The sequence below is a fragment of the Balaenoptera borealis genome (genome assembly GCF_965194805.1).
Source record: "Balaenoptera borealis genome assembly, contig: HAP1_SCAFFOLD_1183, whole genome shotgun sequence".
Classification (NCBI taxonomy): domain Eukaryota; kingdom Metazoa; phylum Chordata; class Mammalia; order Artiodactyla; family Balaenopteridae; genus Balaenoptera; species Balaenoptera borealis.
The window spans coordinates 26,550-170,728 of NW_028123030.1; the positions used below are offsets into that span (position 1 = coordinate 26,550).

Below are 144,179 nucleotides of genomic sequence, written 5' to 3' on the forward strand. Positions count from 1 at the left end.
TATTTCAATATTGCTGGAGTGCACATTTGCCAGCCTCTGTCTTTCCGATTCTTGTGGTCTTAGGTTATAGGCCCAAAAGGTGCCCTGCCGCATCATATGGTAGCTCAATTTTTACGTTTTAAAGCAGCTCCGTTCAGTTTTCGTTAGTGCTGTTACCACTTTACATTCCACCAGCAGCTAGAAGGTACAGAGTTCTCTAAAAGCCCTTAGCATTTATAGTTTGTAGACTTTTTGCTGATGGTCATTTGACTGGTGTGAGCTGAAACGTTTTCACGTTGGATTTGCATGTGGCTAATAATTCCTTATACTGAGCTTTAGGCATGTCCTCTTTTTTCTTTTCCTTCTTTTTTAAAGAGTGACTACAACTTCCCTCTTCATATTGACTTCTTGAAAAAGTTGTAATGTGTTGAATTTTCTTGCCTATTCCCTACCCCAGGGCATTTGTTGAGGGCAGGTGTCATTTACAGCCCTGCAGTCCTTGTGACTATTAAGCAACCATTAGCACTTGGTTTAAAGCTGCTGTTATGGGAAACAACCACAAGGCGGCAGCATTATTACGTTCTCAACGCTTGTTACTAGTGCAAAAGAGTCTTCCTGAAAGTAGTGTTCCAAGGTTGTAAATTAGAATGGAATGTGTTGGGACAAGCCCCCAGAAGTTTATGTCACCTTACTTATGTTTGTTTTTTAAATTTAATTTCTATTTCTTATCGGAGTAAATTTGATTAGAGTGTTGTGGTTTTCTGGCTGTACAGAATCTGCTCAATGATTCATACATATGTCTGTTCATCTTCGGATTCTGTTACCTTGTATGTTATTACAGAATGTTGAGTAGACCTCCCTTGGTATTTGGTAGGTGTTTTGTCATTATATATTTTAAATGTATTGGTGAGTATATAATTCATATGGTTTATATGTTATATGTTTATATACGTTTAACATACATTAGTATATCTATGTTAGCCCCATAGTCCTAATTTATCCATCCTCCCACCTTTCATTTTGGCTAAGCATTTGTTTGTTTTATAAGTCTGTGAGTGTCTTTTTCTGTGGAAATATGTTTATTGGTAGCAATCTTAGGATAACATGTATACATGGTATCATAGGATATTTGTCATTCCCTCTTGACTTACTTAACCTAATATGATTATTTCTAGGCTCATCTGTAGTCCTGAAAACGGCATTGTTCATTTTTTTCCCGAGGCTACTATTCCATTTGGTATGTGTACCACTTCTTCTTTGTCCATTTATCTGTTGATGGACATTTTGTTTGCTTCCATGTCTTGGCTGTTGTAAATACTGCTGCATTACACGGTTTTCCATCCTGTTCCTTTTTGATTCTGGCTTTCACAGGTGACAGGCCCAATAGTGGGCCTTCCAGATCATATGGTGACTCAATTTTTACCTTTAAATGCACTGCCGTCCTGTTCCTATTATTTGGCCGTTACCAGTTTACATCCCACTTAGACCGAGAGGTTACGCTTTTCTCCACAACTTCTTCAGCACCTATTGCTTGTTGACATTTTTTTTCACACACACACAGTGTATTTTATTTTTACAAGAGATAAATAGACTGACACTAAGCATTGTACATGGATGACCACAACAAAAGCAACAATGATTGCAATTACCAAACCTGAAACACACTCATACTATGTCATAATATTGACATTCAGTCCAGTAATCCTCCACTGTAACAGCTCCTTTACTTTGCAGTGAAAATTGATTTGTATATTCTTTGCCTCTGAGTCCTTGTGGGATTTTTTTTTAAATTCAGACAGAAAGTCACAAAAATTATACTCATCCTCATCAGTTCACTCAGTCCCATGTAATTAAATTTTTTTTCATCTTGATCTTTTGTTAGCACTTTTTTGAGTTCATCAGTTTTTCATTAGAGTTCTGAAAATGCTTATTCATTCAGTTCAGCAGTACAGTCAGTTACCAGAAACCTGTACTTGTCAGAGTCTTTTCCATGAATTTCTTGAAGATGAAACCCTTTAATAGGAACATATTTGCAAAAGCATCAGACTACACCCAGAACTGTCTGTAAATGAGAAAAGATTTAAAAATGACCACACTTAAAGATGTGATGAAAGTTCATAATAATGCAGTTGACCAGAAAATTAGTTATTTCTGAGATATACATTTTAAAGTAATAACTAGGATTATTACTTATAACATTATACCAGAACATATAAGATTTTTAGAAATTTCATGTAATGTCTGAAACATTTATATTAACATATTTCCATACATATTTCCATACAAATACAAATATAAGATTTTTAGAAATTTCATGTAATGTCTGAAACATTTATATTAACATATTTCCATACAAATAACCCAATGAAAGTTTAGTATTAGTTGTTTTGTTTGTTTGTTTTTTTATACTGCAGGTTTTTATTAGGCATCAATTTTATACACATCAGTGTATACATGTCAATCCCAATCGCCCAATTCAGCACACCACCATCCCCACCCCACTGCAGTTTTCCCCCCTTGGTGTCCATATGTCCATTCTCTACATCTGTGTCTCAACTTCTGCCCTGCAAACCAGCTCATCTGTACCATTTTTCTAGGTTCCACATACATGCATTAATATACGATATTTGTTTTTCTCTTTCTGACTTACTTCACTCTGTATGACAGTCTCTAGATCCATCCACTTCTCAACAAATGACTCAATTTCGTTCCTTTATATGGCTGAGTAATATTCCATTGTATATATGTACCACAACTTCTTTATCCATTCGTCTGTTGATGGGCATTTAGGTTGCTTCCATGACCTGGCTATTGTAAATAGTGCTGCAATGAACATTCGGGTGCATGTGTCTTTTTGAATTACGGTTTTCTCTGGGTATATGCTCAGTAGTGGGATTGCTGGGTCATATGGTAATTCTATTTTTAGTTTTTTAAGGAACCTCCATATTGTTCTCCATAGTGGCTGTATCAATTTACATTCCCACCAACAGTGCAAGAGGTTTCCCTTTTCTCCACACCCTCTCCAGCATTTGTTGTTTGTAGATTTTCTGATGATGCCCATTCTAACAGGAGTGAGGTGATACCTCCTTGTAGTTTTGATTTGCATTTCTCTAATAATTAGCGATGTTGAGCATCTTTTCATGTGCTTCGTGGCCGTCTGTATGTCTTCTTTGGAGAAATGTCTATTTAGGTCTTCTGCCCATTTTTGGATTGGGGTGTTTGTTTCTTTAATATTGAGCTGAATGAGCTGTTTATATATTTTGGAGATTAATCCTTTGTCCGTTGATTCGTTTGCAAATATTTTCTCCCATTCCGAGGGTTGTCTTTTCGTCTTGTTTATGGTTTCCTTTGCTGTGCAAAAGCTTTGAAGTTTCATTAGGTCCCATTTGTTTATTTTTGTTTTTATTTCCATTACTCTAGGAGGTGGATCAAAAAAGATCTTGCTGTGATTGATGTCAAAGAGTGTTCTTCCTATGTTTTCCTCTAAGAGTTTTATAGTGTCCAGTCTTATATTTAGGTCTCTAATCCATTTTGAGTTTATTTTTGTGTATGGTGTTAGGGAGTATTCTAATTTCATTCTTTTACATGTAGCTGTCCAGTTTTCCCAGCACCACTTATTGAAGAGACTGTCTTTTCTCCATTGTATATCTTTGCCTCCTTTGTCATAGATTAGTTGACCATAGGTGCGTGGGTTAATCTCTGGGCTTTCTATCTTGTTCCATTGATCTATGTTTCTGTTTTTGTGCCAGTACCATATTGTCTTGATTACTGTAGCTTTGTAGTATAGTCTGAAGTCAGGGAGTCTGATTCCTCCAGCTCCATTTTTATCCCTCAAGACTGCTTTGGCTATTCGGGGTCTTTTGTGTCTCCATACAAATTTTAAGATGATTTGTTCTAGCTCCGTAAAAAATGCCATTGGTAATTTGATAGGGATTGCATTGAATCTGTAGATTGCTTTGGGTAGTATACTCATTTTCACAATGTTGATTCTTCCAATCCAAGAACATGGTATATCTCTCCATCTGTTGGTATCATCTTTAATTTCTTTCATCAGTGTCTTATAGTTTTCTGCATACAGGTCTTTTGTCTCCCTAGGTAGGTTTATTCCTAGGTGTTTTATTCTTTTTGTTCCAATGGTAAATGGGAGTGTTTCCATAATTTCTCTTTCAGATTTTTCATCATTGGTGTATAGGAATGCAAGAGATTTCTGTGCATTCATTTTGTATCCTGCAACTTTACCATATTCATTCATTAGCTCTAGCAGTTTTCTGGTGGCAGTTTTAGGATTCTCTATGTATAGTATCATGTCATCCGCAAACAGTGACAGTTTTACTTCTTCTTTTCCAATTTGTATTCCTTTTATTTCTTTTTCTTCTCTGATTGCCGTGGCTAGGACTTCCAGAACTATGTTGAATAATAGTGGTGAGAGTGGACATCGTGTCTCGTTCCTGATCTTAGAGGAAATGCTTTCAGTTTTTCACCATTGAGAATGATGTTTGCTGTGGGTTTGTCATATATGGCCTTTATTATGTTGAGGTAGGTTCCCTCTATGCCCACTTTCTGGAGAGTTTTTATCATAAATGGGTGTTGAATTTTGTCAAAAGCTTTTTCTGCATCTATTGAGATGATCATATGGTTTTTCTTCTTCAATTTGTTAATATGGTGTATCACATTGATTGATTTGCGTATATTGAAGAATCCTTGCATCCCTGGGATAAATCCCACTTGATCGTGGTGTATGATCCTTTTAATGTGTTGTTGGATTCTGTTTGCTAGTATTTTGTTGAGGATTTTTGCATCTATATTCATCAGTGATATTGGTCTGTAATTTTCTTTTTTTGTAGTGTCTTTGTCTGGTTTTGGTATCAGGGTGATGGTGGCCTCATAGAATGAGTTTGGGAGTGTTCCTTCCTCTGCAATTTTTTGGAAGAGTTTGAGAAGGATAGGTGTTAGCTCTTCTCTAAATGTTTGATAGAATTCACCTGTGAAGCCATCTGGTCCTGGACTTTTGTTTGTTGGAAGATTTTTAATCACAGTTTCAATTTCATTACTTGTGATTGGTCTGTTCATATTTTCTGTTTCTTCCTGGTTCAGTCTTGGAAGGTTATACCTTTCTAAAAATGTGTCCATTTCTTCCAGGTTGTCCATTTTATTGGCATAAAGTTGCTTGTAGTAGTCTCTTAGGATGCTTTGTATTTCTGCGGTGTCTGTTGTAACTTCTCCTTTTTCATTTCTGATTTTATTGATTTGAGTCCTCTCCCTCTTTTTCTTGATGAGTCTGGCTAATGGCTTATCAATTTTGTTTATCTTCTCAAAGAACCAACTTTTAGTTTTATTAATCTTTGCTATTGTTTTCCTTGTTTCTATTTCATTTATTTCTGCTCTGATCTTTATGATTTCTTTCCTTCTGCTAACTTTGGGTTTTGTTTGTTCTTCTTTCTCTAGTTTCTTTAGGTGTAAGGTTAGATTGTTTACTTGAGATTTTTCTTGTTTCTTGAGATAGGCTTGTATAGCTATAAACTTCCCTCTTAGAACTGCTTTTGCTGCATCCCATAGGTTTTGGGTCGTCGTGTTTTCATTGTCATTTGTCTCTAGGTATTTTTTGATTTCCTCTCTGATTTCTTCAGTGATCTCTTGGTTATTTAGTAACGTATTGTTTAGCCTCCATGTGTTTGTCTGTTTTACGTTTTTTTCCCGGTAATTCATTTCTAATCTCATAGCGTTGTGGTCCGAAAAGATGCTTGATATGATTTCAATTTTCTTAAATTTACTGAGGCTTGATTTGTGACCCAAGATGTGATCTATCCTGGAGAATGTTCCGTGCGCACTTGAGAAGAACGTGTAATCTGCTGTTTTTGGATGGAATGTCCTATATATATCAATTAAATCTAACTGGTCTATTGTGTCATTTAAAGCTTCTGTTTCCTTATTCATTTTCATTTTGGATGATCTGTCCATTGGTGTAAGTGAGGTGTTAAAGTCCCCCACTATGATTGTGTTACTGTCGATCTCCTCTTTTATAGCTGTTAGCAGTTGCCTTATGTATTGAGGTGCTCCTATGTTGGGTGCATATATATTTATAATTGTTATATCTTCTTCTTGGATTGATCCCTTGATCATTATGTAGTGTCCTTCCTTGTCTCTTGTAACATTCTTTATTTTAAAGTCTATTTTATCTGATATGAGTATAGCTACTCCAGCTTTCTTTTGATTTCCATTTGCATGGAATATCTTTTTCCATCCCCTCACTTTCAGTCTGTATGTGTCCCTAGGTCTAAAGTGGGTCTCTTGTAGACAGCATATATATGGGTCTTGTTTTTGTATCCATTCAGCCAGTCTGTGTCTTTTGGTTGGGGCATTTAATCCATTCACGTTTAAGGTAATTATCGATATGTATGTTCCTATGACCATTTTCTTAATTGTTTGGGGTTTGTTTTTGTAGGTCCTTTTCTTCTCTTGTGTTTCCCACTTAGAGAAGTTCCTTTAGCATTTGTTGTAGAGCTGGTTTGGTGGTGCTGAATTCTCGTAGCTTTTGCTTGTCTGTAAAGCTTTTGATTTCTCCATCAAATCTAAATGAGATCCTTGCCGGGTAGAGTAATCTTGGTTGTAGGTTCTTCCCTTTCATCACTTTAAGTATATCATGCCACTCCCTTCTGGCTTGTAGAGTTTCTGCTGAGAAATCAGCTGTTAAGCTTATGGGAGTTCCCTTGTATGTTATTTGTCGTTGTTCCCTTGCTGCTTTCAATAATTTTTCTTTGTCTTTAATTTTTGCCACTTTGATTACTATGTGTCTCGGCGTGTTTCTCCTTGGGTTTATCCTGTATGGGACTCTCTGCGCTTCCTGGACTTGGGTGGCTATTTCCTTTCCCATGTTAGGGAAGTTTTCGACTATAATCTCTTCAAATATTTTCTCTGGTCCTTTCTCTCTCTCTTCTCCTTCTGGGACCCCTATAATGCGAATGTTGTTGCGTTTAATGTTGTCCCAGAGGTCTCTCAGGCTGTCTTCATTTCTTTTCATTCTTTTTTCTTTATTCTGTTCCGCAGCAGTGAATTCCACCATTCTGTCTTCCAGGTCACTTATCCGTTCTTCTGCCTCAGTTATTCTGCTATTGATTCCTTCTAGTGTAGTTTTCATTTCAGTTATTGTATTGGTCATCTCTGTTTGTTTGTTCTTTAATTCTTCTAGGTCTTTGTTAATCATTTCTTGCATCTTCTCGATCTTTGCCTCCATTCTTATTCCGAGGTCCTGGATCATCTTCACTATCATTATTCTGAATTCTTTTTCTGGAAGGTTGCCTATCTCCACTTCATTTAGTTGTTTTTCTGGGGTTTTTTCTTGTTCCTTCATCTGGTACATAGCCCTCTGCCTTTTCATCTTGTCTATCTTTCTGTAACTGTGGTTTTTGGTCCACAGGCTGCAGGATTGTAGTTTTTCTTGCTTCTGCTGTCTGCCCTCTGGTGGTTGAGGCTATCTAAGAGGCTTGATGGGAGGCTCTGGTGGTGGGTAGAGCTGATTGTTGCTGTGGCGGTCAGAGCTCAGTAAAACTTTAATCCACTTGACTGTTGATGGGTGGGGCTGGGTTCCCTCCCTGTTGGTTGTTTTGCCTGAGGCAACCCAACACTGGAGCCTACCTGGGCTCTTTGGTGGGGTTAATGGCAGACTCTGGGAGGGCTCACGCCAAGGAGCACTTCCCAGAACCTCCGCTGCCAGTGTCCTTGTCCCCACGGTGAAACAGAGCCACCCCCCGCCTCTGCAGGAGACCCCCCAACACCAGCAGGTAGGTCTGGTTCAGTCTCCCCCAGGGTCACTGCTCCTTCCCCTGGGTCCCGATGCGCACACTACTTTGTGCGTGCCCTCCAATAGTGGGGTCTCTGTTTCCCCCAGTCCTGTAGAAGTCCTGCAATCAATTCCCACTAGGCTTCAACGTCTGATTCTCTAGGAATTCCTCCTCCCGTTGCAGGACCCCCAAGTTGGGAAGCCTGACGTGGGGCTCAGAACCTTCATTCCAGTGGGTGGACTTCTGTGGTATAAGTGTTCGCCAGTCTGTGAGTCACCCACCCAGCAGTTATGGGATTTGATTTTACTCTGATTGCGCCCCTCCTACCATCTCACTGTGGCTTCTCCTCTGTCCTTGGACGTGGGGTATCCTCCTTGGTGAAGTCCAGGGTCTTCCTGTCAGTGATTGTCCAGCAGCCAGTTGTGATTCTGGTGCTCTCGCAAGAGGGAGTGAGAACACGTCCTTCTACTCCGCCATCTTGGTTAATGCTCTGTTTGTTGACATTTTGCTGATGGTCATTCTGACTGGTGTGAGGTGATACCTTTGTGTAGATTGGATTTGCATGCGTCTCATAATTCCTTATGTTTTGCGTTTATCAATGTTCTTTTCATTTTTTTTTAAGATGGAGCTAAAGTTACAACTTCAAATTGCCTTCTTGAAAAATTTGCCACGTTTGGATTTTTTTGGCCATTCCCTACCCCAGGACATTTTTTGAGGGCATGAATCATTTACAGCCCTGCAGTCCTTGTGAATATTAGTGACCATTAGCAGTAGATTTAAAGCTGCTGTTTGAGGAAAAAGCCTTATGGTGGCAGCATTTCTACGTTGCCAGCTCTGCTTGCTAGGGAAACAGAACCTTGCTGCAAGTTGTGCTTTTAGGTTGCAGATTAGAGTGGAATGTGCCAGGACAAACCCCCATAAGTTTTAGCCTCCGTAATTCTTGTCTGTGTCTTTAAGTTGTAGTTTTTATCAGAGCAAAATTGATTAAAAAATGTCTTTTTTTCTAGGTGTACAGAATCTTGTTCATTTACACATATACATATATCTATTGATCTTCGGGTCCTTTCCCATGTAGGTTGTTACAGAGTGTTGAGTAGACCACTCTTGGTATTCCATAGGTCTTTGGGGATTATATATTTTATATGTATTAATATATGTGTGTTAACCCCAATATCCTAATTTATCCATTCCTCACACGTTTTCTTTGGCTTAACCATAAGTTTGTCTTCTCAATCCGAGATTGCCTTTCTCTAGGAAATATGTTCATTTTTATGAATTTTCAGATACCATAAGGGACATCATAGGGCATCTGTCTTTCACATTCTGACTTACTTCACGTTGTGTGATTATCTCTAGGCTCATCTGTGGTGCTGCATATGCCATTCTTTTATTTTTTTTGTGACTGATACTCCAATCTGTCCACATACCACTTCTTCTTTGTCCATTCATCTGATTATGGACCTTTTTTTTGCTTCCATGTCTTGGCAATTTCAATATTGCTGCAGTGCCATTTGCCTGCCTCTGTCTTTCCGATTCTTGTGGTCTTAGGTTATAGGCCAAAAAGGTGCCCTGCAGCATCATATGGTAGCTTAATTTTTACCTTTTCAAGCAGCTCCATTCAGTTTTCGTTAGTGCTGTTACCACTTTACATTCCACCAGCAGCTAGAAGGTACAGAGTTCTCTAAAAGCCCTTCAGCATTTATAGTTTGTAGACTTTTTGCTGATGGTCATTGGACTGGTGTGAGCTGAAACCTTTTTGGAAGTTGGATTTGCATGTGGCTAATAATTCCTTATAATGAGCTTTAGGCATGTCCTTTCTTTCCTTTTCCTTTTTTATTTAAAGAGTGACTACAATTTCCCTCTTCATATTGACTTCTTGAAACATTTGTCATGTGTAGAATTTTCTTGCCTATTCCCTACCCCAGGGCATTTTTTGAGGACAGGTGTCATTTACAGCCCTGCAGTCCTTGTGACTATTAAGCAACCATTAGTACCTGGTTTAAAGCTGCTGTTGTGGGAAACAGCTACAAGGCGGCAGCATTATTACGTTCTCAACTCTTGTTACTGGGGCAACAGAGTCTTCCTGGAGGTAGTGTTCCAAGGTTGTAAATTACACTGGAATGTGCTGTGACAAGCCCCCAGAAATTTATGTCACCTTACTTATGTTTGTTTTTTAAATTTAAATTCTATTTCTTATCGGAGTAAATTTGATTAGAGTGTTGTGGTTTTCTGGCTGTACAGAATCTGCTTAATGATTCATACATATGTCTGTTCATCTTCGGATTCTGTTACCTTGTATGTTATTACAGAATGTTGAGTAGACCTCCCTTGGTATTTGGTAGGTGTTTTGTCATTATATATTTTATATGTATTGGTGACTATATAATTCATATAGTTTAGGTACATGTAGCATACATTAGTATATGTATGTTAGCCCCATAGTCCTAATTTATCCATCCTCCCACCTTTCATTTTGGCTAACCATTAGTTTGTTTTATAAGTCTGTGATTGTCTTTTTCTGTGGAAATATGTTCATTGGTAGCAATCGTAGGATAACATGTATAAATGATATCATAGTATATTTGTCATTCCCTCTTGACTTACTTAACCTAATATGATAATTTCTAGGCTCATTTGTAGTCCTGAAAACGGCATTGTTCATTTTTTTCCCAAGTCTACTATTCCATTCTGTCCATATACCACTTTTTCTTTGTCCATTCATCTGTTTATGGAACTTTTTTTTGCTTCCATGTCTTGGCTATTTCAGTATTGCTGCAGTGCACATTTGCCTGCCTCTGTCTTTCCGATTCTGGTGGTCTTAGGTTATAGGCCCAAAAGGTGCCCTGCTGCATTATATGGTAGCTCAATTTTTACCTTTTAAAGCAGCTCCATTCAGTTTCCGTGAGTGCTGTTACCACTTTACATCCCACCAGCAGCTAGAAGGATGACAGTTCTCTAAAACCCCTTCAGCATTTATAGTTGGTAGACTTTTTGCTGATGGTCATTTGACTGGTGTGAGCTGAAACCTTTTTCACGTTGCGTTTGCATGTGGCTAATAATTCCTTATACTGAGCTTTAGGCATATCCTTTTTCTTCTTTTCCCTTTTTTTTAAAGAGTGATTACAACTTCCCTCTTCCTATTGACTTCTTGAAAAATTTGTCATGTGTTGAATTTTCTTGCCTATTCCCTATCGCAGGGCATTTTTTTTTTAAATTTTATTTATTTATTTATGACTGTGTTGGGTCTTCATTTCTGTGCGAGGGCTTTCTCTAGTTGCGGCAAGTGGGGGCCACTCTTCATCGCGTTGCGCGGGCCTCTCACTATCGTGGCCTCTCCCGTTGCGGAGCACAGGCTCCAGACGCGCAGGCTCAGCAATTGTGGCTCACGGGCTCAGTCGCTCCGCGGCATGTGGGATCTTCCCAGACCAGGGCTCGAACCCGTGTCCCCTGCGTTGGCAGGCAGATTCTCAACCACTGCGCCACCAGGGAAGCCCCCCAGGGCATTTTTTGAGGACAGGTGTCATTTACAGCCCTGCAGTCCTTGTGACTATTAAGCAACCATTAGCACTTGGTTTAAAGCTGCTGTTGTGGGATACAGCCACAAGGCAGCAGCATTATTACGTTCTCAGCCCTTGTTACTAGTGCAAAAGAATCTTCCTGGAGGTAGAGTTCCAAGGTTGTATATTAGAGTGGATTGTGCTGGGAAAGGCCCCCAGAACTTTATGTCTCCTTACTTATGTTTGCTTTTTAAATTTAATTTCTATTTCTTATCGGAGTAAACTTGATTAGAGTGTTGCGGTTTTCTGGCTGTACAGAATCTGCTCAATGATTCATACATATGTCTGTTCATCTTCAGGTCCTGTTACCATGTATGTTAATACAGAATGTTGAGTAGACCTCCCTTGGTATTTGGTAGGTTTTTGTCATTATATATTTTATATGTATTGGTGACTATATAATTCATAGTGTTTATATGTTATATGTTTATATACATTTAACATACATTAGTATATGTATGTTAGCCCCATAGTCCTAATTTATCCATCCTCCCACCTTTCATTTTGGCTAAGCATTTGTTTGTTTTATAAGTCTGTGAGTGTCTGTTTCTGTGGAAATATGTTCATTGGTAGCAATCTTAGGATAACATGTATACATGATATCATAGGATATTTGTCATACCCTTTTTACTTACTTAATGTTATATGATTATTTCTAGGCTCATCTGTAGTCCTGAAAATGGCATTGTTAATTTTTTTCCCGAGGCTACTATTCCACTCGGTATGTATACCACTTCTTCTTTGTCCATTTATCTTTGATGGACATTTTGTTTGCTTCCATGTCTTGGCTATTGTAAATACTGCTGCAATACACGATTTTCCATCCCGTGTCTTTTTGATTCTGGCTTTCACAGGTGACAGGCCCAATTGTGGGCCTTCCGGATCATATGGTGAGTCAATTTTTACCTTTAAACGTGCTGCCATTTTGTTCCTATTATTGGCCGTTATCAGTTTACATCCCACTTAGACCGAGAGGTTACGCTATTCTCCACAACTTCTTCAGCATCTATTGTTTGTTGACTTTTTGCTGATGGTCATTCTGACTGGTGTGACGTGATACCTTTGTGTAGATTGGATTTGCCTGCGTGTAATAATTCCTGATGTTTTGCATTTATCAATGTGCTTTTCATTTTTTTTAAGATAGAGCTAATGTTACAACTTCAAATTGCCTTCTTGAAAAATTTGCCGCGTTTGGATTTTTTTGGCCTTTCCCTACCCCAGGACATTTTTTGAGGGCATGAGTCATTTACAGCCCTGCAGTCCTTGTGAATATTAGTGACCATTAGCAATAGATTTAAAGCTGCTGTTTCAGAAAACGGCCTTAGTGTGGCAGCATCTCTACGTTGCCAACTCTGCTTGCTAGGGAAACAGAACCTTGCTGCAAGTTGTGCTTTTAGGTTGCAGATTAGAGTGGAATGTGCCAGGACAAACCCCCATAAGTTTTAGCCTCCGTAATTCTTGTTTGTGTCTTTAAGTTGTAGTTTTTATCAGAGCAAATTTGATTGAAAAATGTCTTTTTTTTCTAGGTGTACAGAATCTTGTTCATTTACAGATATACATATATCTATTGATCTTTGGGTCCTTTTCCATGTACGTTGTTACAGAGTGTTGAGTAGACCACTTTTGGTATTCCATAGGTCTTTTGGGATTATATATTTTATATGTATTAGTATATGTGTGTTAACCCCAATATCCTAATTTATCCATTCCTCACACCTTTTCTTTGGCTTAACCATAAGTTTGTCTTCTCAGTCTGAGATTGCCTTTCTCTATGGAAATATGTTCATTTTTATGAATTTTCAGATAACATAACGGACCTCATAGGGCATTTGTCTTTCGCATTCTGACTTACTTCACGCTGTGTGATTATCTCTAGGCTCCTCTGTGGTGCTGCATATGCCATTCTTTTATTTTTACTCGTGACTGAGATTCCATTCTGTCCATATACCCCTTCTTCTTTGACCATTCATCTTATTATGGACCTGTTTTTTGCTTCCATGTCTTGGCTATTTCAGTATTGCTGCAGTGCACATTTGCCTGTCGCTGTCTTTCCGATTCTGGTCGTCTTATGATATAGGCCCAAAAGGTGCCCTGCCGTATCATATGTAGCTCAGTTTTAACCTTTTAAAGCAGCTCCATTCAGTTTTTGTTAGTGCTGTTACCACTTTACATCCCACCAGCAACTAGAAGGTACACAGTTCTGTAAAACCCCTTCAGAATTTATAGTTTTTAGACTTTTTGCTGATGGTGATTTGACTGGTGTGAGCTGAAACCTTTTTTTTTTAAACATCTTTATTGAAGTATAATTGCTTTACAATGGTGTGTTAGTTTCTGCTTTATAACAAAGTGAATCAGTTATTCATATACATATGTTCCCATATCTCTTCCCTCTTGCATCTCCCTCCCTCCCACCCTCCCCATCCCACCCCTCTAGGTGGTCACACAGCACCGAGCTGATCTGCCTGTGCTATGCGGCTGCTTCCCACTAGCTATCTATTTTACATTTGGTAGTGTATATATGTCCATGACACTCTCTCACCCTGTCACATCTCACCCGTCCCCTTCCCCATATCCTCAAGTCCATTCTCTAGTAGGTCTGTGCGTTTATTCCCGTCTTGCCACTAAGTTCTTCATGGCCTTTTTTTCCCCTTAGATTCCATATATATGTGTTAGCATACTGTATTTGTTTTTCTCTTTCTGACTTACTTCACTCTGTATGACAGACTCTAACTCCATCCACCTCATTACAAATACCTCCATTTCATTTCTTTTTATGTCTGAGTAATATTCCATTGTACATATGTGCCACATCTTCTTTATCCATTCATCCGATGATGGACACTTAGCTTGCTTCCATGTCCTGGCTATTGTAAATAGAGCTGCAATGAACATTTTGGTCCATGACTCTTTTGGAACTATGGTTTTCTCAGGGTATATCCCCAGTAGTGGGATTGCTGGCTCGTATGGTAGTTCTATTTGTAGTTTTTTAAGGAACCTCCCTACTGTTCTCCATAGTGGCTGTATCAATTTACATTCCCACCAACAGTGCAAGAGTGTTCCCTTTCCTCCACACCCTCTCCAGCATTTATTGTTTCTAGATTTTTTGATGATGGCCATTCTGACCGGTGTGAGATGATATCTCATTGTAGTTTTGATTTGCATTTCTCTAGTGATTAATGATGTTGAGCATTCCTTCATGTGTCTGTTGACAACCTGTGTATCTTCTTTGGAGAAATGTCTATTTAGGTCTTCTGCCCATTTTTGGATTGGGTTTTTCGTTTTTTTTGTTATTGAGCTGCATGAGCTGCTTGTAAATCTTGGAGATTAATCCTTTGTCAGTTGCTTCATTTGCAAATATTTTCTCCCATTCTGAGGGTTGTCTGTTGGTCTTGTTTATGGTTTTCTTTGCTGTGCAAAAGCTTTTAAGTTTCATTAGGTCCCATTTGTTTGTGTTTTTATTTCCATTTCTCTAGGAGCTGGGTCAAAAAGAATCTTGCTGTGATTTATGTCATAGAGTGTTCTGCCTATGTTTTCCTCTAAGAGTTTGATAGTGTCTGGCCTTACACTTAGGTATTTAATCCATTTTGAGTTTATTTTTGTGTATGGTGTCAGGAAGTGTTCTAATTTCATACTTTTACATGTATCTGTCCAATTTTCCCAGCACCACTTATTGAAGAGGCTGTCTTTTCTCCACTGTATATGCTTGCCTCCTTTATCAAAGATAAGGTGACCATATGTGCGTGGGTTTATCTCTGGGCTTTCTATCCTGTTCCATTGATCTATATTTCTGTTTTTGTGCCAGTACCAAACTGTCTCGATTACTGTAGCTTTGTAATATCGTCTGAAGTCAGGGAGCCTGATTCCTCCAGCTCCATTTTTCGTTCTCAAGATTGCTTTGGCTATTCGGGGTCTTGTGTTTCCATACAAATTGTGAAATTTTTTGTTCTAGTTCTGTGAAAAATGCCAGTGGTAGTTTGATAGGGATTGCATTGAATCTGTAGATTGCTTTAGGTAGTAGACTCATTTTCACAATGTTGATTCTTCCAATCCAAGAACATGGTATATCTCTCCATCTATTTGTATCATCCTTAATTTCTTTCACCAGTGTCTTATAATTTTCTGCATACAGGTCTTTTGTCTCCTTAGGTAGGTTTATTCCTAGATATTTTATTCTTTTTGTTGCAGTGGTAAACGGGAGTGTTTTTTTAATTTCACTTTCAGATTTTTCATCATTAATGTATAGAAATGCAAGAGATTTCTGTGCATTAATTTTGTATCCTGCTACTTCCCCAAATTCATTGATTAGCTCTAGGAGTTTTCTGGTAGCATCTTTAGGATTCTCTATGTATAGTATCATGTCATCTGCAAACAGTGACAGCTTTACTTCTTCTTTTCCGATTTGGATTCCTTTTATTTCTTTTTCTTCTCTGATTGCTGTGGCTAACACTTCCAAAACTATGTTGAATAATAGTGGTGAGAGTGGGCAACCTTGTTTTGTTACTGATCTTAGTGGAAATGGTTTCAGTTTTTCACCATTGAGGACAATGTTGGCTGTGGGTTTGTCATATATGGCCTTTATTATGTTGAGGAAAGTTCCCTCTATGCCTACTTTCTGCAGGGCTTTTATCATAAATGGGTGTTGAATTTTGTCGAAAGCTTTCTCTGCATCTATTGAGATGATCATATGGTTTTTCTCCTTCAGTTTGTTAATATGATGTATCACGTTGATTGATTTGCGTATATTGAAGAATCCTTGCATTCCTGGAATAAACCCCACTTGATCATGGTGTATAATCCTTTTAATGTGCTGTTGGATTCTGTTTGCTAGTATCTTGTTGAGGATTTTTGCATCTATGTTCATCAGTGATATTGGCCTGTAGTTTTCTTTCTTTGTGACATCTTTGTCTGGTTTTGGTATCAGGGTGATGGTGGCCTCATAGAATGAGTTTGGGAGTGTTCCTCCCTCTGCAATTTTTTGGTAGAGCTTGAGAAGGATGGGTGTTAGCTCTTCTCTAAAAGTTTGATAGAATTCACCTGTGAAGCCATCTGGTCCTGGGCTTTTGTTTGTTGGAAGGTTTTTAATCACAGTTTCAATTTCAGTGCTTGTGATTGGTCTGTTGATATTTTCTATTTCTTCCTGTTTCAGTCTGAGCAGGTTGTGCATTTCTAAGAATCTGTCCATTTCTTCCAGGTTGTCCATTTTATTGGCATAGAGTTGCTTGTAGTAATCTCTCATGATCGTATGTATTTCTGCAGTGTCAGTGGTTACTTCTCCTTTTTCATTTCTAATTCTATTGATTTGAGTCTTCTCCCTTTTTCTCTTGATGAGTCTGGCTAATGGTTTATCAACTTTGTTTATCTTCTCAAAGAACCAGCTTTTAGTTTCATTGATTTTTGCTATTGTTTCCTTCATTTCTTTTTCATTTATTTCTGATCTGATCTTTATGATTTCTTTCCTTCTGCTAGCTTTGGGGTTTTTTTGTTCTTCTTTCTCTAATTGCTTCAGGTGCAAGGTTAGGTTGTTTATTCGAGATGTTTCCTGTTTCTTGAGGTAGGCTTGTATTGCTATAAACTTCCCTCTTAGCACTGCTTTTGCTGTGTCCCATAGGTTTTGGGTCGTCGTGTCTCCATTGTCATTTGTTTCTAGGTATTTTTTGATTTCCCCTTTGATTTCTTCAGTGATCACTTCGTTATTAAGTAGTGTATTGTGTAGCTTCCATGTGTTTGTATTTTTTACAGATCTTTTCCTGTAATTGATATCTAGTCTCATAGCGTTGTGGTTGGAAAAGATACTTGATACGATTTCAATTTTCTTAAGTTTACCAAGGCTTGATTTGTGACCCAAGATATGATCTATCCTGGAGAATATTCCATGAGCACTTGAGAAAAATGTGTATTCTGTTGTTTTTGGGTGGAATGTCCTATAAATATCAATTAAGTCCATCTTGTTTAATGTATCATTTAAAGCTTGTGTCTCCTTATTTATTTTCATTTTGGATGATCTGTCCATTGGTGAAAGTGGGGTGTTAAAGTCCCCTACTATGATTGTGTTGCTGTCGATTTCCCCTTTTATGGCTGTTAGTATTTGCCTTATGTATTGAGGTGCTCCTATGTTGGGTGCATAAACATTTACAATTGTTATACCTTCCTCTTGGATCGATCCCTTGATCATTATATAGTGTCCTTCTTTGTCTCTTGTAATAGTCTTTATTTTAAAGTCTATTTTGTCTGATATGAGAATTGCTACTCCAGCTTTCTTTTGATTTCCATTTGCATGGAATATCTTTTTCCATCCCCTCACTTTCAGTCTGTATGTGTCTCTAGGTCTGAAGTGGGTCTCTTGTAGACAGCATATATATGGGTCTTGTTTTTGTATCCATTCAGCCAGTCTGTGTCTTTTGGTGGGAGCATTTAATCCATTTACATTTAAGGTAATTATCGATATGTATGTTCCTATTCCCATTTTCTTAAATGTTTTGGGTTTGTTATTGTAGGTGTTTTCCTTCTCTTGTGTTTCTTGCCTAGAGAAGTTCCTTTAGCATTTGTTGTAAAGCTGGTTTGGTGGTGCTGAACTCTCTCAGCTTTTGCTTGTCTGTAAAGGTTTTAATTTCTCCATCAAATCTGGATGAGATCCTTGCTGGGTAGATTAATCTTGGTTGTAGGTTTTTCTCCTTCATCACTTTAAGTATATCCTGCCACTCCCTTCTGGCTTGCAGAGTTTCTGCTGAAAGATCAGCTGTTAACCTTATGGGGATTCCCTTGTGTGTTATTTATTGTTTTTCCCTTGCTGCTTTTAATATGTTTTCTTTATATTTAATTTTTGACAGTTTGATTAATATATATCTTGGCGTGTTTCTCCATGGATTTATCCTGTATGGGACTCTCTGTGCTTCCAGGACTTGATTAACTATTTCCTTTCCCACATTAAGGAAGTTTTCAACTATAATCTCTTCAAATATTTTCTCAGTCCCTTTCTTTTTCTCTTCTTCTTCTGGGACCCCTATAATTCGAATGTTGGTGTGTTTAATGTTGTCCCAGAGGTCTCTGAGAGTGTCCTCAGTTCTTTTCATTCTTTTTTCTTTATCCTGCTCTGCAGTAGTTATTTCCACCATTTTATCTTCCAGGTCACTTATCCGTTCTTCTGCCTCAGTTATTCTGCTATTGATCCTACCTAGAGTATTTTTAATTTCATTTATTGTGTTTTTCATCATTGCTTGGTTCCCCTTTAGTTCTTCTACATCCTTGTTAAATGTTTCTTGCATTTTGTCTATTCTATTTCCAAGATTTTGGATCATCCTTACTATCATTATTCTGAATTCTTTTTCAGGTAGACTACCTATTTCCTCTTCATTTGTTAGGTCTGGTGTGTTTTGACCCTGCTCCTTCATCTGCTGTGTGTTTTTCTGTTGCCTCATTCTGCTTATCTTACTGTGTTTGGGGTCTCCTTTTCACAGGCTGCAGGTTCGTAGTTCCCGTTGTTTTTGGTATCTGTCCCCAGTGGCTAAGGTTGGTTCAGTGGGTTGTGTAGGCTTCCTGGTGGAGGTAACTAGTGCCTGTGTTCTGGTGGATGAGGCTGGATCTTGTCTTTCTGGTGGGCACGTCCACGTCTGGTGGTGTATTTTGGGGTGTCTGTGGCCTTATTATGATTTTAGGCAGCCTCTCTGCTAATGGATGGGGCTGTGTTCCTGTCTTGCTAGTTGTTTGGCATAGGGTGTCCAGCCCTGTAGCTTGCTGGTCGTTGAGTGAAGCTGGGTCTTGATGTTGAGATGGAGATCTCTGAGAGATTTTTGCCGTTTGGTATTACGTGGAGCTGGGAGGTCTCTTGTGGACCAGTGTCCTGAAGTTGGCTCTCCCACCTCAGAGGCACAGCCCTGATGCCTGGCTGGAGCACCAAGAGCCTTTCATCCACATGGCTCAGAGTAAAAGGGAGAAAAAATAGAAAGAAAGAGGATAAAATATAGTGAAGTAAAATAAAGCTATTATAAAGCAAAGCTATACAGACAAAATCTCACCCAGAAGTATATACATATACACTCACAAAAAAAGGAAAAGGGGAAAAATTAATATATCCTGCTCCCAAAGTCCACCTCCTGAATTTGGGATGATTCATTGTCTATTCAGGTATTCAACAGATGCAGGCACATCAAGTTGTTCGTGGAGTTTTAATCCGCTGCTTCTGAGGCTGCTGGGAGAGATTTCCCTTTCTCTTCTTTGTTCGCACAGCTCCCGGGGTTCAGCTCTGGATTTCGACCCGCCTCTGCGTGTAGGTCGCCTGAGGGCGTCTGTTCCCCGTCCAGACAGAACGGGGTTAAAGGAGCAGCTGCTTCGGGGGCTCTGGCTCACTCAGGCCGGGGTGAGGGAGCGGTACGGAGGAGGCGGGGTGAGACTGTGGTGGCAGAGGCCGGAGTGACGTTGCAGCAGCCTGAGACGCGCCGTGCGTTCTCCCGGGGAAGTTGTCCCCGGATCACGGGAGCCTGGCCGTGGCGGGCTGCACAGGCTCCTGGGAGGGGCGGTGTGGAGACTGACCTGTGCTCGCACACAGGCTTTTTGGTGGCGGCAGCAGCAGACTTAGCGTCTCATGCCCGTCTCTGGGGCCCGCGCTGATCGCCGCGGCTCACGCCCGTCTCTGGAGTTCATTTAGGTGGCGCTCTGAATCCCCTCTCCTTGCACGCCGCGAAACAAAGAGGCAAGAAAAAGTCTCTTGCCTCTTCGGCAGCTGCAGACTTTTTCCCGGACTCCCTCCTGGCCAGCTGTGGTGCACTAACCCCTTCAGGCTGTGTTCACGCCGCCAACCCCAGTCCTCTCCCTGCAATCCGACTGAAGCCCGAGCCTCAGCTCCCAGCCCCCGCCTGCCCTGGCGGGCGAGCAGACAAGCCTCTCGGGCTGGTGAGTGCTGCTTGGCGCTGATCTTCTGTGCTGGAATCTCTCTGCTTTTCCCTCTGCGCCCCTGTTGCTGTGGGGTCCACGCTGATAGCCGTGGCTCGCGCCCGTCTCTGGAGCTCGTTTAGGTGGCGCTCTGAATACCCTCTCCTCGCGCACCAGGAAACAAAGAGGGAAGAAAAAGTCTCTTGCCTCTTCGGCAGCTGCAGACTTTTTCCTGGACTCCCTCCCGGCTAGCTGTGGTGCGCTAACCCCTTCAGGCTGTGTTCACGCTGCCAACCCCAGTCCTCTCCCTGCGATCCGACCAAAGCCTGAGCCTCAGCTCCCATCCCCTGCCCACCATGGCGGGTGAGCAGACAAGACTCTCTGGCTGGTGAGTGCTGCTCGGAGCCGAGCCTCTGTGCGGGAGTCTCTCTGCTTTGCCCTCCGCACCCCTGTGGCTGCACTCTCCTCCGTGGCTCTGAAGCTTCCCTCCTCTGCCACCCACAGTCTCTGAACACGAAGGGGCTTCCTAGTGCGTGGAAACCTTTCCTCCTTCATGGCACCCTCCCACTGGTGCAGGTCCCGTCCCTATTCTTTTGGCTCTGTTATTTCTTTTTTCTTTTGCCCTACCCAAGTCCGTAGGGAGTTTCTTGCCTTTTAGGAGGTCTGACGTTTTCTGCCAGCGTTCAGTGAGTGTTCTGTAGGAGCAGTTCCACGTGTAGATGTATTTCTAATGTATCTGTGGGAAGGAAGGTGATCTCCGCATCTTAATCTTCTGCCATCTTCTTTACCTCTCTGAAACATTTTTGGAGGTTGGATTTGCATGTGGCTAATAATTCCTTATACTGAGCATTAGGCATGTCCTTTTTTTCTTTTCCTTCTTTTTTTAAAGAGTGAGTACAACTTCTCTCTTCATATTGACTTCTTGAAAAATTTGTCATGTGTTGAATTTTCTTGCCTATTCCCTAACCCAGGGCATTTTTTGAGGGCAGGTGACATTTACAGCCCTGCACTCCTTGTGACTATTAAGCAACCATTAGCATTGGGTTTAAAGCTGCTGTTGTGGGAAACAGCCACAAGGGGGCAGCATTATTATGTTCTCAATTCTTGTTACTAGGGCAACAGAGTCTTCCTGGAGGTAGTATTCTGAGGTTGTAAATTAGAGAGGAATGTGCTGGGACAATCCCCCAATAGTTTATGTCTCCTTACTTAGGTTTGTTTTTAAAATTTAATTTCTATTTCTTATCAGAGTAAATTTGATTAGAGTGTTGTGATTGGCTGTACAGAATCTGCTCAATGTTTCATACATATGTCTGTTCATCTTCGGATCCTGTTACCGTGTATGTTATTACAGAACGTTGAGTAAACCTCCCTTGGTATTTGGTAGGTGTTTTGTCATTATATATTTTATATGTATTGGTGACTATATAATTCATATAGTTTATATGTTATATGTTTATATACATTTAACATATATTAGTATATGTATGTTAGCCCCATAGTCTTAATTTATCCATCCTCCCACCTTTCATTTTGCCTAACCATTAGTTTGTTTTATAAGTCTGTGAGTGTCTTTTTCTGTGGAAATATGTTCATTGGTAGCAATCTTAGGATAACATGTATAAATGATATCATAGGATATTTGTCATTCCCTTTTGACTTACGTAACCTAATATGATTATTTCTAGGCTCATCTGTAGTTCTGAAAACGGCATTGTTCATTTTTCTCCCGAGGCTACTATTCCGTTCGGTACGTGTACCACTTCTTCTTTGTCCATTTATCTGTTGATGGACATTTTGTTTGCTTCCATGTGATGGCTATTGTAAATACTACTGCAATACACGATTTTCCATCCCGTGTCTCTTAGATTCTGGCTTTCTCAGGTGACAGGCCCTATAGTGGGCCTTCCGGATCATATGGTGACTCAATTTTTCCTTTAAACGCACTGCCATTCTGTTCCTATTATTGCCTGTTACCGGTTTACATCCCAGTTAGACCGAGAGGTTACGCTATTCTCCACAACTTCTTCAACATCTATTGTTTGTTGACTTTTTGCTGATGGTCATTCTGACTGGTTTGACCTGATACCTTCCTGTAGATTGGATTTGCATGTGTCTAATAATTCCTGATGTTCTGCGTTTATCAATGTCCTTTTCATGTTTTTTAAGATTGAGCTAAACTTACAACTTCAAATTGCCTTTTTGAAAAATTTGCCGCATTTGGATTTTTTTGGCCATTCCCTACGCCAGGACATTTTTTGAGGGCATGAGTCATTTACAGCCCTGTGAATATTAGTGATCATTAGCAGTAGATTGAAAGCTGCTGTTTGTGGAAACGGCCTTAGGGTGGCAACATTTCTACGTTGCCAACTCCGCTTGCTAGGGAAACAGGACTTTGCTGCAAGTTGTGCTTTTAGGTTGCAACTTAGAGTGGAATGTGGCCAGACAAACCCCCATAAGTTTTAGCCACCTTAATTCTTGTTTGTGTCTTTAAGTTGTAGTTTTTATCAGAGCAAATTTGATTGAAAAATGTCTTTTGTTCTAGGTGTACAGAATATTGTTCATTTAGACATATACATATATCTATTGATCTTTGGGTCCTTTTCGATGTAGGTTATTACAGAGTGTTGAGTAGACCACTCTTGGTATTCCATAGGTCTTTGGGGATTAAATAGTTTATATGTATTAGTATAAGTGTGTTAACCCCAATATCCTAATTTATCCATTCCTCACACCTTTTCTTTGGCTTAACCGTAAGTTTGTCTTCTCAATCTGAGATTGCCTTTCTCTATGGAAATATGTTCATTTTTATGAATTTTCAGATAACATAAGTGATATCATAGGGCATTTGTAAGTTTAGCTCAATCTTAAAAAAATGAAAAGGACATTGAAAAATGCAAAACATCAGGAAATATTAGACGCATGCAAATCCAATCTACACAAAGGTATCATCTCACAGCAGTCAGAATGACCATCAACAAAATGTCAACAAACAATACATGTTGAAGAAGTTGTGGAGATTAGCGTAAATTCTCGGTCTAACTGGGAGGTATACTGGTAACAGCCAATAATAGGAACAGAATGGCAGTGCGTTTAAAGGTAAAAACTGAGTCTCCATATGATCCGGAAGGCCCACTATTGGGACTGTCACATGTGGGAGCCAGAATCAAAGAGACAGGGGATGAAAAATCGTGTATTGCAGCAGTATTTACAATAGCCAAGACATGGAAGGAAACAAAATGTCCATCAACAAATAAATGGACAAAGAAGAAGTGGTATACACACCGAATGGAATAGTAGCCTCGGGGAAAAAATGAACAATGCCGTTTTCAGGACTACAGATGAGCCTAGAAATAATCATATAAGGTTAAGTAACTCAAAAGGGTATGACAAATATCCTATGATATCATTTATACATGTTATCCTAAGATTGCTACCAATGAACATATTTCCACAGAAAAAGACACTCACAGACTTATGAAATAAACTAATGGTTAGCCAAAATGAAAGGTGGGAGGATGGGTAAATTAGGACTATGGGGTTAACATACATATACTAATGTATGTTAAATGTATATAAACATATAACAGATAAACTATATAAATTATATAATCACCAATACCTTTAAAATATACATTCTGTAATCACATACATGGTAACAGGATCCGAAGATGAACAGATATAGGTATGAATCATTGAGCAGATTCTGTACAGCCAGACAATCAAAACACTCTAATCAAATTTACTCCGATAAGAAATAGAAATTAAATTTAAAAACAAACATAAGTAAGGAGACATAAACTTCTGGGGGCTTGTCCCAGCACATTCCACTCTAATTTACAACCTCGGAACACGACCTCCAGGAAGACTCTGTTGCCCAAGTAACAAGAGTTGAGGACGTAATAATGCTGCCGCCTTGTGGCTGTTTTCCACAAACGCAGCTTTAAACCCAGTGCCAATGGTTGCTTATATAGTCACAAGGACTGCAGGGCTGTAAATGAGACACGCCCTCAACAATGCCCTGGGGTAGGGACTAGGAAAGAAAATTCAACACATGAGAAATTTTTCAAGAAGTCAATAAGAGGAGGGAAGTTGTACTCACTCTTTAAAAAAAGGAAAAGAAAAGAAAGGACATGCCTAAAGCTCAGTATAAGGAATTATTAGCCACATGCAAATTCAAATTCAAAAAGGTTTCAGCTCACACCAGTCATTTCCATCAGCAAAAAGTCTACAAAGTATAAATGCTGAAGGGGTTTTAGAGAACTGTGTACCTTCTAGCTGCTGGTGGGATGTAAACTGGTAACAGCACTAACACAAACTGAATGGAGCTGCTTGAAAAGGTAAAAATTGAGCTACCATATGATGCGGCAGGGCACCTTTTGGGCCTATAACTTAAGACCACCAGAATCGGAAAGACAGATGCAGGCAAATGTGCACTGCAACAATATTGAAATACGAAGACATGGAAGGAAAAAAAAAGTCCATAAACAGATGAATGGACAAAGAAGAAGAGGTATATGGACAGAATGGAAGAGTAGCCTGAGGAAAAAAATGAACAATGCCGTTTTCAGGACTACAGTTGAGCCTAGAAATAATCATATAAGGTTAAGTAAGTCAAAAGGGTATGACAATAATCCTATGATATCATTCATACATGTTATCCTAAGATTGCTACCAATGAACATATTTCCACAGAAAAACACACTCACAGACTTATCAAATAAACTAATGGTTAGCCAAAATGAAAGGTGGGAGGATGGGTAAATTAGGACTATGGGGTTAACATACATATACTAATGTTATGTTAAATGTATATAAACATAAAACAGATAAACTATATGAATTATATCATGACCAATACCTTTAAAATATACATTCTGTAATCACATACATGGTAACAGGATCCGAAGATGAACAGACATATGTAGGAATCTTTGAGCAGATTCTGTACAGCCAGACAATCAAAACACTCTAAGCAAATTTACTCTGATAAGAAATAGAAATTAAATTTAATAAACAAACATAAGTAAGGAGACATAAACTTCTGGGGGCTTGTCCCAGCACATTCCACTCTAATTTACAACCTTGGAACACTACCTCCAGGAAGACTCTATTGCTGTAGTAACAAGAGTTGAGAACGTAATAATGCTGCGGCCTTGTGGCTGTTTCCCACAACAGCAGTTTTAAACCCAGTGCTAATGGTTGCTTAATAGTCACAACGACTGCAGGGGTCTAAATGACACCTGCCCTCAAAAATTGCCCTGGGGTAGGGAATAGGCAAGAAAATTCAACACATGAGAAATTTTTTAAGAAGTCAATATGAAGAGGGAAGTTGTATTCACTCTTTAACAAAAAAAGGAAAAGAAGAAAAAGGATATGCCTAAAGCTCAGTATAAGGAATTATTAGCCACATGCGTATCCAACCTCCAAAAAGGTTTCAGCTCACACCAGTCAAATGGCCATCAGCAAAAATCTACAAACTATAAATGCTGAAGGGGTTTTAGAGAACTGTGTAACTCCTAGATGCTGGTGGGATGTAAAGTGGTAACAGCACTAACAAAAACTGAATGGAGCTGCTTTACAAGGTAAAAATTGAGCTACCATATGATGCGAAAGGGTACCTTTTGAGCCTATAAACTAAGACCACCAGAATCAGAAAGACAGAGGCAGGCAAATGTGCACTGCAGCAATACTAAAATAGCCAAGACATGGAAGCAAAAAAAGGTCCATAAACAAATGAATGGACAAAGAAGAAGTGGTATATAGACAGAATGGAATAGTAGCCTCGGGAAAAAAATGAACAATGCCGTTTTCAGGACTACAGTTGAGCCTAGAAATAATCATATAACGTTAAGTAAGTAAAAAGGGTATGACAAATATCCTGTGATATCATTTATACATGTTATCCTAAGATTGCTACCAATGAACATATTTCCACAGAAAAAGAAACTCACAGACTTATCAAATAAACTAATGGTTAGCCAAAATGAAAGGTGGGAGGATGGGTAAGTTAGGACTATGGGGTTAACATACATATACTAATGTATGTTAAATGTATATAAACATATAACATATAAACTATATGAATTATATAATCACCAATACCTTCAAAATATACCTTGTGTAATCTCATACATGGTAACAGGATCCAAAGATGATCAGATATATGTGTGACTCTTTGAGCAGATTCTGTACAGCCAGACAATCGAAACACTCGAATCAAATTTACTCCGATAAGAAATAGAATTTAAACTTAAAAAACAAACATAAGTAAGGAGACATAAACTTCTCGGGGCTTGTCCCAGCACATTTCACTCTAATTTACAACCTCGGAACACGACCTCCAGGAAGACTCTGTTGCACTACTAACAAGAGTTGAGAACGTAATAATGCTGCCGCCTTGTGGCTGTTTCCCACAACAGCATCTTTAAACCCAGTGCTAATGGTTGCTTATATAGTCACAAGGACTGCAGGGCTGTAAATGACACACGCCCTCAAAAATGCCCTGGGGTAGGGAATAGGCAAGAAAATTCAACACATGAGAATTTTTTCAAGAAGTCAATAAGAGGAGGGAAGTTGTACTCACTCTTTAAAAAAAAAGGAAAAGAAAAAAAGGACATGCCTAAAGCTCAGTATAAGGAATTATTAGCCACATGCAAATTCAAAGTCAAAAAGGGTGCAGCTCACACCGGTCATGACCATCAGCAAAAAGTCTACAAACGATAAATGCTGAAGGGGTTTTAGAGAACTGTGTACTTTCTAGTTGCTGGTGGGATGTAAAGTGGTAACAGCACTAAAGCAAACTGAATCGAGCTGCTTGAAGAGGTAAAAATTGAGCTACCATATGATGCGGCAGGGCACCTTTGGGCCTATAACCTAAGACCAACAGAATCGGAAAGACAGATGCAGGCAAATGTGCACTGAAACAATATTGAAATAGCCAAGACATGGAAGGAAAAAAAATGTCCGTAAACAGATGAATGGACAAAGACGAAGTGGTATGTACCATATGGAATAGTAGCTTCGCGAAAAAAATGAACAATGCCGTTTTTACGACTACAGTGGAGCCTAGAAATAATCATATAAGGTTAAGTAAGTCAAAAGGGTATGACAAATATCCTATAATATCATTTATACATGTTATCCTAAGATTGCTACCAATGAACATATTTCCACAGAAAAAGACACTCACAGACTTATCAAATAAACTAATGGTTAGCCAAAATGAAAGGTGGGAGGATGGGTAAATTAGGACTATGGGGTTAACATACATATACTAATGTATGTTAAATGTATATAAACATATAACACATAAACTATATGAATTATATAATCACCAAGACCTTTAAAATATACATTTTGTAATCACATACATGGTAACAGGATCCGAAGATGAACAGACATATGTAGGAATCATTAAGCCGATTCTGTACAGCCAGACAATCAAAACACTCCAATCAAATTTACCCCGATAAGAAATAGAAATTATATTTAAAAAACAAACATAAGTAAGGAGACATAAACTTCTGCGCCTTGTCCCAGCACATTCCACTCTAATTTACAACCTCGGAACCCTACCTCCAGGAAGACTCTGTTGCCAAAGTCACAAGAGTTGAGAACGTAATAATGCTGCCGCCTTGTGGCTGTTTCCCACAAGAGCAGCGTTAAACCCAGTGCCAATGGTTGCTTATATAGTCACAAGGACTGCACGCTGTAAATGCCACAGGCCCTCAACAATGCCCTGGGGTAGGGAATAGGCAAGAAAATTCAACACATGAGAAGTTTTTCAAGAAATCAATCAGAGGAGGGAAGTTGTACTCACTCTTTAAAAAAAAAGGAAAAGAAAAAAAAGGACATGCGTAAAGCTCAGTATAAGGAATTATTAGCCACATGCAAATTCAAATTCAAAAAGGTTTCAGCTCACACCAGTCAGGACCATCAGCAAAAAGTCTACAAACTATAAATGCTGAAGGGGTTTTAGAGAACTGTGTACCTTCTAGCTGCTGCTGGGATTTAAAGTGGTAACAGCACTAACGCAAACTGAATGGAGCTGCTTGAAAAGGTAAAAATTGAGCTACCATATGATGCGGCAGGGCAACTTTTGGGCCTATAAACTAAGACCACCAGAATCAGAAAGACAGAGGCAGGCAAATGTGCACTGCAGCAATACTGAAATAGCCAAGACATGGAAGCAAAAAAAGGTCCATAAACAGATGAATGGGCAAAGAAGAAGTTGTATATGGACAGAATGGAATGCTAGCCTTGGGAAAAAATGAAGAATGCCGTTTTCAGGACTACAGTTGAGCCTATAAATATTCATATAACTTTAAGTAAGTAAAAAGGGTATGACAAATATCCTATGATATCATTTATACATGTTATCCTAAGATTGCTACCAATGAACATATTTCCACAAAAAAAGACACTCACAGACTTATCAAATAAACTAATGGTTAGCCAAAATGAAAGGTGGGAGGATGGGTAAATTAGGACTATGGGGTTAACATACATATACTAATGTTATGTTAAATGTATATAAACATATAACAGATAAACTATATTAATTATATAATCACCAATACCTTTAAAATATACATTCTGTAATCACATACATGGTAACAGGATCCGAAGATGAACAGACATATGTAGGAGTCTTTTAGCAGATTCTGTACAGCCAGACAATCAAAACACTCTAATCAAATTTACTCTGATAAGAAATAGAAATTAAATTTAATAAACAAACATAAGTAAGGAGACATAAACTTCTGGGGGCTTGTCCCAGCACATTCCACTCTAATTTACAACCTTGGAACACTACCTCCAGGAAGACTCTATTGCTGTAGTAACAAGAGTTGAGAACGTAATAATGCTGCCGCCTTGTGGCTGTTTCCCACAACAGCAGTTTTAAACCCAGTGCTAATGGTTGCTTAATAGTCACAACGACTGCAGGGGTCTAAATGACACATGCCCTCAAAAATTGCCCTGGGGTAGGGAATAGGCAAGAAAATTCAACACATGAGAAATTTTTCAAGAAGTCAATATGAAGAGGGAAGTTGTATTCACTCTTTAACAAAAAAAGGAAAAGAAGAAAAAGGATATGCCTAAAGCTCAGTATAAGGAATTATTAGCCACATGCGTATCCAACCTCCAAAAAGGTTTCAGCTCACACCAGTCAAATGGCCATCAGCAAAAATCTACAAACTCTAAATGCTGAAGGGGTTTTAGAGAACTGTGTAACTCCTAGATGCTGGTGGGATATAAAGTGGTAACATCACTAACAAAAACTGAATGGAGCTGCTTTACAAGGTAAAAATTGAGCTACCATATGATGCGAAAGGGTACATTTTGAGCCTATAAACTAAGACCACCAGAATGAGAAAGACAGAGGCAGGCAAATGTGCACTGCAGCAATACTAAAATAGCCAAGACATGGAAGCAAAAAAAGGTCCATCAACAGATGAATGGAAAAAGAAGAAGAGGTATATGGACAGAATGGAATAGTAGCCTCGGGAAAAATATGAACAATGCCGTTTTCAGGACTACAGTTGGGCCTAGAAATAATCATATAACGTTAAGTAAGTCAAAAGGGTATGAGAAATATCCTATGATATCATTTATACATGTTATCCTAAGATTGCTACCAATGAACACATTTCCACAGAAAAAGACACTCACAGACTTATCAAATAAACTAATGGTTAGCCAAAATGAAAGGTGGGAAAATGGGTAAATTAGGACTATGGGGTTAACATACATATACTAATGTATGTTAAATGTATATAAACATATAACAAATAAACTATATGTATTATATAATCACCAAGACCTTTAAAATATACATTTTGTAATCACATACATGGTAACAGGATCCGAAGATGAACAGACATATGCATGAATCATTGAGCAGATTCTGTACAGCCAGACAATGAAAACACTCTAATCAAATTTACTCCGATAAGAAATAGAATTTAAACTTAAAAAACAAACATAAGTAAGGAGACATAAACTTCTGGGGGCTTGTCCCAGCACATTCCACTCTAATTTACCACCTCGGAACACGACCTCCAGGAAGACTCTGTTGCACTACTAACAAGAGTTGAGAACGTAATAATGCTGCCGCCTTGTGGCTGTTTCCCACAACAGCAGCTTTAAACCCAGTGCTTATGGTTGCTTATATAGTCACAAGGACTGCAGGGCTGTAAATGACACACGCCCTCAAAAATGCCCTGGGGTAGGGAATAGGCAAGAAAATTCAACACATGAGAATTTTTTCAAGAAGTCAATCAGAGGAAGGAAGTTGTACTCACTCTTTAAAAAAAAGGAAAAGACAAAAAGGACATGCCTAAAGCTCAGTATAAGGAATTATTAGCCACATGCAAATTCAAAGTCAAAAAGGGTGCAGCTCACACCGGTCATGACCATAAGCAAAAAGACTACAAACGATAAATGCTGAAGGGGTTTTAGAGAACTGTGTACTTTCTAGCTGCTGGTGGGATGTAAAGTGGTAACAGCACTAACGCAAACTGAATCGAGCTGCTTGGAGAGGTAAAAATTGAGCTACCATATGATGCGGCAGGGCACCTTTGGGCCTATAACCTAAGACCACCAGAATCGGAAAGACAGATGCAGGCAAATGTGCACTGAAACAATATTGAAATAGCCAAGACATGGAAGGAAAAAAAATGTCCATAAACAGATGAATGGACAAAGAAGAAGTGGTAAATGTACCATATGGAATAGTAGCTTCGCGAAAAAAATGAACAATGCCGTTTTTACGACTACAGTGGAGCCTAGAAATAATCATATAAGGTTAAGTAAGTCAAAAGGGTATGACAAATATCCTATGATATCATTTATACATGTTATCCTAAGATTGCTACCAATGAACATATTTCCACAGAAAAAGACACTCACAGACTTATCAAATAAACTAATGGTTAGCCAAAATGAAAGGTGGGAGGATGGGTAAATTAGGACTATGGGGTTAACATACATATACTAATGTATGTTAAATGTATATAAACATATAACAGATAAACTATATGAATTATATAATTACCAAGACCTTTAAAATATACATTTTGTAATCACATACATGGTAACAGGATCCGAAGATGAACAGACATATGCATGAATCATTGAGCAGATTCTGTACAGCCAGACAATCAAAACACTCCAATCAAATTTACCCCGATAAGAAATAGAAATTAAATTTAAAAAACAAACATAAGTAAGGAGACATAAACTTCTGCGGCTTGTCCCACCACATTCCACTCTAATTTACAACCTTGGAACACTACCTCCAGGAAGAGTCTGTTGCCCTAGTAACAAGAGATGAGAACGTAATAATGCTGCCGCCTTGTGGCTCTTTCCCACAAGAGCAGCTTTAAACCCAGTGCCAATGGTTGCTTATATAGTCACAAGGACTGCAGGGCTGTAAATGAGACACGCCCTCAACAATGCCCTGGGGTAGGGAATAGGAAAGAAAATTCTACACATGAGAAATTTTTCAAGAAGTCAATAAGAGGAGGGAAGTTGTACTCACTCTTTAAAAAAAGGAAAAGAGAAAAAAGGACATGCCTAAAGCTCAGTATAAGGAATTATTAGCCACATGCAAATTCAAATTCAAAAAGGTTTCACCTCACACCAGTCATTTCCATCAGCAAAAAGTCTACAAACTATAAATGCTGAAGGGGTGTTAGAGAACTGTGTACCTTCTAGCTGCTGGTGGGATGTAAAGTAGTAACAGCACTAACACAAACTGAATGGAGCTGCTTGAAAAGGTAAAAATTGAGCTACCATATGATGCGGCAGGGCACCTTTTGCGCCTATAACTTAAGACCACCAGAATCGTAAAGACAGATGCAGGCAAATGTGCACGGCAACAATATTGAAATACGAAGACATGGAAGGAAAAAAAAAGTCCATAAACAGATGAATGGACAAAGAAGAAGAGGTATATGGACAGAATGGAAGAGTAGCCTCAGGAAAAAAATGAACAATGCCGTTTTCAGGACTACAGATGAGCCTAGAAATAATCATATAAGGTTAAGTAAGTCAAAAGGGTATGACAATTATCCTATGATATCATTCACACATGTTATCCTAAGATTGCTACCAATGAACATATTTGCACAGAAAAAGACACTCACAGACTTATCAAATAAACTAATGGTTAGCCAAAATGAAAGGTGGGAGGATGGGTAAATTAGGACTATGGGATTAACATACATATACTAATGTATGTTAAATGTATATAAACATATAACAGATAAATTATATTAATTATATAATCACCAATACCTTTAAAATATACATTCTGTAATCACATACATGGTAACAGGATCCGAAGATGAACAGACATATGTAGGAGTCTTTTAGCAGATTCTGTACAGCCAGACAATCAAAACACTCTAATCAAATTTACTCTGATAAGAAATAGAAATTAAATTTAATAAACAAACATAAGTAAGGAGACATAAACTTCTGGGGGCTTGTCCCAGCACATTCCACTCTAATTTACAACCTTGGAACACTACCTCCAGGAAGACTCTATTGCTGTAGTAACAAGAGTTGAGAACGTAATAATGCTGCCGCCTTGTGGCTGTTTCCCACAACAGCAGTTTTAAACCCAGTGCTAATGGTTGCTTAATAGTCACAACGACTGCAGGGGTCTAAATGACACATGCCCTCAAAAATTGCCCTGGGGTAGGGAATAGGCAAGAAAATTCAACACATGAGAAATTTTTCAAGAAGTCAATATGAAGAGGGAAGTTGTATTCACTCTTTAACAAAAAAAGGAAAAGAAGAAAAAGGATATGCCTAAAGCTCAGTATAAGGAATTATTAGCCACATGCGTATCCAACCTCCAAAAAGGTTTCAGCTCACACCAGTCAAATGGCCATCAGCAAAAATCTACAAACTCTAAATGCTGAAGGGGTTTTAGAGAACTGTGTAACTCCTAGATGCTGGTGGGATATAAAGTGGTAACATCACTAACAAAAACTGAATGGAGCTGCTTTACAAGGTAAAAATTGAGCTACCATATGATGCGAAAGGGTACATTTTGAGCCTATAAACTAAGACCACCAGAATGAGAAAGACAGAGGCAGGCAAATGTGCACTGCAGCAATACTAAAATAGCCAAGACATGGAAGCAAAAAAAGGTCCATCAACAGATGAATGGAAAAAGAAGAAGAGGTATATGGACAGAATGGAATAGTAGCCTCGGGAAAAATATGAACAATGCCGTTTTCAGGACTACAGTTGGGCCTAGAAATAATCATATAACGTTAAGTAAGTCAAAAGGGTATGAGAAATATCCTATGATATCATTTATACATGTTATCCTAAGATTGCTACCAATGAACACATTTCCACAGAAAAAGACACTCACAGACTTATCAAATAAACTAATGGTTAGCCAAAATGAAAGGTGGGAAAATGGGTAAATTAGGACTATGGGGTTAACATACATATACTAATGTATGTTAAATGTATATAAACATATAACAAATAAACTATATGTATTATATAATCACCAAGACCTTTAAAATATACATTTTGTAATCACATACATGGTAACAGGATCCGAAGATGAACAGACATATGCATGAATCATTGAGCAGATTCTGTACAGCCAGACAATGAAAACACTCTAATCAAATTTACTCCGATAAGAAATAGAATTTAAACTTAAAAAACAAACATAAGTAAGGAGACATAAACTTCTGGGGGCTTGTCCCAGCACATTCCACTCTAATTTACCACCTCGGAACACGACCTCCAGGAAGACTCTGTTGCACTACTAACAAGAGTTGAGAACGTAATAATGCTGCCGCCTTGTGGCTGTTTCCCACAACAGCAGCTTTAAACCCAGTGCTTATGGTTGCTTATATAGTCACAAGGACTGCAGGGCTGTAAATGACACACGCCCTCAAAAATGCCCTGGGGTAGGGAATAGGCAAGAAAATTCAACACATGAGAATTTTTTCAAGAAGTCAATCAGAGGAAGGAAGTTGTACTCACTCTTTAAAAAAAAGGAAAAGACAAAAAGGACATGCCTAAAGCTCAGTATAAGGAATTATTAGCCACATGCAAATTCAAAGTCAAAAAGGGTGCAGCTCACACCGGTCATGACCATAAGCAAAAAGACTACAAACGATAAATGCTGAAGGGGTTTTAGAGAACTGTGTACTTTCTAGCTGCTGGTGGGATGTAAAGTGGTAACAGCACTAACGCAAACTGAATCGAGCTGCTTGGAGAGGTAAAAATTGAGCTACCATATGATGCGGCAGGGCACCTTTGGGCCTATAACCTAAGACCACCAGAATCGGAAAGACAGATGCAGGCAAATGTGCACTGAAACAATATTGAAATAGCCAAGACATGGAAGGAAAAAAAATGTCCATAAACAGATGAATGGACAAAGAAGAAGTGGTAAATGTACCATATGGAATAGTAGCTTCGCGAAAAAAATGAACAATGCCGTTTTTACGACTACAGTGGAGCCTAGAAATAATCATATAAGGTTAAGTAAGTCAAAAGGGTATGACAAATATCCTATGATATCATTTATACATGTTATCCTAAGATTGCTACCAATGAACATATTTCCACAGAAAAAGACACTCACAGACTTATCAAATAAACTAATGGTTAGCCAAAATGAAAGGTGGGAGGATGGGTAAATTAGGACTATGGGGTTAACATACATATACTAATGTATGTTAAATGTATATAAACATATAACAGATAAACTATATGAATTATATAATTACCAAGACCTTTAAAATATACATTTTGTAATCACATACATGGTAACAGGATCCGAAGATGAACAGACATATGCATGAATCATTGAGCAGATTCTGTACAGCCAGACAATCAAAACACTCCAATCAAATTTACCCCGATAAGAAATAGAAATTAAATTTAAAAAACAAACATAAGTAAGGAGACATAAACTTCTGCGGCTTGTCCCACCACATTCCACTCTAATTTACAACCTTGGAACACTACCTCCAGGAAGAGTCTGTTGCCCTAGTAACAAGAGATGAGAACGTAATAATGCTGCCGCCTTGTGGCTCTTTCCCACAAGAGCAGCTTTAAACCCAGTGCCAATGGTTGCTTATATAGTCACAAGGACTGCAGGGCTGTAAATGAGACACGCCCTCAACAATGCCCTGGGGTAGGGAATAGGAAAGAAAATTCTACACATGAGAAATTTTTCAAGAAGTCAATAAGAGGAGGGAAGTTGTACTCACTCTTTAAAAAAAGGAAAAGAGAAAAAAGGACATGCCTAAAGCTCAGTATAAGGAATTATTAGCCACATGCAAATTCAAATTCAAAAAGGTTTCACCTCACACCAGTCATTTCCATCAGCAAAAAGTCTACAAACTATAAATGCTGAAGGGGTGTTAGAGAACTGTGTACCTTCTAGCTGCTGGTGGGATGTAAAGTAGTAACAGCACTAACACAAACTGAATGGAGCTGCTTGAAAAGGTAAAAATTGAGCTACCATATGATGCGGCAGGGCACCTTTTGCGCCTATAACTTAAGACCACCAGAATCGTAAAGACAGATGCAGGCAAATGTGCACGGCAACAATATTGAAATACGAAGACATGGAAGGAAAAAAAAAGTCCATAAACAGATGAATGGACAAAGAAGAAGAGGTATATGGACAGAATGGAAGAGTAGCCTCAGGAAAAAAATGAACAATGCCGTTTTCAGGACTACAGATGAGCCTAGAAATAATCATATAAGGTTAAGTAAGTCAAAAGGGTATGACAATTATCCTATGATATCATTCACACATGTTATCCTAAGATTGCTACCAATGAACATATTTGCACAGAAAAAGACACTCACAGACTTATCAAATAAACTAATGGTTAGCCAAAATGAAAGGTGGGAGGATGGGTAAATTAGGACTATGGGATTAACATACATATACTAATGTATGTTAAATGTATATAAACATATAACATATAAACTATATGAATTATATAATCACCTATACCTTCAAAATATACATTCTGTAAACAAACACATTGTAACAGCATCTGAAGATGAACTGACATATGTATGAATCATTGAGCAGATTCTGTACAGCCAGACAATGAAAACACTCTAATCAAATTTACTCTGATAAGAAATAGAAATTAAATTTAAAAAACAAACATAAGTAAGGAGACATAAACTTCTGGGGGCTTGTCCCAGCACATTCCACTCTAATTTACAACCTCGGAACACTACCTCCAGGAAGACTCTGTTGCCGTAGTAACAAGAGTTGAGAACGTAATAATGCTGCGGCCTTGTGGCTGTTTCCCACAACAGCAGCTTTAAACCCAGTACTAATAGTTGCTTAATAGTCACAAGGACTGCAGGGCTCTAAATGACACCTGCCCTGAAAAATGCCCTGGGGTAGGGAATAGGCAAGAAAATTCAACACATGAGAAATTTTTCAAGAAGTCAATAAGAGGAGGGAGGTTGTACTCACTCTTTAAAAAAAAAGGAAAAGAAAAAAAAGGACATGCCTAAAGCTCAGTATAAGGAATTATTAGACACATGCAAATTCAAATTGAAAAAGGTTTCAGCTCACACCAGTCATTTCCATCAGCAAAATGTCTATAAACTATAAATGCTGAAGGGGTTTTAGAGAACTGTGTACCTTCTAGCTGCTGGTGGGATGTAAAGTGGTAACAGCACTAACGCAAACTGAATGGAGCTTCTTGAAAAGGTAAAAATTGAGCTACCATATGATGCAGCAGGTCACCCTTTGGGCCTATAACCTAAGACCACCTGAATCGGAAAGACACAGGCAGGCAAATGAGCACTGCAGCAATATTGAAATAGCCAAGACATGGAAGCAGAAAAAAGGTTCATAAACAGATGAATGGACAAAGAAGAAGTAGTATACGTACCAAATAGAATAGTAGCCTGGGGAAAAAAATGAACAACGCCGTTTTCAGGACTACAGTTGAGCCTAGAAATAATCATATAAGGTTAAGTAACTCAAAAGGGTACGACAAATATCCTATGATATCATTTATACATGTTATCCTAAGATTGCTACCAATGAACATATTTCCACAGAAAAAGACACTCACAGACTTATCAAATAAACTAATGGTTAGCCAAAATGAAAGGTGGGAGGATGGGTAAATTAGGACTATGGGGTTAACATACATATACTAATGTTATGTTAAATGTATATAAACATATAACAGATAAACTACATTAATTATATAATCACCAATACCTTTAAAATATACATTCTGTAATCACATACATGGTAACAGGATCCGAAGATGAACAGACATATGTAGGAGTCTTTTAGAAGATTCTGTACAGCCAGACAATCAAAACACTCTAATCAAATTTACTCTGATAAGAAATAGAAATTAAATTTAATAAACAAACATAAGTAAGGAGACATAAACTTCTGGGGGCTTGTCCCAGCACATTCCACTCTAATTTACAACCTTGGAACACTACCTCCAAGAAGACTCTATTGCTGTAGTAACAAGAGTTGAGAACGTAATAATGCTGCCGCCTTGTGGCTGTTTCCCACAACAGCAGTTTTAAACCCAGTGCTAATGGTTGCTTAATAGTCACAACGACTGCAGGGGTCTAAATGACACCTGCCCTCAAAAAGTGCCCTGGGGTAGGGAATAGGCAAGAAAATTCAACACATGAGAAATTTTTCAAGAAGTCAATATGAAGAGGGAAGTTGTATTCACTCTTTAACAAAAAAAGGAAAAGAAGAAAAAGGATATGCCTAAAGCTCAGTATAAGGAATTATTAGCCACATGCGTATCCAACCTCCAAAAAGGTTTCAGCTCACACCAGTCAAATGGCCATCAGCAAAAATCTACAAACTCTAAATGCTGAAGGGGTTTTAGAGAACTGTGTAACTCCTAGATGCTGGTGGGATATAAAGTGGTAACAGCACTAACAAAAACTGAATGGAGCTGCTTTACAAGGTAAAAATTGAGCTACCATATGATGCGAAAGGGTACATTTTGAGCCTATAAACTAAGACCACCAGAATGAGAAAGACAGAGGCAGGCAAATGTGCACTGCAGCAATACTAAAATAGCCAAGACATGGAAGCAAAAAAAGGTCCATCAACAGATGAATGGAAAAAGAAGAAGTGGTATATGGACAGAATGGAATAGTAGCCTCGGGAAAAATATGAACAATGCCGTTTTCAGGACTACAGTTGGGCCTAGAAATAATCATATAACGTTAAGTAAGTCAAAAGGGTATGAGAAATATCCTATGATATCATTTATACATGTTATCCTAAGATTGCTACCAATGAACACATTTCCACAGAAAAAGACACTCACAGACTTATCAAATAAACTAATGGTTAGCCAAAATGAAAGGTGGGAAGATGGGTAAATTAGGACTATGGGGTTAACATACATATACTAATGTATGTTAAATGTATATAAACATATAACAAATAAAGTATATGTATTATATAATCACCAAGACCTTTAAAATATACATTTTGTAATCACATACATGGTAACAGGATCCGAAGATGAACAGACATATGCATGAATCATTGAGCAGATTCTGTACAGCCAGACAATGAAAACACTCTAATCAAATTTACTCCGATAAGAAATAGAGTTTAAACTTAAAAAACAAACATAAGTAAGGAGACATAAACTTCTGGGGGCTTGTCCCAGCACATTCCACTCTAATTTACCACCTCGGAACACGACCTCCAGGAAGACTCTGTTGCACTACTAACAAGAGTTGAGAACGTAATAATGCTGCCGCCTTGTGGCTGTTTCCCACAACAGCAGCATTAAACCCAGTGCTAATGGTTGCTTAATAGTCACAAGGACTGCAGGGCTCTAAATGACACCTGCCCTGAAAAATGCCCTGGGGTAGGGAATAGGCAAGAAAATTCAACACATGAGAAATTTTTCAAGAAGTCAATAAGAGGAGGGAAGTTGTACTCACTCTTTAAAAAAAAAGGAAAAGAAAAAAAAGGACATGCCTAAAGCTCAGTATAAGGAATTATTAGACACATGCAAATTCAAATTCAACAAGGTTTCAGCTCACACCAGTCATTTCCATCAGCAAAATGTCTATAAACTATAAATGCTGAAGGGGTTTTAGAGAACTGTGTACCTTCTAGCTGCTGGTGGGATGTAAAGTGGTAACAGCACTAACGCAAACTGAATGGAGCTGCTTGAAAAGGTAAAAATTAAGCTACCATATGATGCGGCAGGTCACCTTTTGGGCCTATAACCTAAGACCACCTGAATCGGAAAGACACAGGCAGGCAAATGAGCACTGCAGCAATATTGAAATAGCCAAGACATGGAAGCAGAAAAAAGGTTCATAAACAGATGAATGGACAGAGAAGAAGTGGTATATGGACAGAATGGAATAGTAGCCTCGGGGAAAAAATGAACAATGCCGTTTTCAGGACTACAGTAGAGCCTAGAAATAATCATATAAGGTTAAGTAAGTCAAAAGGGTATGACAATTATCCTATGATATCATTTATACATGTTATCCTAAGATTGCTACCAATGAACATATTTCCACAGAAAAAGACACTCACAGACTTATGAAATAAACTAATTGTTAGCCAAAATGAAAGGTGGGAGGACGGGTAAATTAGGCCTATGGGGTTAACATACATATACTAATGTATGTTAAGTGTATAAAAACATATAACAGATAAACTGTATGAATTATATAATCACCAATACCTTTAAAATATACATTCTGTAATCACATACATGGTAACAGAATCCGAAGATGAACAGACATATGTAGGAATCATTGAGCAGTTTCTGTACAGCCAGACAATCAAAACACTCTAATCAAATTTACTCCGATAAGAAATAGAAATTACATTTAAAAAACAAACCTAAGTAAGGAGACATAAACTTCTGGGGGCTTGTCCCAGCACATTCCACTCTAATTTACAACCTCGGAACACTACCTCCAGGAAGATTCTGTTGCCCTAGTAACAAGAGATGAGAACGTAATAATGCTGCCGCCTTGTGGCTCTTTCTCACAACAGCAGCTTTAAACCCAGTGCTAATGGTTGCTTAATAGTCACATGGACTGCAGGGCTCTAAATGACACCTGCCCTGAAAAATGCCCTGGGGTAAGGAATAGGCAAGAATATTCAACACATGAGAAATTTTTCAAGAAATCAATAAGAGGAGGGAAGTTGTACTCACTCTTTAAAAAAAAAGGAAAAGAAAAAAAAGGACATGCCTAAAGCTCAGTAGAATGAATTATTAGACACATGCAAATTCAAATGGAAAAAGGTTTCAGCTCACACCAATCGTTTCCATCAGCAAAATGTCTACAAACTATAAATGCTGAAGGGGTTTTAGAGAACTGTGTACCTTCTAGCTGCTGGTGGGATGTAAAGTGGTAACAGCACTAACGCAAACTGAATGGAGTTTCTTAAAAAGGTAAAAATTGAGCTACCATATGATGCGGCAGGTCACCTTTTGGGCCTATAACCTAAGACCACCTGAATCGGAAAGACACAGGCAGGCAAATGAGCACTGCAGCAATATTGAAATAGCCAAGACATGGAAGCAGAAAAAAGGTTCATAAACAGATGAATGGACAAAGTAGAAGTGGTATACGTACCAAATAGAATAGTAGCCTCGGGAAAAAAATGAACAATGCCGTTTTCAGGACTACAGTTGAGCCTAGAAATAATCATATAAGGTTAACTAACTCAAAAGGGTACGACAAATATCCTATGATAATATTTATACATGTTATCCTAAGATTGCTACCAATGAACATATTTCCACAGAAAAAGACACTCACAGACTTATGAAATAAACTAATGGTTAGCAAAATGAAAGGTGGGAGGATGGGTAAATTAGGACTATGGGGTTAACATACATATACTAATGTATGTTAAGTGTATAACAACATATAACAGATAAACTGTATGAATTATATAATCACCAATACCTTTAAAATATACATTTTGTAATCACATACATGGTAACAGGACCCGAAGATGAACAGACATATGTATGAATCATTGAGCAGATCCTGTACAGCCAGGCAATCAAAACACTCTAATCAAATTTACGTTGATAAGAAATAGAAATGAAATTTAAAAAACAAACATAAGTAAGGAGACATAAACTTCTGGGGGCTTGTCCCAGCACATTCCACTCTAATTTACAACCTCAGAACACTACCTCCAGGAAGATTCTGTTGCCCTAGTAACAAGAGTTGAGAACGTAATAATGCTGCCGCCTTGTGGCTGTTTCCCACAACAGCAGCTTTAAACCCAGTGCTAATGGTTGCTTAATAGTCACAACGACTGCAGGGGTCTAAATGACACCTGCCCTCAAAAAGTGCCCTTGGGTAGGGAATAGGCAAGAAAATTCAACACATGAGAAATTTTTCAAAAAGTGAATATGAAGAGGGAAGTTGTACTCACACTTTAACAAAAAAAGGAAAAGAAGAAAAAGGATATGCCTAAAGATCAGTATAAGGAATTATTCGCCACATGCGTATCCAACCTCCATAAAGGTTTCAGCTCACAACAGTCAAATGGCCATCAGCAAAAGTCTACAAACTATAAATGCTGAAGGTGTTTTAGAGAAATGTGTACCTTCTATCTGCTGCTGGGATGTAAAGTGGTAACAGCACTAACGCAAACTGAATGGAGCCGCTTGAAAAGGTAGAAATTGAGCTACCATATGATGCGGCAGGGCACCTCTCGGGCTTATAACCTAAGACACCAGAATCGGAAAGACACAGGCAGTCAAATGTGCACTGCAGCAATATTGAAATAGCCAAGACATGGAAGCAAAAAAAGGTCCATAAACAGATGAATGGACAGAGAAGAAGTGGTATATGGACAGAATGGAATAGTAGCCTCGGGAAAAAAATGAACAATGCCGTTTTCAGGACTACAGTAGAGCCTAGAAATAATAATATAAGGTTAAGTAAGTCAAAAGGGTATGACAAATATCCTATGATATCATTTATACATGTTATCCTAAGATTGCTACCAATGAACATATTTCCACAGAAAAAGACACTCACAGACTTATGAAATAAACTAATGGTTAGCCAAAATGAAAGGGGGGAGGATGGGTAAATTAGGACTATGGGATTAACATAAATATACTAATGTATGTTACATGCATATAAACATATAACAGATAAACTATATGAATTATATAATCACCAATACCTTTAAAATATACATTCTGTATTCACATACATGGTAACAGAATCCGAAGATGAACAGACATATGTAGGAATCATTGAGCAGATTCTGTACAGCCAGACAATCAAAAAACTCTAATCAAATTTACTCCAAAAAGAAATAGAATTAAATTTAATAAACAAACATAAGTAAGGAGACATAAACTTCTGGGGGCTCGTCCCAGCACATTCCACTCTAATTTACAACCACGGAACACTACTTCAAGGAAGATTCTGTTGCCCTAGTAACAAGAGATGAGAACGTAATAATGCTGCCGCCTTGTGGCTGTTTCCCACAACAGCAACATTAAACCCAGTGCTAATGGTTGCTTAATAGTCACAAGGACTGCAGGGCTCTAAATGACACCTGCCCTGAAAAATGCCCTGGGGTAGGGAATAGGCAAGAAAATTCAACACATGAGAAATTTTTCAAGAAGTCAATAAGAGGAGGGAAGTTGTACTCACTCTTTAAAAAAAAAGGAAAAGAAAAAAAAGGACATGCCTAAAGCTCAGTATAAGGAATTATTAGACACATGCAAATTCAAATTCAAAAAGGTTTCAGCTCACACCAGTCATTTCCATCAGCAAAATGTCTATAAACTATAAATGCTGAAGGGGTTTTAGAGAACTGTGTACCTTCTAGCTGCTGGTGGGATGTAAAGTGGTAACAGCACTAACGCAAACTGAATGGAGCTGCTTGAAAAGGTAAAAATTGAGCTACCATATGATGCGGCAGGGCACCTCTTGGGCTTATAACCTAAGACTACCAGAATCGGAAAGACACAGGCAGTCAAATGTGCACTGCAGCAATATTGAAATAGCAAAGACATGGAAGCAAAAAAAATGTCCATAAACAGATGAATGGACAGAGAAGAAGTGGTATATGGACAGAATGGAATAGTAGCCTCGGGGAAAAAATGAACAATGCCGTTTTCAGGACTACAGTAGAGCCTAGAAATAATCATATAAGGTTAAGTAAGTCAAAAGGGTATGACAATTATCCTATGATATCATTTATACATGTTATCCTAAGATTGCTACCAATGAACATATTTCCACAGAAAAAGACACTCACAGACTTATGAAATAAACTAATTGTTAGCCAAAATGAAAGGTGGGAGGACGGGTAAATTAGGCCTATGGGGTTAACATACATATACTAATGTATGTTAAGTGTATAAAAACATATAACAGATAAACTGTATGAATTATATAATCACCAATACCTTTAAAATATACATTCTGTAATCACATACATGGTAACAGAATCCGAAGATGAACAGACATATGTAGGAATCATTGAGCAGTTTCTGTACAGCCAGACAATCAAAACACTCTAATCAAATTTACTCCGATAAGAAATAGAAATTAAATTTAAAAAACAAACCTAAGTAAGGAGACATAAACTTCTGGGGGCTTGTCCCAGCACATTCCACTCTAATTTACAACCTCGGAACACTACCTCCAGGAAGATTCTGTTGCCCTAGTAACAAGAGATGAGAACGTAATAATGCTGCCGCCTTGTGGCTCTTTCCCACAACAGCAGCTTTAAACCCAGTGCTAATGGTTGCTTAATAATCACATGGACTGCAGGGCTCTAAATGACACCTGCCCTGAAAAATGCCCTGGGGTAAGGAATAGGCAAGAATATTCAACACATGAGAAATTTTTCAAGAAATCAATAAGAGGAGGGAAGTTGTACTCACTCTTTAAAAAAAAAGGAAAAGAAAAAAAAGGACATGCCTAAACCTCAGTAGAATGAATTATTAGACACATGCAAATTCAAATGGAAAAAGGTTTCAGCTCACACCAATCGTTTCCATCAGCAAAATGTCTACAAACTATAAATGCTGAAGGGGTTTTAGAGAACTGTGTACCTTCTAGCTGCTGGTGGGATGTAAAGTGGTAACAGCACTAACACAAACTGAATGGAGCTGCTTGAAAAGATAAAAATTGAGCTACCATATGATGCGGCAGGTCACCTTTTGGGCCTATAACCTAAGACCACCTGAATCGGAAAGACACAGGCAGGCAAATGAGCACTGCAGCAATATTGAAATAGCCAAGACATGGAAGCAGAAAAAAGGTTCATAAACAGATGAATGGACAAAGTAGAAGTGGTATATGTACCAAATAGAATAGTAGCCTCGGGAAAAAAATGAACAATGCCGTTTTCAGGACTACAGTTGAGCCTAGAAATAATCATATAACGTTAAGTAACTCAAAAGGGTACGACAAATATCCTATGATAACATTTATACATGTTATCCTAAGATAGCTACCAATGAACATATTTCCACAGAAAAAGACACTCACAGACTTATCAAATAAACTAATGGTTAGCCAAAATGAAAGGTGGGAGGATGGGTTAACTAGGACTATGGGGTTAACATACATATACTAATGTATGTTAAGTGTATAAAAACATATAACAGATAAACTGTATGAATTATATAATCACCAATACCTTTAAAATATACATTTTGTAATCACATACATGGTAACAGGACCCGAGGATGAACAGACATATGTATGAATCATTGAGCAGATTCTGTACAGCCAGGCAATCAAAACACTAAAATCAAATTTACTCCGATAAGAAATAGAAATTAAATTTAAAAAACAAACATAAGTAAGGAGACATAAACTTCTGGAGGCTTGTCCCAGCACATTCCACTCTAATTTACAACCTCGGAACACTACCTCCAGGAAGACTCTGTTGCCATAGTAACAAGAGTTGAGAACATAATAATGCTGCCGCCTTGTGGCTGTTTCCCACAACAGCAGCTTTAAACCCAGTGCTAATGGTTGCTTAATAGTCAAAACGACTGCAGGGGTCTAAATGACACCTGCCCTCAAAAAATGCCCTGCGGTAGGGAATAGGCAAGAAAATTCAACACATGAGAAATTTTTCAAGAAGTCAATAAGAGGAGGGAAGTTGTACTCACTCTTTAAAAAAAAGGAAAAGAAAAAAAAGGACATGCCTAAAGCTCAGTATAAGGAATTATTAGACACATGCAAATTCAAATTCAAAAAGGTTTCAGCTCACACCAGTCATTTCCATCAGCAAAATGTCTATAAACTATAAATGCTGAAGGGGTTTTAGAGAACTGTGTACCTTCTAGCTGCTGGTGGGATGTAAAGTGGTAACAGCACTAACGCAAACTGAATGGAGCTTCTTGACAAGGTAAAAATTGAGCTACCATATGATGCAGCAGGTCACCCTTTTGGCCTATAACCTAAGACCACCTGAATCGGAAAGACACAGGCAGGCAAATGAGCACTGCAGCAATATTGAAATAGCCAAGACATGGAAGCAGAAAAAAGGTTCATAAACAGATGAATGGACAAAGAAGAAGTAGTATACGTACCAAATAGAATAGTAGCCTGGGGAAAAAAATGAACAACGCCGTTTTCAGGACTACAGTTGAGCCTAGAAATAATCATATAAGGTTAAGTAACTCAAAAGGGTACGACAAATATCCTATGATAATATTTATACATGTTATCCTAAGATTGCTACCAATGAACATATTTCCACAGAAAAAGACACTCACAGACTTATGAAATAAACTAATGGTTAGCAAACTGAAAGGTGGGAGGATGGGTAAATTAGGACTATGGGGTTAACATACATATACTAATGTATGTTAAGTGTATAACAACATATAACAGATAAACTGTATGAATTATATAATCACCAATACCTTTAAAATATACATTTTGTAATCACATACATGGTAACAGGACCCGAAGATGAACAGACATATGTATGAATCATTGAGCAGATCCTGTACAGCCAGGCAATCAAAACACTCTAATCAAATTTACGCTGATAAGAAATAGAAATGAAATTTAAAAAACAAACATAAGTAAGGAGACATAAACTTCTGGGGGCTTGTCCCAGCACATTCCACTCTAATTTACAAGCTCAGAACACTACCTCCAGGAAGATTCTGTTGCCCTAGTAACAAGAGTTGAGAACGTAATAATGCTGCCGCCTTGTGGCTGTTTCCCACAACAGCAGCTTTAAACCCAGTGCTAATGGTTGCTTAATAGTCACAACGACTGCAGGGGTCTAAATGACACCTGCCCTCAAAAAGTGCCCTTGGGTAGGGAATAGGCAAGAAAATTCAACACATGAGAAATTTTTCAAAAAGTGAATATGAAGAGGGAAGTTGTACTCACACTTTAACAAAAAAAGGAAAAGAAGAAAAAGGATATGCCTAAAGATCAGTATAAGGAATTATTCGCCACATGCGTATCCAACCTCCATAAAGGTTTCAGCTCACAACAGTCAAATGGCCATCAGCAAAAGTCTACAAACTATAAATGCTGAAGGTGTTTTAGAGAAATGTGTACCTTCTATCTGCTGCTGGGATGTAAAGTGGTAACAGCACTAACGCAAACTGAATGGAGCCGCTTGAAAAGGTAGAAATTGAGCTACCATATGATGCGGCAGGGCACCTCTCGGGCTTATAACCTAAGACCACCAGAATCGGAAAGACACAGGCAGTCAAATGTGCACTGCAGCAATACTGAAATAGCCAAGACATGGAAGCAAAAAAAGGTCCATAAACAGATGAATGGACAGAGAAGAAGTGGTATATGGACAGAATGGAATAGTAGCCTCGGGAAAAAAATGAACAATGCCGTTTTCAGGACTACAGTGGAGCCTAGAAATAATAATATAAGGTTAAGTAAGTCAAAAGGGTATGACAAATATCCTATGATATCATTTGTACATGTTATCCTAAGATTGCTACCAATGAACATATTTCCACAGAAAAAGACACTCACAGACTTATGAAATAAACTAATGGTTAGCCAAAATGAAAGGGGAGAGGATGGGTAAATTAGGACTATGGGATTAACATAAATATACTAATGTATGTTACATGCATATAAACATATAACAGATAAACTATATGAATTATATAATCACCAATACCTTTAAAATATACATTCTGTAATCACATACATGGTAACAGAATCCGAAGATGAACAGACATATGTAGGAATCATTGAGCAGATTCTGTACAGCCAGACAATCAAAAAACTCTAATCAAATTTACTCCAAAAAGAAATAGAATTAAATTTAATAAACAAACATAAGTAAGGAGACATAAACTTCTGGGGGCTCGTCCCAGCACATTCCACTCTAATTTACAACCACGGAACACTACTTCCAGGAAGATTCTGTTGCCCTAGTAACAAGAGATGAGAACGTAATAATGCTGCCGCCTTGTGGCTGTTTCCCACAACAGCAACATTAAACCCAGTGCTAATGGTTGCTTAATAGTCACAAGGACTGCAGGGCTCTAAATGACACCTGCCCTGAAAAATGCCCTGGGGTAGGGAATAGGCAAGAAAATTCAACACATGAGAAATTTTTCAAGAAGTCAATAAGAGGAGGGAAGTTGTACTCACTCTTTAAAAAAAAAGGAAAAGAAAAAAAAGGACATGCCTAAAGCTCAGTATAAGGAATTATTAGACACATGCAAATTCAAATTCAAAAAGGTTTCAGCTCACACCAGTCATTTCCATCAGCAAAATGTCTATAAACTATAAATGCTGAAGGGGTTTTAGAGAACTGTGTACCTTCTAGCTGCTGGTGGGATGTAAAGTGGTAACAGCACTAACGCAAACTGAATGGAGCTGCTTGAAAAGGTAAAAATTGAGCTACCATATGATGCGGCAGGGCACCTCTTGGGCTTATAACCTAAGACTACCAGAATCGGAAAGACACAGGCAGTCAAATGTGCACTGCAGCAATATTGAAATAGCAAAGACATGGAAGCAAAAAAAATGTCCATAAACAGATGAATGGACAGAGAAGAAGTGGTATATGGACAGAATGGAATAGTAGCCTCGGGGAAAAAATGAACAATGCCGTTTTCAGGACTACAGTAGAGCCTAGAAATAATCATATAAGGTTAAGTAAGTCAAAAGGGTATGACAATTATCCTATGATATCATTTATACATGTTATCCTAAGATTGCTACCAATGAACATATTTCCACAGAAAAAGACACTCACAGACTTATGAAATAAACTAATTGTTAGCCAAAATGAAAGGTGGGAGGACGGGTAAATTAGGCCTATGGGGTTAACATACATATACTAATGTATGTTAAGTGTATAAAAACATATAACAGATAAACTGTATGAATTATATAATCACCAATACCTTTAAAATATACATTCTGTAATCACATACATGGTAACAGAATCCGAAGATGAACAGACATATGTAGGAATCATTGAGCAGTTTCTGTACAGCCAGACAATCAAAACACTCTAATCAAATTTACTCCGATAAGAAATAGAAATTAAATTTAAAAAACAAACCTAAGTAAGGAGACATAAACTTCTGGGGGCTTGTCCCAGCACATTCCACTCTAATTTACAACCTCGGAACACTACCTCCAGGAAGATTCTGTTGCCCTAGTAACAAGAGATGAGAACGTAATAATGCTGCCGCCTTGTGGCTCTTTCCCACAACAGCAGCTTTAAACCCAGTGCTAATGGTTGCTTAATAATCACATGGACTGCAGGGCTCTAAATGACACCTGCCCTGAAAAATGCCCTGGGGTAAGGAATAGGCAAGAATATTCAACACATGAGAAATTTTTCAAGAAATCAATAAGAGGAGGGAAGTTGTACTCACTCTTTAAAAAAAAAGGAAAAGAAAAAAAAGGACATGCCTAAACCTCAGTAGAATGAATTATTAGACACATGCAAATTCAAATGGAAAAAGGTTTCAGCTCACACCAATCGTTTCCATCAGCAAAATGTCTACAAACTATAAATGCTGAAGGGGTTTTAGAGAACTGTGTACCTTCTAGCTGCTGGTGGGATGTAAAGTGGTAACAGCACTAACACAAACTGAATGGAGCTGCTTGAAAAGATAAAAATTGAGCTACCATATGATGCGGCAGGTCACCTTTTGGGCCTATAACCTAAGACCACCTGAATCGGAAAGACACAGGCAGGCAAATGAGCACTGCAGCAATATTGAAATAGCCAAGACATGGAAGCAGAAAAAAGGTTCATAAACAGATGAATGGACAAAGTAGAAGTGGTATACGTACCAAATAGAATAGTAGCCTCGGGAAAAAAATGAACAATGCCGTTTTCAGGACTACAGTTGAGCCTAGAAATAATCATATAACGTTAAGTAACTCAAAAGGGTACGACAAATATCCTATGATAACATTTATACATGTTATCCTAAGATAGCTACCAATGAACATATTTCCACAGAAAAAGACACTCACAGACTTATCAAATAAACTAATGGTTAGCCAAAATGAAAGGTGGGAGGATGGGTTAACTAGGACTATGGGGTTAACATACATATACTAATGTATGTTAAGTGTATAAAAACATATAACAGATAAACTGTATGAATTATATAATCACCAATACCTTTAAAATATACATTTTGTAATCACATACATGGTAACAGGACCCGAGGATGAACAGACATATGTATGAATCATTGAGCAGATTCTGTACAGCCAGGCAATCAAAACACTAAAATCAAATTTACTCCGATAAGAAATAGAAATTAAATTTAAAAAACAAACATAAGTAAGGAGACATAAACTTCTGGAGGCTTGTCCCAGCACATTCCACTCTAATTTACAACCTCGGAACACTACCTCCAGGAAGACTCTGTTGCCATAGTAACAAGAGTTGAGAACATAATAATGCTGCCGCCTTGTGGCTGTTTCCCACAACAGCAGCTTTAAACCCAGTGCTAATGGTTGCTTAATAGTCAAAACGACTGCAGGGGTCTAAATGACACCTGCCCTCAAAAAATGCCCTGCGGTAGGGAATAGGCAAGAAAATTCAACACATGAGAAATTTTTCAAGAAGTCAATAAGAGGAGGGAAGTTGTACTCACTCTTTAAAAAAAAGGAAAAGAAAAAAAAGGACATGCCTAAAGCTCAGTATAAGGAATTATTAGACACATGCAAATTCAAATTCAAAAAGGTTTCAGCTCACACCAGTCATTTCCATCAGCAAAATGTCTATAAACTATAAATGCTGAAGGGGTTTTAGAGAACTGTGTACCTTCTAGCTGCTGGTGGGATGTAAAGTGGTAACAGCACTAACGCAAACTGAATGGAGCTTCTTGACAAGGTAAAAATTGAGCTACCATATGATGCAGCAGGTCACCCTTTTGGCCTATAACCTAAGACCACCTGAATCGGAAAGACACAGGCAGGCAAATGAGCACTGCAGCAATATTGAAATAGCCAAGACATGGAAGCAGAAAAAAGGTTCATAAACAGATGAATGGACAAAGAAGAAGTAGTATACGTACCAAATAGAATAGTAGCCTGGGGAAAAAAATGAACAACGCCGTTTTCAGGACTACAGTTGAGCCTAGAAATAATCATATAAGGTTAAGTAACTCAAAAGGGTACGACAAATATCCTATGATAATATTTATACATGTTATCCTAAGATTGCTACCAATGAACATATTTCCACAGAAAAAGACACTCACAGACTTATGAAATAAACTAATGGTTAGCAAACTGAAAGGTGGGAGGATGGGTAAATTAGGACTATGGGGTTAACATACATATACTAATGTATGTTAAGTGTATAACAACATATAACAGATAAACTGTATGAATTATATAATCACCAATACCTTTAAAATATACATTTTGTAATCACATACATGGTAACAGGACCCGAAGATGAACAGACATATGTATGAATCATTGAGCAGATCCTGTACAGCCAGGCAATCAAAACACTCTAATCAAATTTACGCTGATAAGAAATAGAAATGAAATTTAAAAAACAAACATAAGTAAGGAGACATAAACTTCTGGGGGCTTGTCCCAGCACATTCCACTCTAATTTACAACCTCAGAACACTACCTCCAGGAAGATTCTATTGCCCTAGTAACAAGAGTTGAGAACGTAATAATGCTGCCGCCTTGTGGCTGTTTCCCACAACAGCAGCTTTAAACCCAGTGCTAATGGTTGCTTAATAGTCACAACGACTGCAGGGGTCTAAATGACACCTGCCCTCAAAAAGTGCCCTTGGGTAGGGAATAGGCAAGAAAATTCAACACATGAGAAATTTTTCAAAAAGTGAATATGAAGAGGGAAGTTGTACTCACACTTTAACAAAAAAAGGAAAAGAAGAAAAAGGATATGCCTAAAGATCAGTATAAGGAATTATTCGCCACATGCGTATCCAACCTCCATAAAGGTTTCAGCTCACAACAGTCAAATGGCCATCAGCAAAAGTCTACAAACTATAAATGCTGAAGGTGTTTTAGAGAAATGTGTACCTTCTATCTGCTGCTGGGATGTAAAGTGGTAACAGCACTAACGCAAACTGAATGGAGCCGCTTGAAAAGGTAGAAATTGAGCTACCATATGATGCGGCAGGGCACCTCTCGGGCTTATAACCTAAGACCACCAGAATCGGAAAGACACAGGCAGTCAAATGTGCACTGCAGCAATACTGAAATAGCCAAGACATGGAAGCAAAAAAAGGTCCATAAACAGATGAATGGACAGAGAAGAAGTGGTATATGGACAGAATGGAATAGTAGCCTCGGGAAAAAAATGAACAATGCCGTTTTCAGGACTACAGTGGAGCCTAGAAATAATAATATAAGGTTAAGTAAGTCAAAAGGGTATGACAAATATCCTATGATATCATTTGTACATGTTATCCTAAGATTGCTACCAATGAACATATTTCCACAGAAAAAGACACTCACAGACTTATGAAATAAACTAATGGTTAGCCAAAATGAAAGGGGAGAGGATGGGTAAATTAGGACTATGGGATTAACATAAATATACTAATGTATGTTACATGCATATAAACATATAACAGATAAACTATATGAATTATATAATCACCAATACCTTTAAAATATACATTCTGTATTCACATACATGGTAACAGAATCCGAAGATGAACAGACATATGTAGGAATCATTGAGCAGATTCTGTACAGCCAGACAATCAAAAAACTCTAATCAAATTTACTCCAAAAAGAAATAGAATTAAATTTAAAAAACAAACATAAGTAAGGAGACATAAACTTCTGGGGGCTCGTCCCAGCACATTCCACTCTAATTTACAACCACGGAACACTACCTCCAGGAAGATTCTGTTGCCCTAGTAACAAGAGATGAGAACGTAATAATGCTGCCGCCTTGTGGCTGTTTCCCACAACAGCAGCATTAAACCCAGTGCTAATGGTTGCTTAATAGTCACAAGGACTGCAGGGCTCTAAATGACACCTGCCCTGAAAAATGCCCTGGGGTAGGGAATAGGCAAGAAAATTCAACACATGAGAAATTTTTCAAGAAGTCAATAAGAGGAGGGAAGTTGTACTCACTCTTTAAAAAAAAAGGAAAAGAAAAAAAAGGACATGCCTAAAGCTCAGTATAAGGAATTATTAGACACATGCAAATTCAAATTCAAGAAGGTTTCAGCTCACACCAGTCATTTCCATCAGCAAAATGTCTATAAACTATAAATGCTGAAGGGGTTTTAGAGAACTGTGTACCTTCTAGCTGCTGGTGGGATGTAAAGTGGTAACAGCACTAACGCAAACTGAATGGAGCTGCTTGAAAAGGTAAAAATTGAGCTACCATATGATGCAGCAGGGCACCTCATGGGCTTATAACCTAAGACTACCAGAATCGGAAAGACACAGGCAGTCAAATGTGCACTGCAGCAATATTGAAATAGCAAAGACATGGAAGCAAAAAAAATGTCCATAAACAGATGAATGGACAGAGAAGAAGTGGTATATGGACAGAATGGAATAGTAGCCTCGGGGAAAAAATGAACAATGCCGTTTTCAGGACTACAGTAGAGCCTAGAAATAATAATATAAGGTTAAGTAAGTCAAAAGGGTATGACAAATATCCTATGATATCATTTATACATGTTATCCTAAGATTGCTACCAATGAACATATTTCCACAGAAAAAGACACTCACAGACTTATGAAATAAACTAATGGTTAGCCAAAATGAAAGGGGGGAGGATGGGTAAATTAGGACTATGGGATTAACATAAATATACTAATGTATGTTACATGCATATAAACATATAACAGATAAACTATATGAATTATATAATCACCAATACCTTTAAAATATACATTCTGTATTCACATACATGGTAACAGAATCCGAAGATGAACAGACATATGTAGGAATCATTGAGCAGATTCTGTACAGCCAGACAATCAAAAGACTCTAATCAAATTTACTCCAAAAAGAAATAGAATTAAATTTAAAAAACAAACATAAGTAAGGAGACATAAACTTCTGGGGGCTCGTCCCAGCACATTCCACTCTAATTTACAACCACGGAACACTACCTCCAGGAAGATTCTGTTGCCCTAGTAACAAGAGATGAGAACGTAATAATGCTGCTGCCTTGTGGCTGTTTCCCACAACAGCAGCATTAAACCCAGTGCTAATGGTTGCTTAATAGTCACAAGGACTGCAGGGCTCTAAATGACACCTGCCCTGAAAAATGCCCTGGGGTAGGGAAAAGGCAAGAAAATTCAACACATGAGAAATTTTTCAAGAAGTCAATAAGAGGAGGGAAGTTGTACTCACTCTTTAAAAAAAAGGAAAAGAAAAAAAGGGACATGCCTAAAGCTCAGTATAAGGAATTATTAGACACATGCAAATTCAAATTCAAGAAGGTTTCAGCTCACACCAGTCATTTCCATCAGCAAAATGTCTATAAACTATAAATGCTGAAGGGGTTTTAGAGAACAGTGTACCTTCTAGCTGCTGGTGGGATGTAAAGTGGTAACAGCACTAACGCAAACTGAATGGAGCTGCTTGAAAAGGTAAAAATTGAGCTACCATATGATGCAGCAGGGCACCTCATGGGCTTATAACCTAAGACTACCAGAATCGGAAAGACACAGGCAGTCAAATGTGCACTGCAGCAATACTGAAATAGCAAAGACATGGAAGCAAAAAAAATGTCCATAAACAGATGAATGGACAGAGAAGAAGTGGTATATGGACAGAATGGAATAGTAGCCTCGGGGAAAAAATGAACAATGCCGTTTTCAGGACTACAGTAGAGCCTAGAAATAATCATATAAGGTTAAGTAAGTCAAAAGGGTATGACAATTATCCTATGATATCATTTATACATGTTATCCTAAGATTGCTACCAATGAACATATTTCCACAGAAAAAGACACTCACAGACTTATGAAATAAACTAATTGTTAGCCAAAATGAAAGGTGGGAGGACGGGTAAATTAGGCCTATGGGGTTAACATACATATACTAATGTATGTTAAGTGTATAAAAACATATAACAGATAAACTGTATGAATTATATAATCACCAATACCTTTAAAATATACATTCTGTAATCACATACATGGTAACAGAATCCGAAGATGAACAGACATATGTAGGAATCATTGAGCAGTTTCTGTACAGCCAGACAATCAAAACACTCTAATCAAATTTACTCCGATAAGAAATAGAAATTACATTTAAAAAACAAACCTAAGTAAGGAGACATAAACTTCTGGGGGCTTGTCCCAGCACATTCCACTCTAATTTACAACCTCGGAACACTACCTCCAGGAAGATTCTGTTGCCCTAGTAACAAGAGATGAGAACGTAATAATGCTGCCGCCTTGTGGCTCTTTCTCACAACAGCAGCTTTAAACCCAGTGCTAATGGTTGCTTAATAGTCACATGGACTGCAGGGCTCTAAATGACACCTGCCCTGAAAAATGCCCTGGGGTAAGGAATAGGCAAGAATATTCAACACATGAGAAATTTTTCAAGAAATCAATAAGAGGAGGGAAGTTGTACTCACTCTTTAAAAAAAAAGGAAAAGAAAAAAAAGGACATGCCTAAAGCTCAGTAGAATGAATTATTAGACACATGCAAATTCAAATGGAAAAAGGTTTCAGCTCACACCAATCGTTTCCATCAGCAAAATGTCTACAAACTATAAATGCTGAAGGGGTTTTAGAGAACTGTGTACCTTCTAGCTGCTGGTGGGATGTAAAGTGGTAACAGCACTAACGCAAACTGAATGGAGTTTCTTAAAAAGGTAAAAATTGAGCTACCATATGATGCGGCAGGTCACCTTTTGGGCCTATAACCTAAGACCACCTGAATCGGAAAGACACAGGCAGGCAAATGAGCACTGCAGCAATATTGAAATAGCCAAGACATGGAAGCAGAAAAAAGGTTCATAAACAGATGAATGGACAAAGTAGAAGTGGTATACGTACCAAATAGAATAGTAGCCTCGGGAAAAAAATGAACAATGCCGTTTTCAGGACTACAGTTGAGCCTAGAAATAATCATATAAGGTTAACTAACTCAAAAGGGTACGACAAATATCCTATGATAATATTTATACATGTTATCCTAAGATTGCTACCAATGAACATATTTCCACAGAAAAAGACACTCACAGACTTATGAAATAAACTAATGGTTAGCAAAATGAAAGGTGGGAGGATGGGTAAATTAGGACTATGGGGTTAACATACATATACTAATGTATGTTAAGTGTATAACAACATATAACAGATAAACTGTATGAATTATATAATCACCAATACCTTTAAAATATACATTTTGTAATCACATACATGGTAACAGGACCCGAAGATGAACAGACATATGTATGAATCATTGAGCAGATCCTGTACAGCCAGGCAATCAAAACACTCTAATCAAATTTACGTTGATAAGAAATAGAAATGAAATTTAAAAAACAAACATAAGTAAGGAGACATAAACTTCTGGGGGCTTGTCCCAGCACATTCCACTCTAATTTACAACCTCAGAACACTACCTCCAGGAAGATTCTGTTGCCCTAGTAACAAGAGTTGAGAACGTAATAATGCTGCCGCCTTGTGGCTGTTTCCCACAACAGCAGCTTTAAACCCAGTGCTAATGGTTGCTTAATAGTCACAACGACTGCAGGGGTCTAAATGACACCTGCCCTCAAAAAGTGCCCTTGGGTAGGGAATAGGCAAGAAAATTCAACACATGAGAAATTTTTCAAAAAGTGAATATGAAGAGGGAAGTTGTACTCACACTTTAACAAAAAAAGGAAAAGAAGAAAAAGGATATGCCTAAAGATCAGTATAAGGAATTATTCGCCACATGCGTATCCAACCTCCATAAAGGTTTCAGCTCACAACAGTCAAATGGCCATCAGCAAAAGTCTACAAACTATAAATGCTGAAGGTGTTTTAGAGAAATGTGTACCTTCTATCTGCTGCTGGGATGTAAAGTGGTAACAGCACTAACGCAAACTGAATGGAGCCGCTTGAAAAGGTAGAAATTGAGCTACCATATGATGCGGCAGGGCACCTCTCGGGCTTATAACCTAAGACCACCAGAATCGGAAAGACACAGGCAGTCAAATGTGCACTGCAGCAATATTGAAATAGCCAAGACATGGAAGCAAAAAAAGGTCCATAAACAGATGAATGGACAGAGAAGAAGTGGTATATGGACAGAATGGAATAGTAGCCTCGGGAAAAAAATGAACAATGCCGTTTTCAGGACTACAGTAGAGCCTAGAAATAATAATATAAGGTTAAGTAAGTCAAAAGGGTATGACAAATATCCTATGATATCATTTATACATGTTATCCTAAGATTGCTACCAATGAACATATTTCCACAGAAAAAGACACTCACAGACTTATGAAATAAACTAATGGTTAGCCAAAATGAAAGGGGGGAGGATGGGTAAATTAGGACTATGGGATTAACATAAATATACTAATGTATGTTACATGCATATAAACATATAACAGATAAACTATATGAATTATATAATCACCAATACCTTTAAAATATACATTCTGTATTCACATACATGGTAACAGAATCCGAAGATGAACAGACATATGTAGGAATCATTGAGCAGATTCTGTACAGCCAGACAATCAAAAAACTCTAATCAAATTTACTCCAAAAAGAAATAGAATTAAATTTAATAAACAAACATAAGTAAGGAGACATAAACTTCTGGGGGCTCGTCCCAGCACATTCCACTCTAATTTACAACCACGGAACACTACTTCCAGGAAGATTCTGTTGCCCTAGTAACAAGAGATGAGAACGTAATAATGCTGCCGCCTTGTGGCTGTTTCCCACAACAGCAACATTAAACCCAGTGCTAATGGTTGCTTAATAGTCACAAGGACTGCAGGGCTCTAAATGACACCTGCCCTGAAAAATGCCCTGGGGTAGGGAATAGGCAAGAAAATTCAACACATGAGAAATTTTTCAAGAAGTCAATAAGAGGAGGGAAGTTGTACTCACTCTTTAAAAAAAAAGGAAAAGAAAAAAAAGGACATGCCTAAAGCTCAGTATAAGGAATTATTAGACACATGCAAATTCAAATTCAAAAAGGTTTCAGCTCACACCAGTCATTTCCATCAGCAAAATGTCTATAAACTATAAATGCTGAAGGGGTTTTAGAGAACTGTGTACCTTCTAGCTGCTGGTGGGATGTAAAGTGGTAACAGCACTAACGCAAACTGAATGGAGCTGCTTGAAAAGGTAAAAATTGAGCTACCATATGATGCGGCAGGGCACCTCTTGGGCTTATAACCTAAGACTACCAGAATCGGAAAGACACAGGCAGTCAAATGTGCACTGCAGCAATATTGAAATAGCAAAGACATGGAAGCAAAAAAAATGTCCATAAACAGATGAATGGACAGAGAAGAAGTGGTATATGGACAGAATGGAATAGTAGCCTCGGGGAAAAAATGAACAATGCCGTTTTCAGGACTACAGTAGAGCCTAGAAATAATCATATAAGGTTAAGTAAGTCAAAAGGGTATGACAATTATCCTATGATATCATTTATACATGTTATCCTAAGATTGCTACCAATGAACATATTTCCACAGAAAAAGACACTCACAGACTTATGAAATAATCTAATTGTTAGCCAAAATGAAAGGTGGGAGGACGGGTAAATTAGGACTATGGGGTTAACATACATATACTAATGTATGTTAAGTGTATAAAAACATATAACAGATAAACTGTATGAATTATATAATCACCAATACCTTTAAAATATACATTCTGTAATCACATACATGGTAACAGAATCCGAAGATGAACAGACATATGTAGGAATCATTGAGCAGTTTCTGTACAGCCAGACAATCAAAACACTCTAATCAAATTTACTCCGATAAGAAATAGAAATTAAATTTAAAAAACAAACCTAAGTAAGGAGACATAAACTTCTGGGGGCTTGTCCCAGCACATTCCACTCTAATTTACAACCTCGGAACACTACCTCCAGGAAGATTCTGTTGCCCTAGTAACAAGAGATGAGAACGTAATAATGCTGCCGCCTTGTGGCTCTTTCCCACAACAGCAGCTTTAAACCCAGTGCTAATGGTTGCTTAATAATCACATGGACTGCAGGGCTCTAAATGACACCTGCCCTGAAAAATGCCCTGGGGTAAGGAATAGGCAAGAATATTCAACACATGAGAAATTTTTCAAGAAATCAATAAGAGGAGGGAAGTTGTACTCACTCTTTAAAAAAAAAGGAAAAGAAAAAAAAGGACATGCCTAAACCTCAGTAGAATGAATTATTAGACACATGCAAATTCAAATGGAAAAAGGTTTCAGCTCACACCAATCGTTTCCATCAGCAAAATGTCTACAAACTATAAATGCTGAAGGGGTTTTAGAGAACTGTGTACCTTCTAGCTGCTGGTGGGATGTAAAGTGGTAACAGCACTAACACAAACTGAATGGAGCTGCTTGAAAAGATAAAAATTGAGCTACCATATGATGCGGCAGGTCACCTTTTGGGCCTATAACCTAAGACCACCTGAATCGGAAAGACACAGGCAGGCAAATGAGCACTGCAGCAATATTGAAATAGCCAAGACATGGAAGCAGAAAAAAGGTTCATAAACAGATGAATGGACAAAGTAGAAGTGGTATACGTACCAAATAGAATAGTAGCCTCGGGAAAAAAATGAACAATGCCGTTTTCAGGACTACAGTTGAGCCTAGAAATAATCATATAACGTTAAGTAACTCAAAAGGGTACGACAAATATCCTATGATAACATTTATACATGTTATCCTAAGATAGCTACCAATGAACATATTTCCACAGAAAAAGACACTCACAGACTTATCAAATAAACTAATGGTTAGCCAAAATGAAAGGTGGGAGGATGGGTTAACTAGGACTATGGGGTTAACATACATATACTAATGTATGTTAAGTGTATAAAAACATATAACAGATAAACTGTATGAATTATATAATCACCAATACCTTTAAAATATACATTTTGTAATCACATACATGGTAACAGGACCCGAGGATGAACAGACATATGTATGAATCATTGAGCAGATTCTGTACAGCCAGGCAATCAAAACACTAAAATCAAATTTACTCCGATAAGAAATAGAAATTAAATTTAAAAAACAAACATAAGTAAGGAGACATAAACTTCTGGAGGCTTGTCCCAGCACATTCCACTCTAATTTACAACCTCGGAACACTACCTCCAGGAAGACTCTGTTGCCATAGTAACAAGAGTTGAGAACATAATAATGCTGCCGCCTTGTGGCTGTTTCCCACAACAGCAGCTTTAAACCCAGTGCTAATGGTTGCTTAATAGTCAAAACGACTGCAGGGGTCTAAATGACACCTGCCCTCAAAAAATGCCCTGCGGTAGGGAATAGGCAAGAAAATTCAACACATGAGAAATTTTTCAAGAAGTCAATAAGAGGAGGGAAGTTGTACTCACTCTTTAAAAAAAAGGAAAAGAAAAAAAAGGACATGCCTAAAGCTCAGTATAAGGAATTATTAGACACATGCAAATTCAAATTCAAAAAGGTTTCAGCTCACACCAGTCATTTCCATCAGCAAAATGTCTATAAACTATAAATGCTGAAGGGGTTTTAGAGAACTGTGTACCTTCTAGCTGCTGGTGGGATGTAAAGTGGTAACAGCACTAACGCAAACTGAATGGAGCTTCTTGACAAGGTAAAAATTGAGCTACCATATGATGCAGCAGGTCACCCTTTTGGCCTATAACCTAAGACCACCTGAATCGGAAAGACACAGGCAGGCAAATGAGCACTGCAGCAATATTGAAATAGCCAAGACATGGAAGCAGAAAAAAGGTTCATAAACAGATGAATGGACAAAGAAGAAGTAGTATACGTACCAAATAGAATAGTAGCCTGGGGAAAAAAATGAACAACGCCGTTTTCAGGACTACAGTTGAGCCTAGAAATAATCATATAAGGTTAAGTAACTCAAAAGGGTACGACAAATATCCTATGATAATATTTATACATGTTATCCTAAGATTGCTACCAATGAACATATTTCCACAGAAAAAGACACTCACAGACTTATGAAATAAACTAATGGTTAGCAAACTGAAAGGTGGGAGGATGGGTAAATTAGGACTATGGGGTTAACATACATATACTAATGTATGTTAAGTGTATAACAACATATAACAGATAAACTGTATGAATTATATAATCACCAATACCTTTAAAATATACATTTTGTAATCACATACATGGTAACAGGACCCGAAGATGAACAGACATATGTATGAATCATTGAGCAGATCCTGTACAGCCAGGCAATCAAAACACTCTAATCAAATTTACGCTGATAAGAAATAGAAATGAAATTTAAAAAACAAACATAAGTAAGGAGACATAAACTTCTGGGGGCTTGTCCCAGCACATTCCACTCTAATTTACAACCTCAGAACACTACCTCCAGGAAGATTCTATTGCCCTAGTAACAAGAGTTGAGAACGTAATAATGCTGCCGCCTTGTGGCTGTTTCCCACAACAGCAGCTTTAAACCCAGTGCTAATGGTTGCTTAATAGTCACAACGACTGCAGGGGTCTAAATGACACCTGCCCTCAAAAAGTGCCCTTGGGTAGGGAATAGGCAAGAAAATTCAACACATGAGAAATTTTTCAAAAAGTGAATATGAAGAGGGAAGTTGTACTCACACTTTAACAAAAAAAGGAAAAGAAGAAAAAGGATATGCCTAAAGATCAGTATAAGGAATTATTCGCCACATGCGTATCCAACCTCCATAAAGGTTTCAGCTCACAACAGTCAAATGGCCATCAGCAAAAGTCTACAAACTATAAATGCTGAAGGTGTTTTAGAGAAATGTGTACCTTCTATCTGCTGCTGGGATGTAAAGTGGTAACAGCACTAACGCAAACTGAATGGAGCCGCTTGAAAAGGTAGAAATTGAGCTACCATATGATGCGGCAGGGCACCTCTCGGGCTTATAACCTAAGACCACCAGAATCGGAAAGACACAGGCAGTCAAATGTGCACTGCAGCAATACTGAAATAGCCAAGACATGGAAGCAAAAAAAGGTCCATAAACAGATGAATGGACAGAGAAGAAGTGGTATATGGACAGAATGGAATAGTAGCCTCGGGAAAAAAATGAACAATGCCGTTTTCAGGACTACAGTGGAGCCTAGAAATAATAATATAAGGTTAAGTAAGTCAAAAGGGTATGACAAATATCCTATGATATCATTTGTACATGTTATCCTAAGATTGCTACCAATGAACATATTTCCACAGAAAAAGACACTCACAGACTTATGAAATAAACTAATGGTTAGCCAAAATGAAAGGGGAGAGGATGGGTAAATTAGGACTATGGGATTAACATAAATATACTAATGTATGTTACATGCATATAAACATATAACAGATAAACTATATGAATTATATAATCACCAATACCTTTAAAATATACATTCTGTATTCACATACATGGTAACAGAATCCGAAGATGAACAGACATATGTAGGAATCATTGAGCAGATTCTGTACAGCCAGACAATCAAAAAACTCTAATCAAATTTACTCCAAAAAGAAATAGAATTAAATTTAATAAACAAACATAAGTAAGGAGACATAAACTTCTGGGGGCTCGTCCCAGCACATTCCACTCTAATTTACAACCACGGAACACTACTTCCAGGAAGATTCTGTTGCCCTAGTAACAAGAGATGAGAACGTAATAATGCTGCCGCCTTGTGGCTGTTTCCCACAACAGCAACATTAAACCCAGTGCTAATGGTTGCTTAATAGTCACAAGGACTGCAGGGCTCTAAATGACACCTGCCCTGAAAAATGCCCTGGGGTAGGGAATAGGCAAGAAAATTCAACACATGAGAAATTTTTCAAGAAGTCAATAAGAGGAGGGAAGTTGTACTCACTCTTTAAAAAAAAAGGAAAAGAAAAAAAAGGACATGCCTAAAGCTCAGTATAAGGAATTATTAGACACATGCAAATTCAAATTCAAAAAGGTTTCAGCTCACACCAGTCATTTCCATCAGCAAAATGTCTATAAACTATAAATGCTGAAGGGGTTTTAGAGAACTGTGTACCTTCTAGCTGCTGGTGGGATGTAAAGTGGTAACAGCACTAACGCAAACTGAATGGAGCTGCTTGAAAAGGTAAAAATTGAGCTACCATATGATGCGGCAGGGCACCTCTTGGGCTTATAACCTAAGACTACCAGAATCGGAAAGACACAGGCAGTCAAATGTGCACTGCAGCAATATTGAAATAGCAAAGACATGGAAGCAAAAAAAATGTCCATAAACAGATGAATGGACAGAGAAGAAGTGGTATATGGACAGAATGGAATAGTAGCCTCGGGGAAAAAATGAACAATGCCGTTTTCAGGACTACAGTAGAGCCTAGAAATAATCATATAAGGTTAAGTAAGTCAAAAGGGTATGACAATTATCCTATGATATCATTTATACATGTTATCCTAAGATTGCTACCAATGAACATATTTCCACAGAAAAAGACACTCACAGACTTATGAAATAATCTAATTGTTAGCCAAAATGAAAGGTGGGAGGACGGGTAAATTAGGACTATGGGGTTAACATACATATACTAATGTATGTTAAGTGTATAAAAACATATAACAGATAAACTGTATGAATTATATAATCACCAATACCTTTAAAATATACATTCTGTAATCACATACATGGTAACAGAATCCGAAGATGAACAGACATATGTAGGAATCATTGAGCAGTTTCTGTACAGCCAGACAATCAAAACACTCTAATCAAATTTACTCCGATAAGAAATAGAAATTAAATTTAAAAAACAAACCTAAGTAAGGAGACATAAACTTCTGGGGGCTTGTCCCAGCACATTCCACTCTAATTTACAACCTCGGAACACTACCTCCAGGAAGATTCTGTTGCCCTAGTAACAAGAGATGAGAACGTAATAATGCTGCCGCCTTGTGGCTCTTTCCCACAACAGCAGCTTTAAACCCAGTGCTAATGGTTGCTTAATAATCACATGGACTGCAGGGCTCTAAATGACACCTGCCCTGAAAAATGCCCTGGGGTAAGGAATAGGCAAGAATATTCAACACATGAGAAATTTTTCAAGAAATCAATAAGAGGAGGGAAGTTGTACTCACTCTTTAAAAAAAAAGGAAAAGAAAAAAAAGGACATGCCTAAACCTCAGTAGAATGAATTATTAGACACATGCAAATTCAAATGGAAAAAGGTTTCAGCTCACACCAATCGTTTCCATCAGCAAAATGTCTACAAACTATAAATGCTGAAGGGGTTTTAGAGAACTGTGTACCTTCTAGCTGCTGGTGGGATGTAAAGTGGTAACAGCACTAACACAAACTGAATGGAGCTGCTTGAAAAGATAAAAATTGAGCTACCATATGATGCGGCAGGTCACCTTTTGGGCCTATAACCTAAGACCACCTGAATCGGAAAGACACAGGCAGGCAAATGAGCACTGCAGCAATATTGAAATAGCCAAGACATGGAAGCAGAAAAAAGGTTCATAAACAGATGAATGGACAAAGTAGAAGTGGTATACGTACCAAATAGAATAGTAGCCTCGGGAAAAAAATGAACAATGCCGTTTTCAGGACTACAGTTGAGCCTAGAAATAATCATATAACGTTAAGTAACTCAAAAGGGTACGACAAATATCCTATGATAACATTTATACATGTTATCCTAAGATAGCTACGAATGAACATATTTCCACAGAAAAAGACACTCACAGACTTATCAAATAAACTAATGGTTAGCCAAAATGAAAGGTGGGAGGATGGGTTAACTAGGACTATGGGGTTAACATACATATACTAATGTATGTTAAGTGTATAAAAACATATAACAGATAAACTGTATGAATTATATAATCACCAATACCTTTAAAATATACATTTTGTAATCACATACATGGTAACAGGACCCGAGGATGAACAGACATATGTATGAATCATTGAGCAGATTCTGTACAGCCAGGCAATCAAAACACTAAAATCAAATTTACTCCGATAAGAAATAGAAATTAAATTTAAAAAACAAACATAAGTAAGGAGACATAAACTTCTGGAGGCTTGTCCCAGCACATTCCACTCTAATTTACAACCTCGGAACACTACCTCCAGGAAGACTCTGTTGCCATAGTAACAAGAGTTGAGAACATAATAATGCTGCCGCCTTGTGGCTGTTTCCCACAACAGCAGCTTTAAACCCAGTGCTAATGGTTGCTTAATAGTCAAAACGACTGCAGGGGTCTAAATGACACCTGCCCTCAAAAAATGCCCTGCGGTAGGGAATAGGCAAGAAAATTCAACACATGAGAAATTTTTCAAGAAGTCAATAAGAGGAGGGAAGTTGTACTCACTCTTTAAAAAAAAGGAAAAGAAAAAAAAGGACATGCCTAAAGCTCAGTATAAGGAATTATTAGACACATGCAAATTCAAATTCAAAAAGGTTTCAGCTCACACCAGTCATTTCCATCAGCAAAATGTCTATAAACTATAAATGCTGAAGGGGTTTTAGAGAACTGTGTACCTTCTAGCTGCTGGTGGGATGTAAAGTGGTAACAGCACTAACGCAAACTGAATGGAGCTTCTTGACAAGGTAAAAATTGAGCTACCATATGATGCAGCAGGTCACCCTTTTGGCCTATAACCTAAGACCACCTGAATCGGAAAGACACAGGCAGGCAAATGAGCACTGCAGCAATATTGAAATAGCCAAGACATGGAAGCAGAAAAAAGGTTCATAAACAGATGAATGGACAAAGAAGAAGTAGTATACGTACCAAATAGAATAGTAGCCTGGGGAAAAAAATGAACAACGCCGTTTTCAGGACTACAGTTGAGCCTAGAAATAATCATATAAGGTTAAGTAACTCAAAAGGGTACGACAAATATCCTATGATAATATTTATACATGTTATCCTAAGATTGCTACCAATGAACATATTTCCACAGAAAAAGACACTCACAGACTTATGAAATAAACTAATGGTTAGCAAACTGAAAGGTGGGAGGATGGGTAAATTAGGACTATGGGGTTAACATACATATACTAATGTATGTTAAGTGTATAACAACATATAACAGATAAACTGTATGAATTATATAATCACCAATACCTTTAAAATATACATTTTGTAATCACATACATGGTAACAGGACCCGAAGATGAACAGACATATGTATGAATCATTGAGCAGATCCTGTACAGCCAGGCAATCAAAACACTCTAATCAAATTTACGCTGATAAGAAATAGAAATGAAATTTAAAAAACAAACATAAGTAAGGAGACATAAACTTCTGGGGGCTTGTCCCAGCACATTCCACTCTAATTTACAACCTCAGAACACTACCTCCAGGAAGATTCTATTGCCCTAGTAACAAGAGTTGAGAACGTAATAATGCTGCCGCCTTGTGGCTGTTTCCCACAACAGCAGCTTTAAACCCAGTGCTAATGGTTGCTTAATAGTCACAACGACTGCAGGGGTCTAAATGACACCTGCCCTCAAAAAGTGCCCTTGGGTAGGGAATAGGCAAGAAAATTCAACACATGAGAAATTTTTCAAAAAGTGAATATGAAGAGGGAAGTTGTACTCACACTTTAACAAAAAAAGGAAAAGAAGAAAAAGGATATGCCTAAAGATCAGTATAAGGAATTATTCGCCACATGCGTATCCAACCTCCATAAAGGTTTCAGCTCACAACAGTCAAATGGCCATCAGCAAAAGTCTACAAACTATAAATGCTGAAGGTGTTTTAGAGAAATGTGTACCTTCTATCTGCTGCTGGGATGTAAAGTGGTAACAGCACTAACGCAAACTGAATGGAGCCGCTTGAAAAGGTAGAAATTGAGCTACCATATGATGCGGCAGGGCACCTCTCGGGCTTATAACCTAAGACCACCAGAATCGGAAAGACACAGGCAGTCAAATGTGCACTGCAGCAATACTGAAATAGCCAAGACATGGAAGCAAAAAAAGGTCCATAAACAGATGAATGGACAGAGAAGAAGTGGTATATGGACAGAATGGAATAGTAGCCTCGGGAAAAAAATGAACAATGCCGTTTTCAGGACTACAGTGGAGCCTAGAAATAATAATATAAGGTTAAGTAAGTCAAAAGGGTATGACAAATATCCTATGATATCATTTGTACATGTTATCCTAAGATTGCTACCAATGAACATATTTCCACAGAAAAAGACACTCACAGACTTATGAAATAAACTAATGGTTAGCCAAAATGAAAGGGGAGAGGATGGGTAAATTAGGACTATGGGATTAACATAAATATACTAATGTATGTTACATGCATATAAACATATAACAGATAAACTATATGAATTATATAATCACCAATACCTTTAAAATATACATTCTGTATTCACATACATGGTAACAGAATCCGAAGATGAACAGACATATGTAGGAATCATTGAGCAGATTCTGTACAGCCAGACAATCAAAAAACTCTAATCAAATTTACTCCAAAAAGAAATAGAATTAAATTTAAAAAACAAACATAAGTAAGGAGACATAAACTTCTGGGGGCTCGTCCCAGCACATTCCACTCTAATTTACAACCACGGAACACTACCTCCAGGAAGATTCTGTTGCCCTAGTAACAAGAGATGAGAACGTAATAATGCTGCCGCCTTGTGGCTGTTTCCCACAACAGCAGCATTAAACCCAGTGCTAATGGTTGCTTAATAGTCACAAGGACTGCAGGGCTCTAAATGACACCTGCCCTGAAAAATGCCCTGGGGTAGGGAATAGGCAAGAAAATTCAACACATGAGAAATTTTTCAAGAAGTCAATAAGAGGAGGGAAGTTGTACTCACTCTTTAAAAAAAAAGGAAAAGAAAAAAAAGGACATGCCTAAAGCTCAGTATAAGGAATTATTAGACACATGCAAATTCAAATTCAAGAAGGTTTCAGCTCACACCAGTCATTTCCATCAGCAAAATGTCTATAAACTATAAATGCTGAAGGGGTTTTAGAGAACTGTGTACCTTCTAGCTGCTGGTGGGATGTAAAGTGGTAACAGCACTAACGCAAACTGAATGGAGCTGCTTGAAAAGGTAAAAATTGAGCTACCATATGATGCAGCAGGGCACCTCATGGGCTTATAACCTAAGACTACCAGAATCGGAAAGACACAGGCAGTCAAATGTGCACTGCAGCAATATTGAAATAGCAAAGACATGGAAGCAAAAAAAATGTCCATAAACAGATGAATGGACAGAGAAGAAGTGGTATATGGACAGAATGGAATAGTAGCCTCGGGGAAAAAATGAACAATGCCGTTTTCAGGACTACAGTAGAGCCTAGAAATAATAATATAAGGTTAAGTAAGTCAAAAGGGTATGACAAATATCCTATGATATCATTTATACATGTTATCCTAAGATTGCTACCAATGAACATATTTCCACAGAAAAAGACACTCACAGACTTATGAAATAAACTAATGGTTAGCCAAAATGAAAGGGGGGAGGATGGGTAAATTAGGACTATGGGATTAACATAAATATACTAATGTATGTTACATGCATATAAACATATAACAGATAAACTATATGAATTATATAATCACCAATACCTTTAAAATATACATTCTGTATTCACATACATGGTAACAGAATCCGAAGATGAACAGACATATGTAGGAATCATTGAGCAGATTCTGTACAGCCAGACAATCAAAAGACTCTAATCAAATTTACTCCAAAAAGAAATAGAATTAAATTTAAAAAACAAACATAAGTAAGGAGACATAAACTTCTGGGGGCTCGTCCCAGCACATTCCACTCTAATTTACAACCACGGAACACTACCTCCAGGAAGATTCTGTTGCCCTAGTAACAAGAGATGAGAACGTAATAATGCTGCTGCCTTGTGGCTGTTTCCCACAACAGCAGCATTAAACCCAGTGCTAATGGTTGCTTAATAGTCACAAGGACTGCAGGGCTCTAAATGACACCTGCCCTGAAAAATGCCCTGGGGTAGGGAAAAGGCAAGAAAATTCAACACATGAGAAATTTTTCAAGAAGTCAATAAGAGGAGGGAAGTTGTACTCACTCTTTAAAAAAAAGGAAAAGAAAAAAAGGGACATGCCTAAAGCTCAGTATAAGGAATTATTAGACACATGCAAATTCAAATTCAAGAAGGTTTCAGCTCACACCAGTCATTTCCATCAGCAAAATGTCTATAAACTATAAATGCTGAAGGGGTTTTAGAGAACAGTGTACCTTCTAGCTGCTGGTGGGATGTAAAGTGGTAACAGCACTAACGCAAACTGAATGGAGCTGCTTGAAAAGGTAAAAATTGAGCTACCATATGATGCAGCAGGGCACCTCATGGGCTTATAACCTAAGACTACCAGAATCGGAAAGACACAGGCAGTCAAATGTGCACTGCAGCAATACTGAAATAGCAAAGACATGGAAGCAAAAAAAATGTCCATAAACAGATGAATGGACAGAGAAGAAGTGGTATATGGACAGAATGGAATAGTAGCCTCGGGGAAAAAATGAACAATGCCGTTTTCAGGACTACAGTAGAGCCTAGAAATAATCATATAAGGTTAAGTAAGTCAAAAGGGTATGACAATTATCCTATGATATCATTTATACATGTTATCCTAAGATTGCTACCAATGAACATATTTCCACAGAAAAAGACACTCACAGACTTATGAAATAAACTAATTGTTAGCCAAAATGAAAGGTGGGAGGACGGGTAAATTAGGCCTATGGGGTTAACATACATATACTAATGTATGTTAAGTGTATAAAAACATATAACAGATAAACTGTATGAATTATATAATCACCAATACCTTTAAAATATACATTCTGTAATCACATACATGGTAACAGAATCCGAAGATGAACAGACATATGTAGGAATCATTGAGCAGTTTCTGTACAGCCAGACAATCAAAACACTCTAATCAAATTTACTCCGATAAGAAATAGAAATTACATTTAAAAAACAAACCTAAGTAAGGAGACATAAACTTCTGGGGGCTTGTCCCAGCACATTCCACTCTAATTTACAACCTCGGAACACTACCTCCAGGAAGATTCTGTTGCCCTAGTAACAAGAGATGAGAACGTAATAATGCTGCCGCCTTGTGGCTCTTTCTCACAACAGCAGCTTTAAACCCAGTGCTAATGGTTGCTTAATAGTCACATGGACTGCAGGGCTCTAAATGACACCTGCCCTGAAAAATGCCCTGGGGTAAGGAATAGGCAAGAATATTCAACACATGAGAAATTTTTCAAGAAATCAATAAGAGGAGGGAAGTTGTACTCACTCTTTAAAAAAAAAGGAAAAGAAAAAAAAGGACATGCCTAAAGCTCAGTAGAATGAATTATTAGACACATGCAAATTCAAATGGAAAAAGGTTTCAGCTCACACCAATCGTTTCCATCAGCAAAATGTCTACAAACTATAAATGCTGAAGGGGTTTTAGAGAACTGTGTACCTTCTAGCTGCTGGTGGGATGTAAAGTGGTAACAGCACTAACGCAAACTGAATGGAGTTTCTTAAAAAGGTAAAAATTGAGCTACCATATGATGCGGCAGGTCACCTTTTGGGCCTATAACCTAAGACCACCTGAATCGGAAAGACACAGGCAGGCAAATGAGCACTGCAGCAATATTGAAATAGCCAAGACATGGAAGCAGAAAAAAGGTTCATAAACAGATGAATGGACAAAGTAGAAGTGGTATACGTACCAAATAGAATAGTAGCCTCGGGAAAAAAATGAACAATGCCGTTTTCAGGACTACAGTTGAGCCTAGAAATAATCATATAAGGTTAAGTAACTCAAAAGGGTACGACAAATATCCTATGATAATATTTATACATGTTATCCTACGATTGCTACCAATGAACATATTTCCACAGAAAAAGCCACTCACAGACTTATGAAATAAACTAATGGTTAGCAAAATGAAAGGTGGGAGGATGGGTAAATTAGGACTATGGGGTTAACATACATATACTAATGTATGTTAAGTGTATAACAACATATAACAGATAAACTGTATGAATTATATAATCACCAATACCTTTAAAATATACATTTTGTAATCACATACATGGTAACAGGACCCGAAGATGAACAGACATATGTATGAATCATTGAGCAGATCCTGTACAGCCAGGCAATCAAAACACTCTAATCAAATTTACGTTGATAAGAAATAGAAATGAAATTTAAAAAACAAACATAAGTAAGGAGACATAAACTTCTGGGGGCTTGTCCCAGCACATTCCACTCTAATTTACAACCTCAGAACACTACCTCCAGGAAGATTCTGTTGCCCTAGTAACAAGAGTTGAGAACGTAATAATGCTGCCGCCTTGTGGCTGTTTCCCACAACAGCAGCTTTAAACCCAGTGCTAATGGTTGCTTAATAGTCACAACGACTGCAGGGGTCTAAATGACACCTGCCCTCAAAAAGTGCCCTTGGGTAGGGAATAGGCAAGAAAATTCAACACATGAGAAATTTTTCAAAAAGTGAATATGAAGAGGGAAGTTGTACTCACACTTTAACAAAAAAAGGAAAAGAAGAAAAAGGATATGCCTAAAGATCAGTATAAGGAATTATTCGCCACATGCGTATCCAACCTCCATAAAGGTTTCAGCTCACAACAGTCAAATGGCCATCAGCAAAAGTCTACAAACTATAAATGCTGAAGGTGTTTTAGAGAAATGTGTACCTTCTATCTGCTGCTGGGATGTAAAGTGGTAACAGCACTAACGCAAACTGAATGGAGCCGCTTGAAAAGGTAGAAATTGAGCTACCATATGATGCGGCAGGGCACCTCTCGGGCTTATAACCTAAGACCACCAGAATCGGAAAGACACAGGCAGTCAAATGTGCGCTGCAGCAATATTGAAATAGCCAAGACATGGAAGCAAAAAAAGGTTCATAAACAGATGAATGGACAGAGAAGAAGTGGTATATGGACAGAATGCAATAGTAGCCTCGGGAAAAAAATGAACAATGCCGTTTTCAGGACTACAGTAGAGCCTAGAAATAATAATATAAGGTTAAGTAAGTCAAAAGGGTATGACAAATATCCTATGATATCATTTATACATGTTATCCTAAGATTGCTACCAATGAACATATTTCCACAGAAAAAGACACTCACAGACTTATGAAATAAACTAATGGTTAGCCAAAATGAAAGGGGGGAGGATGGGTAAATTAGGACTATGGGATTAACATAAATATACTAATGTATGTTACATGCATATAAACATATAACAGATAAACTATATGAATTATATAATCACCAATACCTTTAAAATATACATTTTGTAATCACATACATGGTAACAGGACCCGAAGATGAACAGACATATGTATGTATCATTGAGCAGATCCTGTACAGCCAGACAATCAAAACACTCTAATCAAATTTACTCAGATAAGAAATAGAAATTAAATTTAAAAAACAAACATAAGTAAGGAGACATAAACTTCTGGGGGCTTGTCCCAGTACATTCCACTCTAATTTACAACCTCGGAACACTACCTCCAGGAAGATTCTGTTGCCCTAGTAACAAGAGATGAGAACGTAATAATGCTGCGGCCTTGTGGCTGTTTCCCACAACAGCAGCTTTAAACCCAGTGCTAATAGTTGCTTAATAGTCACAAGGACTGCAGGGCTCCAAATGACACCTGCCCTGAAAAATGCCCTGGGGTAGGGAATAGGCAAGAAAATTCAACACATGAGAAATTTTTCAAGAAGTCAATAAGAGGAGGGAAGTTGTACTCACTCTTTAAAAAAAACGAAAAGAAAAAAAAGGACATGCCTAAAGCTCAGTATAAGGAATTATTAGACACATGCAAATTCAAATTCAAAAAGGTTTCAGCTCACACCAGTCATTTCCATCAGCAAAATGTCTATAAACTATAAATGCTGAAGGGGTTTTAGAGAACTGTGTACCTTCTAGCTGCTGGTGGGATGTAAAGTGGTAACAGCACTAACGCAAACTGAATGGAGCTTCTTGACAAGGTAAAAATTGAGCTACCATATGATGCAGCAGGTCACCCTTTGGGCCTATAACCTAAGACCACCTGAATCGGAAAGACACAGGCAGGCAAATGAGCACTGCAGCAATATTGAAATAACCAAGACATGGAAGCAGAAAAAAGGTTCATAAACAGATGAATGGACAAAGAAGAAGTAGTATACGTACCAAATAGAATAGTAGCCTGGGGAAAAAAATGAACAACGCCGTTTTCAGGACTACAGTTGAGCCTAGAAATAATCATATAAGGTTAACTAACTCAAAAGGGTACGACAAATATCCTATGATAACATTTATACATGTTATCCTAAGATTGCTACCAATGAACATATTTCCACAGAAAAAGACACTCACAGACTTATGAAATAAACTAATGGTTAGCAAAATGAAAGGTGGGAGGATGGGTAAATTAGGACTATGGGGTTACCATACATATACTAATGTATGTTAAGTGTATAACAACATATAACAGATAAACTGTATGAATTATATAATCACCAATACCTTTAAAATATACATTCTGTAATCACATACATGGTAACAGGACCCGAAGATGAACAGACATATGTATGTATCATTGAGCAGATCCTGTACAGCCAGGCAATCAAAACACTCTAATCAAATTTACGCTGATAAGAAATAGAAATGAAATTTAAAAAACAAACATAAGTAAGGAGACATAAACTTCTGGGGGCTTGTCCCAGCACATTCCACTCTAATTTACAACCTCAGAACACTACCTCCAGGAAGATTCTGTTGCCCTAGTAACAAGAGTTGAGAACGTAATAATGCTGCCGCCTTGTGGCTGTTTCCCACAACAGCAGCTTTAAACCCAGTGCTAATGGTTGCTTAATAGTCACAACGACTGCAGGGGTCTAAATGACACCTGCCCTCAAAAAGTGCCCTTGGGTAGGGAATAGGCAAGAAAATTCAACACATGAGAAATTTTTCAAAAAGTGAATATGAAGAGGGAAGTTGTACTCACACTTTAACAAAAAAAGGAAAAGAAGAAAAAGGATATGCCTAAAGATCAGTATAAGGAATTATTCGCCACATGCGTATCCAACCTCCATAAAGGTTTCAGCTCACAACAGTCAAATGGCCATCAGCAAAAAGTCTACAAACTATAAATGCTGAAGGGGTTTTAGAGAAATGTGTACCTTCTATCTGCTGCTGGGATGTAAAGTGGTAACAGCACTAACGCAAACTGAATGGAGCCGCTTGAAAAGGTAGAAATTGAGCTACCATATGATGTGGCAGGGCACCTCTCGGGCTTATAACCTAAGACCACCAGAATCGGAAAGACACAGGCAGTCAAATGTGCACTGCAGCAATACTGAAATTGCCAAGACATGGAAGCAAAAAAAGGTCCATAAACAGATGAATGGACAGAGAAGAAGTGGTATATGGACAGAATGGAATAGTAGCCTCGGGAAAAAAATGAACAATGCCGTTTTCAGGACTACAGTAGAGCCTAGAAATAATAATATAAGGTTAAGTAAGTCAAAAGGGTATGACAAATATCCTATGATATCATTTATACATGTTATCCTAAGATTGCTACCAATGAACATATTTCCACAGAAAAAGACACTCACAGACTTATGAAATAAACTAATGGTTAGCCAAAATGAAAGGGGGGAGGATGGGTAAATTAGGACTATGGGATTAACATAAATATACTAATGTATGTTACATGCATATAAACATATAACAGATAAACTATATGAATTATATAATCACCAATACCTTTAAAATATACATTCTGTATTCACATACATGGTAACAGAATCCGAAGATGAACAGACATATGTAGGAATCATTGAGCAGATTCTGTACAGCCAGACAATCAAAAGACTCTAATCAAATTTACTCCAAAAAGAAATAGAATTAAATTTAAAAAACAAACATAAGTAAGGAGACATAAACTTCTGGGGGCTCGTCCCAGCACATTCCACTCTAATTTACAACCACGGAACACTACCTCCAGGAAGATTCTGTTGCCCTAGTAACAAGAGATGAGAACGTAATAATGCTGCTGCCTTGTGGCTGTTTCCCACAACAGCAGCATTAAACCCAGTGCTAATGGTTGCTTAATAGTCACAAGGACTGCAGGGCTCTAAATGACACCTGCCCTGAAAAATGCCCTGGGGTAGGGAATAGGTAAGAAAATTCAACACATGAGAAATTTTTCAAGAAGTCAATAAGAGGAGGGAAGTTGTACTCACTCTTTAAAAAAAAAAGGAAAAGAAAAAAAAGGACATGCCTAAAGCTCAGTATAAGGAATTATTAGACACATGCAAATTCAAATTCAACAAGGTTTCAGCTCACACCAGTCATTTCCATCAGCAAAATGTCTATAAACTATAAATGCTGAAGGGGTTTTAGAGAACTGTGTACCTTCTAGCTGCTGGTGGGATGTAAAGTGGTAACAGCACTAACGCAAACTGAATGGAGCTGCTTGAAAAGGTAAAAATTGAGCTACCATATGATGCGGCAGGGCACCTTTTGGGCCTATAACCTAAGACCACCTGAATCGGAAAGACACAGGCAGGCAAATGAGCACTGCAGCAATATTGAAATAGCCAAGACATGGAAGCAGAAAAAAGGTTCATAAACAGATGAATGGACAAAGAAGAAGTGGTATACGTACCAAACAGAATAGTAGCCTCGGGAAAAAAATGAACAATGCCGTTTTCAGGACTACAGTTGAGCCTAGAAATAATCATATAAGGTTAAGTAACTCAAAAGGGTACGACAAATATCCTATGATAACATTTATACATGTTATCCTAAGATAGCTACCAATGAACATATTTCCACAGAAAAAGACACTCACAGACTTATGAAATAAACTAATGGTTAGCCAAAATGAAAGGTGGGAGGATGGGTTAACTAGGACTATGGGGTTAACATACATATACTAATGTATGTTAAGTGTATAAAAACATATAACAGATAAACTGTATGAATTATATAATCACCAATACCTTTAAAATATACATTTTGTAATCACATACATGGTAACAGGACCCGAGGATGAACAGACATATGTATGAATCATTGAGCAGATTCTGTACAGCCAGGCAATCAAAACACTAAAATCAAATTTACTCCGATAAGAAATAGAAATTAAATTTAAAAAACAAACATAAGTAAGGAGACATAAACTTCTGGAGGCTTGTCCCAGCACATTCCACTCTAATTTACAACCTCGGAACACTACCTCCAGGAAGACTCTGTTGCCATAGTAACAAGAGTTGAGAACGTAATAATGCTGCCGCCTTGTGGCTGTTTCCCACAACAGCAGCTTTAAACCCAGTGCTAATGGTTGCTTAATAGTCAAAACGACTGCAGGGGTCTAAATGACACCTGCCCTCAAAAAATGCCCTGGGGTAGGGAATACGCAAGAAAATTCAACACATGAGAAATTTTTCAAAAAGTGAATATGAAGAGGGAAGTTGTACTCACACTTTAACAAAAAAAGGAAAAGAAGAAAAAGGATATGCCTAAAGATCAGTATAAGGAATTATTCGCCACATGCGTATCCAACCTCCAAAAAGGTTTCAGCTCACACCAGTCAAATGGCCATCAGCAAAAAGTCTACAAACTATAAATGCTGAAGGGGTTCTAGAGAAACGTATACCTTCTATCTGCTGCTGGGATGTAAAGTGGTAACAGCACTAACGCAAACTGAATGGAGCTGCTTGAAACGGTAAAAATTGAGCTACCATATGATGCGGCAGGGCACCTCTTTGGCTTATAACCTAAGACTACCAGAATCGGAAAGACACAGGCAGTCAAATGTGCACTGCAGCAATATGGAAATAGCAAAGACATGGAAGCAAAAAAAATGTCTATAAACAGATGAATGGACAGAGAAGAAGTGGTATATGGACAGAATGCAATAGTAGCCTCGGGGAAAAAATGAACAATGCCGTTTTCAGGACTAGAGTTGAGCCTAGAAATAATCATATAAGGTTAAGTAAGTCAAAAGGGTATGACAAATATCCTATGATATCATTTATACATGTTATCCTAAGATTGCTACCAATGAACATATTTCCACAGAGAAAGACACTCACAGACTTATGAAAAAAACTAATTGTTAGCCAAAATGAAAGGTGGGAGGATGGGTAAATTAGGACTATGGGGTTAACATACATATACTAATGTATGTTAAGTGTATAAAAACATATAACAGATAAACTGTATGAATTATATAATCACCAATACCTTTAAAATATACATTCTGTAATAACATACATGGTAACAGAATCCGAAGATGAACAGACATATGTAGGAATCATTGAGCAGTTTCTGTACAGCCAGACAATCAAAACACTCTAATCAAATTTACTCCGATAAGAAATAGAAATTTAATTTAAAACACAAACCTAAGTAAGGAGACATAAACTTCTGGGGGCTTGTCCCAGCACATTCCACTCTAATTTACAACCTCGGAACACTACCACCAGGAAGATTCTGTTGCCCTAGTAACAAGAGATGAGAACGTAATAATGCTGCCGCCTTGTGGCTCTTTCCCACAACAGCAGCTTTAAACCCAGTGCTAATGGTTGCTTAATAGTCACATGGACTGCAGGGCTCTAAATGACACCTGCCCTGAAAAATGCCCAGGGGTAGGGAATAGGCAAGAATATTCAACACATGAGAAATTTTTCAAGAAGTCAATAAGAGGAGGGAAGTTGTACTCACTCTTTAAAAAAAAAGGAAAAGAAAAAAAAGGACATGCCTAAAGCTCAGTAGAATGAATTATTAGACACATGCAAATTCAAATTCAAAAAGGTTTCAGCTCACACCAGTCGTTTCCATCAGCAAAATGACTACAAACTATAAATGCTGAAGGGGTTTTAGAGAACTGTGTACCTTCTAGCTGCTGGTGGGATGTAAAGTGGTAACAGCACTAACGCAAACTGAATGGAGTTTCTTGAAAAGGTAAAAATTGAGCTACCATATGATGCGGCAGGTCACCTTTTGGGCCTATAATCTAAGACCACCTAAATCGGAAAGACACAGGCAGGCAAAGGTGCACTGCAGCAATATTGAAATAGCCAAGACATGGAAGCAGAAAAAGCGTTCATAAACAGATGAATGGACAAAAAAGAAGTGGTATACGTACCAAATAGCATAGTAGCCTTGGGAAAAAAATGAACAATACCGTTTTCCGGACTACAGTTGAGCCTAGAAATAATCATATAAGGTTAAGTAACTCAAAAGGGTACGACAAATATCCTATGATAACATTTATACATGTTATCCTACGATTGCTACCAATGAACATATTTCCACAGAAAAGACACTCACAGACTTATGAAAGAAACTAATGGTTAGCCAAAATGAAAGGTGGGAGGATGGGTAAATTAGGACTATGGGGTTAACATACATATACTAATGTATGTTAAGTGTATAAAAACATGTAACAGATAAACTGTATGAATTATATAATCACCAATACCTTTAAAATATATATTTTGTAATCACATACATGGTAAGAGGACCCGAAGATGAACAGAAATATGTATGAATCACTGAGCAGATCCTTTACAGCCAGGCAATCAAAACACTCTAATCAAATTTACTCCGATAAGAAATAGAAATTAAATTTAAAAAAACAAACATAAGTAAGGAGACATAAACTTCTGGGGGCTTGTCCCAGCACATTCCACTCTAATTTACAACCTCGGAACACTACCTCCAGGAAGATTCTGTTGCCCTAGTAACAAGAGATGAGAACGTAATAATGCTGCTGCCTTGTGGCTCTTTCCCACAACAGCAGCTTTAAACCCAGTGCTAATGTTTGCTTAATAGTCACAAGGACTGCAGGGCTCTAAATGACACCTGCCCTTAAAAATGCCCTGGGGTAGGGAATAGGCAAGAAAATTCAACACATTAGAAATTTTTCAAGAAGTCAATAAGAGGAGGGAAGTTGTACTCACTCTTTAAAAAAAAAGGAAAAGAGAAAAAAGAACATTCCTAAACCTCAGTATAAGGAATTATTAGACACATGCAAATGCAAATTCAAAAAGGTTTCAGCTCACACCAGTCATTTCCATCAGCAAAATGTCTACAAACTATAAATGCTGAAGGAGTTTTAGAGAACTGTGTACCTTCTAGATCCTGGTTGGATGCAAAGTGGTAACAGCACTAACGCAAACTGAATTGAGCTGTTGAAAAGGTAAAAATTGAGCTACCATATGATGCGGCAGGTCACCTTTTGGGCCTATAACCTAAGACCACCTGAATCGGAAAGACACAGGCAGGCAAATGAGCACTGCAGCAATATTGAAATAGCCAAGACATGGAAGCAGAAAAAAGGTTCATAAACAGATGAATGGACAAAGAGGAAGTGGTATACGTACCAAAAAGAATAGTAGCCTCGGGAAAAAAATGAACAATGCCGTTTTCAGGACTACAGTTGAGCCTAGAAATAATCATATAAGGTTAAGTAACTCAAAAGGGTACGACAAATATCCTATGATAACATTTATACATGTTATCCTAAGATAGCTACCAATGAACATATTTCCACAGAAAAAGACACTCACAGACTTATGAAATAAACTAATGGTTAGACAAAATGAAAGGTGGGAGGATGGGTAAACTAGGACTATGGGGTTAACATACATATACTAATGTATGTTAAGTGTATAAAAACATATAACAGATAAACTGTATGAATTATATAATCACCAATACCTTTAAAATATACATTCTGTAATCACATACATGGTAACAGAATCCGAAGATTAACAGACATATGTAGGAATCATTGAGCAGTTTCTGTACAGCCAGACAATCAAACACTCTAATCAAATTTACTCAGATAAGAAATAGAAATTAAATTTAAAAAACAAACCTAAGTAAGGAGACATAAACTTCTGGGGGCTTGTCCCAGCACATTCCACTCTAATTTACAACCTTGGAACACTACCTCCAGGAAGATTCTGTTGCCCTAGTAACAAGAGATGAGAACGTAATAATGCTGCCACCTTGTGGCTCTTTCCCACAACAGCAACTTTAAACCCAGTGCTAATGGTTGCTTAATAGTCACATGGACTGCAGGGCTCTAAATGACACCTGCCCTGAAAAATGCCCTGGGGTAGGGAATAGGCAAAAATATTCAACACATGAGAAATTTTTCAAGAAGTCAATAAGAGGAGGGAAGTTGTACTCACTCTTTAAAAAAAAAGGAAAAGAAAAAAAAGGACATGCCTAAAGCTCAGTAGAATGAATTATTAGACACATGCAAATTCAAATTCAAAAAGGTTTCAGCTCACAACAGTCGTTTCCATCAGCAAAATGTCTACAAACTATAAATGCTGAAGGGGTTTTAGAGAACTGTGTACCTTCTAGCTGCTGGTGGGATGTAAAGTGGTAACAGCATTAACACAAACTGAATGGAGCTGCTTGAAAAGATAAAAATTGAGGTACCATATGATGCGGCAGGTCACCTTTTGGGCCTATAACCTAAGACCACCTGAATGGGAAAGACACAGGCAGGCAAATGAGCACTGCAGCAATATTGAAATAGCCAAGACATGGAAGCAGAAAAAAGGTTCATAAACAGATGAATGGACAAAGAAGAAGTGGTATACATACCAAATAGAATAGTAGCCTCGGGAAAAAAATGAACAATGCCGTTTTCAGGACTACAGTTGAGCCTAGAAATTATCATATAACGTTAAGTAACTCAAAAGGGTACGACAAATATCCTATGAAAACATTTATACATGTTATCCTAAGATTGCTACCAATGAACATATTTCCACAGAAAAAGACACTCACAGACTTATCAAATAAACTAATGGTTAGCCAAAATGAAAGGTGGGAGGATGGGTAAATTAGGACTATGGGGTTAACATACATATACTAATGTATGTTAAGTGTATAACAACATATAACAGATAAACTGTATGAATTATATAATCACCAATACCTTTAAAATATACATTTTGTAATCACATACATGGTAACAGGACCCGAAGATGAACAGACATATGTATGAATCATTGAGCAGATTCTGTACAGCCAGGCAATCAAAACACTCTAATCAAATTTACTCTGATAAGAAATAGAAATTAAATTTAAAAAACAAACATAAGTAAGGAGACATAAACTTCTGGGGGCTTGTCCCAGCACATTCCACTCTAATTTACAACCTCGGAACACTACCTCCAGGAAGACTCTGTTGCCGTAGTAACAAGAGTTGAGAAGGTAATAATGCTGCCGCCTTGTGGCTGTTTCCCACAACAGCAGCTTTAAACCCAGTACTAATAGTTGCTTAATAGTCACAAGGACTGCAGGGCTCTAAATGACACCTGCCCTGAAAAATGCCCTGGGGTGGGGAATAGGCAAGAAAATTCAACACATGAGAAATTTTTCAAGAAGTCAATAAGAGGAGGGAAGTTGTACTCACTCTTTAAAAAAAAGGAAAAGAAAAAAAAGGACATGCCTAAAGCTCAGTATAAGGAATTATTAGACACATGCAAATTCAAATTCAAAAAGGTTTCAGCTCACACCAGTCATTTCCATCAGCAAAATGTCTACAAACTATAAATGCTGAAGGGGTTTTAGAGAACTGTGTACCTTCTAGCTGCTGGTGGGATGTAAAGTGGGAACAGCACTAACGCAAACTGAATGGAGCTTCTTGAAAAGGTAAAAATTGAGCTACCATATGATGCAGCAGGTCACCCTTTGGGCCTATAACCTAAGACCACCTGAATCGGAAAGACACGGGCAGGCAAATGAGCACTGCAGCAATATTGAAATAGCAAAGACATGGAAGCAGAAAAAAGGTTCATAAACAGATGAATGGACAAAGAAGAAGTAGTATACGTACCAAATAGAATAGTAGCCTGGGGAAAAAAATGAACAACGCCGTTTTCAGGACTACAGTTGAGCCTAGAAATAATCATATAAGGTTAAGTAACTCAAAAGGGTACGACAAATATCCTATGATAATATTTATACATGTTATCCTAAGATTGCTACCAATGAACATATTTCCACAGAAAAAGACACTCACAGACTTATGAAATAAACTAATGGTTAGCAAAATGAAAGGTGGGAGGATGGGTAAATTAGGACTATGGGGTTAACATACATATACTAATGTATGTTAAGTGTATAAAAACATATAACAGATAAACTGTATGAATTATATAATCACCAATACCTTTAAAATATACATTTTGTAATCACATACATGGTAACAGGACCCGAAGATGAACAGACATATGTATGAATCATTGAGCAGATCCTGTACAGACAGGCAATCAAAACACTCTAATCAAATTTACACTGATAAGAAATAGAAATGAAATTTAAAAACAAACATAAGTAAGGAGACATAAACTTCTGGGGGCTTGTCCCAGCACATTCCACTCTAATTTACAACCTCAGAACACTACCTCCATGAATATTCTGTTGCCCTAGTAACAAGAGTTGAGAAAGTAATAATGCTGACGCCTTGTGGCTGTTTCCCACAACAGCAGCTTTAAACCCAGTGCTAATGGTTGCTTAATAGTCACAACGACTGCAGGGGTCTAAATGACACCTGCCCTCAAAAAGTGCCCTTGGGTAGGGAATAGGCAACAAAATTCAACACATGAGAAATTTTTCAAAAAGTGAATATGAAGAGGGAAGTTGTACTCACACTTTAACAAAAAAAGGAAAAGAAGAAAAAGGATATGCCTAAAGATCAGTATAAGGAATTATTCGCCACATGCGTATCCAACCTCCATAAAGGTTTCAGCTCACAACAGTCAAATGGCCATCAGCAAAAGTCTACAAACTATAAATGCTGAAGGTGTTTTAGAGAAATGTGTACCTTCTATCTGCTGCTGGGATGTAAAGTGGTAACAGCACTAACGCAAACTGAATGGAGCCGCTTGAAAAGGTAGAAATTGAGCTACCATATGATGTGGCAGGGCACCTCTCGGGCTTATAACCTAAGACCACCAGAATCGGAAAGACACAGGCAGTCAAATGTGCACTGCAGCAATACTGAAATTGCCAAGACATGGAAGCAAAAAAAGGTCCATAAACAGATGAATGGACAGAGAAGAAGTGGTATATGGACAGAATGGAATAGTAGCCTCGGGAAAAAAATGAACAATGCCGTTTTCAGGACTACAGTAGAGCCTAGAAATAATAATATAAGGTTAAGTAAGTCAAAAGGGTATGACAAATATCCTATGATATCATTTGTACATGTTATCCTAAGATTGCTACCAATGAACATATTTCCACAGAAAAAGACACTCACAGACTTATGAAATAAACTAATGGTTAGCCAAAATGAAAGGGGGGAGGATGGGTAAATTAGGACTATGGGATTAACATAAATATACTAATGTATGTTACATGCATATAAACATATAACAGATAAACTATATGAATTATATAATCACCAATACCTTTAAAATATACATTCTGTATTCACATACATGGTAACAGAATCCGAAGATGAACAGACATATGTAGGAATCATTGAGCAGATTCTGTACAGCCAGACAATCAAAAAACTCTAATCAAATTTACTCCAAAAAGAAATAGAATTAAATTTAAAAAACAAACCTAAGTAAGGAGACATAAACTTCTGGGGGCTTGTCCCAGCACATTCCACTCTAATTTACAACCTCGGAACACTACCTCCAGGAAGATTCTGTTGCCCTAGTAACAAGAGATGAGAACGTAATAATGCTGCCGCCTTGTGGCTCTTTCCCACAACAGCAGCTTTAAACCCAGTGCTAATGGTTGCTTAATAGTCACATGGACTGCAGGGCTCTAAATGACACCTGCCCTGAAAAATGCCCTGGGGTAGGGAATAGGCAAGAATATTCAACACATGAGAAATTTTTCAAGAAGTCAATAAGAGGAGGGAAGTTGTACTCACTCTTTAAAAAAAAAGGAAAAGAAAAAAAAGGACATGCCTAAAGCTCAGTATAAGGAATTATTAGACACATGCAAATGCAAATTCAACAAGGTTTCAGCTCACACCAGTCATTTCCATCAGCAAAATGTCTATAAACTATAAATGCTGAAGGGGTTTTAGAGAACTGTGTACCTTCTAGCTGCTGGTGGGATGTAAAGTGGTAACAGCACTAACGCAAACTGAATGGAGCTGCTTGAAAAGGTAAAAATTGAGCTACCATATGATGCGGCAGGGCACCTCTTCGGCTTATAACCTAAGACTACCAGAATCGGAAAGACACAGGCAGTCAAATGTGCACTGCAGCAATATGGAAATAGCAAAGACATGGAAGCAAAAAAAATGTCCATAAACAGATGAATGGACAAAGAAGAAGTGGTATACGTACCAAATAGAATAGTAGCCTCGGGAAAAAAATGAACAATGCCGTTTTCAGGACTACAGTTGAGCCTAGAAATAATCATATAAGGTTAAGTAACTCAAAAGGGTACGACAAATATCCTATGATAACATTTATACATGTTATCCTAAGATAGCTACCAATGAACATATTTCCACAGAAAAAGACACTCACAGACTTATGAAATAAATTAATGGTTAGACAAAATGAAAGGTGGGAGGATGGGTAAACTAGGACTATGGGGTTAACATACATATACTAATGTATGTTAAGTGTATAAAAACATATAACAGATAAACTGTATGAATTATATAATCACCAATACCTTTAAAATATACATTCTGTAATCACATACATGATAACAGAATCCGAAGATGAACAGACATATGTAGGAATCATTGAGCAGTTTCTGTACAGCCAGACAATCAAAACACTCTAATCAAATTTACTCCGATAAGAAATAGAAATTACATTTAAAAAACAAACCTAAGTAAGGAGACATAAACTTCTGGGGGCTTGTCCCAGCACATTCCACTCTAATTTACAACCTCGGAACACTACCTCCAGGAAGATTCTGTTGCCCTAGTAACAAGAGATGAGAACGTAATAATGCTGCCGCCTTGTGGCTCTTTCCCACAACAGCAGCTTTAAACCCAGTGCTAATGGTTGCTTAATAGTCACATGGACTGCAGGGCTCTAAATGACACCTGCCCTGAAAAATGCCCTGGGGTAGGGAATAGGCAAGAATATTCAACACATGAGAAATTTTTCAAGAAGTCAATAAGAGGAGGGAAGTTGTACTCACTCTTTAAAAAAAAAGGAAAAGAAAAAAATGGACATGCCTAAAGCTCAGTAGAATGAATTATTAGACACATGCAAATTCAAATTCAAAAAGGTTTCAGCTCACAACAGTCGTTTCCATCAGCAAAATGTCTACAAACTATAAATGCTGAAGGGGTTTTAGAGAACTGTGTACCTTCTAGCTGCTGGTGGGATGTAAAGTGGTAACAGCACTAACGCAAACTGAATGGAGCTGCTTGAAAAGATAAAAATTGAGCTACCATATGATGCGGCAGGTCACCTTTTGGGCCTATAACCTAAGACCACCTGAATCGGAAAGACACAGGCAGGCAAATGAGCACTGCAGCAATATTGAAATAGCCAAGACATGGAAGCAGAAAAAAGGTTCATAAACAGATGAATGGACAAAGAAGAAGTGGTATACGTACCAAATAGAATAGTAGCCTCGGGAAAAAAATGAACAATGCCGTTTTCAGGACTACAGTTGAGCCTAGAAATAATCATATAAGGTTAAGTAACTCAAAAGTGTACGACAAATATCCTATGAAAACATTTATACATGTTATCCTAAGATTGCTACCAATGAACATATTTCCACAGAAAAAGACACTCACAGACTTATCAAATAAACTAATGGTTAGCCAAAATGAAAGGTGGGACGATGGGTAAATTAGGACTATGGGGTTAACATACATATACTAATGTATGTTAAGTGTATAAAAACATATAACAGATAAACTGTATGAATTATATAATCACCAATACCTTTAAAATATACATTTTGTAATCACATACATGGTAAGAGGACCCGAAGATGAACAGACATATGTATGAATCATTGAGCAGATTCTGTACAGCCAGGCAATCAAAACACTCTAATCAAATTTACTCTGATAAGAAATAGAAATTAAATTTAAAAAACAAACATAAGTAAGGAGACATAAACTTCTGGGGGCTTGTCCCAGCACATTCCACTCTAATTTACAACCTCGGAACACTACCTCCAGGAAGACTCTGTTGCCGTAGTAACAAGAGTTGAGAACGTAATAATGCTGCGGCCTTGTGGCTGTTTCCCACAACAGCAGCTTTAAACCCAGTGCTAATGGTTGCTTAATAGTCACAAGGACTGCAGGGCTCTAAATGACACCTGCCCTCAAAAAATGCCCTGGGGTAGGGAATAGGCAAGAAAATTCAACACATGAGAAATTTTTCAAGAAGTCAATTAGAGGAGGGAAGTTGTACTCACTCTTTAAAAAAAAGGAAAAGAAAAAAATGGACATGCCTAAAGCTCAGTATAAGGAATTATTAGACACATGCAAATTCAAATTCAAAAAGGTTTCAGCTCACACCAGTCATTTCCATCAGCAAAATGTCTATAAACTATAAATGCTGAAGGGGTTTTAGAGAACTGTGTACCTTCTAGCTGCTGGTGGGATGTAAAGTGGGAACAGCACTAACGCAAACTGAATGGAGCTTCTTGACAAGGTAAAAATTGAGCTACCATATGATGCAGCAGGTCACCCTTTGGGCCTATAACCTAAGACCACCTGAATCGGAAAGACACAGGCAGGCAAATGAGCACTGCAGCAATATTGAAATAGCCAAGACATGGAAGCAGAAAAAAGGTTCATAAACAGATGAATGGACAAAGAAGAAGTAGTATACGTACCAAATAGAATAGTAGCCTGGGGAAAAAAATGAACAACGCCGTTTTCAGGACTACAGTTGAGCCTAGAAATAATCATATAAGGTTAACTAACTCAAAAGGGTACGACAAATATCCTATGATAATATTTATACATGTTATCCTAAGATTGCTACCAATGAACATATTTCCACAGAAAAAGACACTCACAGACTTATGAAATAAACTAATGGTTAGCAAAATGAAAGGTGGGAGGATGGGTAAATTAGGACTATGGGGTTAACATACATATACTAATGTATGTTAAGTGTATAACAACATATAACAGATAAACTGTATGAATTATATAATCACCAATACCTTTAAAATATACATTTTGTAATCACATACATGGTAACAGGACCCGAAGATGAACAGACATATGTATGAATCATTGAGCAGATCCTGTACAGCCAGGCAATGAAAACACTCTAATCAAATTTACGCTGATAAGAAATAGAAATGAAATTTAAAAAACAAACATAAGTAAGGAGACATAAACTTCTGGGGGCTTGTCCCAGCACATTCCACTCTAATTTACAACCTCAGAACACTACCTCCAGGAAGATTCTGTTGCCCTAGTAACAAGAGTTGAGAACGTAATAATGCTGCCGCCTTGTGGCTGTTTCCCACAACAGCAGCTTTAAACCCAGTGCTAATGGTTGCTTAATAGTCACAATGACTGCAGGGGTCTAAATGACACCTGCCCTCAAAAAGTGCCCTTGGGTAGGGAATAGGCAAGAAAATTCAACACATGAGAAATTTTTCAAAAAGTGAATATGAAGAGGGAAGTTGTACTCACACTTTAACAAAAAAAGGAAAAGAAGAAAAAGGATATGCCTAAAGATCAGTATAAGGAATTATTCGCCACATGCGTATCCAACCTCCATAAAGGTTTCAGCTCACAACAGTCAAATGGCCATCAGCAAAAGTCTACAAACTATAAATGCTGGAGGTGTTTTAGAGAAATGTGTACCTTCTATCTGCTGCTGGGATGTAAAGTGGTAACAGCACTAACGCAAACTGAATGGAGCCGCTTGAAAAGGTAGAAATTGAGCTACCATATGATGCGGCAGGGCACCTCTCGGGCTTATAACCTAAGACCACCAGAATCGGAAAGACACAGGCAGTCAAATGTGCACTGCAGCAATACTGAAATAGCCAAGACATGGAAGCAAAAAAAGGTCCATAAACAGATGAATGGACAGAGAAGAAGTGGTATATGGACAGAATGGAATAGTAGCCTCGGGAAAAAAATGAACAATGCCGTTTTCAGGACTACAGTGGAGCCTAGAAATAATAATATAAGGTTAAGTAAGTCAAAAGGGTATGACAAATATCCTATGATATCATTTGTACATGTTATCCTAAGATTGCTACCAATGAACATATTTCCACAGAAAAAGACACTCACAGACTTATGAAATAAACTAATGGTTAGCCAAAATGAAAGGGGGGAGGATGGGTAAATTAGGACTATGGGATTAACATAAATATACTAATGTATGTTACATGCATATAAACATATAACAGATAAACTATATGAATTATATAATCACCAATACCTTTAAAATATACATTCTGTATTCACATACATGGTAACAGAATCCGAAGATGAACAGACATATGTAGGAATCATTGAGCAGATTCTGTACAGCCAGACAATCAAAAAACTCTAATCAAATTTACTCCAAAAAGAAATAGAATTAAATTTAAAAAACAAACATAAGTAAGGAGACATAAACTTCTGGGGGCTCGTCCCAGCACATTCCACTCTAATTTACAACCACGGAACACTACCTCCAGGAAGATTCTGTTGCCCTAGTAACAAGAGATGAGAACGTAATAATGCTGCCGCCTTGTGGCTGTTTCCCACAACAGCAGCATTAAACCCAGTGCTAATGGTTGCTTAATAGTCACAAGGACTGCAGGGCTCTAAATGACACCTGCCCTGAAAAATGCCCTGGGGTAGGGAATAGGCAAGAAAATTCAACACATGAGAAATTTTTCAAGAAGTCAATAAGAGGAGGGAAGTTGTACTCACTCTTTAAAAAAAAAGGAAAAGAAAAAAAAGGACATGCCTAAAGCTCAGTATAAGGAATTATTAGACACATGCAAATTCAAATTCAAGAAGGTTTCAGCTCACACCAGTCATTTCCATCAGCAAAATGTCTATAAACTATAAATGCTGAAGGGGTTTTAGAGAACTGTGTACCTTCTAGCTGCTGGTGGGATTTAAAGTGGTAACAGCACTAACGCAAACTGAATGGAGCTGCTTGAAAAGGTAAAAATTGAGCTACCATATGATGCAGCAGGGCACCTCATGGGCTTATAACCTAAGACTACCAGAATCGGAAAGACACAGGCAGTCAAATGTGCACTGCAGCAATACTGAAATAGCAAAGACATGGAAGCAAAAAAAATGTCCATAAACAGATGAATGGACAGAGAAGAAGTGGTATATGGACAGAATGCAATAGTAGCCTCGGGGTAAAAATGAACAATGCCGTTTTCAGGACTACAGTAGAGCCTAGAAATAATCATATAAGGTTAAGTAAGTCAAAAGGGTATGACAATTATCCTATGATATCATTTATACATGTTATCCTAAGATTGCTACCAATGAACATATTTCCACAGAAAAAGACACTCACAGACTTATCAAATAAACTAATTGTTAGCCAAAATGAAAGGTGGGAGGATGGGTAAATTAGGACTATGGGGTTAACATACATATACTAATGTATGTTAAGTGTATAAAAACATATAACAGATAAACTGTATGAATTATATAATCACCAATACCTTTAAAATATACATTCTGTAATCACATACATGGTAACAGAATCCGAAGATGAACAGACATATGTAGGAATCATTGAGCAGTTTCTGTACAGCCAGACAATCAAAACACTCTAATCAAATTTACTCCGATAAGAAATAGAAATTACATTTAAAAAACAAACCTAAGTAAGGAGACATAAACTTCTGGGGGCTTGTCCCAGCACATTCCACTCTAATTTACAACCTCGGAACACTACCTCCAGGAAGATTCTGTTGCCCTAGTAACAAGAGATGAGAACGTAATAATGCTGCCGCCTTGTGGCTCTTTCTCACAACAGCAGCTTTAAACCCAGTGCTAATGGTTGCTTAATAGTCACATGGACTGCAGGGCTCTAAATGACACCTGCCCTGAAAAATGCCCTGGGGTAAGGAATAGGCAAGAATATTCAACACATGAGAAATTTTTCAAGAAATCAATAAGAGGAGGGAAGTTGTACTCACTCTTTAAAAAAAAAGGAAAAGAAAAAAAAGGACATGCCTAAAGCTCAGTAGAATGAATTATTAGACACATGCAAATTCAAATGGAAAAAGGTTTCAGCTCACACCAATCGTTTCCATCAGCAAAATGTCTACAAACTATAAATGCTGAAGGGGTTTTAGAGAACTGTGTACCTTCTAGCTGCTGGTGGGATGTAAAGTGGTAACAGCACTAACACAAACTGAATGGAGCTGCTTGAAAAGATAAAAATTGAGGTACCATATGATGCGGCAGGTCACCTTTTGGGCCTATAACCTAAGACCACCTGAATCGGAAAGACACAGGCAGGCAAATGAGCACTGCAGCAATATTGAAATAGCCAAGACATGGAAGCAGAAAAAAGGTTCATAAACAGATGAATGGACAAAGAAGAAGTGGTATACGTACCAAATAGAATAGTAGCCTCTGGAAAAAAATGAACAATGCCGTTTTCAGGACTACAGTTGAGCCTAGAAATAATCATATAACGTTAAGTAACTCAAAAGGGTACGACAAATATCCTATGATAACATTTATACATGTTATCCTAAGATTGCTACCAATGAACATATTTCCACAGAAAAAGACACTCACAGACTTATCAAATAAACTAATGGTTAGCCAAAATGAACGGTGGGAGGATGGGTTAACTAGGACTATGGGGTTAACATACATATACTAATGTATGTTAAGTGTATAAAAACATATAACAGATAAACTGTATGAATTATATAATCACCAATACCTTTAAAATATACATTTTGTAATCACATACATGGTAACAGGACCCGAGGATGAACAGACATATGTATGAATCATTGAGCAGATTCTGTACAGCCAGGCAATCAAAACACTAAAATCAAATTTACTCCGATAAGAAATAGAAATTAAATTTAAAAAACAAACATAAGTAAGGAGACATAAACTTCTGGAGGCTTGTCCCAGCACATTCCACTCTAATTTACAACCTCGGAACACTACCTCCAGGAAGACTCTGTTGCCATAGTAACAAGAGTTGAGAACGTAATAATGCTGCCGCCTTGTGGCTGTTTCCCACAACAGCAGCTTTAAACCCAGTGCTAATGGTTGCTTAATAGTCAAAACGACTGCAGGGGTCTAAATGACACCTGCCCTCAAAAAATGCCCTGGGGTAGGGAATACGCAAGAAAATTCAACACATGAGAAATTTTTCAAAAAGTGAATATGAAGAGGGCAGTTGTACTCACACTTTAACAAAAAAAGGAAAAGAAGAAAAAGGATATGCCTAAAGATCAGTATAAGGAATTATTCGCCACATGCGTATCCAACCTCCAAAAAGGTTTCAGCTCACACCAGTCAAATGGCCATCAGCAAAAAGTCTACAAACTATAAATGCTGAAGGGGTTTTAGAGAAATGTATACCTTCTATCTGCTGCTGGGATGAAAAGTGGTAACAGCACTAATGCAAACTGAATGGAGCTGCTTGAAAAGGTAAAAATTGAGCTACCATATGATGCGGCAGGGCACCTCTTCGGCTTATAACCTAAGACTACCAGAATCGGAAAGACACAGGCAGTCAAATGTGCACTGCAGCAATATGGAAATAGCAAAGACATGGAAGCAAAAAAAATGTCCATAAACAGATGAATGGACAAAGAAGAAGTGGTATACGTACCAAATAGAATAGTAACCTCGGGAAAAAAATGAACAATGCCGTTTTCAGGACTACAGTTGAGCCTAGAAATAATCATATAAGGTTAAGTAACTCAAAAGGGTACGACAAATATCCTATGTTAACATTTATACATGTTATCCTAAGATAGCTACCAATGAACATATTTCCACAGAAAAAGACACTCACAGACTTATGAAATAAACTAATGGTTAGACAAAATGAAAGGTGGGAGGATGGGTAAACTAGGACTATGGGGTTAACATACATATACTAATGTATGTTAAGTGTATAAAAACATATAACAGATAAACTGTATGAATTATATAATCACCAATACCTTTAAAATATACATTCTGTAATCACATACATGGTAACAGAATCCGAAGATGAACAGACATATGTAGGAATCATTGAGCAGTTTCTGTACAGCCAGACAATCAAAACACTCTAATCAAATTTACTCCGATAAGAAATAGAAATTACATTTAAAAAACAAACCTAAGTAAGGAGACATAAACTTCTGGGGGCTTGTCCCAGCACATTCCACTCTAATTTACAACCTCGGAACACTACCTCCAGGAAGATTCTGTTGCCCTAGTAACAAGAGATGAGAACGTAATAATGCTGCCGCCTTGTGGCTCTTTCCCACAACAGCAGCTTTAAACCCAGTGCTAATGGTTGCTTAATAGTCACATGGACTGCAGGGCTCTAAATGACACCTGCCCTGAAAAATGCCCTGGGGTAGGGAATAGGCAAGAATATTCAACACATGAGAAATTTTTCAAGAAGTCAATAAGAGGAGGGAAGTTGTACTCACTCTTTAAAAAAAAAGGAAAAGAAAAAAATGGACATGCCTAAAGCTCAGTAGAATGAATTATTAGACACATGCAAATTCAAATTCAAAAAGGTTTCAGCTCACACCAGTCGTTTCCATCAGCAAAATGTCTACAAACTATAAATGCTGAAGGGGTTTTAGAGAACTGTGTACCTTCTAGCTGCTGGTGGGATGTAAAGTGGTAACAGCACTAACGCAAACTGAATGGAGCTGCTTGAAAAGATAAAAATTGAGCTACCATATGATGCGGCAGGTCACCTTTTGGGCCTATAACCTAAGACCACCTGAATCGGAAAGACACAGGCAGGCAAATGAGCACTGCAGCAATATTGAAATAGCCAAGACATGGAAGCAGAAAAAAGGTTCATAAACAGATGAATGGACAAAGAAGAAGTGGTATACGTACCAAATAGAATAGTAGCCTCGGGAAAAAAATGAACAATGCCGTTTTCAGGACTACAGTTGAGCCTAGAAATAATCATATAAGGTTAAGTAACTCAAAAGTGTACGACAAATATCCTATGAAAACATTTATACATGTTATCCTAAGATTGCTACCAATGAACATATTTCCACAGAAAAAGACACTCACAGACTTATCAAATAAACTAATGGTTAGCCAAAATGAAAGGTGGGAGGATGGGTAAATTAGGACTATGGGGTTAACATACATATACTAATGTATGTTAAGTGTATAAAAACATATAACAGATAAACTGTATGAATTATATAATCACCAATACCTTTAAAATATACATTTTGTAATCACATACATGGTAAGAGGACCCGAAGATGAACAGACATATGTATGAATCATTGAGCAGATTCTGTACAGCCAGGCAATCAAAACACTCTAATCAAATTTACTCTGATAAGAAATAGAAATTAAATTTAAAAAACAAACATAAGTAAGGAGACATAAACTTCTGGGGGCTTGTCCCAGCACATTCCACTCTAATTTACAACCTCGGAACACTACCTCCAGGAAGACTCTGTTGCCGTAGTAACAAGAGTTGAGAACGTAATAATGCTGCGGCCTTGTGGCTGTTTCCCACAACAGCAGCTTTAAACCCAGTGCTAATGGTTGCTTAATAGTCACAAGGACTGCAGGGCTCTAAATGACACCTGCCCTCAAAAAATGCCCTGGGGTAGGGAATAGGCAAGAAAATTCAACACATGAGAAATTTTTCAAGAAGTCAATTAGAGGAGGGAAGTTGTACTCACTCTTTAAAAAAAAGGAAAAGAAAAAAATGGACATGCCTAAAGCTCAGTATAAGGAATTATTAGACACATGCAAATTCAAATTCAAAAAGGTTTCAGCTCACACCAGTCATTTCCATCAGCAAAATGTCTATAAACTATAAATGCTGAAGGGGTTTTAGAGAACTGTGTACCTTCTAGCTGCTGGTGGGATGTAAAGTGGGAACAGCACTAACGCAAACTGAATGGAGCTTCTTGACAAGGTAAAAATTGAGCTACCATATGATGCAGCAGGTCACCCTTTGGGCCTATAACCTAAGACCACCTGAATCGGAAAGACACAGGCAGGCAAATGAGCACTGCAGCAATATTGAAATAGCCAAGACATGGAAGCAGAAAAAAGGTTCATAAACAGATGAATGGACAAAGAAGAAGTAGTATACGTACCAAATAGAATAGTAGCCTGGGGAAAAAAATGAACAACGCCGTTTTCAGGACTACAGTTGAGCCTAGAAATAATCATATAAGGTTAACTAACTCAAAAGGGTACGACAAATATCCTATGATAATATTTATACATGTTATCCTAAGATTGCTACCAATGAACATATTTCCACAGAAAAAGACACTCACAGACTTATGAAATAAACTAATGGTTAGCAAAATGAAAGGTGGGAGGATGGGTAAATTAGGACTATGGGGTTAACATACATATACTAATGTATGTTAAGTGTATAACAACATATAACAGATAAACTGTATGAATTATATAATCACCAATACCTTTAAAATATACATTTTGTAATCACATACATGGTAACAGGACCCGAAGATGAACAGACATATGTATGAATCATTGAGCAGATCCTGTACAGCCAGGCAATGAAAACACTCTAATCAAATTTACGCTGATAAGAAATAGAAATGAAATTTAAAAAACAAACATAAGTAAGGAGACATAAACTTCTGGGGGCTTGTCCCAGCACATTCCACTCTAATTTACAACCTCAGAACACTACCTCCAGGAAGATTCTGTTGCCCTAGTAACAAGAGTTGAGAACGTAATAATGCTGCCGCCTTGTGGCTGTTTCCCACAACAGCAGCTTTAAACCCAGTGCTAATGGTTGCTTAATAGTCACAATGACTGCAGGGGTCTAAATGACACCTGCCCTCAAAAAGTGCCCTTGGGTAGGGAATAGGCAAGAAAATTCAACACATGAGAAATTTTTCAAAAAGTGAATATGAAGAGGGAAGTTGTACTCACACTTTAACAAAAAAAGGAAAAGAAGAAAAAGGATATGCCTAAAGATCAGTATAAGGAATTATTCGCCACATGCGTATCCAACCTCCATAAAGGTTTCAGCTCACAACAGTCAAATGGCCATCAGCAAAAGTCTACAAACTATAAATGCTGGAGGTGTTTTAGAGAAATGTGTACCTTCTATCTGCTGCTGGGATGTAAAGTGGTAACAGCACTAACGCAAACTGAATGGAGCCGCTTGAAAAGGTAGAAATTGAGCTACCATATGATGCGGCAGGGCACCTCTCGGGCTTATAACCTAAGACCACCAGAATCGGAAAGACACAGGCAGTCAAATGTGCACTGCAGCAATACTGAAATAGCCAAGACATGGAAGCAAAAAAAGGTCCATAAACAGATGAATGGACAGAGAAGAAGTGGTATATGGACAGAATGGAATAGTAGCCTCGGGAAAAAAATGAACAATGCCGTTTTCAGGACTACAGTGGAGCCTAGAAATAATAATATAAGGTTAAGTAAGTCAAAAGGGTATGACAAATATCCTATGATATCATTTGTACATGTTATCCTAAGATTGCTACCAATGAACATATTTCCACAGAAAAAGACACTCACAGACTTATGAAATAAACTAATGGTTAGCCAAAATGAAAGGGGGGAGGATGGGTAAATTAGGACTATGGGATTAACATAAATATACTAATGTATGTTACATGCATATAAACATATAACAGATAAACTATATGAATTATATAATCACCAATACCTTTAAAATATACATTCTGTATTCACATACATGGTAACAGAATCCGAAGATGAACAGACATATGTAGGAATCATTGAGCAGATTCTGTACAGCCAGACAATCAAAAAACTCTAATCAAATTTACTCCAAAAAGAAATAGAATTAAATTTAAAAAACAAACATAAGTAAGGAGACATAAACTTCTGGGGGCTCGTCCCAGCACATTCCACTCTAATTTACAACCACGGAACACTACCTCCAGGAAGATTCTGTTGCCCTAGTAACAAGAGATGAGAACGTAATAATGCTGCCGCCTTGTGGCTGTTTCCCACAACAGCAACATTAAACCCAGTGCTAATGGTTGCTTAATAGTCACAAGGACTGCAGGGCTCTAAATGACACCTGCCCTGAAAAATGCCCTGGGGTAGGGAATAGGCAAGAAAATTCAACACATGAGAAATTTTTCAAGAAGTCAATAAGAGGAGGGAAGTTGTACTCACTCTTTAAAAAAAAAGGAAAAGAAAAAAAAGGACATGCCTAAAGCTCAGTATAAGGAATTATTAGACACATGCAAATTCAAATTCAAGAAGGTTTCAGCTCACACCAGTCATTTCCATCAGCAAAATGTCTATAAACTATAAATGCTGAAGGGGTTTTAGAGAACTGTGTACCTTCTAGCTGCTGGTGGGATGTAAAGTGGTAACAGCACTAACGCAAACTGAATGGAGCTGCTTGAAAAGGTAAAAATTGAGCTACCATATGATGCAGCAGGGCACCTCATGGGCTTATAACCTAAGACTACCAGAATCGGAAAGACACAGGCAGTCAAATGTGCACTGCAGCAATACTGAAATAGCAAAGACATGGAAGCAAAAAAAATGTCCATAAACAGATGAATGGACAGAGAAGAAGTGGTATATGGACAGAATGCAATAGTAGCCTCGGGGTAAAAATGAACAATGCCGTTTTCAGGACTACAGTAGAGCCTAGAAATAATCATATAAGGTTAAGTAAGTCAAAAGGGTATGACAATTATCCTATGATATCATTTATACATGTTATCCTAAGATTGCTACCAATGAACATATTTCCACAGAAAAAGACACTCACAGACTTATCAAATAAACTAATTGTTAGCCAAAATGAAAGGTGGGAGGATGGGTAAATTAGGACTATGGGGTTAACATACATATACTAATGTATGTTAAGTGTATAAAAACATATAACAGATAAACTGTATGAATTATATAATCACCAATACCTTTAAAATATACATTCTGTAATCACATACATGGTAACAGAATCCGAAGATGAACAGACATATGTAGGAATCATTGAGCAGTTTCTGTACAGCCAGACAATCAAAACACTCTAATCAAATTTACTCCGATAAGAAATAGAAATTACATTTAAAAAACAAACCTAAGTAAGGAGACATAAACTTCTGGGGGCTTGTCCCAGCACATTCCACTCTAATTTACAACCTCGGAACACTACCTCCAGGAAGATTCTGTTGCCCTAGTAACAAGAGATGAGAACGTAATAATGCTGCCGCCTTGTGGCTCTTTCTCACAACAGCAGCTTTAAACCCAGTGCTAATGGTTGCTTAATAGTCACATGGACTGCAGGGCTCTAAATGACACCTGCCCTGAAAAATGCCCTGGGGTAAGGAATAGGCAAGAATATTCAACACATGAGAAATTTTTCAAGAAATCAATAAGAGGAGGGAAGTTGTACTCACTCTTTAAAAAAAAAGGAAAAGAAAAAAAAGGACATGCCTAAAGCTCAGTAGAATGAATTATTAGACACATGCAAATTCAAATGGAAAAAGGTTTCAGCTCACACCAATCGTTTCCATCAGCAAAATGTCTACAAACTATAAATGCTGAAGGGGTTTTAGAGAACTGTGTACCTTCTAGCTGCTGGTGGGATGTAAAGTGGTAACAGCACTAACACAAACTGAATGGAGCTGCTTGAAAAGATAAAAATTGAGCTACCATATGATGCGGCAGGTCACCTTTTGGGCCTATAACCTAAGACCACCTGAATCGGAAAGACACAGGCAGGCAAATGAGCACTGCAGCAATATTGAAATAGCCAAGACATGGAAGCAGAAAAAAGGTTCATAAACAGATGAATGGACAAAGAAGAAGTGGTATACGTACCAAATAGAATAGTAGCCTCTGGAAAAAAATGAACAATGCCGTTTTCAGGACTACAGTTGAGCCTAGAAATAATCATATAACGTTAAGTAACTCAAAAGGGTACGACAAATATCCTATGATAACATTTATACATGTTATCCTAAGATTGCTACCAATGAACATATTTCCACAGAAAAAGACACTCACAGACTTATCAAATAAACTAATGGTTAGCCAAAATGAACGGTGGGAGGATGGGTTAACTAGGACTATGGGGTTAACATACATATACTAATGTATGTTAAGTGTATAAAAACATATAACAGATAAACTGTATGAATTATATAATCACCAATACCTTTAAAATATACATTTTGTAATCACATACATGGTAACAGGACCCGAGGATGAACAGACATATGTATGAATCATTGAGCAGATTCTGTACAGCCAGGCAATCAAAACACTAAAATCAAATTTACTCCGATAAGAAATAGAAATTAAATTTAAAAAACAAACATAAGTAAGGAGACATAAACTTCTGGAGGCTTGTCCCAGCACATTCCACTCTAATTTACAACCTCGGAACACTACCTCCAGGAAGACTCTGTTGCCATAGTAACAAGAGTTGAGAACGTAATAATGCTGCCGCCTTGTGGCTGTTTCCCACAACAGCAGCTTTAAACCCAGTGCTAATGGTTGCTTAATAGTCAAAACGACTGCAGGGGTCTAAATGACACCTGCCCTCAAAAAATGCCCTGGGGTAGGGAATACGCAAGAAAATTCAACACATGAGAAATTTTTCAAAAAGTGAATATGAAGAGGGCAGTTGTACTCACACTTTAACAAAAAAAGGAAAAGAAGAAAAAGGATATGCCTAAAGATCAGTATAAGGAATTATTCGCCACATGCGTATCCAACCTCCAAAAAGGTTTCAGCTCACACCAGTCAAATGGCCATCAGCAAAAAGTCTACAAACTATAAATGCTGAAGGGGTTTTAGAGAAATGTATACCTTCTATCTGCTGCTGGGATGAAAAGTGGTAACAGCACTAATGCAAACTGAATGGAGCTGCTTGAAAAGGTAAAAATTGAGCTACCATATGATGCGGCAGGGCACCTCTTCGGCTTATAACCTAAGACTACCAGAATCGGAAAGACACAGGCAGTCAAATGTGCACTGCAGCAATATGGAAATAGCAAAGACATGGAAGCAAAAAAAATGTCCATAAACAGATGAATGGACAAAGAAGAAGTGGTATACGTACCAAATAGAATAGTAACCTCGGGAAAAAAATGAACAATGCCGTTTTCAGGACTACAGTTGAGCCTAGAAATAATCATATAAGGTTAAGTAACTCAAAAGGGTACGACAAATATCCTATGTTAACATTTATACATGTTATCCTAAGATAGCTACCAATGAACATATTTCCACAGAAAAAGACACTCACAGACTTATGAAATAAACTAATGGTTAGACAAAATGAAAGGTGGGAGGATGGGTAAACTAGGACTATGGGGTTAACATACATATACTAATGTATGTTAAGTGTATAAAAACATATAACAGATAAACTGTATGAATTATATAATCACCAATACCTTTAAAATATACATTCTGTAATCACATACATGGTAACAGAATCCGAAGATGAACAGACATATGTAGGAATCATTGAGCAGTTTCTGTACAGCCAGACAATCAAAACACTCTAATCAAATTTACTCCGATAAGAAATAGAAATTACATTTAAAAAACAAACCTAAGTAAGGAGACATAAACTTCTGGGGGCTTGTCCCAGCACATTCCACTCTAATTTACAACCTCGGAACACTACCTCCAGGAAGATTCTGTTGCCCTAGTAACAAGAGATGAGAACGTAATAATGCTGCCGCCTTGTGGCTCTTTCCCACAACAGCAGCTTTAAACCCAGTGCTAATGGTTGCTTAATAGTCACATGGACTGCAGGGCTCTAAATGACACCTGCCCTGAAAAATGCCCTGGGGTAGGGAATAGGCAAGAATATTCAACACATGAGAAATTTTTCAAGAAGTCAATAAGAGGAGGGAAGTTGTACTCACTCTTTAAAAAAAAAGGAAAAGAAAAAAATGGACATGCCTAAAGCTCAGTAGAATGAATTATTAGACACATGCAAATTCAAATTCAAAAAGGTTTCAGCTCACACCAGTCGTTTCCATCAGCAAAATGTCTACAAACTATAAATGCTGAAGGGGTTTTAGAGAACTGTGTACCTTCTAGCTGCTGGTGGGATGTAAAGTGGTAACAGCACTAACGCAAACTGAATGGAGCTGCTTGAAAAGATAAAAATTGAGCTACCATATGATGCGGCAGGTCACCTTTTGGGCCTATAACCTAAGACCACCTGAATCGGAAAGACACAGGCAGGCAAATGAGCACTGCAGCAATATTGAAATAGCCAAGACATGGAAGCAGAAAAAAGGTTCATAAACAGATGAATGGACAAAGAAGAAGTGGTATACGTACCAAATAGAATAGTAGCCTCGGGAAAAAAATGAACAATGCCGTTTTCAGGACTACAGTTGAGCCTAGAAATAATCATATAAGGTTAAGTAACTCAAAAGTGTATGACAAATATCCTATGAAAACATTTATACATGTTATCCTAAGATTGCTACCAATGAACATATTTCCACAGAAAAAGACACTCACAGACTTATCAAATAAACTAATGGTTAGCCAAAATGAAAGGTGGGAGGATGGGTAAATTAGGACTATGGGGTTAACATACATATACTAATGTATGTTAAGTGTATAAAAACATATAACAGATAAACTGTATGAATTATATAATCACCAATACCTTTAAAATATACATTTTGTAATCACATACATGGTAAGAGGACCCGAAGATGAACAGACATATGTATGAATCATTGAGCAGATTCTGTACAGCCAGGCAATCAAAACACTCTAATCAAATTTACTCTGATAAGAAATAGAAATTAAATTTAAAAAACAAACATAAGTAAGGAGACATAAACTTCTGGGGGCTTGTCCCAGCACATTCCACTCTAATTTACAACCTCGGAACACTACCTCCAGGAAGACTCTGTTGCCGTAGTAACAAGAGTTGAGAACGTAATAATGCTGCGGCCTTGTGGCTGTTTCCCACAACAGCAGCTTTAAACCCAGTACTAATAGTTGCTTAATAGTCACAAGGACTGCAGGGCTCTAAATGACACCTGCCCTCAAAAAATGCCCTGGGGTAGGGAATAGGCAAGAAAATTCAACACATGAGAAATTTTTCAAGAAGTCAATAAGAGGAGGGAAGTTGTACTCACTCTTTAAAAAAAAGGAAAAGAAAAAAAAGGACATGCCTAAAGCTCAGTATAAGGAATTATTAGACACATGCAAATTCAAATTCAAAAAGGTTTCAGCTCACACCAGTCATTTCCATCAGCAAAATGTCTATAAACTATAAATGCTGAAGGGGTTTTAGAGAACTGTGTACCTTCTAGCTGCTGGTGGGATGTAAAGTGGTAACAGCACTAACGCAAACTGAATGGAGCTTCTTGACAAGGTAAAAATTGAGCTACCATATGATGCAGCAGCTCACCCTTTGGGCCTATAACCTAAGACCACCTGAATCGGAAAGACACAGGCAGGCAAATGAGCACTGCAGCAATATTGAAATAGCCAAGACATGGAAGCAGAAAAAAGGTTCATAAACAGATGAATGGACAAAGAAGAAGTAGTATACGTACCAAATAGAATAGTAGCCTGGGGAAAAAAATGAACAACGCCGTTTTCAGGACTACAGTTGAGCCTAGAAATAATCATATAAGGTTAACTAACTCAAAAGGGTACGACAAATATCCTATGATAATATTTATACATGTTATCCTAAGATTGCTACCAATGAACATATTTCCACAGAAAAAGACACTCACAGACTTATGAAATAAACTAATGGTTAGCAAAATGAAAGGTGGGAGGATGGGTAAATTAGGACTATGGGGTTAACATACATATACTAATGTATGTTAAGTGTATAACAACATATAACAGATAAACTGTATGAATTATATAATCACCAATACCTTTAAAATATACATTTTGTAATCACATACATGGTAACAGGACCCGAAGATGAACAGACATATGTATGAATCATTGAGCAGATCCTGTACAGCCAGGCAATCAAAACACTCTAATCAAATTTACGCTGATAAGAAATAGAAATGAAATTTAAAAAACAAACATAAGTAAGGAGACATAAACTTCTGGGGGCTTGTCCCAGCACATTCCACTCTAATTTACAACCTCAGAACACTACCTCCAGGAAGATTCTGTTGCCCTAGTAACAAGAGTTGAGAACGTAATAATGCTGCCGCCTTGTGGCTCTTTCCCACAACAGCAGCTTTAAACCCAGTGCTAATGGTTGCTTAATAGTCACAACGACTGCAGGGGTCTAAATGACACCTGCCCTCAAAAAGTGCCCTTGGGTAGGGAATAGGCAAGAAAATTCAACACATGAGAAATTTTTCAAAAAGTGAATATGAAGAGGGAAGTTGTACTCACACTTTAACAAAAAAAGGAAAAGAAGAAAAAGGATATGCCTAAAGATCAGTATAAGGAATTATTCGCCACATGCGTATCCAACCTCCATAAAGGTTTCAGCTCACAACAGTCAAATGGCCATCAGCAAAAGTCTACAAACTATAAATGCTGAAGGTGTTTTAGAGAAATGTGTACCTTCTATCTGCTGCTGGGATGTAAAGTGGTAACAGCACTAACGCAAACTGAATGGAGCCGCTTGAAAAGGTAGAAATTGAGCTACCATATGATGCGGCAGGGCACCTCTCGGGCTTATAACCTAAGACCACCAGAATCGGAAAGACACAGGCAGTCAAATGTGCACTGCAGCAATACTGAAATAGCCAAGACATGGAAGCAAAAAAAGGTCCATAAACAGATGAATGGACAGAGAAGAAGTGGTATATGGACAGAATGGAATAGTAGCCTCGGGAAAAAAATGAACAATGCCGTTTTCAGGACTACAGTAGAGCCTAGAAATAATAATATAAGGTTAAGTAAGTCAAAAGGGTATGACAAATATCCTATGATATCATTTATACATGTTATCCTAAGATTGCTACCAATGAACATATTTCCACAGAAAAAGACACTCACAGACTTATGAAATAAACTAATGGTTAGCCAAAATGAAAGGGGGGAGGATGGGTAAATTAGGACTATGGGATTAACATAAATATACTAATGTATGTTACATGCATATAAACATATAACAGATAAACTATATGAATTATATAATCACCAATACCTTTAAAATATACATTCTGTATTCACATACATGGTAACAGAATCCGAAGATGAACAGACATATGTAGGAATCATTGAGCAGATTCTGTACAGCCAGACAATCAAAAAACTCTAATCAAATTTAATCCAAAAAGAAATAGAATTAAATTTAATAAACAAACATAAGTAAGGAGACATAAACTTCTGGGGGCTCGTCCCAGCACATTCCACTCTAATTTACAACCACGGAACACTACCTCCAGGAAGATTCTGTTGCCCTAGTAACAAGAGATGAGAACGTAATAATGCTGCCGCCTTGTGGCTGTTTCCCACAACAGCAACATTAAACCCAGTGCTAATGGTTGCTTAATAGTCACAAGGACTGCAGGGCTCTAAATGACACCTGCCCTGAAAAATGCCCTGGGGTAGGGAATAGGCAAGAAAATTCAACACATGAGAAATTTTTCAAGAAGTCAATAAGAGGAGGGAAGTTGTACTCACTCTTTAAAAAAAAAGGAAAAGAAAAAAAAGGACATGCCTAAAGCTCAGTATAAGGAATTATTAGACACATGCAAATTCAAATTCAAAAAGGTTTCAGCTCACACCAGTCATTTCCATCAGCAAAATGTCTATAAACTATAAATGCTGAAGGGGTTTTAGAGAACTGTGTACCTTCTAGCTGCTGGTGGGATGTAAAGTGGTAACAGCACTAACGCAAACTGAATGGAGCTGCTTGAAAAGGTAAAAATTGAGCTACCATATGATGCGGCAGGGCACCTCTTGGGCTTATAACCTAAGACTACCAGAATCGGAAAGACACAGGCAGTCAAATGTGCACTGCAGCAATATTGAAATAGCAAAGACATGGAAGCAAAAAAAATGTCAATAAACAGATGAATGGACAGAGAAGAAGTGGTATATGGACAGAATGGAATAGTAGCCTCGTGGAAAAAGTGAACAATGCCGTTTTCAGGACTACAGTAGAGCCTAGAAATAATCATATAAGGTTAAGTAAGTCAAAAGGGTATGACAATTATCCTATGATATCATTTATACATGTTATCCTAAGATTGCTACCAATGAACATATTTCCACAGAAAAAGACACTCACAGACTTATGAAATAAACTAATTGTTAGCCAAAATGAAAGGTGGGAGGACGGGTAAATTAGGACTATGGGGTTAACATACATATACTAATGTATGTTAAGTGTATAAAAACATATAACAGATAAACTGTATGAATTATATAATCACCAATACCTTTAAAATATACATTCTGTAATCACATACATGGTAACAGAATCCGAAGATGAACAGACATATGTAGGAATCATTGAGCAGTTTCTGTACAGCCAGACAATCAAAACACTCTAATCAAATTTACTCCGATAAGAAATAGAAATTAAATTTAAAAAACAAACCTAAGTAAGGAGACATAAACTTCTGGGGGCTTGTCCCAGCACATTCCACTCTAATTTACAACCTCGGAACACTACCTCCAGGAAGATTCTGTTGCCCTAGTAACAAGAGATGAGAACGTAATAATGCTGCCGCCTTGTGGCTCTTTCTCACAACAGCAGCTTTAAACCCAGTGCTAATGGTTGCTTAATAGTCACATGGACTGCAGGGCTCTAAATGACACCTGCCCTGAAAAATGCCCTGGGGTAAGGAATAGGCAAGAATATTCAACACATGAGAAATTTTTCAAGAAATCAATAAGAGGAGGGAAGTTGTACTCACTCTTTAAAAAAAAAGGAAAAGAAAAAAAAGGACATGCCTAAAGCTCAGTAGAATGAATTATTAGACACATGCAAATTCAAATGGAAAAAGGTTTCAGCTCACACCAATCGTTTCCATCAGCAAAATGTCTACAAACTATAAATGCTGAAGGGGTTTTAGAGAACTGTGTACCTTCTAGCTGCTGGTGGGATGTAAAGTGGTAACAGCACTAACACAAACTGAATGGAGCTGCTTGAAAAGATAAAAATTGAGCTACCATATGATGCGGCAGGTCACCTTTTGGGCCTATAACCTAAGACCACCTGAATCGGAAAGACACAGGCAGGCAAATGAGCACTGCAGCAATATTGAAATAGCCAAGACATGGAAGCAGAAAAAAGGTTCATAAACAGATGAATGGACAAAGAAGAAGTGGTATACGTACCAAATAGAATAGTAGCCTCGGGAAAAAAATGAACAATGCCGTTTTCAGGACTACAGTTGAGCCTATAAATTATCATATAAGCTTAAGTAACTCAAAAGGGTACGACAAATATCCTATGATAACATTTATACATGTTATCCTAAGATTGCTACCAATGAACATATTTCCACAGAAAAAGACACTCACAGACTTATGAAATAAACTAATGGTTAGCCAAAATGAAAGGTGGGAGGATGGGTTAACTAGGACTATGGGGTTAACATACATATACTAATGTATGTTAAGTGTATAAAAACATATAACAGATAAACTGTATGAATTATATAATCACCAATACCTTTAAAATATACATTTTGTAATCACATACATGGTAACAGGACCCGAGGATGAACAGACATATGTATGAATCATTGAGCAGATTCTGTACAGCCAGGCAATCAAAACACTAAAATCAAATTTACTCTGATAAGAAATAGAAATTAAATTTAAAAAACAAACCTAAGTAAGGAGACATAAACTTCTGGAGGCTTGTCCCAGCACATTCCACTCTAATTTACAACCTCGGAACACTACCTCCAGGAAGACTCTGTTGCCATAGTAACAAGAGTTGAGAACGTAATAATGCTGCCGCCTTGTGGCTGTTTCCCACAACAGCAGCTTTAAACCCAGTGCTAATGGTTGCTTAATAGTCAAAACGACTGCAGGGGTCTAAATGACACCTGCCCTCAAAAAATGCCCTGGGGTAGGGAATACGCAAGAAAATTCAACACATGAGAAATTTTTCAAAAAGTGAATATGAAGAGGGAAGTTGTACTCACACTTTAACAAAAAAAGGAAAAGAAGAAAAAGGATATGCCTAAAGATCAGTATAAGGAATTATTCGCCACATGCGTATCCAACCTCCAAAAAGGTTTCAGCTCACACCAGTCAAATGGCCATCAGCAAAAAGTCTACAAAGTATAAATGCTGAAAGGGTTTTAGAGAAATGTATACCTTCTATCTGCTGCTGGGATGTAAAGTGGTAACAGCACTAACGCAAACTGAATGGAGCTGCTTGAAAAGGTAAAAATTGAGCTACCATATGATGCGGCAGGGCACCTCTTTGGCTTATAACCTAAGACTACCAGAATCGGAAAGACACAGGCAGTCAAATGTGCACTGCAGCAATATTGAAATAGCAAAGACATGGAAGCAAAAAAAATGTCCATAAACAGATGAATGGACAGAGAAGAAGCGGTATATGGACAGAATGCAATAGTAGCCTCGGAGAAAAAATGAACAATGCCGTTTTAAGGACTAGAGTTGAGCCTAGAAATAATCATATAAGGTTAAGTAAGTCAAAAGGGTATGACAAATATCCTATGATATCATTTATACATGTTATCCTAAGATTGCTACCAATGAACATATTTCCACAGAAAAAGACACTCACAGACTTATGAAATAAACTAATTGTTAGCCAAAATGAAAGGTGGGAGGATGGGTAAATTAGGACTATGGGGTTAACATACATATACTAATGTATGTTAAGTGTATAAAAACATATAACAGATAAACTGTATGAATTATATAATCACCAATACCTTTAAAATATACATTCTGTAATAACATACATGGTAACAGAATCCAAAGATGAACAGACATATGTAGGAATCATTGAGCAGTTTCTGTACAGCCAGACAATCAAAACACTCTAATCAAAGTTACTCCGATAAGAAATAGAAATTTAATTTAAAAAACAAACCTAAGTAAGGAGACATAAACTTCTGGGGGCTTGTCCCAGCACATTCCACTCTAATTTACAACTTCGGAACACTACCTCCAGGAAGATTCTGTTGCCCTAGTAACAAGAGATGAGAACGTAATAATGCTGCCGCCTTGTGGCTCTTTCCCACAACAGCAGCATTAAACCCAGTGCTAATGGTTGCTTAATAGTCACAAGGACTGCAGGGATCTAAATGACACCTGGCCTGAAAAATGCCCTGTGGTAGGGAATAGGCAAGAAAATTCAACACATGAGAAATTTTTCAAGAAGTCAATAAGAGGAGGGAAGTTGTACTCATTCTTTAAAAAAAAAGGAAAAGAAAAAAAAGGACATACCTAAAGCTCAGTATAAGGAATTATTAGACACATGCAAATTCAATTTCAAAAAGGTTTCAGCTCACACCAGTCATTTCCATCAGCAAAATGTCTACAAACTATAAATGCTGAAGGGGTTTTAGAGAACTGTGTACCTTCTAGCTGCTGGTGGGATGCAAAGTGGTAACAGCACTAACGCAAACTGAATGGAGTTTCTTGAAAAGGTAAAAATTGAGCTACCATATGATGCGGCAGGTCACCTTTTGGGCCTATAACCTAAGACCACCTAAATCGGAAAGACACAGGCAGGCAAATGTGCACTGCAGCAATATTGAAATAGCCAAGACATGGAAGCAGAAAAAGGGTTCATAAACAGATGAATGGACAAAGAAGAAGTGGTATACGTACCAAAGAGCATAGTAGCCTCGGGAAAAAAATGAACAATGCCGTTTTCAGGACTACAGTTGAGCCTAGAAATAATCATATAAGGTTAAGTAACTCAAAAGGGTACGACAAATATCCTATGATAACATTTATACATGTTATCCTACGATTGCTACCAATGAACATATTTCCACAGAAAAAGCCACTCACAGACTTATGAAATAAACTAATGGTTAGCCAAAATGAAAGGTGGGAGGATGGGTAAATTAGGACTATGGGGTTAACATACATATACTAATGTATGTTAAGTGTATAAAAACACGTAACAGATAAACTGTATGAATTATATAATCACCAATACCTTTAAAATATACATTTTGTAATCACATACATGGTAAGAGGACCCGAAGATGAACAGACATATGTATGAATCACTGAGCAGATCCTGTACAGCCAGGCAATCAAAACACTCTAATCAAATTTACTCCGATAAGAAATAGAAATTAAATTTAAAAAAACAAACATAAGTAAGGAGACATAAACTTCTGGGGGCTTGTCCCAGCACATTCCACTCTAATTTACAACCTCGGAACACTACCTCCAGGAAGAGTCTGTTGCCCTAGTAACAACAGATGAGAACGTAATAATGCTGCCGCCTTGTGGCTCTTTCCCACAACAGCAGCTTTAAACCCAGTGCTAATGTTTGCTTAATAGTCACAAGGACTGCAGGGCTCTAAATGACACCTGCCCTGAAAAATGCCCTGGGGTAGGGAATAGGCAAGAAAATTCAACACATTAGAAATTTTTCAAGAAGTCAATAAGAGGAGGGAAGTTGTACTCACTCTTTAATAAAAAAGGAAAAGAAAAAAAAAGGACATGCCTAAACCTCAGTATAAGGAATTATTAGACACATGCAAATGCAAATTCAAAAAGGTTTCAGCTCACACCAGTCATTTCCATCAGCAAAATGTCTACAAACTATAAATGCTGAAGGAGTTTTAGAGAACTGTGTACCTTCTAGATCCTGGTTGGATGTAAAGTGGTAACAGCACTAACGCAAACTGAATTGAGCTGTTGAAAAGGTAAAAATTGAGCTACCATATGATGCGGCAGGTCACCTTTTGGGCCTATAACCTAAGACCACCTGAATCGGAAAGACACAGGCAGGCAAATGAGCACTGAAGCAATATTGAAATAGCCAAGACATGGAAGCAGAAAAAAGGTTCATAAACAGATGAATGGACAGAGAAGAAGTGGTATATGGACAGAATGCAATAGTAGCCTCGGGGAAAAAATGAACAATGCCGTTTTAAGGACTAGAGTTGAGCCTAGAAATAATCATATAAGGTTCAGTAAGTCAAAAGGGTATGACAAATATCCTATAATATCATTTATACATGTTATCCTAAGATTGCTACCAATGAACATATTTCCACAGAAAAAGACACTCACAGACTTATGAAATAAACTAATGGTTAGACAAAATGAAAGGTGGGAGGATGGGTAAACTAGGACTATGGGGTTAACATACATATACTAATGTATGTTAAGTGTATAAAAACATATAACAGATAAACTGTATGAATTATATAATCACCAATACCTTTAAAATATACATTTTGTAATCACATACATGGTAACAGGACCCGAAGATGAACAGACATATGTATGAATCATTGAGCAGTTTCTGTACAGCCAGACAATCAAAACACTCTAATCAAATTTACTCAGATAAGAAATAGAAATTAAATTTAAAAAACAAACATAAGTAAGGAGACATAAACTTCTGGGGGCTTGTCCCAGTACATTCCACTCTAATTTACAACCTCGGAACACTACCTCCAGGAAGATTCTGTTGCCCTAGTAACAAGAGATGAGAACGTAATAATGCTGCGGCCTTGTGGCTGTTTCCCACAACAGCAGCTTTAAACCCAGTGCTAATAGTTGCTTAATAGTCACAAGGACTGCAGGGCTCCAAATGACACCTGCCCTGAAAAATGCCCTGGGGTAGGGAATAGGCAAGAAAATTCAACACATGAGAAATTTTTCAAAAAGTGAATATGAAGAGGGAAGTTGTACTCACACTTTAACAAAAAAAGGAAAAGAAGAAAAAGGATATGCCTAAAGATCAGTATAAGGAATTATTCGCCACATGCGTATCCAACCTCCATAAAGGTTTCAGCTCACAACAGTCAAATGGCCATCAGCAAAAAGTCTACAAACTATAAATGCTGAAGGGGTTTTAGAAAAATGTGTACCTTCTATCTGCTGCTGGGATGTAAAGTGGTAACAGCACTAACGCAAACTGAATGGAGCCGCTTGAAAAGGTAGAAATTGAGCTACCATATGATGTGGCAGGGCACCTCTCGGGCTTATAACCTAAGACCACCAGAATCGGAAAGACACAGGCAGTCAAATGTGCACTGCAGCAATACTGAAATTGCCAAGACATGGAAGCAAAAAAAGGTCCATAAACAGATGAATGGACAGAGAAGAAGTGGTATATGGACAGAATGGAATAGTAGCCTCGGGAAAAAAATGAACAATGCCGTTTTCAGGACTACAGTAGAGCCTAGAAATAATAATATAAGGTTAAGTAAGTCAAAAGGGTATGACAAATATCCTATGATATCATTTATACATGTTATCCTAAGATTGCTACCAATGAACATATTTCCACAGAAAAAGACACTCACAGACTTATGAAATAAACTAATGGTTAGCCAAAATGAAAGGGGGGAGGATGGGTAAATTAGGACTATGGGATTAACATAAATATACTAATGTATGTTACATGCATATAAACATATAACAGATAAACTATATGAATTATATAATCACCAATACCTTTAAAATATACATTCTGTATTCACATACATGGTAACAGAATCCGAAGATGAACAGACATATGTAGGAATCATTGAGCAGATTCTGTACAGCCAGACAATCAGAAGACTCTAATCAAATTTACTCCAAAAAGAAATAGAATTAAATTTAAAAAACAAACATAAGTAAGGAGACATAAACTTCTGGGGGCTCGTCCCAGCACATTCCACTCTAATTTACAACCACGGAACACTACCTCCAGGAAGATTCTGTTGCCCTAGTAACAAGAGATGAGAACGTAATAATGCTGCTGCCTTGTGGCTGTTTCCCACAACAGCAGCATTAAACCCAGTGCTAATGGTTGCTTAATAGTCACAAGGACTGCAGGGCTCTAAATGACACCTGCCCTGAAAAATGCCCTGGGGTAGGGAATAGGTAAGAAAATTCAACACATGAGAAATTTTTCAAGAAGTCAATAAGAGGAGGGAAGTTGTACTCACTCTTTAAAAAAAAAAGGAAAAGAAAAAAAAGGACATGCCTAAAGCTCAGTATAAGGAATTATTAGACACATGCAAATTCAAATTCAACAAGGTTTCAGCTCACACCAGTCATTTCCATCAGCAAAATGTCTATAAACTATAAATGCTGAAGGGGTTTTAGAGAACTGTGTACCTTCTAGCTGCTGGTGGGATGTAAAGTGGTAACAGCACTAACGCAAACTGAATGGAGCTGCTTGAAAAGGTAAAAATTGAGCTACCATATGATGCGGCAGGTCACCTTTTGGGCCTATAACCTAAGACCACCTGAATCGGAAAGACACAGGCAGGCAAATGAGCACTGCAGCAATATTGAAATAGCCAAGACATGGAAGCAGAAAAAAGGTTCATAAACAGATGAATGGACAAAGAAGAAGTGGTATACGTACCAAACAGAATAGTAGCCTCGGGAAAAAGTGAACAATGCCGTTTTCAGGACTACAGTTGAGCCTAGAAATAATCATATAAGGTTAAGTAACTCAAAAGGGTACGACAAATATCCTATGATAACATTTATACATGTTATCCTAAGATAGCTACCAATGAACATATTTCCACAGAAAAAGACACTCACAGACTTATGAAATAAACTAATGGTTAGCCAAAATGAAAGGTGGGAGGATGGGTTAACTAGGACTATGGGGTTAACATACATATACTAATGTATGTTAAGTGTATAAAAACATATAACAGATAAACTGTATGAATTATATAATCACCAATACCTTTAAAATATACATTTTGTAATCACATACATGGTAACAGGACCCGAGGATGAACAGACATATGTATGAATCATTGAGCAGATTCTGTACAGCCAGGCAATCAAAACACTAAAATCAAATTTACTCCGATAAGAAATAGAAATTAAATTTAAAAAACAAACATAAGTAAGGAGACATAAACTTCTGGAGGCTTGTCCCAGCACATTCCACTCTAATTTACAACCTCGGAACACTACCTCCAGGAAGACTCTGTTGCCATAGTAACAAGAGTTGAGAACGTAATAATGCTGCCGCCTTGTGGCTGTTTCCCACAACAGCAGCTTTAAACCCAGTGCTAATGGTTGCTTAATAGTCAAAACGACTGCAGGGGTCTAAATGACACCTGCCCTCAAAAAATGCCCTGGGGTAGGGAATACGCAAGAAAATTCAACACATGAGAAATTTTTCAAAAAGTGAATATGAAGAGGGAAGTTGTACTCACACTTTAACAAAAAAAGGAAAAGAAGAAAAAGGATATGCCTAAAGATCAGTATAAGGAATTATTCGCCACATGCGTATCCAACCTCCAAAAAGGTTTCAGCTCACACCAGTCAAATGGCCATCAGCAAAAAGTCTACAAACTATAAATGCTGAAGGGGTTCTAGAGAAACGTATACCTTCTATCTGCTGCTGGGATGTAAAGTGGTAACAGCACTAACGCAAACTGAATGGAGCTGCTTGAAAAGGTAAAAATTGAGCTACCATATGATGCGGCAGGGCACCTCTTTGGCTTATAACCTAAGACTACCAGAATCGGAAAGACACAGGCAGTCAAATGTGCACTGCAGCAATATGGAAATAGCAAAGACATGGAAGCAAAAAAAATGTCTATAAACAGATGAATGGACAGAGAAGAAGTGGTATATGGACAGAATGCAATAGTAGCCTCGGGGAAAAAATGAACAATGCCGTTTTCAGGACTAGAGTTGAGCCTAGAAATAATCATATAAGGTTAAGTAAGTCAAAAGGGTATGACAAATATCCTATGATATCATTTATACATGTTATCCTAAGATTGCTACCAATGAACATATTTCCACAGAAAAAGACACTCACAGACTTATGAAATAAACTAATGGTTAGCCAAAATGAAAGGTGGGAGGATGGGTAAATTAGGACTATGGGGTTAACATACATATACTAATGTATGTTAAGTGTATAAAAACATATAACAGATAAACTGTATGAATTATATAATCACCAATACCTTTAAAATATACATTCTGTAATAACATACATGGTAACAGAATCCAAAGATGAACAGACATATGTAGGAATCATTGAGCAGTTTCTGTACAGCCAGACAATCAAAACACTCTAATCAAAGTTACTCCGATAAGAAATAGAAATTTAATTTAAAAAACAAACCTAAGTAAGGAGACATAAACTTCTGGGGGCTTGTCCCAGCACATTCCACTCTAATTTACAACTTCGGAACACTACCTCCAGGAAGATTCTGTTGCCCTAGTAACAAGAGATGAGAACGTAATAATGCTGCCGCCTTGTGGCTCTTTCCCACAACAGCAGCATTAAACCCAGTGCTAATGGTTGCTTAATAGTCACAAGGACTGCAGGGATCTAAATGACACCTGGCCTGAAAAATGCCCTGGGGTAGGGAATAGGCAAGAAAATTCAACACATGAGAAATTTTTCAAGAAGTCAATAAGAGGAGGGAAGTTGTACTCATTCTTTAAAAAAAAAGGAAAAGAAAAAAAAGGACATACCTAAAGCTCAGTATAAGGAATTATTAGACACATGCAAATTCAATTTCAAAAAGGTTTCAGCTCACACCAGTCATTTCCATCAGCAAAATGTCTACAAACTATAAATGCTGAAGGGGTTTTAGAGAACTGTGTACCTTCTAGCTGCTGGTGGGATGCAAAGTGGTAACAGCACTAACGCAAACTGAATGGAGTTTCTTGAAAAGGTAAAAATTGAGCTACCATATGATGCGGCAGGTCACCTTTTGGGCCTATAACCTAAGACCACCTAAATCGGAAAGACACAGGCAGGCAAATGTGCACTGCAGCAATATTGAAATAGCCAAGACATGGAAGCAGAAAAAGGGTTCATAAACAGATGAATGGACAAAGAAGAAGTGGTATACGTACCAAAGAGCATAGTAGCCTCGGGAAAAAAATGAACAATGCCGTTTTCAGGACTACAGTTGAGCCTAGAAATAATCATATAAGGTTAAGTAACTCAAAAGGGTACGACAAATATCCTATGATAACATTTATACATGTTATCCTAGGATTGCTACCAATGAACATATTTCCACAGAAAAAGCCACTCACAGACTTATGAAATAAACTAATGGTTAGCCAAAATGAAAGGTGGGAGGATGGGTAAATTAGGACTATGGGGTTAACATACATATACTAATGTATGTTAAGTGTATAAAAACACGTAACAGATAAACTGTATGAATTATATAATCACCAATACCTTTAAAATATACATTTTGTAATCACATACATGGTAAGAGGACCCGAAGATGAACAGACATATGTATGAATCACTGAGCAGATCCTGTACAGCCAGGCAATCAAAACACTCTAATCAAATTTACTCCGATAAGAAATAGAAATTAAATTTAAAAAAACAAACATAAGTAAGGAGACATAAACTTCTGGGGGCTTGTCCCAGCACATTCCACTCTAATTTACAACCTCGGAACACTACCTCCAGGAAGAGTCTGTTGCCCTAGTAACAACAGATGAGAACGTAATAATGCTGCCGCCTTGTGGCTCTTTCCCACAACAGCAGCTTTAAACCCAGTGCTAATGTTTGCTTAATAGTCACAAGGACTGCAGGGCTCTAAATGACACCTGCCCTGAAAAATGCCCTGGGGTAGGGAATAGGCAAGAAAATTCAACACATTAGAAATTTTTCAAGAAGTCAATAAGAGGAGGGAAGTTGTACTCACTCTTTAATAAAAAAGGAAAAGAAAAAAAAAGGACATGCCTAAACCTCAGTATAAGGAATTATTAGACACATGCAAATGCAAATTCAAAAAGGTTTCAGCTCACACCAGTCATTTCCATCAGCAAAATGTCTACAAACTATAAATGCTGAAGGAGTTTTAGAGAACTGTGTACCTTCTAGATCCTGGTTGGATGTAAAGTGGTAACAGCACTAACGCAAACTGAATTGAGCTGTTGAAAAGGTAAAAATTGAGCTACCATATGATGCGGCAGGTCACCTTTTGGGCCTATAACCTAAGACCACCTGAATCGGAAAGACACAGGCAGGCAAATGAGCACTGAAGCAATATTGAAATAGCCAAGACATGGAAGCAGAAAAAAGGTTCATAAACAGATGAATGGACAGAGAAGAAGTGGTATATGGACAGAATGCAATAGTAGCCTCGGGGAAAAAATGAACAATGCCGTTTTAAGGACTAGAGTTGAGCCTAGAAATAATCATATAAGGTTCAGTAAGTCAAAAGGGTATGACAAATATCCTATAATATCATTTATACATGTTATCCTAAGATTGCTACCAATGAACATATTTCCACAGAAAAAGACACTCACAGACTTATGAAATAAACTAATGGTTAGACAAAATGAAAGGTGGGAGGATGGGTAAACTAGGACTATGGGGTTAACATACATATACTAATGTATGTTAAGTGTATAAAAACATATAACAGATAAACTGTATGAATTATATAATCACCAATACCTTTAAAATATACATTTTGTAATCACATACATGGTAACAGGACCCGAAGATGAACAGACATATGTATGAATCATTGAGCAGTTTCTGTACAGCCAGACAATCAAAACACTCTAATCAAATTTACTCAGATAAGAAATAGAAATTAAATTTAAAAAACAAACATAAGTAAGGAGACATAAACTTCTGGGGGCTTGTCCCAGTACATTCCACTCTAATTTACAACCTCGGAACACTACCTCCAGGAAGATTCTGTTGCCCTAGTAACAAGAGATGAGAACGTAATAATGCTGCGGCCTTGTGGCTGTTTCCCACAACAGCAGCTTTAAACCCAGTGCTAATAGTTGCTTAATAGTCACAAGGACTGCAGGGCTCCAAATGACACCTGCCCTGAAAAATGCCCTGGGGTAGGGAATAGGCAAGAAAATTCAACACATGAGAAATTTTTCAAAAAGTGAATATGAAGAGGGAAGTTGTACTCACACTTTAACAAAAAAAGGAAAAGAAGAAAAAGGATATGCCTAAAGATCAGTATAAGGAATTATTCGCCACATGCGTATCCAACCTCCATAAAGGTTTCAGCTCACAACAGTCAAATGGCCATCAGCAAAAAGTCTACAAACTATAAATGCTGAAGGGGTTTTAGAGAAATGTGTACCTTCTATCTGCTGCTGGGATGTAAAGTGGTAACAGCACTAACGCAAACTGAATGGAGCCGCTTGAAAAGGTAGAAATTGAGCTACCATATGATGTGGCAGGGCACCTCTCGGGCTTATAACCTAAGACCACCAGAATCGGAAAGACACAGGCAGTCAAATGTGCACTGCAGCAATACTGAAATTGCCAAGACATGGAAGCAAAAAAAGGTCCATAAACAGATGAATGGACAGAGAAGAAGTGGTATATGGACAGAATGGAATAGTAGCCTCGGGAAAAAAATGAACAATGCCGTTTTCAGGACTACAGTAGAGCCTAGAAATAATAATATAAGGTTAAGTAAGTCAAAAGGGTATGACAAATATCCTATGATATCATTTATACATGTTATCCTAAGATTGCTACCAATGAACATATTTCCACAGAAAAAGACACTCACAGACTTATGAAATAAACTAATGGTTAGCCAAAATGAAAGGGGGGAGGATGGGTAAATTAGGACTATGGGATTAACATAAATATACTAATGTATGTTACATGCATATAAACATATAACAGATAAACTATATGAATTATATAATCACCAATACCTTTAAAATATACATTCTGTATTCACATACATGGTAACAGAATCCGAAGATGAACAGACATATGTAGGAATCATTGAGCAGATTCTGTACAGCCAGACAATCAAAAGACTCTAATCAAATTTACTCCAAAAAGAAATAGAATTAAATTTAAAAAACAAACATAAGTAAGGAGACATAAACTTCTGGGGGCTCGTCCCAGCACATTCCACTCTAATTTACAACCACGGAACACTACCTCCAGGAAGATTCTGTTGCCCTAGTAACAAGAGATGAGAACGTAATAATGCTGCTGCCTTGTGGGTGTTTCCCACAACAGCAGCATTAAACCCAGTGCTAATGGTTGCTTAATAGTCACAAGGAGTGCAGGGCTCTAAATGACACCTGCCCTGAAAAATGCCCTGGGGTAGGGAATAGGTAAGAAAATTCAACACATGAGAAATTTTTCAAGAAGTCAATAAGAGGAGGGAAGTTGTACTCACTCTTTAAAAAAAAAAGGAAAAGAAAAAAAAGGACATGCCTAAAGCTCAGTATAAGGAATTATTAGACACATGCAAATTCAAATTCAACAAGGTTTCAGCTCACACCAGTCATTTCCATCAGCAAAATGTCTATAAACTATAAATGCTGAAGGGGTTTTAGAGAACTGTGTACCTTCTAGCTGCTGGTGGGATGTAAAGTGGTAACAGCACTAACGCAAACTGAATGGAGCTGCTTGAAAAGGTAAAAATTGAGCTACCATATGATGCGGCAGGTCACCTTTTGGGCCTATAACCTAAGACCACCTGAATCGGAAAGACACAGGCAGGCAAATGAGCACTGCAGCAATATTGAAATAGCCAAGACATGGAAGCAGAAAAAAGGTTCATAAACAGATGAATGGACAAAGAAGAAGTGGTATACGTACCAAACAGAATAGTAGCCTCGGGAAAAAAATGAACAATGCCGTTTTCAGGACTACAGTTGAGCCTAGAAATAATCATATAAGGTTAAGTAACTCAAAAGGGTACGACAAATATCCTATGATAACATTTATACATGTTATCCTAAGATAGCTACCAATGAACATATTTCCACAGAAAAAGACACTCACAGACTTATGAAATAAACTAATGGTTAGCCAAAATGAAAGGTGGGAGGATGGGTTAACTAGGACTATGGGGTTAACATACATATACTAATGTATGTTAAGTGTATAAAAACATATAACAGATAAACTGTATGAATTATATAATCACCAATACCTTTAAAATATACATTTTGTAATCACATACATGGTAACAGGACCCGAGGATGAACAGACATATGTATGAATCATTGAGCAGATTCTGTACAGCCAGGCAATCAAAACACTAAAATCAAATTTACTCCGATAAGAAATAGAAATTAAATTTAAAAAACAAACATAAGTAAGGAGACATAAACTTCTGGAGGCTTGTCCCAGCACATTCCACTCTAATTTACAACCTCGGAACACTACCTCCAGGAAGACTCTGTTGCCATAGTAACAAGAGTTGAGAACGTAATAATGCTGCCGCCTTGTGGCTGTTTCCCACAACAGCAGCTTTAAACCCAGTGCTAATGGTTGCTTAATAGTCAAAACGACTGCAGGGGTCTAAATGACACCTGCCCTCAAAAAATGCCCTGGGGTAGGGAATACGCAAGAAAATTCAACACATGAGAAATTTTTCAAAAAGTGAATATGAAGAGGGAAGTTGTACTCACACTTTAACAAAAAAAGGAAAAGAAGAAAAAGGATATGCCTAAAGATCAGTATAAGGAATTATTCGCCACATGCGTATCCAACCTCCAAAAAGGTTTCAGCTCACACCAGTCAAATGGCCATCAGCAAAAAGTCTACAAACTATAAATGCTGAAGGGGTTCTAGAGAAACGTATACCTTCTATCTGCTGCTGGGATGTAAAGTGGTAACAGCACTAACGCAAACTGAATGGAGCTGCTTGAAAAGGTAAAAATTGAGCTACCATATGATGCGGCAGGGCACCTCTTTGGCTTATAACCTAAGACTACCAGAATCGGAAAGACACAGGCAGTCAAATGTGCACTGCAGCAATATGGAAATAGCAAAGACATGGAAGCAAAAAAAATGTCTATAAACAGATGAATGGACAGAGAAGAAGTGGTATATGGACAGAATGCAATAGTAGCCTCGGGGAAAAAATGAACAATGCCGTTTTCAGGACTAGAGTTGAGCCTAGAAATAATCATATAAGGTTAAGTAAGTCAAAAGGGTATGACAAATATCCTATGATATCATTTATACATGTTATCCTAAGATTGCTACCAATGAACATATTTCCACAGAGAAAGACACTCACAGACTTATGAAATAAACTAATTGTTAGCCAAAATGAAAGGTGGGAGGATGGGTAAATTAGGACTATGGGGTTAACATACATATACTAATGTATGTTAAGTGTATAAAAACATATAACAGATAAACTGTATGAATTATATAATCACCAATACCTTTAAAATATACATTCTGTAATAACATACATGGTAACAGAATCCAAAGATGAACAGACATATGTAGGAATCATTGAGCAGTTTCTGTACAGCCAGACAATCAAAACACTCTAATCAAATTTACTCCGATAAGAAATAGAAATTTAATTTAAAACACAAACCTAAGTAAGGAGACATAAACTTCTGGGGGCTTGTCCCAGCACATTCCACTCTAATTTACAACCTCGGAACACTACCACCAGGAAGATTCTGTTGCCCTAGTAACAAGAGATGAGAACGTAATAATGCTGCCGCCTTGTGGCTCTTTCCCACAACAGCAGCTTTAAACCCAGTGCTAATGGTTGCTTAATAGTCACATGGACTGCAGGGCTCTAAATGACACCTGCCCTGAAAAATGCCCAGGGGTAGGGAATAGGCAAGAATATTCAACACATGAGAAATTTTTCAAGAAGTCAATAAGAGGAGGGAAGTTGTACTCACTCTTTAAAAAAAAAGGAAAAGAAAAAAAAGGACATGCCTAAAGCTCAGTAGAATGAATTATTAGACACATGCAAATTCAAATTCAAAAAGGTTTCAGCTCACACCAGTCGTTTCCATCAGCAAAATGACTACAAACTATAAATGCTGAAGGGGTTTTAGAGAACTGTGTACCTTCTAGCTGCTGGTGGGATGTAAAGTGGTAACAGCACTAACGCAAACTGAATGGAGTTTCTTGAAAAGGTAAAAATTGAGCTACCATATGATGCGGCAGGTCACCTTTTGGGCCTATAACCTAAGACCACCTAAATCGGAAAGACACAGGCAGGCAAAGGTGCACTGCAGCAATATTGAAATAGCCAAGACATGGAAGCAGAAAAAGCGTTCATAAACAGATGAATGGACAAAAAAGAAGTGGTATACGTACCAAATAGCATAGTAGCCTTGGGAAAAAAATGAACAATACCGTTTTCCGGACTACAGTTGAGCCTAGAAATAATCATATAAGGTTAAGTAACTCAAAAGGGTACGACAAATATCCTATGATAACATTTATACATGTTATCCTACGATTGCTACCAATGAACATATTTCCACAGAAAAGACACTCACAGACTTATGAAATAAACTAATGGTTAGCCAAAATGAAAGGTGGGAGGATGGGTAAATTAGGACTATGGGGTTAACATACATATACTAATGTATGTTAAGTGTATAAAAACATGTAACAGATAAACTGTATGAATTATATAATCACCAATACCTTTAAAATATATATTTTGTAATCACATACATGGTAAGAGGACCCGAAGATGAACAGAAATATGTATGAATCACTGAGCAGATCCTGTACAGCCAGGCAATCAAAACACTCTAATCAAATTTACTCCGATAAGAAATAGAAATTAAATTTAAAAAAACAAACATAAGTAAGGAGACATAAACTTCTGGGGGCTTGTCCCAGCACATTCCACTCTAATTTACAACCTCGGAACACTACCTCCAGGAAGATTCTGTTGCCCTAGTAACAAGAGATGAGAACGTAATAATGCTGCTGCCTTGTGGCTCTTTCCCACAACAGCAGCTTTAAACCCAGTGCTAATGTTTGCTTAATAGTCACAAGGACTGCAGGGCTCTAAATGACACCTGCCCTTAAAAATGCCCTGGGGTAGGGAATAGGCAAGAAAATTCAACACATTAGAAATTTTTCAAGAAGTCAATAAGAGGAGGGAAGTTGTACTCACTCTTTAAAAAAAAAGAAAAGAGAAAAAAGGACATTCCTAAACCTCAGTATAAGGAATTATTAGACACATGCAAATGCAAATTCAAAAAGGTTTCAGCTCACACCAGTCATTTCCATCAGCAAAATGTCTACAAACTATAAATGCTGAAGGAGTTTTAGAGAACTGTGTACCTTCTAGATCCTGGTTGGATGCAAAGTGGTAACAGCACTAACGCAAACTGAATTGAGCTGTTGAAAAGGTAAAAATTGAGCTACCATATGATGCGGCAGGTCACCTTTTGGGCCTATAACCTAAGACCACCTGAATCGGAAAGACACAGGCAGGCAAATGAGCACTGCAGCAATATTGAAATAGCCAAGACATGGAAGCAGAAAAAAGGTTCATAAACAGATGAATGGACAAAGAGGAAGTGGTATACGTACCAAAAAGAATAGTAGCCTCGGGAAAAAAATGAACAATGCCGTTTTCAGGACTACAGTTGAGCCTAGAAATAATCATATAAGGTTAAGTAACTCAAAAGGGTACGACAAATATCCTATGATAACATTTATACATGTTATCCTAAGATAGCTACCAATGAACATATTTCCACAGAAAAAGACACTCACAGACTTATGAAATAAACTAATGGTTAGACAAAATGAAAGGTGGGAGGATGGGTAAACTAGGACTATGGGGTTAACATACATATACTAATGTATGTTAAGTGTATAAAAACATATAACAGATAAACTGTATGAATTATATAATCACCAATACCTTTAAAATATACATTCTGTAATCACATACATGGTAACAGAATCCGAAGATTAACAGACATATGTAGGAATCATTGAGCAGTTTCTGTACAGCCAGACAATCAAACACTCTAATCAAATTTACTCAGATAAGAAATAGAAATTAAATTTAAAAAACAAACCTAAGTAAGGAGACATAAACTTCTGGGGGCTTGTCCCAGCACATTCCACTCTAATTTACAACCTTGGAACACTACCTCCAGGAAGATTCTGTTGCCCTAGTAACAAGAGATGAGAACGTAATAATGCTGCCACCTTGTGGCTCTTTCCCACAACAGCAGCTTTAAACCCAGTGCTAATGGTTGCTTAATAGTCACATGGACTGCAGGGCTCTAAATGACACCTGCCCTGAAAAATGCCCTGGGGTAGGGAATAGGCAAAAATATTCAACACATGAGAAATTTTTCAAGAAGTCAATAAGAGGAGGGAAGTTGTACTCACTCTTTAAAAAAAAAGGAAAAGAAAAAAAAGGACATGCCTAAAGCTCAGTAGAATGAATTATTAGACACATGCAAATTCAAATTCAAAAAGGTTTCAGCTCACAACAGTCGTTTCCATCAGCAAAATGTCTACAAACTATAAATGCTGAAGGGGTTTTAGAGAACTGTGTACCTTCTAGCTGCTGGTGGGATGTAAAGTGGTAACAGCATTAACACAAACTGAATGGAGCTGCTTGAAAAGATAAAAATTGAGGTACCATATGATGCGGCAGGTCACCTTTTGGGCCTATAACCTAAGACCACCTGAATGGGAAAGACACAGGCAGGCAAATGAGCACTGCAGCAATATTGAAATAGCCAAGACATGGAAGCAGAAAAAAGGTTCATAAACAGATGAATGGACAAAGAAGAAGTGGTATACATACCAAATAGAATAGTAGCCTCGGGAAAAAAATGAACAATGCCGTTTTCAGGACTACAGTTGAGCCTAGAAATTATCATATAACGTTAAGTAACTCAAAAGGGTACGACAAATATCCTATGAAAACATTTATACATGTTATCCTAAGATTGCTACCAATGAACATATTTCCACAGAAAAAGACACTCACAGACTTATCAAATAAACTAATGGTTAGCCAAAATGAAAGGTGGGAGGATGGGTAAATTAGGACTATGGGGTTAACATACATATACTAATGTATGTTAAGTGTATAACAACATATAACAGATAAACTGTATGAATTATATAATCACCAATACCTTTAAAATATACATTTTGTAATCACATACATGGTAACAGGACCCGAAGATGAACAGACATATGTATGAATCATTGAGCAGATTCTGTACAGCCAGGCAATCAAAACACTCTAATCAAATTTACTCTGATAAGAAATAGAAATTAAATTTAAAAAACAAACATAAGTAAGGAGACATAAACTTCTGGGGGCTTGTCCCAGCACATTCCACTCTAATTTACAACCTCGGAACACTACCTCCAGGAAGACTCTGTTGCCGTAGTAACAAGAGTTGAGAAGGTAATAATGCTGCCGCCTTGTGGCTGTTTCCCACAACAGCAGCTTTAAACCCAGTACTAATAGTTGCTTAATAGTCACAAGGACTGCAGGGCTCTAAATGACACCTGCCCTGAAAAATGCCCTGGGGTGGGGAATAGGCAAGAAAATTCAACACATGAGAAATTTTTCAAGAAGTCAATAAGAGGAGGGAAGTTGTACTCACTCTTTAAAAAAAAGGAAAAGAAAAAAAAGGACATGCCTAAAGCTCAGTATAAGGAATTATTAGACACATGCAAATTCAAATTCAAAAAGGTTTCAGCTCACACCAGTCATTTCCATCAGCAAAATGTCTACAAACTATAAATGCTGAAGGGGTTTTAGAGAACTGTGTACCTTCTAGCTGCTGGTGGGATGTAAAGTGGGAACAGCACTAACGCAAACTGAATGGAGCTTCTTGAAAAGGTAAAAATTGAGCTACCATATGATGCAGCAGGTCACCCTTTGGGCCTATAACCTAAGACCACCTGAATCGGAAAGACACGGGCAGGCAAATGAGCACTGCAGCAATATTGAAATAGCAAAGACATGGAAGCAGAAAAAAGGTTCATAAACAGATGAATGGACAAAGAAGAAGTAGTATACGTACCAAATAGAATAGTAGCCTGGGGAAAAAAATGAACAACGCCGTTTTCAGGACTACAGTTGAGCCTAGAAATAATCATATAAGGTTAAGTAACTCAAAAGGGTACGACAAATATCCTATGATAATATTTATACATGTTATCCTAAGATTGCTACCAATGAACATATTTCCACAGAAAAAGACACTCACAGACTTATGAAATAAACTAATGGTTAGCAAAATGAAAGGTGGGAGGATGGGTAAATTAGGACTATGGGGTTAACATACATATACTAATGTATGTTAAGTGTATAAAAACATATAACAGATAAACTGTATGAATTATATAATCACCAATACCTTTAAAATATACATTTTGTAATCACATACATGGTAACAGGACCCGAGGATGAACAGACATATGTATGAATCATTGAGCAGATCCTGTACAGACAGGCAATCAAAACACTCTAATCAAATTTACACTGATAAGAAATAGAAATGAAATTTAAAAACAAACATAAGTAAGGAGACATAAACTTCTGGGGGCTTGTCCCAGCACATTCCACTCTAATTTACAACCTCAGAACACTACCTCCATGAATATTCTGTTGCCCTAGTAACAAGAGTTGAGAAAGTAATAATGCTGACGCCTTGTGGCTGTTTCCCACAACAGCAGCTTTAAACCCAGTGCTAATGGTTGCTTAATAGTCACAACGACTGCAGGGGTCTAAATGACACCTGCCCTCAAAAAGTGCCCTTGGGTAGGGAATAGGCAAGAAAATTCAACACATGAGAAATTTTTCAAAAAGTGAATATGAAGAGGGAAGTTGTACTCACACTTTAACAAAAAAAGGAAAAGAAGAAAAAGGATATGCCTAAAGATCAGTATAAGGAATTATTCGCCACATGCGTATCCAACCTCCATAAAGGTTTCAGCTCACAACAGTCAAATGGCCATCAGCAAAAGTCTACAAACTATAAATGCTGAAGGTGTTTTAGAGAAATGTGTACCTTCTATCTGCTGCTGGGATGTAAAGTGGTAACAGCACTAACGCAAACTGAATGGAGCCGCTTGAAAAGGTAGAAATTGAGCTACCATATGATGCGGCAGGGCACCTCTCGGGCTTATAACCTAAGACCACCAGAATCGGAAAGACACAGGCAGTCAAATGTGCACTGCAGCAATACTGAAATAGCCAAGACATGGAAGCAAAAAAAGGTCCATAAACAGATGAATGGACAGAGAAGAAGTGGTATATGGACAGAATGGAATAGTAGCCTCGGGAAAAAAATGAACAATGCCGTTTTCAGGACTACAGTAGAGCCTAGAAATAATAATATAAGGTTAAGTAAGTCAAAAGGGTATGACAAATATCCTATGATATCATTTGTACATGTTATCCTAAGATTGCTACCAATGAACATATTTCCACAGAAAAAGACACTCACAGACTTATGAAATAAACTAATGGTTAGCCAAAATGAAAGGGGGGAGGATGGGTAAATTAGGACTATGGGATTAACATAAATATACTAATGTATGTTACATGCATATAAACATATAACAGATAAACTATATGAATTATATAATCACCAATACCTTTAAAATATACATTCTGTATTCACATACATGGTAAAAGAATCCGAAGATGAACAGACATATGTAGGAATCATTGAGCAGATTCTGTACAGCCAGACAATCAAAAAACTCTAATCAAATTTACTCCAAAAAGAAATAGAATTAAATTTAAAAAACAAACCTAAGTAAGGAGACATAAACTTCTGGGGGCTTGTCCCAGCACATTCCACTCTAATTTACAACCTCGGAACACTACCTCCAGGAAGATTCTGTTGCCCTAGTAACAAGAGATGAGAACGTAATAATGCTGCCGCCTTGTGGCTCTTTCCCACAACAGCAGCTTTAAACCCAGTGCTAATGGTTGCTTAATAGTCACATGGACTGCAGGGCTCTAAATGACACCTGCCCTGAAAAATGCCCTGGGGTAGGGAATAGGCAAGAATATTCAACACATGAGAAATTTTTCAAGAAGTCAATAAGAGGAGGGAAGTTGTACTCACTCTTTAAAAAAAAAGGAAAAGAAAAAAAAGGACATGCCTAAAGCTCAGTATAAGGAATTATTAGACACATGCAAATGCAAATTCAACAAGGTTTCAGCTCACACCAGTCATTTCCATCAGCAAAATGTCTATAAACTATAAATGCTGAAGGGGTTTTAGAGAACTGTGTACCTTCTAGCTGCTGGTGGGATGTAAAGTGGTAACAGCACTAACGCAAACTGAATGGAGCTGCTTGAAAAGGTAAAAATTGAGCTACCATATGATGCGGCAGGGCACCTCTTCGGCTTATAACCTAAGACTACCAGAATCGGAAAGACACAGGCAGTCAAATGTGCACTGCAGCAATATGGAAATAGCAAAGACATGGAAACAAAAAAAATGTCCATAAACAGATGAATGGACAAAGAAGAAGTGGTATACGTACCAAATAGAATAGTAGCCTCGGGAAAAAAATGAACAATGCCGTTTTCAGGACTACAGTTGAGCCTAGAAATAATCATATAAGGTTAAGTAACTCAAAAGGGTACGACAAATATCCTATGATAACATTTATACATGTTATCCTAAGATAGCTACCAATGAACATATTTCCACAGAAAAAGACACTCACAGACTTATGAAATAAATTAATGGTTAGACAAAATGAAAGGTGGGAGGATGGGTAAACTAGGACTATGGGGTTAACATACATATACTAATGTATGTTAAGTGTATAAAAACATATAACAGATAAACTGTATGAATTATATAATCACCAATACCTTTAAAATATACATTCTGTAATCACATACATGGTAACAGAATCCGAAGATGAACAGACATATGTAGGAATCATTGAGCAGTTTCTGTACAGCCAGACAATCAAAACACTCTAATCAAATTTACTCCGATAAGAAATAGAAATTACATTTAAAAAACAAACCTAAGTAAGGAGACATAAACTTCTGGGGGCTTGTCCCAGCACATTCCACTCTAATTTACAACCTCGGAACACTACCTCCAGGAAGATTCTGTTGCCCTAGTAACAAGAGATGAGAACGTAATAATGCTGCCGCCTTGTGGCTCTTTCCCACAACAGCAGCTTTAAACCCAGTGCTAATGGTTGCTTAATAGTCACATGGACTGCAGGGCTCTAAATGACACCTGCCCTGAAAAATGCCCTGGGGTAGGGAATAGGCAAGAATATTCAACACATGAGAAATTTTTCAAGAAGTCAATAAGAGGAGGGAAGTTGTACTCACTCTTTAAAAAAAAAGGAAAAGAAAAAAATGGACATGCCTAAAGCTCAGTAGAATGAATTATTAGACACATGCAAATTCAAATTCAAAAAGGTTTCAGCTCACAACAGTCGTTTCCATCAGCAAAATGTCTACAAACTATAAATGCTGAAGGGGTTTTAGAGAACTGTGTACCTTCTAGCTGCTGGTGGGATGTAAAGTGGTAACAGCACTAACGCAAACTGAATGGAGCTGCTTGAAAAGATAAAAATTGAGCTACCATATGATGCGGCAGGTCACCTTTTGGGCCTATAACCTAAGACCACCTGAATCGGAAAGACACAGGCAGGCAAATGAGCACTGCAGCAATATTGAAATAGCCAAGACATGGAAGCAGAAAAAAGGTTCATAAACAGATGAATGGACAAAGAAGAAGTGGTATACGTACCAAATAGAATAGTAGCCTCGGGAAAAAAATGAACAATGCCGTTTTCAGGACTACAGTTGAGCCTAGAAATAATCATATAAGGTTAAGTAACTCAAAAGTGTACGACAAATATCCTATGAAAACATTTATACATGTTATCCTAAGATTGCTACCAATGAACATATTTCCACAGAAAAAGACACTCACAGACTTATCAAATAAACTAATGGTTAGCCAAAATGAAAGGTGGGAGGATGGGTAAATTAGGACTATGGGGTTAACATACATATACTAATGTATGTTAAGTGTATAAAAACATATAACAGATAAACTGTATGAATTATATAATCACCAATACCTTTAAAATATACATTTTGTAATCACATACATGGTAAGAGGACCCGAAGATGAACAGACATATGTATGAATCATTGAGCAGATTCTGTACAGCCAGGCAATCAAAACACTCTAATCAAATTTACTCTGATAAGAAATAGAAATGAAATTTAAAAAACAAACATAAGTAAGGAGACATAAACTTCTGGGGGCTTGTCCCAGCACATTCCACTCTAATTTACAACCTCGGAACACTACCTCCAGGAAGACTCTGTTGCCGTAGTAACAAGAGTTGAGAACGTAATAATGCTGCGGCCTTGTGGCTGTTTCCCACAACAGCAGCTTTAAACCCAGTACTAATAGTTGCTTAATAGTCACAAGGACTGCAGGGCTCTAAATGACACCTGCCCTCAAAAAATGCCCTGGGGTAGGGAATAGGCAAGAAAATTCAACACATGAGAAATTTTTCAAGAAGTCAATTAGAGGAGGGAAGTTGTACTCACTCTTTAAAAAAAAGGAAAAGAAAAAAATGGACATGCCTAAAGCTCAGTATAAGGAATTATTAGACACATGCAAATTCAAATTCAAAAAGGTTTCAGCTCACACCAGTCATTTCCATCAGCAAAATGTCTATAAACTATAAATGCTGAAGGGGTTTTAGAGAACTGTGTACCTTCTAGCTGCTGGTGGGATGTAAAGTGGGAACAGCACTAACGCAAACTGAATGGAGCTTCTTGACAAGGTAAAAATTGAGCTACCATATGATGCAGCAGGTCACCCTTTGGGCCTATAACCTAAGACCACCTGAATCGGAAAGACACAGGCAGGCAAATGAGCACTGCAGCAATATTGAAATAGCCAAGACATGGAAGCAGAAAAAAGGTTCATAAACAGATGAATGGACAAAGAAGAAGTAGTATACGTACCAAATAGAATAGTAGCCTGGGGAAAAAAATGAACAACGCCGTTTTCAGGACTACAGTTGAGCCTAGAAATAATCATATAAGGTTAACTAACTCAAAAGGGTACGACAAATATCCTATGATAATATTTATACATGTTATCCTAAGATTGCTACCAATGAACATATTTCCACAGAAAAAGACACTCACAGACTTATGAAATAAACTAATGGTTAGCAAAATGAAAGGTGGGAGGATGGGTAAATTAGGACTATGGGGTTAACATACATATACTAATGTATGTTAAGTGTATAACAACATATAACAGATAAACTGTATGAATTATATAATCACCAATACCTTTAAAATATACATTTTGTAATCACATACATGGTAACAGGACCCGAAGATGAACAGACATATGTATGAATCATTGAGCAGATCCTGTACAGCCAGGCAATGAAAACACTCTAATCAAATTTACGCTGATAAGAAATAGAAATGAAATTTAAAAAACAAACATAAGTAAGGAGACATAAACTTCTGGGGGCTTGTCCCAGCACATTCCACTCTAATTTACAACCTCAGAACACTACCTCCAGGAAGATTCTGTTGCCCTAGTAACAAGAGTTGAGAACGTAATAATGCTGCCGCCTTGTGGCTGTTTCCCACAACAGCAGCTTTAAACCCAGTGCTAATGGTTGCTTAATAGTCACAACGACTGCAGGGGTCTAAATGACACCTGTCCTCAAAAAGTGCCCTTGGGTAGGGAATAGGCAAGAAAATTCAACACATGAGAAATTTTTCAAAAAGTGAATATGAAGAGGGAAGTTGTACTCACACTTTAACAAAAAAAGGAAAAGAAGAAAAAGGATATGCCTAAAGATCAGTATAAGGAATTATTCGCCACATGCGTATCCAACCTCCATAAAGGTTTCAGCTCACAACAGTCAAATGGCCATCAGCAAAAGTCTACAAACTATAAATGCTGGAGGTGTTTTAGAGAAATGTGTACCTTCTATCTGCTGCTGGGATGTAAAGTGGTAACAGCACTAACGCAAACTGAATGGAGCCGCTTGAAAAGGTAGAAATTGAGCTACCATATGATGCGGCAGGGCACCTCTCGGGCTTATAACCTAAGACCACCAGAATCGGAAAGACACAGGCAGTCAAATGTGCACTGCAGCAATACTGAAATAGCCAAGACATGGAAGCAAAAAAAGGTCCATAAACAGATGAATGGACAGAGAAGAAGTGGTATATGGACAGAATGGAATAGTAGCCTCGGGAAAAAAATGAACAATGCCGTTTTCAGGACTACAGTGGAGCCTAGAAATAATAATATAAGGTTAAGTAAGTCAAAAGGGTACGACAAATATCCTATGATAACATTTATACATGTTATCCTACGATTGCTACCAATGAACATATTTCCACAGAAAAGACACTCACAGACTTATGAAATAAACTAATGGTTAGCCAAAATGAAAGGTGGGAGGATGGGTAAATTAGGACTATGGGGTTAACATACATATACTAATGTATGTTAAGTGTATAAAAACATGTAACAGATAAACTGTATGAATTATATAATCACCAATACCTTTAAAATATATATTTTGTAATCACATACATGGTAAGAGGACCCGAAGATGAACAGAAATATGTATGAATCACTGAGCAGATCCTGTACAGCCAGGCAATCAAAACACTCTAATCAAATTTACTCCGATAAGAAATAGAAATTAAATTTAAAAAAACAAACATAAGTAAGGAGACATAAACTTCTGGGGGCTTGTCCCAGCACATTCCACTCTAATTTACAACCTCGGAACACTACCTCCAGGAAGATTCTGTTGCCCTAGTAACAAGAGATGAGAACGTAATAATGCTGCTGCCTTGTGGCTCTTTCCCACAACAGCAGCTTTAAACCCAGTGCTAATGTTTGCTTAATAGTCACAAGGACTGCAGGGCTCTAAATGACACCTGCCCTTAAAAATGCCCTGGGGTAGGGAATAGGCAAGAAAATTCAACACATTAGAAATTTTTCAAGAAGTCAATAAGAGGAGGGAAGTTGTACTCACTCTTTAAAAAAAAAGAAAAGAGAAAAAAGGACATTCCTAAACCTCAGTATAAGGAATTATTAGACACATGCAAATGCAAATTCAAAAAGGTTTCAGCTCACACCAGTCATTTCCATCAGCAAAATGTCTACAAACTATAAATGCTGAAGGAGTTTTAGAGAACTGTGTACCTTCTAGATCCTGGTTGGATGCAAAGTGGTAACAGCACTAACGCAAACTGAATTGAGCTGTTGAAAAGGTAAAAATTGAGCTACCATATGATGCGGCAGGTCACCTTTTGGGCCTATAACCTAAGACCACCTGAATCGGAAAGACACAGGCAGGCAAATGAGCACTGCAGCAATATTGAAATAGCCAAGACATGGAAGCAGAAAAAAGGTTCATAAACAGATGAATGGACAAAGAGGAAGTGGTATACGTACCAAAAAGAATAGTAGCCTCGGGAAAAAAATGAACAATGCCGTTTTCAGGACTACAGTTGAGCCTAGAAATAATCATATAAGGTTAAGTAACTCAAAAGGGTACGACAAATATCCTATGATAACATTTATACATGTTATCCTACGATTGCTACCAATGAACATATTTCCACAGAAAAGACACTCACAGACTTATGAAATAAACTAATGGTTAGCCAAAATGAAAGGTGGGAGGATGGGTAAATTAGGACTATGGGGTTAACATACATATACTAATGTATGTTAAGTGTATAAAAACATGTAACAGATAAACTGTATGAATTATATAATCACCAATACCTTTAAAATATATATTTTGTAATCACATACATGGTAAGAGGACCCGAAGATGAACAGAAATATGTATGAATCACTGAGCAGATCCTGTACAGCCAGGCAATCAAAACACTCTAATCAAATTTACTCCGATAAGAAATAGAAATTAAATTTAAAAAAACAAACATAAGTAAGGAGACATAAACTTCTGGGGGCTTGTCCCAGCACATTCCACTCTAATTTACAACCTCGGAACACTACCTCCAGGAAGATTCTGTTGCCCTAGTAACAAGAGATGAGAACGTAATAATGCTGCTGCCTTGTGGCTCTTTCCCACAACAGCAGCTTTAAACCCAGTGCTAATGTTTGCTTAATAGTCACAAGGACTGCAGGGCTCTAAATGACACCTGCCCTTAAAAATGCCCTGGGGTAGGGAATAGGCAAGAAAATTCAACACATTAGAAATTTTTCAAGAAGTCAATAAGAGGAGGGAAGTTGTACTCACTCTTTAAAAAAAAAGAAAAGAGAAAAAAGGACATTCCTAAACCTCAGTATAAGGAATTATTAGACACATGCAAATGCAAATTCAAAAAGGTTTCAGCTCACACCAGTCATTTCCATCAGCAAAATGTCTACAAACTATAAATGCTGAAGGAGTTTTAGAGAACTGTGTACCTTCTAGATCCTGGTTGGATGCAAAGTGGTAACAGCACTAACGCAAACTGAATTGAGCTGTTGAAAAGGTAAAAATTGAGCTACCATATGATGCGGCAGGTCACCTTTTGGGCCTATAACCTAAGACCACCTGAATCGGAAAGACACAGGCAGGCAAATGAGCACTGCAGCAATATTGAAATAGCCAAGACATGGAAGCAGAAAAAAGGTTCATAAACAGATGAATGGACAAAAAAGAAGTGGTATACGTACCAAATAGCATAGTAGCCTTGGGAAAAAAATGAACAATACCGTTTTCCGGACTACAGTTGAGCCTAGAAATAATCATATAAGGTTAAGTAACTCAAAAGGGTACGACAAATATCCTATGATAACATTTATACATGTTATCCTACGATTGCTACCAATGAAAATATTTCCACAGAAAAGACACTCACAGACTTATGAAATAAACTAATGGTTAGCCAAAATGAAAGGTGGGAGGATGGGTAAATTAGGACTATGGGGTTAACATACATATACTAATGTATGTTAAGTGTATAAAAACATGTAACAGATAAACTGTATGAATTATATAATCACCAATACCTTTAAAATATATATTTTGTAATCACATACATGGTAAGAGGACCCGAAGATGAACAGAAATATGTATGAATCACTGAGCAGATCCTGTACAGCCAGGCAATCAAAACACTCTAATCAAATTTACTCCGACAAGAAATAGAAATTAAATTTAAAAAAACAAACATAAGTAAGGAGACATAAACTTCTGGGGGCTTGTCCCAGCACATTCCACTCTAATTTACAACCTCGGAACACTACCTCCAGGAAGATTCTGTTGCCCTAGTAACAAGAGATGAGAACGTAATAATGCTGCTGCCTTGTGGCTCTTTCCCACAACAGCAGCTTTAAACCCAGTGCTAATGTTTGCTTAATAGTCACAAGGACTGCAGGGCTCTAAATGACACCTGCCCTTAAAAATGCCCTGGGGTAGGGAATAGGCAAGAAAATTCAACACATTAGAAATTTTTCAAGAAGTCAATTAGAGGAGGGAAGTTGTACTCACTCTTTAAAAAAAAAGAAAAGAGAAAAAAGGACATTCCTAAACCTCAGTATAAGGAATTATTAGACACATGCAAATGCAAATTCAAAAAGGTTTCAGCTCACACCAGTCATTTCCATCAGCAAAATGTCTACAAACTATAAATGCTGAAGGAGTTTTAGAGAACTGTGTACCTTCTAGATCCTGGTTGGATGCAAAGTGGTAACAGCACTAACGCAAACTGAATTGAGCTGTTGAAAAGGTAAAAATTGAGCTACCATATGATGCGGCAGGTCACCTTTTGGGCCTATAACCTAAGACCACCTGAATCGGAAAGACACAGGCAGGCAAATGAGCACTGCAGCAATATTGAAATAGCCAAGACATGGAAGCAGAAAAAAGGTTCATAAACAGATGAATGGACAAAGAGGAAGTGGTATACGTACCAAAAAGAATAGTAGCCTCGGGAAAAAAATGAACAATGCCGTTTTCAGGACTACAGTTGAGCCTAGAAATAATCATATAAGGTTAAGTAACTCAAAAGGGTACGACAAATATCCTATGATAACATTTATACATGTTATCCTAAGATAGCTACCAATGAACATATTTCCACAGAAAAAGACACTCACAGACTTATGAAATAAACTAATGGTTAGACAAAATGAAAGGTGGGAGGATGGGTAAACTAGGACTATGGGGTTAACATACATATACTAATGTATGTTAAGTGTATAAAAACATATAACAGATAAACTGCATGAATTATATAATCACCAATACCTTTAAAATATACATTCTGTAATCACATACATGGTAACAGAATCCGAAGATTAACAGACATATGTAGGAATCATTGAGCAGTTTCTGTACAGCCAGACAATCAAACACTCTAATCAAATTTACTCAGATAAGAAATAGAAATTAAATTTAAAAAACAAACCTAAGTAAGGAGACATAAACTTCTGGGGGCTTGTCCCAGCACATTCCACTCTAATTTACAACCTTGGAACACTACCTCCAGGAAGATTCTGTTGCCCTAGTAACAAGAGATGAGAACGTAATAATGCTGCCACCTTGTGGCTCTTTCCCACAACAGCAGCTTTAAACCCAGTGCTAATGGTTGCTTAATAGTCACATGGACTGCAGGGCTCTAAATGACACCTGCCCTGAAAAATGCCCTGGGGTAGGGAATAGGCAAAAATATTCAACACATGAGAAATTTTTCAAGAAGTCAATAAGATGAGGGAAGTTGTACTCACTCTTTAAAAAAAAAGGAAAAGAAAAAAAAGGACATGCCTAAAGCTCAGTAGAATGAATTATTAGACACATGCAAATTCAAATTCAAAAAGGTTTCAGCTCACAACAGTCGTTTCCATCAGCAAAATGTCTACAAACTATAAATGCTGAAGGGGTTTTAGAGAACTGTGTACCTTCTAGCTGCTGGTGGGATGTAAAGTGGTAACAGCATTAACACAAACTGAATGGAGCTGCTTGAAAAGATAAAAATTGAGGTACCATATGATGCGGCAGGTCACCTTTTGGGCCTATAACCTAAGACCACCTGAATGGGAAAGACACAGGCAGGCAAATGAGCACTGCAGCAATATTGAAATAGCCAAGACATGGAAGCAGAAAAAAGGTTCATAAACAGATGAATGGACAAAGAAGAAGTGGTATACATACCAAATAGAATAGTAGCCTCGGGAAAAAAATGAACAATGCCGTTTTCAGGACTACAGTTGAGCCTAGAAATTATCATATAACGTTAAGTAACTCAAAAGGGTACGACAAATATCCTATGAAAACATTTATACATGTTATCCTAAGATTGCTACCAATGAACATATTTCCACAGAAAAAGACACTCACAGACTTATCAAATAAACTAATGATTAGCCAAAATGAAAGGTGGGAGGATGGGTAAATTAGGACTATGGGGTTAACATACATATACTAATGTATGTTAAGTGTATAACAACATATAACAGATAAACTGTATGAATTATATAATCACCAATACCTTTAAAATATACATTTTGTAATCACATACATGGTAACAGGACCCGAAGATGAACAGACATATGTATGAATCATTGAGCAGATTCTGTACAGCCAGGCAATCAAAACACTCTAATCAAATTTACTCTGATAAGAAATAGAAATTAAATTTAAAAAACAAACATAAGTAAGGAGACATAAACTTCTGGGGGCTTGTCCCAGCACATTCCACTCTAATTTACAACCTCGGAACACTACCTCCAGGAAGACTCTGTTGCCGTAGTAACAAGAGTTGAGAAGGTAATAATGCTGCGGCCTTGTGGCTGTTTCCCACAACAGCAGCTTTAAACCCAGTACTAATAGTTGCTTAATAGTCACAAGGACTGCAGGGCTCTAAATGACACCTGCCCTGAAAAATGCCCTGGGGTGGGGAATAGGCAAGAAAATTCAACACATGAGAAATTTTTCAAGAAGTCAATAAGAGGAGGGAAGTTGTACTCACTCTTTAAAAAAAAGGAAAAGAAAAAAAAGGACATGCCTAAAGCTCAGTATAAGGAATTATTAGACACATGCAAATTCAAATTCAACAAGGTTTCAGCTCACACCAGTCATTTCCATCAGCAAAATGTCTACAAACTATAAATGCTGAAGGGGTTTTAGAGAAGTGTGTACCTTCTAGCTGCTGGTGGGATGTAAAGTGGTAACAGCACTAACGCAAACTGAATGGAGCTTCTTGAAAAGGTAAAAATTGAGCTACCATATGATGCAGCAGGTCACCCTTTGGGCCTATAACCTAAGACCACCTGAATCGGAAAGACACGGGCAGGCAAATGAGCACTGCAGCAATATTGAAATAGCAAAGACATGGAAGCAGAAAAAAGGTTCATAAACAGATGAATGGACAAAGAAGAAGTAGTATACGTACCAAATAGAATAGTAGCCTGGGGAAAAAAATGAACAACGCCGTTTTCAGGACTACAGTTGAGCCTAGAAATAATCATATAAGGTTAAGTAACTCAAAAGGGTACGACAAATATCCTATGATAATATTTATACATGTTATCCTAAGATTGCTACCAATGAACATATTTCCACAGAAAAAGACACTCACAGACTTATGAAATAAACTAATGGTTAGCAAAATGAAAGGTGGGAGGATGGGTAAATTAGGACTATGGGGTTAACATACATATACTAATGTATGTTAAGTGTATAAAAACATATAACAGATAAACTGTATGAATTATATAATCACCAATACCTTTAAAATATACATTTTGTAATCACATACATGGTAACAGGACCCGAGGATGAACAGACATATGTATGAATCATTGAGCAGATCCTGTACAGACAGGCAATCAAAACACTCTAATCAAATTTACACTGATAAGAAATAGAAATGAAATTTAAAAACAAACATAAGTAAGGAGACATAAACTTCTGGGGGCTTGTCCCAGCACATTCCACTCTAATTTACAACCTCAGAACACTACCTCCATGAATATTCTGTTGCCCTAGTAACAAGAGTTGAGAAAGTAATAATGCTGACGCCTTGTGGCTGTTTCCCACAACAGCAGCTTTAAACCCAGTGCTAATGGTTGCTTAATAGTCACAACGACTGCAGGGGTCTAAATGACACCTGCCCTCAAAAAGTGCCCTTGGGTAGGGAATAGGCAACAAAATTCAACACATGAGAAATTTTTCAAAAAGTGAATATGAAGAGGGAAGTTGTACTCACACTTTAACAAAAAAAGGAAAAGAAGAAAAAGGATATGCCTAAAGATCAGTATAAGGAATTATTCGCCACATGCGTATCCAACCTCCATAAAGGTTTCAGCTCACAACAGTCAAATGGCCATCAGCAAAAGTCTACAAACTATAAATGCTGAAGGTGTTTTAGAGAAATGTGTACCTTCTATCTGCTGCTGGGATGTAAAGTGGTAACAGCACTAACGCAAACTGAATGGAGCCGCTTGAAAAGGTAGAAATTGAGCTACCATATGATGCGGCAGGGCACCTCTCGGGCTTATAACCTAAGACCACCAGAATCGGAAAGACACAGGCAGTCAAATGTGCACTGCAGCAATACTGAAATAGCCAAGACATGGAAGCAAAAAAAGGTCCATAAACAGATGAATGGACAGAGAAGAAGTGGTATATGGACAGAATGGAATAGTAGCCTCGGGAAAAAAATGAACAATGCCGTTTTCAGGACTACAGTAGAGCCTAGAAATAATAATATAAGGTTAAGTAAGTCAAAAGGGTATGACAAATATCCTATGATATCATTTGTACATGTTATCCTAAGATTGCTACCAATGAACATATTTCCACAGAAAAAGACACTCACAGACTTATGAAATAAACTAATGGTTAGCCAAAATGAAAGGGGGGAGGATGGGTAAATTAGGACTATGGGATTAACATAAATATACTAATGTATGTTACATGCATATAAACATATAACAGATAAACTATATGAATTATATAATCACCAATACCTTTAAAATATACATTCTGTATTCACATACATGGTAACAGAATCCGAAGATGAACAGACATATGTAGGAATCATTGAGCAGATTCTGTACAGCCAGACAATCAAAAAACTCTAATCAAATTTACTCCAAAAAGAAATAGAATTAAATTTAAAAAACAAACCTAAGTAAGGAGACATAAACTTCTGGGGGCTTGTCCCAGCACATTCCACTCTAATTTACAACCTCGGAACACTACCTCCAGGAAGATTCTGTTGCCCTAGTAACAAGAGATGAGAACGTAATAATGCTGCCGCCTTGTGGCTCTTTCCCACAACAGCAGCTTTAAACCCAGTGCTAATGGTTGCTTAATAGTCACATGGACTGCAGGGCTCTAAATGACACCTGCCCTGAAAAATGCCCTGGGGTAGGGAATAGGCAAGAATATTCAACACATGAGAAATTTTTCAAGAAGTCAATAAGAGGAGGGAAGTTGTACTCACTCTTTAAAAAAAAAGGAAAAGAAAAAAAAGGACATGCCTAAAGCTCAGTATAAGGAATTATTAGACACATGCAAATGCAAATTCAACAAGGTTTCAGCTCACACCAGTCATTTCCATCAGCAAAATGTCTATAAACTATAAATGCTGAAGGGGTTTTAGAGAACTGTGTACCTTCTAGCTGCTGGTGGGATGTAAAGTGGTAACAGCACTAACGCAAACTGAATGGAGCTGCTTGAAAAGGTAAAAATTGAGCTACCATATGATGCGGCAGGGCACCTCTTCGGCTTATAACCTAAGACTACCAGAATCGGAAAGACACAGGCAGTCAAATGTGCACTGCAGCAATATGGAAATAGCAAAGACATGGAAGCAAAAAAAATGTCCATAAACAGATGAATGGACAAAGAAGAAGTGGTATACGTACCAAATAGAATAGTAGCCTCGGGAAAAAAATGAACAATGCCGTTTTCAGGACTACAGTTGAGCCTAGAAATAATCATATAAGGTTAAGTAACTCAAAAGGGTACGACAAATATCCTATGATAACATTTATACATGTTATCCTAAGATAGCTACCAATGAACATATTTCCACAGAAAAAGACACTCACAGACTTATGAAATAAATTAATGGTTAGACAAAATGAAAGGTGGGAGGATGGGTAAACTAGGACTATGGGGTTAACATACATATACTAATGTATGTTAAGTGTATAAAAACATATAACAGATAAACTGTATGAATTATATAATCACCAATACCTTTAAAATATACATTCTGTAATCACATACATGGTAACAGAATCCGAAGATGAACAGACATATGTAGGAATCATTGAGCAGTTTCTGTACAGCCAGACAATCAAAACACTCTAATCAAATTTACTCCGATAAGAAATAGAAATTACATTTAAAAAACAAACCTAAGTAAGGAGACATAAACTTCTGGGGGCTTGTCCCAGCACATTCCACTCTAATTTACAACCTCGGAACACTACCTCCAGGAAGATTCTGTTGCCCTAGTAACAAGAGATGAGAACGTAATAATGCTGCCGCCTTGTGGCTCTTTCCCACAACAGCAGCTTTAAACCCAGTGCTAATGGTTGCTTAATAGTCACATGGACTGCAGGGCTCTAAATGACACCTGCCCTGAAAAATGCCCTGGGGTAGGGAATAGGCAAGAATATTCAACACATGAGAAATTTTTCAAGAAGTCAATAAGAGGAGGGAAGTTGTACTCACTCTTTAAAAAAAAAGGAAAAGAAAAAAATGGACATGCCTAAAGCTCAGTAGAATGAATTATTAGACACATGCAAATTCAAATTCAAAAAGGTTTCAGCTCACAACAGTCGTTTCCATCAGCAAAATGTCTACAAACTATAAATGCTGAAGGGGTTTTAGAGAACTGTGTACCTTCTAGCTGCTGGTGGGATGTAAAGTGGTAACAGCACTAACGCAAACTGAATGGAGCTGCTTGAAAAGATAAAAATTGAGCTACCATATGATGCGGCAGGTCACCTTTTGGGCCTATAACCTAAGACCACCTGAATCGGAAAGACACAGGCAGGCAAATGAGCACTGCAGCAATATTGAAATAGCCAAGACATGGAAGCAGAAAAAAGGTTCATAAACAGATGAATGGACAAAGAAGAAGTGGTATACGTACCAAATAGAATAGTAGCCTCGGGAAAAAAATGAACAATGCCGTTTTCAGGACTACAGTTGAGCCTAGAAATAATCATATAAGGTTAAGTAACTCAAAAGTGTATGACAAATATCCTATGAAAACATTTATACATGTTATCCTAAGATTGCTACCAATGAACATATTTCCACAGAAAAAGACACTCACAGACTTATCAAATAAACTAATGGTTAGCCAAAATGAAAGGGGGGAGGATGGGTAAATTAGGACTATGGGGTTAACATACATATACTAATGTATGTTAAGTGTATAAAAACATATAACAGATAAACTGTATGAATTATATAATCACCAATACCTTTAAAATATACATTTTGTAATCACATACATGGTAAGAGGACCCGAAGATGAACAGACATATGTATGAATCATTGAGCAGATTCTGTACAGCCAGGCAATCAAAACACTCTAATCAAATTTACTCTGAAAAGAAATAGAAATTAAATTTAAAAAACAAACATAAGTAAGGAGACATAAACTTCTGGGGGCTTGTCCCAGCACATTCCACTCTAATTTACAACCTCGGAACACTACCTCCAGGAAGACTCTGTTGCCGTAGTAACAAGAGTTGAGAACGTAATAATGCTGCGGCCTTGTGGCTGTTTCCCACAACAGCAGCTTTAAACCCAGTACTAATAGTTGCTTAATAGTCACAAGGACTGCAGGGCTCTAAATGACACCTGCCCTCAAAAAATGCCCTGGGGTAGGGAATAGGCAAGAAAATTCAACACATGAGAAATTTTTCAAGAAGTCAATTAGAGGAGGGAAGTTGTACTCACTCTTTAAAAAAAAGGAAAAGAAAAAAATGGACATGCCTAAAGCTCAGTATAAGGAATTATTAGACACATGCAAATTCAAATTCAAAAAGGTTTCAGCTCACACCAGTCATTTCCATCAGCAAAATGTCTATAAACTATAAATGCTGAAGGGGTTTTAGAGAACTGTGTACCTTCTAGCTGCTGGTGGGATGTAAAGTGGGAACAGCACTAACGCAAACTGAATGGAGCTTCTTGACAAGGTAAAAATTGAGCTACCATATGATGCAGCAGGTCACCCTTTGGGCCTATAACCTAAGACCACCTGAATCGGAAAGACACAGGCAGGCAAATGAGCACTGCAGCAATATTGAAATAGCCAAGACATGGAAGCAGAAAAAAGGTTCATAAACAGATGAATGGACAAAGAAGAAGTAGTATACGTACCAAATAGAATAGTAGCCTGGGGAAAAAAATGAACAACGCCGTTTTCAGGACTACAGTTGAGCCTAGAAATAATCATATAAGGTTAACTAACTCAAAAGGGTACGACAAATATCCTATGATAATATTTATACATGTTATCCTAAGATTGCTACCAATGAACATATTTCCACAGAAAAAGACACTCACAGACTTATGAAATAAACTAATGGTTAGCAAAATGAAAGGTGGGAGGATGGGTAAATTAGGACTATGGGGTTAACATACATATACTAATGTATGTTAAGTGTATAACAACATATAACAGATAAACTGTATGAATTATATAATCACCAATACCTTTAAAATATACATTTTGTAATCACATACATGGTAACAGGACCCGAAGATGAACAGACATATGTATGAATCATTGAGCAGATCCTGTACAGCCAGGCAATGAAAACACTCTAATCAAATTTACGCTGATAAGAAATAGAAATGAAATTTAAAAAACAAACATAAGTAAGGAGACATAAACTTCTGGGGGCTTGTCCCAGCACATTCCACTCTAATTTACAACCTCAGAACACTACCTCCAGGAAGATTCTGTTGCCCTAGTAACAAGAGTTGAGAACGTAATAATGCTGCCGCCTTGTGGCTGTTTCCCACAACAGCAGCTTTAAACCCAGTGCTAATGGTTGCTTAATAGTCAAAACGACTGCAGGGGTCTAAATGACACCTGCCCTCAAAAAGTGCCCTTGGGTAGGGAATAGGCAAGAAAATTCAACACATGAGAAATTTTTCAAAAAGTGAATATGAAGAGGGAAGTTGTACTCACACTTTAACAAAAAAAGGAAAAGAAGAAAAAGGATATGCCTAAAGATCAGTATAAGGAATTATTCGCCACATGCGTATCCAACCTCCATAAAGGTTTCAGCTCACAACAGTCAAATGGCCATCAGCAAAAGTCTACAAACTATAAATGCTGGAGGTGTTTTAGAGAAATGTGTACCTTCTATCTGCTGCTGGGATGTAAAGTGGTAACAGCACTAACGCAAACTGAATGGAGCCGCTTGAAAAGGTAGAAATTGAGCTACCATATGATGCGGCAGGGCACCTCTCGGGCTTATAACCTAAGACCACCAGAATCGGAAAGACACAGGCAGTCAAATGTGCACTGCAGCAATACTGAAATAGCCAAGACATGGAAGCAAAAAAAGGTCCATAAACAGATGAATGGACAGAGAAGAAGTGGTATATGGACAGAATGGAATAGTAGCCTCGGGAAAAAAATGAACAATGCCGTTTTCAGGACTACAGTGGAGCCTAGAAATAATAATATAAGGTTAAGTAAGTCAAAAGGGTATGACAAATATCCTATGATATCATTTGTACATGTTATCCTAAGATTGCTACCAATGAACATATTTCCACAGAAAAAGACACTCACAGACTTATGAAATAAACTAATGGTTAGCCAAAATGAAAGGGGGGAGGATGGGTAAATTAGGACTATGGGATTAACATAAATATACTAATGTATGTTACATGCATATAAACATATAACAGATAAACTATATGAATTATATAATCACCAATACCTTTAAAATATACATTCTGTATTCACATACATGGTAACAGAATCCGAAGATGAACAGACATATGTAGGAATCATTGAGCAGATTCTGTACAGCCAGGCAATCAAAAAACTCTAATCAAATTTACTCCAAAAAGAAATAGAATTAAATTTAAAAAACAAACATAAGTAAGGAGACATAAACTTCTGGGGGCTCGTCCCAGCACATTCCACTCTAATTTACAACCACGGAACACTACCTCCAGGAAGATTCTGTTGCCCTAGTAACAAGAGATGAGAACGTAATAATGCTGCCGCCTTGTGGCTGTTTCCCACAACAGCAGCATTAAACCCAGTGCTAATGGTTGCTTAATAGTCACAAGGACTGCAGGGCTCTAAATGACACCTGCCCTGAAAAATGCCCTGGGGTAGGGAATAGGCAAGAAAATTCAACACATGAGAAATTTTTCAAGAAGTCAATAAGAGGAGGGAAGTTGTACTCACTCTTTAAAAAAAAAGGAAAAGAAAAAAAAGGACATGCCTAAAGCTCAGTATAAGGAATTATTAGACACATGCAAATTCAAATTCAAGAAGGTTTCAGCTCACACCAGTCATTTCCATCAGCAAAATGTCTATAAACTATAAATGCTGAAGGGGTTTTAGAGAACTGTGTACCTTCTAGCTGCTGGTGGGATTTAAAGTGGTAACAGCACTAACGCAAACTGAATGGAGCTGCTTGAAAAGGTAAAAATTGAGCTACCATATGATGCAGCAGGGCACCTCATGGGCTTATAACCTAAGACTACCAGAATCGGAAAGACACAGGCAGTCAAATGTGCACTGCAGCAATACTGAAATAGCAAAGACATGGAAGCAAAAAAAATGTCCATAAACAGATGAATGGACAGAGAAGAAGTGGTATATGGACAGAATGGAATAGTAGCCTCGGGGTAAAAATGAACAATGCCGTTTTCAGGACTACAGTAGAGCCTAGAAATAATCATATAAGGTTAAGTAAGTCAAAAGGGTATGACAATTATCCTATGATATCATTTATACATGTTATCCTAAGATTGCTACCAATGAACATATTTCCACAGAAAAAGACACTCACAGACTTATGAAATAAACTAATTGTTAGCCAAAATGAAAGGTGGGAGGATGGGTAAATTAGGACTATGGGGTTAACATACATATACTAATGTATGTTAAGTGTATAAAAACATATAACAGATAAACT

At 37.6% G+C, this 144,179-nt stretch overlaps 2 long non-coding RNA genes across 3 annotated transcripts; both read right to left on the bottom strand.

The window, feature by feature from the left end:
- Nucleotides 1-10,438: 10,438 nt before the first annotated feature.
- Nucleotides 10,439-21,974, bottom strand: LOC309621923. The gene is made up of 2 exons (XR_014240335.1): nt 20,979-21,974; nt 10,439-10,783 (listed from the first exon to the last, which is right to left on the bottom strand). It is a non-coding gene; the product is annotated as an uncharacterized lncRNA (long non-coding RNA).
- Nucleotides 21,975-23,369: 1,395 nt separating this feature from the next.
- LOC309621922 lies at nt 23,370-111,625 on the bottom strand. 2 transcript variants are annotated; one of them, XR_014240333.1, is made up of 4 exons: nt 111,598-111,625; nt 35,864-35,925; nt 32,143-32,204; nt 23,370-23,523 (listed from the first exon to the last, which is right to left on the bottom strand). It is a non-coding gene; the product is annotated as an uncharacterized lncRNA (long non-coding RNA). The 2 variants fall into 2 exon arrangements; XR_014240334.1 differs by lacking the exon at nt 111,598-111,625 and adding an exon at nt 38,350-38,691.
- Nucleotides 111,626-144,179: the final 32,554 nt, after the last annotated feature.